This window comes from Mustela nigripes, chromosome 4, assembly GCF_022355385.1.
Source record: "Mustela nigripes isolate SB6536 chromosome 4, MUSNIG.SB6536, whole genome shotgun sequence".
NCBI classification, from domain to species: domain Eukaryota; kingdom Metazoa; phylum Chordata; class Mammalia; order Carnivora; family Mustelidae; genus Mustela; species Mustela nigripes.
The window spans coordinates 5,271,432-5,409,252 of NC_081560.1; the positions used below are offsets into that span (position 1 = coordinate 5,271,432).

At 47.6% G+C, this 137,821-nt stretch overlaps 3 protein-coding genes across 10 annotated transcripts in view; all 3 read left to right on the top strand.

Annotated features, from left to right (window-relative positions):
• Positions 1 to 27,530, top strand: part of PRKAG2 (protein kinase AMP-activated non-catalytic subunit gamma 2) — a 245,234-nt gene extending 217,704 nt beyond the window's left edge. For all 8 annotated transcript variants that reach the window (XM_059396064.1, XM_059396065.1, XM_059396066.1 and 5 more), the window contains 10 exons: positions 2,429 to 2,510; positions 3,597 to 3,655; positions 10,582 to 10,627; positions 12,425 to 12,479; positions 13,457 to 13,583; positions 16,697 to 16,862; positions 17,213 to 17,250; positions 18,177 to 18,323; positions 21,313 to 21,406; positions 26,406 to 27,530. In XM_059396064.1, the coding sequence (XP_059252047.1) occupies positions 2,429 to 2,510; positions 3,597 to 3,655; positions 10,582 to 10,627; positions 12,425 to 12,479; positions 13,457 to 13,583; positions 16,697 to 16,862; positions 17,213 to 17,250; positions 18,177 to 18,323; positions 21,313 to 21,406; positions 26,406 to 26,437 (846 nt within the window). In that variant the 3' untranslated portion in view covers positions 26,438 to 27,530. The remainder of the gene's footprint in view (positions 1 to 2,428; positions 2,511 to 3,596; positions 3,656 to 10,581; positions 10,628 to 12,424; positions 12,480 to 13,456; positions 13,584 to 16,696; positions 16,863 to 17,212; positions 17,251 to 18,176; positions 18,324 to 21,312; positions 21,407 to 26,405) is intronic.
• Positions 27,531 to 68,920: 41,390 nt separating this feature from the next.
• Positions 68,921 to 110,828, top strand: RHEB (Ras homolog, mTORC1 binding). The gene is made up of 8 exons (XM_059396074.1): positions 68,921 to 69,107; positions 90,816 to 90,887; positions 96,689 to 96,756; positions 103,495 to 103,577; positions 104,257 to 104,313; positions 104,429 to 104,476; positions 105,220 to 105,301; positions 110,309 to 110,828. Exons 1-8 carry the CDS (start codon positions 69,056 to 69,058, stop codon positions 110,399 to 110,401), a joined length of 555 nt encoding a protein of 184 aa, XP_059252057.1. The 5' UTR covers positions 68,921 to 69,055; the 3' UTR covers positions 110,402 to 110,828.
• Positions 110,829 to 128,277: 17,449 nt separating this feature from the next.
• Positions 128,278 to 133,720, top strand: CRYGN (crystallin gamma N). The gene is made up of 4 exons (XM_059395553.1): positions 128,278 to 128,494; positions 129,108 to 129,356; positions 131,053 to 131,198; positions 133,504 to 133,720. The coding sequence occupies exons 1-4, from the start codon at positions 128,399 to 128,401 to the stop codon at positions 133,637 to 133,639; spliced, it is 627 nt and encodes a 208-aa protein (XP_059251536.1). The 5' UTR covers positions 128,278 to 128,398; the 3' UTR covers positions 133,640 to 133,720.
• Positions 133,721 to 137,821: the final 4,101 nt, after the last annotated feature.

The following is a 137,821-nucleotide window of genomic DNA, read 5'->3' on the forward strand; positions in this document are numbered from 1 at the left end:
TGACTGTGGCAATCGAGTCACGTGCTGCTCTTCTCTGGGGAACAGCAGCTTCTCGAACCTTCTCACGTGGCGTCCGCCGGGCTCTCGGTGACCTGCAGGTTTTGTCGGGCGTCTGCAGTCACGTCATCGGGGTCAGACCCGCAGCCCTCTGGGATGGGTTTTCAACAGCTGCGGTCACTTAGGGTGTCATGGATGATCTTGATAAACTATTTTAAAATTGGTTTTCTCCACTAAATCCATTTTTTGGGAGAAGACCGTAGGTAATCTGCAGTTACAAGGTCCCCCCCCACCGTCCCTAGCTGCTCCAGCCAGTTTAGAAAAACAAGCTCAGCTCATATTTAATGTGTCCTAAAATATGTTTTTCTGTGACTTCTCCACATATTCTTTTATAATATTTTCTGGGACCACAGTCAGGGGTTCCCAGAGCACCACCCAGGGAAAGCTAGCAAACCTGACAAATCGGCCCGCCATCCCTGGGTGCCAGTTAGTTACACGAGCACGACTGTTTTCAGGATTCTCGATACACTCTGTGGCTCAAAGAGTATTTGACCCGTTTCTGGATGCCGTGGAGTTTCTATTTCTCTCTCACGTCACCCGTGATTGGGCCCAGAGGGGTGAGTGGCCCTACACCTCTTCCCGGTCCTGGGCCGTTCATTCAGCAGACAGGCGGGGTCCCCATGGGCTTGTACTTCGCAGGACACAGTGCTGGGCAGGGCTGGGCCACGTGTAACAATTAATGAGATTTCCTCGCCCACCTGGACTCACGTAGGGGAACCGAGCTCCTATGTAACTCCTGCCAAGCAGAGGCAAAGTGTGTCATAACAGAGGTATAAACCGATGCTGAATTGGTTGGGAGCCTGAGCCTGATGGGAAGCTCTGGGCTCCTGTCATTCTCTAACTTCTTTTCATTATTAAGTTAGCTGGGGTCTGGCATACAGTGGGAGAGAGAAGAACCTGCTTCCGTAGAAAAGGCCACATTGACATTTTTTCAAAGAAACACACTGTCACTGTCCCAGCTCCTTAATATCACTTAATTTTTTGCTTATTTCTCTTTGATGTTTTTCATTTAAACACATATTTTACATAATTATAATGTACAATTTTCGAGTCTATGTTTTCACTGCCATAAACCTTCTTTATAATGTTTTACTTCAGCATGGTCTTTCTAATTCTACCATTTGATATTTTTTCCCCACTGGCAATCCAGTATTTAATACATTTTCTTTTGTTGGGGGAAGATACTTTTCCAGTTTGAATATTAGAAGTAATGCCACACTGACCATCTTTGATTCCTGCTCCTAATCCTCAGGATGACTACATAATCCAACAGAGAGAACGAGTGTGCAAACAGCACGAATGTTTAGGATTCCCAATATACGTACACTGTGGCTCAGGCATTTTTCTACTGGTTTATGGTACCACCTGGTTTCATGGCAGCACTTGAGGTAGCTGCTGTGACCGAATGACGTTGGCCTCTAGCAGCTCTGGGTAATACTTCCAACTTGCTTTGATCTTCATCTCTGTGGTTTTGTTTTGTTTTGTTTTGTTTTGTTTTGTTTTGTTTTAAATAAAGATTTTTTTTGTAAGTTTTTTTTTTTTTTTTTGACAGAGATCACAAGTAGGCAGAGAGGTGGGCAGAGAGAGGAGGAAGCAGGCTCCCCGCTGAGCAGAGAGCCTGATGCGGGGCTTGATCCCAGGATCCTGGGATGTCTCTGCGGTTCTTAATAAAGGGGAACCACTTCCCTGCGTGTATTTGTTCTGGGCGTGTGGGGGGTCATCTTCAGCACTGAGTTGGGGCTGCTCACACATACACACGCCCCCAACCCCGGTGCCTGCTGTGCCTGGTGCAGTCCCCAGACGGGCTGTGCCGCGGGGTCCCGGGGACACCATCTGTGTGCACCTGAAACAGGGCCAGGCGCATGCTGGATGTTTGTCTCTAGACGATGTGAGAGTGCAAGGCTCTACTCTCCCTCACGCGTCTTCTCAGCCTCCGGGAAGTGAGAAAGAATGCTTGTGTGCTCTGTTACTGAATGTATGAGAAACAGATTTTCATTTCAGGTCATTTGGTATAACTTCAGCATTTCGAAATGAACTAATAGCCACATATAGGAGAAATTAAACTGAAGCTGAATTCTTTTATACAGTTTTAATTGTATAAAGTCTCTGTGTATACAAAGTTCTTAGATACAATGAAAAAAATTTTTGAAGTGAATTACATTGTTTCCATTGCAGAAAATCTCCAGGCTTTAAGTAGAATACAAAAGCATTTTTGCCAGTGTGGATAAATTCAACTCTTTTTAGCCTCTCAAACTTACAGAACTAACGTTGAAGATAACCAGTAAAATCTGGCTGGATATTAGGGTTGAGGTATTTCCCCCCTGGTGTTTGGACTTTAAAGTGTGTTTTTGTTTCTCTTGTTTGTCTTTAGGTAAAAAAGGCCTTCTTTGCGTTAGTAGCCAATGGTGTTCGAGCAGCGCCGCTGTGGGAGAGTAAGAAACAAAGTTTCGTAGGTAAGCAGTGTGGGCCTGGAGCCTAAGAGCAGAGAGCCCAAGGTATCCTAACAGATGCTGCTCTGAAATTCAGTCTCGAAAACTCTGCCAAGCTGAAGGACTCTGGGCTTTTATGTCCAGGGAAGGTGGGGCCACTAGCAAATTCAAAACACCTGCGTGCTCCCACTGAGTCTCGTTGCCATCTTTATTTATTTATTGAGTTTCTTTTGACTCATTACCTCCCTGGCTCCCCAAAGGAGCTTCTGTGCCTTTGCCGATTGCTCTGAAGCCAGGGAACAGGGGACGCTGTGCTCAGATTCCTGACCTGGGCCGCCTTTGCACATGTGTACGTGACAGTGGGCAGTCCCCGCTCCTGTAGCTGACCCCTTGTGGACCGTGCGAATGAAGTGACAGAGACAGGATCGATGCCTGTGCTAAATCATTGCTATCCTATTGGAAATGTCCTATAACTTGGTGTCTGAGCTGGAGAATTTCCCACCGTGCAGGTCATGGTAGACAGCAGATGTCATCTCTGCTAGCGTGCGTCTGGTTTAATATCATCAGTGTGTCTGCCTCCCACTCTAGGGGACAATCCCCTCAAAGAACAGTTTCTTGTCTTCTTCATCTTTGTAGTCTTGGCATCTGGCACACAGTAGGCACTTAATAACTGGGCACTAAATCAGTACTTAAAGAACCATCATTTGGAGAATGCTTCTCAGGAAACAATCCACATGCCCTGGAAGTGTCCTGTGTCTAAAGCTTTTGGAATACCTTACCTTATCTTACCTTACCTTAAAGTATTTTAAAATATTTACATGTCACTGCAAGTCTCCTGTGAGGTTTTGTATTGATCAGTTCCCCACCACTGAATTGCCGAATACCGTGGCTGAGTCTGTTGTACTTACTGTCAGGTTTGATTTCAGCTAAATTTATCTCCATTTGTTGTAGATAATTAACAGACTAAGAGTCCTAAAGAATAGAATATATTAAACTGTGCTTGATATGTTTAAAGTGTGTTTTAGGAGCTTTTCTAGAAAAGATTCCAGGCTTGCTTATCCTATGAAATTTTTCATTGTTTTATATTTAACATATCATTCTTTGTTCCAGGAATGCTAACAATTACAGATTTCATAAATATACTACATAGATACTATAAGTCACCCATGGTAAGTGCCAGAAATCCTACATGGGTCATTGGAGCGGTATATTTCTGTGTATTGGGGGGTGGGGGGTGCTGGGAGTTGATTTGTACAAATACGTAATATATGCCACGCAGGGCACATCAGCGTACATCAGTCACTGAATTTATGATCTTTGATGCCCTGTGGGCGTGTCGCGGTGTTGTGACTGCTGGACCCGCAGACCAAGGCGACCCCGCCCCACACCACTCTGGGGCCCCAGAGCTTATCTTCCCAGGCCTGTCCGTGGGGCCGCGGCCTCCTGCAGTCACCCCCGAACTGTTTCACAAGAGCTGTATGTACTCTGTGGTTTTAAAGAAGTAAAACTTAAAATTAGAGAAATTCAGTTTTGATATTTTTCTGCCAATTATGAAAAGACTGCCGCTGGCTAATTTTAGTGGGAGAACTCCCTGATCCCCGGTTCCTCGTCCAGCTGTTTGCTAAGAGCATAGTTTGAGAACCACATAAGGCCTTTTATCGAACACTGTGATTTTTGTGATTCTACCAGCTTGTTTGGGTTTTGGTTTTGGTTTTTGTGGGGGGAGGGGGGAGTGTTTTTGACAAGGGTAGGTAAGGACAGAACTGCATACTTTTTTTCTTTTATGCTCTTTTGGGTATCTGAAAGGTAAAAGATAATCTAATACTCGTTTTATATGTAATAGCTAATATTGCCCAATAACTAATTTCCTATGTAAAATGAGGAAAGTACAAACATAAGAGATACTCTCAGAATTAACTTGAACCAACGATTTTGTAAGTATCCCATATTTATTTCACATGAGGAATCTGATTTCTTAAATACCACCCATGCAGGTAAATACTGGTTTTCTTTATAAGGGTCATATGTCTGCTTTTGAACTAGCAAAATCACACATGACTATTAACTGAATATATTTTGATAAAATACAGCTAAACCTGTGTTAAAGATCTCAGCAAGGGGTGCCTGGGTGGCTCAGTCAGTTAAGTGCCATGATCTCAGGGTTGTGGGGTTCCACCCACGTGGGGCTCTGCGTTCCCTGGGGAGCCTGCTTGGGACCCTCACCCTGGCAAACACGCTCGCTCTCTCTAAAACAAGTCTTTAAAAAAATAAAACTCTTAGCAGTAGCTAATTAAATCAAAATTTCTATAAAAGCAGTTGTCTAAATATGCAGCCCAAAGTTTTTTTATTTATAATTGACATACAGTATTATAGTAGTTTCAGGTGTGCAACACAGTGAATCCATGTTTACGTACATTACGAACTGATGAGCACAGTCGGTCTAGTTCCCTTCTGTCCCCTTACAAAGCTAGTTGGTTTCATTGACTATATCCCCGTGACTTGTTTATTCTGTAACTAGGAGTCTGGACCTCTCGGTCCTCTTACTGATTCTCTTCTCTCCTCCCTCCCTTACCCTCTGGTGAGCACCAGTTTGTTCTCTATACCTATGAGTATATTTGTTACTCGTCTGCTTTTTAGATTCTGTATGAAGTGAAACCATATGGTATTTGTCTTTGTCTGATTCCTTCTAGGTCCCTCCGCGTTGCCACATTTAAATGGCAGGATTCCATTCCATTTTATGACTGATACTCACGCGCGCGTGTGTGTACAGTCGTTCATCTATCAGTGGACACTTGGGCTGCTTCCTTATCTTGGCTATTGTGAGCCCTGCTGCAGCGAGCATAGGGGTACATATATCTTTTCAAATTAGTATTTGCAGGGCTTTTTTCCCAGGAAAATACCCAGAGTGGGTGCCTGGGTGACTCAGTTGGTTAAGCAACTGCCTTCGACTCAGGTCATGATCCTGGAGTTCCAGGATCGAGTCCTACATTGGGCTCCCTGCTCGGTGGGGAGTCTTCTCCCTCTGGCCCTCCCACCTCTCGTGTTCATGCTATCTCTCTCTCTCAGATAAATAAAATCTTAAGAAAACACACACACACACACAGTGAAATTACTGGCTCCTATGGTAGCTCTAGTTTTCATGTTTTGAGGAAAGTCCATGCTGTTTTCCATGGTGCAGACACCAGCTTGCCTTCTCACGACGGTCCACAAGGGTCCCCTTTGCTGCACATCCTCGCCAGCACTTACTGTCTCTTGTCTTTTCGACGTCAGCTCTTCTGACAGGTGTGCGGTGCATCCCACTGTGGTTCCGATTCGCATTTCCCCCATGATGATGATGCTCCTCTTTCCAAACGCTTCTATGGGGGGCGGGTTTAAGCTTCGTCAGAGTGTTCGTCTTTGACTGGTTTTGTCCCGTTACTTCTGGGAGCTCCCTGGGATTCCCTGGTGGTTTAGCGAGGACCTTCCATTCCACAGGACACAGTAGCTTCCGTGGTGGGTCTTGGCCTGGCCTGGTGTGCTTTCACCGTGGGTACACCCCGCTTCGTTTCCAGTCAGAAACTCTAGGAGGGGGCACCTCGGTGGCTCAGTCGGTTTAGCATCTGCCTTCGGCTCAGGTCATGATCCTGGAGTCCTGGGATCGAGCCCCACATCAGGCTCTCTGCTCAGCAGGGAGTCTGCTTCACCTTCTCCCTCTGCCTGCCACTCCCTTTGCTTATGCTCTCTTAATTTCTGTCAAATAAATAAATAAGATCTTAAAAAACAAAACAAAACAAAAACAACTCTAGGAGATCCCAGCTCCGCCTTCTCTTCTTGTCCTGGACAGCTCCTCCCGTTTGGGTTTCTGGCTGCAGATTCCCCTGGTCCCGTCTGCCCCAGACTTTGGTTTCTGTCTCCCTAACTCAGCGGGAGTGTGGCGCCCTGGCCGGGTCACATCTAGAGAGAGCTGTGAGCATGGGGCTCGCTGTGTTTGCAGGCCTTCTCCCAGGGGTGCCAATAGCCCAGTGTCGGAGAACCGTTCCTGCACACGTTTTTCCCATTGTCTAGTTGTCTGCAGCCGGGAACTAGTGCGGCCCTGTCCCCCTGCCGGGCTCACGGGACCCTGCCATTGCACGTGTGCTGTGAATTCCAGCGCTTGCGGTCCCTGAACGCAATCTATTATCTACATAATATAGTGCCATTTAATCTGCCCTTATTTTTGGTTTCAACAAAATACAGAGGAAAAGGATGCAGCATCTATAGTTTCTGTGCCAAGGCGCCGTCAGCCTGTGTGCACCCCCGTCCCCATTACGCCGTCGGTTCTGTTGTGACACTGTGGTTCGTGTCACAGTGTCCTGAGGTCATCCTTGTGCTCAGAGAACACTTGCCCTATTTTACGGAAGTGGAATTGACAGTTGTTGTTTTTAACGCATTGAAGATGTCATTTCATGGTCTTTTGGCCTCCCGGGGCTTGGGGTCAGAAGTCAGCAGAAACGTTTACCTTCTGTCCTCTGGGGAGTCCGCGTTTCCTTCTGGTTCCAAGCTGTCTCGTCCCCCTGGTGTCAGCACTGGCGGCCCCGCGCCTGTGTCCGCTTTTCCTTGTGTGGCTCCTGCCCCAGCTAGGCTACGTTCCCATGATCCTCTAGGTTGGTTTTTCACCTAATTTGGGAAGTTTTTGATTGCTGTTTCTTTAGGTATTTTTTCTGGCTCATCCTTCCTCCCGGGACTTCAGTCGCGTGTGTATAGGCCACTGGACACGGTCCCACAGGTCTCTGCCCCTGCGTTCGTCTTTCTGGCTTCAGTGCCGTGATCTTATGTGTGCTTGTTCTTCCCTGGGTGATCGCCAGTCCTACTTTCAAACCTTATTCCCATGGAATTTTCACTGAGATGGGGAGCTTACCCTTGAAAGATTTTGTAGGGTCTTTATAAAATTTTCTGTGGTTGATTTTCCACAAAATGGAAATGGAACTTCTTTTTTTTTTTATTCCCTAAGCTCAATTTCATTTACATATATTGTGTTACTGTTCAGGGGTAGAAGTCAGTGACTCGTCAGGTGCAGATCACACCCCGTGCTGGTTCCCTCATGTGCCCTCAAGGCTTCGTGCCCGTCACCCCGTCCTGCCCCACCACCTCCCCTCCAGCAGCCCTCGGTTTGTTCTAGAGTTAAGGGTGGTTTGCCTCCCTGTCTTTATCTTCTTTTATCCTTCCTTCCCGTCCCCTGTGTTCATCTATTTTGTTTCTGAAATTCTGCGTGAGTGAAATCATATGGTATTTGTCTTTCTCGGACTTACTTTGCTTAGCAGAATACCCTCTAATTCCATCCACATCATTGCAAACAGCAAGATTTAACTCTTTTTAATTGCTGAGTAATACTCCACTGTGTTTATGTATTCCGTGTCTGTGTGAGTGTACACACATACTACATCTTCTTTATCCATTCGTCTGTCAATGGACATCTCAGCTCCTTCCACAGTTTGGCTATTGTGGACATCTTTGCTATAACACTGGGGGGCATGTGCCCCTTTGGAGCACTACGTTCATATCCTTTGGGTAAATACCCAGTAGTGCAATTGCTGGGTCGTAGGGTAGCTCTATTTTTAACTTTTTGGGGAACCTCCATGCTGTTTTCCAGACTGGCTGCACCAGCTTGCATTCCCACCAACAGCGTAAGAAGGTTCCCCTTTCTCTGCATCCTCACCAACCTCTCTTGTTTCCTGACTTGTTAATTTTAGCCATTCTGACTGGTGTGAGGTGGTTTTTATTTTTGTTTTTGTATTTCCCTGATGCCAAGTGATATTGAGCACTTTTTCATGTGTCTGTTGGCCATTTGTATGTCTTCTGACCATTTCTTGGCTAAATTTTTTTGTTTTCTGAGTGTTGAGTTTGATAAGTTCTTTATAGATTTTGGATACTAGCCCTTTATCTGATAAGGCATTTGCAAATATCTGCTTCTGCTTCTGCTTCTTCTGCTTCTTTTAGTTTTGTTGACTGTTTTCCTTTGCTTTGCAAGAGCTTTTGGTCTTGAAGTCCCAATAGTTTATTCTCGCTTTTGTTTCCCTTGTCTTTGGAGATGTGTCTAGCAAGAAGTTGCTGCAGCCGAGGTCACAGAAGTTGCTGCCTGTGTTCTCCTCTTTGACTTTGATGGATTCCTCTCTTACATTAAGGTCTTTCATCCATTTTATTTTTGTGTGTAGTGTAAGGAAATGGTCCAGTTTCATTCTTCTGCATGTGACTGTCCAGTTTTCCGACCATCATTTGTTGAAGAGACTTTTTTCCGTTGGGTATTCTTTCCTCCTTTGTCAAAGATTAGTTGACTGTAGAGTTGAGGGTCCATTTCTGGGCTCTCCGTTCTGTTCCACTGATCTATGTGTCTGTTTTTGTGCCAGAACCATGCTGTCTTGATGATGACAGCTTTGTAATAGAGCTTAAAGCCTGGAATTGTGATGCCTCCAGTTCTAGGTGAGTTTTTGGTGTGTGAGTTTTTGTTTTTTTTCCTGGTTTTTTTTTCCCCCAGTGTTCCTTTAGCTATTTGGGGTCTTTTGTGGTTCCATACAAATTTTAGGGCTGTTTGTTCCAGCTCTGTGAAAAATGCTGATGGTACTCTGACAGGGATTGCACTGGATGTGCAGACTGCTTCGGGTAGCACAGACACTTTAACAGTCGTTGTTCTTCCAGTCCATGAGCATGGAACATTTTTCCATTTCTATATGTCTTCCTCAATTTCTTTCGTAAGTATTCTGTTTTTCACACAGAGCCTTTACCTCTCTGGTTAGGTTTTCCCAGGCATCTTCTGGTTTTTGGAGCAGTTGTAAATGGGATCAGTTCCTTGATTTCTCTTGCTGCTGCTTCGTTGTTAGTGTAGACATGCAGCTGACTTCGGTGCATTGATTTTATATCCTGCAACTCTGCTGAATTCCTTTATCAGTTCTAGCAGTTTTTTGTCCGAGTCTTTTGGGTTTTCTACATAGAGCATCATATCATCTGAGAAGAGTAAAAGTTTGATTTCTTCTTTGCCAATTTAGATGCCTTTTATTTCTTTCTGTTGTCTGATTGCTGAGGCGAGGACTTCTAGTGGAGACTTCTAGTGAGAGGATCAATGGTTCTCATCCTTCCTTTATTAATGTGGTGTGTCACATTGATCGATTTGCAGATGTTGAACCAACCTTGCAGCTCAGGAATAAATCCTACCTGGTCGTGGTGAATAATCCTTTTAATGTACTGTTGGATCCTGTTGGCTAGCATCTTGGTAAGAATTTTTGCATCCGTGTTCATTAGGGATATTGGACTGTGACTCTCCTTTTTAGTGGGGTCTTTGGTTTTGGGATCAAGGTAATGCTGGCCTCATAGAATGAGTTTGGAAGGTTCCCTTCCATTTCTGTTTTTTGAAACAGTTTCAGAAGAACAGGTATTAATTCTTCTTTAAATGAATTCCCCTGGGAAGCCATCTGACCCTGGACTCTTACTTGTTGGAAGGTTTTCGATTACGGATTCAATTTCATTGCTGGTTATGGGTCTCTTCAGGTTTTCTCTTTCTTCCTGTTTCAGTTTTGGTAGTTTATGTTTCTAGGAATATATCCATTTCTTCCAGATTGTCTAATTTGTTGGCATATAATTGTTCATCGTATTCTCTTATAATTGTTTGTATTTCTGGTGTTGGTTGTGATCTCTCCTTAGCACAATTTACCATTTGTCCTTTTTAAACTAGAGTTGCTAAAAATTTCCTGTATCCTTAAAAAAAAAGGAATGGGTATATATGTCCATATATGTTTAAAAATTTACGTGTGTCAGAAATTTTCATGTTAAATTAATGAAAATATTATAACTAGTTTATTTTTTAAGTAATCTCTACACCCATTGTGGGGCTCAGGCTCACAACCCTGAGCTTGAGTCACACGCTCCTTTGACTGAGCCAGCCAGACACCCCTATTATGTTTTAAATTTTGAAGGCACTTACCTTCAAAGAAATGCAGAGCATTTTATGTTTGTTGTATATCTAATATTTTGAATTATCTTGATTGTTTCCACCTGTTGAATTATGGGACTCTGCATTGGTTATGAAGTAACTTTTCTTGTCTTATATATGTTAATATTTGTAAATAAGAAGTTTTCTTATTTGCAGGTACAGATTTATGAATTAGAAGAACATAAGATTGAAACATGGAGGGGTAAGCACAATTGGGTGATAATCTTTTAATATCAGGAAAAAATGTTCTGCTTAGTGTGTAAAATATGTTTTAACTTAATGGATCTTTCTTCTCTGTTTAATGAACTACATCATTAAAACATGTCTGTTTTAATCTCAGTGGTGAACCATACCATTATAAATACGATCCACTCTGTTGAGTGGACATTTGTGGAGAACCTACAGCGAGTCTGTATACTAAGGCTGGGACACAAGGACGAATGAGCTTACTCAGGCCCCAGCCACTGCCCCCAGCAGAGCCACCACTCACTTCTGAGTGTGGCCATCCTTGCCCGCAGACTTCTCTCTATCTAGAAAATGCACCAGGGGAGTGCCTCCTACCACTAACAAAAGCAAAGATCTGTTCTTACATTTAATAATTATTTTTCTACAAATTATGAAGAAACATAGAACAAATGAACCTTGAACTGGAAGATTTTGGTAAATCATATGAAAAAATAACCCTTTAAAATCACAATATCTTGTTTGAAATGGAGCTTTTTAAATTCTCATTCTATGACTGTGTGATTGTTCTTAGACCCATCCTGCTGGACTGGATGAGTGGGAATGACTGAGGAAGGCTGTCTGACCAATACTGAGGGGGGGCTTTATAGGGGGTCCCAGAGAAAAAGCCTGGATAGAAACGGAGGGACCTATAGACAGAAAAATGTTAATTAAAAATGAAAAATCTGCTTGGAATGATAAGTAACCTTTGTGAGTAGCAGCTACAGAATCTGAGGGTCCATTGGAATCTCTTGAGGGCTAGGGGCTCTTCTAACTCTCTCTGACCTGTAAGTTTTATTGAACAAGATATTTGATTTGTAATGGCTTTATCAAGTCAAACCAAACAAACTCAGTCAACATGAAATCTGAACGCACTGCCTATTATGAATATGTACCTTAACGCCAAGAGAGATACTTCCTCTTAAATTCTACTATACAAGTAATGTTAGACCAAGATTTAAGTATATTTGCAATTTGATATTACATGGTATTTGGTGGTAATAATGGTAATGTCAGGTTACTCTTGAATGCTTTCTGTAGAGAAATCTCAGCAAGACAAATTAGTTACAGTGGATCTTTAGAAAGAATTTCTACAGACTACAAAGATCCCCCAAGATACAGATTCTGAGCGTTAGCTTGGTAAAATAAAACTTAATGGTTAAAGAACAAAGTTTGTTAAAACCTACAAAAATTAGTTAAAGGATTTCTTGAGCGCTGGTCTCTGGAGGGTGATAATTTGGTAGCATTCTAGTGACCTCTGCTGGTTCTGCTTTCTACATCCAATTGCTTGACTTTTCTTCTTATAACATTTATTGTAATACTGTTTTTAAATATTTAATTTTTCCACAATGGCAACATCCTAAAACGGTTTATAAGTTGTTTAAAGTAGTCCTAACTGGGATGCCTGGGTGGCTCAGTTGGTTGGACGACTGCCTTCGGCTCAGGTCATGATCCCGGAGTCCCGGGATCGAGTCCCGCATCGGTCTCCCAGCTCCACGGGGAGTCTGCTTCTCTCTCTGACCTTCTCCTCGCTCATGTTCTCTCTCACTGTCTCTCTCTCAAATAAATAAATAAAATCTTTAATAAATAAATAAATAAATAAATAAAATAAAGTAGTCCTAACTATAATTTATACAGTAGTGTTCTGTACATTAGATTTATTTGATTTTGGTTTTTAATCCTTCTAATTGTTATCTATAAACTGAAGAGTAATTTACATAATAATTGCAAATACCAAATGTGTTACTAATTGCATATTTTCTTTCTATAAAAACAGAGCTTTATTTACAAGAAACATTTAAGCCTTTAGTGAATATATCTCCAGACGCAAGGTAAACCTGTAAAGTTTTTTCTCCTTTGAAAACATTTATTCAGATTCTTGTTTCCGTGATTGATAGATTTTCTTTTTTAATCTAGATAGGGGACAGCCTCCTTTATTTCAGATACTCAATTTAATAAATCTAGAGACAGTAGGAATCAGCCATTGTTTGTTCAAAGGATTGATAAGGGGCCGGGAAAATGGTCAAACTAATGGTAAAATCCTGGTCACCTGCCACATGAACCGTCTGGGGAGCTTGTTAAAACTGCTCGTCTCTGGGCTCTGCCTCGGACCTGCTCCATGGCCTCTGGAGGGTCGTGCCCAGGAACATGCACTACAGCAGCTGCCCCCGGGGGCTCTCATGCGCCCTGACGCTGCAGGGCCACCTCCGTTAGACACTGGTCCGGGGGTGCTTGGAAGAACACGCGGTCCCTCTGAGGCGCTCTGGCACAGACGTCGTGACCCGGGCCTTCCGGGACAGCTCGGACACATTTCCACATCGCATGAAAATACTCTTCTACCTCTAGGCACTCGAGAGAAAAAGTAGATACTGATTTTTATTAGTTTATTTCCAAGTCCTAAACATACAGCTAAATGTCTAGTCTCCTGATTGGCAGCCACAGGAGGGGCCAGGGCAGCCCAGAAGCAGGGTGCACCGAGTCAGCTCTGGTGCAGGGCGCGGGGCCACAGCTGGTGGCCATGCGCAGTCCCCGGGTTCTCCGCCATCTGTCGCACAGCAGCAGCAAACGCACTAGAAAGGGCTCTCCTCGAGCCCCGCAGCCCGCACTTGTACCCACGATCAACACAGACCGCAAAGACAGAACATGTGCTGAGATACCCAGTTTAGAACTTTCCCAAAACTGCTTCAGGTCAGGTCAGCCTTTTGTGGCTGTGATGTAGAAACACTGAAAATGCTTCTAAAGCAGGGCAGGTCCAGAGCATTTTACCTCCTTTAAAGCCTCCTAACAACTTTGATGGCTTTTCCCGCAGCCTCTTCGACGCTGTGTACTCGTTGATCAAAAATAAAATCCACAGACTGCCGGTTATCGACCCCGTCAGTGGGAACGCACTTTATATTCTCACCCACAAGAGAATCCTCAAGTTCCTCCAGCTCTTTGTAAGTAGTCCTGGTGTTTCTCAAGACGCGGCTGCACCCGCTTTACCTGGTTTACTTCACGTAAATTGGCTCCTGTCACCTCAGGAGATGACGTTAATTCTGGAGTTGGGATTGTTAGGAGGTCTCCATTCCTCAGCAGCGGTTTCTCAACTTACTCGTGTTTAAATTGTACGTTCTTCAGGCTGATTCCAATTAAAAAGCAATCGCCTTTCGGGGCAAGTATCAAAATAATAAAAACACTTGGAATTTTCTATTTAAATTAGAATATTTTATCACCTAAAATATGAGGCAGTAAAGTAATTTGCAAGCCCATCTAATTAAGAAAGTGCTATTATGTAAGATAAATTGAGCCGGTATTTATAGCAAATTGCCTTGTGATGCTTTATTGGTATCATGGTTTTGGAAACATTCAAAAAACACTGTCCCCAGGATTATCTTATTATAAATTGCTGCAATAGAAAAACACAAGTAAATAAAAATTTCGTCACGAGAGTACCATGTTGGTCCAAATTCAGGCTTTGTTTTCTGTAGGTTTTCTCAACTGCATTTGGAGTGAGAGGTCTTCATAATCATCCATGATATTGACCTCTTTGGTCAATATCATGACCAAAGTTTTAAAAGAGTCTCATAAGGACCAGAGTTCTTATAAGAGGGCTTGAATTTGTTTCCTTTGTATTATATGCACTGAGTTTGAGGTTAAAAGTAGTTGGTCAGGGGCGCCTGGGTGGCTCTGTCAGTTAAGTGTCTGCCTTTGGCTCAGACCATGATCTCAGGGTCCTGGGATCGAGCCCCACATCGGGCTCCCTGCTCAGTGGGGAGTCTGCTTCTCCCTCTGCCTCTGTCTCTCTCTCTTCCACTCTCACTCTCTCAAACAAATCTTTAAAAAAAAAAAAATGTTAAAAAAGTAGTAGTTCGCCCACTGTGACCAGTAAGCCTCATTCATATTTCAGAAGAGATCCCATGAATTCCTTTTTTGTTTAAGAGTTTATTTGTTGTAGAGACAGAGGGAGAAAGGAGAAAGTCCTGAGCAGGCTCCATGCTGCGCACAGAGCCCGACGCCGGGCCCCATCTCACACCCTTGAGATCGGGACCTGAGCCAGAATCCCAGGGTAGATACTTAACCAACTGAGCCGCCCAGGGGCCCCGTGAAATCATTTTTCAAAAGAATTTAATAGACTTTGAAAATCTACATCACATTAGCTTTCCCATCCCCATCCACACAGCTGCAATTAAGGAAACTCGAATTCTGGGTGACGCCAAGCAGCCACTGCCCTTCCTCCCAGAGTTCGGCCTCAGTTTTGCAGACAGAAGCACGTGTCGGGGGTCGGGGGAGGTTAGTAATTGGGAGAAATACCCCGTCCATCAAGCCAGTCCTGCATTTTAGCAGTTTACCTATAAAACCAACACTCTCCGTGGTTACATAAATGCTAAGAAGGTAGGAGGTTTACTGAAAGGCACACAGTTGAGTGGAGAGACCATGGGGGGGACAGTTAGGGATGTCCGGAGATGGCTGGACAGACGTCACCTGTGTCGTCCGCTGCTCAGGCGGCCGCCTCAGCGTCTAGGCCGAAGGGGACCGAGGCTGGCGCCGTGTATTCAGGGCCTGCAGGCTTTTAGCCCCTCGGAGAGTCAGCCTCGTACAGTAGCGGTAGTCGCCCGAGCTGTGTACTCTGACGTATGTGTGACGCGTCCGCTACTGTCCTAAGCACACCACGAGACACAGCCAGTCCTCGTCTCCGCTCCCAGGTAGGTATTTTGATTAACCCCATTTTAGAGGTGGTGCAGCTGTGGAGTGACTTGGCAGGTTCCCGCGGGGCCGGCGGCCTCCCTCTAGCCCTGTGGGCAGGCCCTGGGGTAGCTCCTCCGCTCAGAGGCGCCCGGCTCGGAGGGTTAAAGCCGCCCCAGGTCTCCCAGAGGTTACGAGGTCGAGTCCAGCCCATTTTGACAGCCGCGCTCCTGCGGACATGAGGAAGGAACAGCTGGAGGTGGGCCTTGGTGTTCTGTCTTCCACGAAGAGTAGAGGAGGTTGCCTCCGCCAGTACTGCCTTGCATTTGGGCCAATATGGTAATTAAGTCATGCTCTTAGAATATTCAACTAGAGGTTTTCAGATTAAAATACAGAATTTCAAATAAATTTCAGACCCTGATTTTTACTGAATTGAGATCATTTTCTGAGAAAAGGTGGCCTTACCCTTGGAGACATGTGACCGTTAGCCTAAGTGTACAATATGGAACAGGGGTTTTCCTGCATCGAGATGGGCTAGATGACCTAATAGGTCTTTCTTTTTTTTCTCCAAATTTCTAGGATTCTCATGATTTGAATATTGATGAACTCTTTGACTTGAACATTTTGTTTCTTCTAATTGTTCATCTTTTCCTGATAATTATAAGGTACACCAGGAGGACGGAATCAACTGTGCCCTTTACACAAGGTGGATTTTTGAAACCGTAGACCTTATTTTGTTTTAGTCCAACATGACCCTAGACTTCTCTCTTCTGCCTTCTCCCTCCTCCTCTCAAACAGCCCATGAAAAGAAAAAGTGAACTTTTAAAGGTTCTTTTATTCTGCTCAGTTGGCTTGTTCTTTGCTCCCAGTAATCACGAGTCGGAGTCCTCCGCGGGCGAGTTCAGGATGAGGGGTGGGACGGGGTGAGGGCGAGCCGAGCCGCAGCTCAGATGCTCCCATCAGACGCTCTAGGTTTGCAAATGTGTGGGTTCTTCATACGTAATACTTAATGCTGATGGCGGGACCAGGAATTGAACCTAACTCAGAATAAAGGATTCTCGGGTGGCTGTGGGTCTTGATTTCCAAAGAGACTTCTTGTTCCCGCTTCCATCCACGTTTTCAGTGAGTGAGGGGAAAGGGAACATTACAATCTATGTTTTCTGCAGTATTTTACTAAGTAGTTAAATGTAAGCTTAGAATAGAAACCGACTGAACAGAAACTACAATTCTTATACGTAATACTTCATGGTAATTCAGAGAGCCAGGTAGATTGGTAGAGAACACTAACTTTAATTTGTTATACATAGTTTTCGTCCAAGTGTGGACATGTGAACATTAAAAAGGTCTGTTTGGGCTCTAGACCGTCTGTATCTATCTTCCTGTTTAGATGTCTGATATGCCAAAGCCTGCCTTCATGAAGCAGAACCTGGATGCCCTTGGAATTGGGACCTACCACAACATCGCCTTCATCCACCCCGACACTCCCATCATCAAAGCCTTGAACGTCTTTGTAGAAAGACGAGTGTCGGCCTTGCCTGTGGTAGATGAGTCAGGTGTGTGGGTTTGGTCATACCAGGGCCTGAAAGACCACGCTCTGTCCCCTGGGGGCAAACTGACAGTTAAATGGTCAGTGGATCAGATTCGGTGGGTGGCGGCCAGGGCTTGGAGCTAAAAATTTAGATACGGCGGATCAAGTCAGCACCAAGGAGCACTCAGCTTAATGAGAGTTCCAACTGGCTTATTTTCACATTTTCCATTAAGATGTGATTTCATGCTCATTTAAAAGTAGACAAGTTTGTTATTTAGCAATATTTAATTGCTAGTAAGTACCTGGTTAAGATGGATTTTAAATGTCATCTTTTTGTTTCTAAGACATTTTTCTAACATCTGTTTTCATTTTTAGGAAAAGTTGTGGATATTTATTCCAAATTTGATGTAATTGTAAGTATTTTTAGTTTTGTCACACCTGTCATCTAGAATGCATTTAAAACCTATTCACTAATCTGTTTGCATTTTTCCCTAATTTAATAGCTTTTGTGGCTGTGCGGATCGGAGGATTCCGTAGACCAACAGTCATTGTACCTGACACTCCGTGGCTTAGCAGTGAATAACATATTAGCATTTTAGAGATTATTTTTTCGGTCCGTGGATAGCTTCTTTGGCACTACAGCATTTGTGAATATTTTAAATGGTCCTATTTCCATGCACGAGCCATCATTCATTCTGCCAGGAGGCCAGTGCTTCGTGTACACAGGAACGTGTGGGTCCCTTGCTAGATACATCCCGTTGTTCGCTGGTGGGAACAAAAAGACAGCAAAAGCATTCAGGAGATTATTTAAAGTCCTGTTTTTTAATCCCTGGTATAAATCTATTAGAGGTAGTGCCACATCTTCCCACAGGCTGCTTTCTTTTCTGTATTCATTTTAAATGCACGTCCTTAGGGTTTTAGGATATTTTTTTAAGAAAGGGAGCTGAAACTTCCAAAAACAGGCCGGTTGGAATTTGGTTGCGTAGGACTGTCTAAGGCTAAAGCCACGTGGGTCTGTCGGGCCTGTCTGGCCTGCTCTTCCCCCGTGACTGCTTGATCCCCCTGACGCCCTCAGCGCCCTCCTAGTGGGTGCCCTGGGGCACTTCTCACCCTTTACAAAGGGCAGTCCATGTCTCCAAAGACTTTGTTCACTCAGGCTCTAGAGCCTTACACAGTAGGAGCGGGGGGAATCCTCTCTGGGAAACGCCGTCACTATTTCGCAAGGTTGCCGCAGGTAACAGAACAGGAATGTTTCTGAAAATCACGTCACTTGACACGGACTTTGGTCACAAATGTGAATCGAAATGAAAGGATAGAATTCATCGTTACTTCCTTACAGAACCTTGCTGCTGAAAAAACCTACAATAACCTAGATATCACGGTGACCCAGGCCCTTCAGCACCGCTCTCAGTATTTCGAGGGAGTCGTGAAGTGCAGTAAGCTGGAAATCCTGGAGACCATCGTGGACAGAATAGTGCGGGCTGAGGTGAGTCAGCGGGGCCGCGCTCCTCCCACTCTCTCGCCCTCCCCACCCCTGCCCCAGCTTTGCTGCCCCAAGTACTCACTGGCCAGGGGGCCAGGGGGCTCGGGGATCGTGAACCACAGGAACACCCGGAGAAGCAGACAGGGTTAAGCGGATATCATGCTTTCCCTCTCCAGAACCTCGCGTGTTGCCTGCCACGTAGGTCATCTGGAAATGTTCATTGAATTGTTAAGTCCTGATATCATAGTTGAATCAAACCAGTAAGAGACTTTCATGGTTTAAAAAAATACATAATTAGGAAAACAAATGTCCCAAGAGCTTTGAGTTCCATTAGAGTATTTATGAAGTTGAAGTTAAAAATGTGTGATTATATAGTTTCAACAAAGTAAAGTAGAAATCAGAATTATCTTTCGAATTTTTAAATTTTCTCTTTCCAATTTGGATGGTAGTAGACGGTCCGGTAACGTCACTTCCTGCCTCTCCACACTCATACGCCCTCCTGCTTGATGGCGCGTAGGGTTTTGGACGTACTCAGTTCAAGATGAGCAACGAATGACACATCTCATTCCATATACCCGCTCCCCAAATCCTTTCTTTCCTTTCTTATTAGACAAGGATAGGAATGTTCTCCTGTATATCACTCTCTAGGACTGAAGGAAGCAGCAGTGTTCTTTCTGGAACAATCTCTGAGTTGGCAGAATTCATTTATAATGATATGTCTGCTCTGGTACTTTTTATTATAACTATGAGAATGCAGTCCAAGAGGGAAAGTCCCCAATAATTTTTCAGGCTAACAGGCAATCTTAACATTACATTTGAAGTAAGGGTCGCACGAGAACACAACCCACCTTGCCGGAGCCATCAGAAACACAGACCTGTTTTTATCATTGTGTGCTGCAGACTTCCACCTTGCCCTGTGCTCACCTGTGGGGAGACCCCTACCCCCCGGTTACCACAGCTGTGGCTTCTGAAATGTATTTCACTAGCATCTCAATATGAACTTTATTTCTATTTGAATCTTAATATCCATCACTCTTGTTTTCCAGAGTTTTCATTGACTTAGGAATACATCTTAACTTTTAATAAGGTCCTTAGAATTATGCGCCTTTCGAAGATCATAGGTAGTGATCCTAAGTATTTATAAGGACAATGGACATCCACATGAGAGAATCCCTCATAACAGTGAAAAATGTCCTTGAAGAGTATTTGGTTGATATGAAAAAGACATAGTAATGTATTGCTAAGAGAAAAAGCCAGTTACTGGCTTTTGATTCTATTCATTTATATGCACATATATGTGGAGAAGAGAGGCTAGAAGGCCCCACAGCACAGCACTGACTGGCTGTTTCTGGGTGGTGGAGATCCGGTAAACACGGAGAGCACGGAGAGCGCAGTGCTCCTCCGCTCTGAGCTCTCTTGTTTGAGCATGTATTACTCTCAGGTAAAAGAAGAAAGGTAATGGGCTTTTCCTCTCAGGTCATCTGGCGAGCAACAGATATTTCTTCGTAATAGGAAATGGGTCACTGAGGAAAATAAAGATGTAATTCAATACTTTTCTCATTATGCATCTTGACTTTTTACCCCACTGAAATCATTCTTTCACCCAAGGACTCCTAACCGGGGAACTGAGGCCAATCTTAGCTTAAATACAGTTGTTGGAGAAAGGGCATACAGTATCAGCAGTGGTTTGGTGTATTTATAGGACATAAATACCGCACTAGCTTTCTGACACCTAGGAGTATTCACTGGTTTAGACTCAGCAACAAATGACAAGATCATGTTTTTGATGGTCATTTCTGCCTGGTAGAATTAATTCTCTGGGTGAGATGGCCACCTTCAGCAGTTGACCTTCAGCAGTTCAAAAGAGAGTTATTTAATTAACATTATTGAATGTTAACAATAAAATGTGTCTCGCAAAGACTGTAAAGCATTCTTTGATCCTAGGCACAAGCCATTATTTTAATTTATAAGTAACCACATTGTATCACAGGATTATTGAAGGCCCTAAGCTTTTTTTAGAGAAATTTTTGAAGTTTAAGTAATCTCTACACTCAAATGGGGCTCTAACTCAGGACCCTGAGATTAAGAGTCGCACACACTTCTGAGCCAGCCAGACTCCCTTAGAGAAACTTTTAAAAGTCATGAGAACAAAGTGATTATTTTTTAAATCCAAAGCAAGTGAAGATGTTGAAAGCATCCCCAACACAGTATCAGAGACAAATCTAAAAAAAGAATTTCCTCCCCTTTCCATCTCCTTCCTGTGCCCCCCACGGTGTGCGGTGGGGTGGGGGACGCTCTGTAGGGGGAAGAGCATCGTCTCCAAGGAAACCAGCAGGCTCGCGGCTGCCTCAGGCCTAGGAAGTCAGAGCCGCTCCGGAAGCGCGATGCCTGCTCACTCCTTTCCTGTGTTCAGGAGAATTTGTTAGAACGACCCCTCACAACCGGGGCCACTTGCTTAGAAAAGACCCGAGTAGAACATGGGGTGTGAATACAGTCTGTTTCACGTTATTAGAGTTCCTCTATCCTCTGAGCTATGTGAACATACTCACACATAAACTTCCTGGAGAAAAGACCATAGACCATGAGCCACTCATGACCTCGTCCGTCCGGCGCGCGCTTGGACATCTGTCCCGTGTAAGTCAGTAGCAGCTAGTTCTTAGAGACTGAAATACTACTTTAAAAATGTAAAAACTTACTTTAGGAGAGTATTATGGCTACACTGAACTTCACGTTTTGGGTTGTATCATACATATATTAATGCTCCAGAATTTGAGCACAGTGGGATGCAGCTAGCGAATTTTTCCTACAAGTCGTTGAAGTCAGCATTGATCTTAACTTGAGAGCCTACGACCTTTTGTGGTTCTTGACATGGTTTCTGTCTCTTACTTCTGCGATGTCCCCCTTGTTTAGTACATGAAAGACGTTATTTGCTAATAGCCGTCGTAGAACCTTCTGTGAACTCTGACACGGGAGCTGCTTGTCCCGTTGGCAGGTGCATCGGCTGGTGGTGGTGAACGAAGCAGACAGCATCGTGGGCATCATCTCGCTGTCAGACATTCTGCAGGCCTTGATCCTCACGCCTGCAGGTACGTGCGCCGGCCGCGGGCCCTTCCCTCTGCGCGGGCCGACCTGGGAGCGGCTGCTTCTCTGGCACCCGGGCCTCTGTAACCCGTGGTCACTTGTTGTGTGGTTTTCCTTTGTAGTTTTACTGCTCCAGTTGGGTGAAAGAGAATAGCTTCTAGAAAGTATTCTTAGGAGCATCCTGTCCACGACCATAGCACCTGAATAACTGAGCATTCATTGCCAGATTCATCTCCTTTTTCATTAAAAAGCTAAGATCTCTTCAGTTTTGCTTTATTTTTAGGACTATTTCCTAGAAAACACAGGAAGGGAAATGCATTGGGTTCTAACTATTGAGACTTATATCTACCCTTAAAAAAAAACTTACTAGTGTTTTGAGTATATAAAACAGAAGACCTGAACACAAATTCTTCCATTAGTAGTGTATTGGAAATTACATTAACTATCAAACAGCACTGGTGGCTAACCTCATTTTCTGCCAGGTCAACTCTGAGCAAGCCCGCAGGCCAGTGTCAGCAAGCAGGCAGGGAGAGGAGAGGAAGGTTGTCTCCTGTGTGCCATGTTGAATAGTGACAGGTGCCTGAAAGGTCCTAAAACCGCCGGCCCGCTCTTTCTCCTCTCTGCCCCTCCCCTCCCCGCCCTGGAAGTTCAAGCGGCCCGCCGTGGGCCGACTCAGCTGTACCAGGACAGGCTGAGACCGCAGAGGGAGTCACCTCTGAGAGTTTGAAGTGTACATCAAACCTCAAAGTGTGCACATACCAGAGTACTGATTTCTCCTGAGTTCAGAAATCCAACTAGCTGAGACAAGGTTTCAGTCGGCCTGTAACCTAAAGATGCCCGTCTTAAAGGGATCCCTGGCACCAGTGAGACAGCATGAGAGCAAGGACGCAATGCCGACAGAGCAGCAGTGCCTGGAGGCTGTCGCCAAATCTGAAACTCTAGCATTGGGGCCAAGGACACTCATTTCCAGTGTCAGCTGTTAGGGAATCTAAAATTCACGAGAGTCTTCACAATCATGAAATAGTGATAAGACGACTCCGTGAATATGAGACTGTGGACAGCATCATTTAGAATAACCCCAGACCGGAAATAACGCTGACACGCGGCCCAGCACCAGGCTGCATGGCATGCGTTCTGCAGAGTGCCCCACAGCACTGACCGTGACTGCACATTGCTGTGTTTAATCTCACACATGTGACCTCAAGCAGAGGAGCCAGGCTGTCCCTGGAGCGCGATGCCGCTCGCCTGCAGCTTCCTCGGCTCCCTCATGCGCAGCAGGAGAAGGCCTCCTCAAGAGCAGATTCCTCCTTGTAGGCACGTAACTCGGCACCTTCAGAAAAAGGCAGCCCTCTTCCAGGCAGCAGCCCTGGGCCGAGGCACACGTGCCCGGCAGCGTCAGGGTGAATCTCTCTGTCCTGTGGCCAAGATTCCCCAGGCCTTGCAAAATCAAGAGCAGACAAGCCAAGATCTCCGTCTCTTCACGCCTAGTGTCTCAGGCCGTAGGAGTGAGAATGTGGGCTGGGGTGCCTGGCTGGCTCAGTCATTGGAGCATCTGACTCCTGATCTCAGGGTTGTGAGTTCAAGCCCCACATCGGTATAGAGATTACTTTAAAATAAATTTTTTTAAGGTTTTTAAATTAAATTGAGATTGTTGGGCTGGATGAGTTTACATTTCCACCCATGTTTGATATTTTAAATTTTTTAAGTCCCTAATACGGTTCTGTGGGGAGGATCCCTGTTCCACAGCCAGAATTTGAAATGTATGTTACCATAGAAATAATGTTCTAAAGATAGTAGTCGAATTAGCATTCTCTACAATGTAGTATGTAGAACACTATTTAGGAAAATGCTTCGTGTTCCTAATAACTGGATTACGGTGAACATTTGGAGAACTCTCCTGGAGCATGGGACTGGCCCAGTTCAGATCAGCAGCCCTTGAGATGCTCAGACACGTGAGGGCCGGCGGCGTCGTGTAAGCTTCAGAGGAGTCCAGCCCCATTGGCCTGGTGCCCCTCAGGCCCTCGGAGCTGCCTGAGTGGGCGCAGCAGCTCAGCTCAGTTAGCTTCTGTCCAGCCAGTTATAGAGCAAGGAGGTGAACAACAGGCCCTCCATCCTCCAAGGACACTCTGAGTTGAAACCAAAACATGCACGGAGCCACTTGTGCACAACAAGGTGCATCGTACCCAGGAGCCACGCTGCTGTGTGGGTGTCCACGGACTAGAAAGTAAGAGGCACTTTCAGAAAGTGTCCACTGTAAACATGAATAAAAGGTACCAGAGGTTATATATTTCAACAGCTGATATCCCCCATGAAGGATACCGATTCATTGTCCTAAGTTTCTTCAGCAGCAGCTCCTTGTGAAACTCAAGACTGTCCGAAGAGTGAGTGCCAGATCTGAGAGCAGGAGCGACAGCTTGTTAGCTCCTTGTTCTCATGGACGGTGAATCTCTTTCAAAAGTCGTCTCGTGCCTGAAGCGGAAACAGGAGCTGCTGAGACAAGAGGGGTAGCGCTCCTGCCACCCACTTGGAAATATGCCAGCCAGACCGTAGGTGTTACGGCAAATATCCGTAAGCACAGCACTGTTTTAAAACATTTCCATGAGTATGTACAGGCACACTTCAGAGACTGTGGGTTCGGTTCCAGACCACTGCAGTAAAGCAAAGCAGGTCCAGAATTTTAAAACAACAACGTACATGCCGTCACTGAAAAAGACTTTATTGCTAAAACGTGTGACCCGCCATCTGAGCTCTCAGAGGGTTGGACTTTCTGCGGGTGGCGGGTCTTGGTGGCGCTGCCGGCTGCTGACCGGTCGGGGTGCTGGGTGCTGGAGGCCTGCGGGGCCCTGCGGTTTGTCGCACTGATGGCTCTTCTGTCCCAAACGGTTGCTCGGCGGCAGGCGGTGCCGCCCAATGGCGTTTAACCCACAGAACTGCCTTCAGAGCTGGAGTCCGCCCCCTCGAGCCCTGCCGCTGCTTCATCCGCGCGGCTCCATCATGTTCTGATCCGTCCGTCGTGGCTCCCAGCGGCAGCTCAGGAAGCCCCTCGCTCTGCTCCTCCCGAGGAAGCGCCCCCACGTGCGGTCCCGTCTGACCCTGAGCTTGCCCCAGCTGCGTCCCCTCCTCGGGCTCCGCTCCTGCTTCTGGTCTCCTGCTGTTTCCCTGCTGTGGCATCTCCAGAGCCCAGGCAGAGCCGACTTGGCCTGGTTCTTCAGCGCCGCGGGGTCTCAGAGGGTCACGGAGCACTGGCTTCGGCTCCAGGTCACCGGCCGCGTTAGCCCCTCGCGAGAGGGTCGCCTGCTGTGAAGCTCTGAAGCCGGGCGCTGCCTTCTCCTCTCGGGCTGTGAGAGTCCCAGCTGGCATCTTCTTCCAAGAGAAGGCTGTTCCAGCTGCGCTGAAATCCAGTGGTTTAGGGTGGCCCCCTCACCGGTGATCACAGCTAGATCATCTGGAAACCTGGCCGCTTCCCCTTGCACTTGGGTGCTGCGGAGATGCCTTCCGTCCTGGGGCCTCCTGAACCCGCCCCGGCCCGCTGCAGACGGTCCTTCTGCAGGTCCTCACCTCCCCGCGGTCCCAGCCCGGGAGAGAGTTCGGGCCTTGCTCTGGATCAGGCTTTGGCTTAAAGGAATGGGTGGCTGGTGTGGTCTCCTGTGCAGACCACTGCCACTGTCTCCAGGCCAACAGCAAGGCTGTTTCGCTTTCCTATCATTCATGTGTTCACTGGAGTAGCACTTTTTTTTTTAAGTTTATTTGAGTAATCTACACCCAACTTGGGGGTCCAGCTAACGGCCCCAAGACCAAGGTCACATGCCCTTCTGACTGAGCCAGCCAGGTACCCCTGGAGTAACACTTTCAATTTTCTTCAAGAATTTTTCCTTTGCCTTGACAGTTTGGCTCACTGTTTGGTTAAAGAAGCCTGGCTTTCGACATGCCTTTCTCACACTAAGCTTAATCGTTTCTAGCTTTTGATATAAAGTGAAAGATACATGATTGACTGACTGTTCCGTTCACTTGAACACTAAGGACAATTGTAGGGTTGTTAATTGGCCTGATGTCAGTATTGTTGTGTGTCAGGGACAAGGGAGGCTCTAGGAGAGGGAGGGAGAGATCGGGGAATGGCTGGTCAGTGGAGCAGTCAGAACACACGCATTTATTAAGCTACTTTCTTATGCGTGTGTGGTTCCTGAGGCCAGCAGTTACAGTAGTGACGTCAGATATCACAGAGGGGCACCTGGGTGGCTCAGTTGGCTAGGCTCGGGTCATGATCTCGTGGGTCATGGGATCAGGTCCCACACTGGGCTCCATGGTCAGCGGGGAGTTTGCTTCATAGATTTTCTTCCTCTGCCCCTCCCCTCTTTCAACCACCTCTTTCTCTCAAAATAAATAAATCTTAAAAAAAAAAAATCACTGATCACAGATCACCGTAACAGGTAAAATAATAAGAAACTTTGAAACACAGAATTACAAGAATATGCCAGGGACGCAGAACAAATTCTGTTCAGCCAGCAGCACCAGTAGACTGGCCTGATGGAGGGTTGCCGCAGACCTTCAACGGCAAGAACAAATTCATGGGCAGAGAGCAGGGAAGCGAAGCACGAGGAGGGGGTACGCCTGCGGGGCAGCAGTACTGTGCGGCACCCTCACTAAAACACGTGTTCCTTCTTTTAAAAATTCTAGCAGTTCTACTGCTAGCACCCGCTTCTCTTTTTTTCAAACTAAATCTTGCATACTTAGGCTTCTGACATGTAACACAGATTCGAAGTGGGCTGCTGTGGCGGCAGGTGGTCTGGGAGGCGCTTGGAGCCACCTGCTCATCTGCCACCTGCTCATCTCCTGTCCCCGGCTCCCAACTTCTGGAACATTCTTCTAAGGCACTGCAGAATATGGGTGAAGACCACCAAGCCGGAGGTCAGGGGGGCGGGACCACTGCTCTTGTGTGTAAGACAGGCCCAGCTGTGACATACCTTTCCTTTCCTTTGAGACTGTCATTTCTCCATCTACCAACAGGTGCCAAACAGAAGGAGGCGGAAGCAGAATGACCACTGTGAGTGGAGAAGCCCTTAGAGGAGAACCTGAACAGAGATTTTGGGTCACGCTTTGCCTCATGAACACTGACCGTGACAGAAGACAGTCAAATGGCTGAGAATGTATATCAGGGTTTAGTGATGGGTATTTTTTCCAGTGATATTGAAACTGAGCTTAAGAAACAGAGTTTATGTGTTTGAAGATTCAGGCTTGCATTAAAAGACTGTTTTCAGACCTCTGTCTGAACAATTTCAAGTGCTGTATGTTATTAAAGTGCACTGTGTCCTGAAATTTTTCTTACTTTTCATTTCAAAGAATTCACTGGTCTGTAACAGGTAATATGACATAAGGCGAGTGCATGGCCTTTTCAGACCTAGTGCCTTATGTCAGAACACGCGTATGTCATCACTGCGGCCCATGGCGGCTGGAGCCACACGGTGCTGGGGCGTGAAAGTCTTTGGACCTTTACCAAATCAGTTTGTTTTCATTAGATTTGTCGAACAGTTGTAATTTGGATAGAAATACTTTATAAAACTTTAATGACAGTTTTACGTTGAAGTGTCTGTTCTGAACTATAATGTAAACAAAACTGCTTTACAACAGCTTTATTTATTTCTACTTTCATGCGATTTTTTACACCTCGTGGTGGGGAAGCTTCACTGTACCCATTAAGAAACCATTGGTTGTTATTTTCAAATAGCAGATTTCTCATTTCGGTTTGGATCTGGAGAAGATAGGACTTCAGAAAGAGCCACGGCTAGGTTTTAAAAGCTGAAGTGTCTGAAAGCACGTGTGGAGACCTGCTCTGCTAGACTGGAAACAGGCAGCGGTTGGAGGAAACAAAAGTGCCGGGAAGATGTCTATTTTTTTCTTGTGTATTGAAATGTAAAATCATGATGTTTGTATGACTGCTGATGCGATTGTTTTTGTAAATTTTATTGTGGCATATACAGTATTGTCATATGGTCGAAAAGAAACACAGCGTTTCGTAATGTAAGTGCTCTGAAAATGTCGACACTGTATATATATATATGAGTATAGTTTGATTTTTTTGTTTTGGGTTTTTTTTTTGGCAGATTGAAAAATTAAAATAAATCTTATTATCGACTGCTTTGTTAAAGAAGTTCTTTAAAATGCCATGTCTTTCAGCACATAAGAATAATCTGCTCACAGTTTTCCCCTTAGCTCTCTCTCCCCAAATGAAGAACATGAATTCTCAAAGATCATCAGAAAGAAAAAACCCTCATGACTTGATTCACAAACACTACGTCTCCATTTTTAAGCACAATATATTTAAGGAGAAACTGATGGGGAGATTCCATGTGCCGAGCCGTCACTTTGTTCATCTCCTCAGAGGCCAAATACGAGAGCATACGTCTCTGTTTCCCTGTGGAAACAACTGTGGTCGTGACTTAGGTCAATGGTAATATTTGGGAGAAAGGGGAAAAAGGCACAAAGCTCCTACGACATAGTTTTGGAAGCCAAAACCTCTGTTTTCAGTCCACCCCCGGTCTGCGGGTGCACACGAGTGGATGTGTGACGCATATGTGTGACGGAACATAGTTCAGGACCCTTCACAGAGACGTGTTAATGCTGTCTCCTCCCACAGGTGCACCCCATCCAGCAGCCTCTGGCCGAAGGGGAGGGCACGGGGCTGTGCCAACGTCCCTGGCCCCGCACGAGAGCTCGGGATACACCTGCAAGGGTCAGCTCCGCGCCTCAGCCGGAGAGGCACAGCCACCTACCCACGGAGGGCTGTTGTCTTGGAGTTGTTTCCAGTAAGTGATAAAAGATCAGGTTCTGCTAAGTGGCCTCTCTGCGCCCTTCTAGAAAGAAGGAAGAGCGGCACTTGCGCCAGGTGAAAGAAGGGTCCTAAGGGAAGAGCCTAGCTGACCTGAGAGAAAGCACCTGGCACCAGTTGCTGGATAAGCTGCCTCTTCCTGGGGAGGCTCACTGGCACCTGCTGGGTCCGCCCCCAACCCCCACATAGCCGTGCGCCAGCGCACCCCACGGGGGAGCCCACAGCCCCCAAAGGCTTGTGAACAAATGAGATGAATATGAAAGAGCGGATCAACACTAACCACATCTGTTCCAGAAAAGGAGGACATCCGTCCTGTTTCATGTTCTAATCTCTGTGAAAAACTTAACAGATTTATTGAACCAATGACACTCCTTAGATCCTCCTACAGAAACACTTGCATGAGCAGACAATCCTCTTAAACCACGAGTTCTCATCCAGGAGAGATGCTGGATCCTAGGGGACATGTGGCAAAACACAGACATTTTTGGTTGTCACCACAGCAGGGGGGTGGGGGTGGCGGTGCTGGCATCTGGGGGGCAGAGACCACAGATGCTACATAGGACGCCCCCCCCCCGACACAGGTATCCAGCCCAAGATGCCAGGAAGGAAAGAGCCTAGACACAGCCCAAAACTCGTATAATGTGCCGCATATTCTACTTCCTTACCGAGTCTGTCCGTATTTGGGGAGGGAAAACTCGGCAGGCAGGCTTTCTGGGAAGGTAGACATCAAAATACTCCACAGGTGGATTCCAGAGGATTTATTTCCAAAGCTCTTTCACCAAAAAGAGGATTTTGCTTCGCATCCTAGCACCCTTGGGAGAAGATCCCAACCCGTAGGGAGATACTGGCAAAGTGAGTTTCACTTACAGACACGTGGCCTGATTTTATTTCTCAGACTTAACATGCTGTACACAATTTCCCTTAGACATTGACCGAAGTGAGGGCACAGGAGGTATGAGCACCACCCTGGCTCTCAGAGGTATTGAAGATCCTGCCTACAGGGAAGTCGGAGAAAAGCCAGGTACCTAGCTCCTTCTAGAACTTTCCATGCTTGAATACTGCTGACCTCCACCTCCAAAGAACCTCACAGACGGGAATCTGAAGACTCAATGGAACGCTGCTCTGACTTCAGGTATGGGATTCCCCCTGGAAAGCCCGCATCGCAATCACCTGCCGATGGTAGGTTGGAGATGCAGGACAGGCCTCACAGCTGCCCCCACCTGCCGAAGTCAGGAGCTTCTGGCCCTCTCCCTCCTGCTCTGGCAACCAGTCACCCCCCACAACAGTCCCAGAATGCAGGTAAACGCCGCCACGTGTCCCTAGTGCTCCTTTGCCAGCCATCCCTCCTCCCGGGCCCGGGGAGAAGTGCGTCCACCCTCCTCCAGGTGCAGAGTCACTCCCTCCCAGCCCAGCGCGTGCCTGGGAACAGGTCCCTGCCCTTCCTTCCTGCCTCTTCCAAACTGTGCTGCGGAGGCCTGGGAGAAACAAGAAATGGCCCGACGCTACGCCCCAGGCTGCTTATGGCCACAGCCTCAGGTGTAAAGACCAAGGGCCCCTCAAACTGCTCCCCACCAGGCCTGACAACTTCCTGGCCAGCACAGACCCGAGGGGGGGGAGCTGTGGTCCCTCCCCCACCCCAGACCACCTGCAGCAGGTGCCCAGCCGGTGCCCTCCTTTCTTTGGCTACCTGAGCTGGGGTGTCACCTCCCTTCAGGCCGGAAGACCTCCCCACGGCCGGCCAGGGGAACAGGGAGAGGGTCACCCTCAGGAAACCTCCATCTTTATCGACAGCCCCCGGCCCCGAACTCCTGCCCAGCCAACGCCTCCACTAAAAGTCCCCCACAGGCGCCTCACGTGGGACTCGTCTTCGCACAGGAAGGGGCGATGCTGGCAACCTCTGCGAGCTTTTTCACCCTCCTCCTCTCCTTCCTGCCCCTTGAACAAACACCATGTAGTGGCAGCGTTTCTGATGGCCCCCGTGCACTCAGGCTGCTCAGCCCAACAAGCTGACCCTCCTAATTTACGTTCATCATGGCCGTTAAGTTGCATTTTTAAAACCAAAACCCTCATCGTCTCAGGCGTCTAGGTGGCTCAGTGGTTAAGCGTCTGCCTTCGGCTCAGGTCAGAATCCCAGGGTTCTGGGATCGAGCCCCACATCGGGCTCTCTGCTCAGCTGGGAGTCTGCTTCTCCCTTTCACTCTCCCTCTGCCCTGACCCCCAGCTCCTGCTTTCTCTCTCTCTCTCAATTAAATGAATAAAATCTTTAAAAAAAAAAAAAAAACCCCACAACCTCTCATACTCATTTCACTGCTCAGAAGCCACCACGGGCCCCACAGCAATGAAGACCAGGCCCCCCGCCGCCCTCTCCCGCTGAGCCTCACACCCACATGCTCCCTGCTCTTCTCAAAGCACCAGGCCTTCCGCACCTGCCCACCAGCCTGAGCTGGTCCCATGTCCCTTGCCACCTGCAGACATTAAACTGCTCTCTCAAGGGCCAAATCAAAAGCTAGCTGCACCGTGAAAGCTCCCAGGACTCTCCCCAGCTCACAGACAGATGCCTCCCTCCTCCGACTACCACGAGCCACACTTCTGTTGGCCTGGTCCACCTGCCTCCTTCCTGGACAGCGGAGCGTGCGATGGAGGCCCCCTGGCACCTGGGGACAAAGACGAGCTGTTCAGCCCTGCCCTGGACACCAGGAAACTGTTGTAAAATCCCTCCCCTGTCCTGGCCTGGCTTTTCCCTCTGTACAGCTATCGAGATGGACAAGGATGTGTGTGCGTGCATACTGTCACGGACAGTAAGGGCACTCCCTGAACGCGGGAGGACCCGCCAATGTTAGTAGCGGCCGTTGTCCTTGCTGGTGGTCACCCAAGTTCCTCAAGGAAGGGAAGGGTCGCCCACTCATCCCCATGCTCTAACAATGGCTCATCTCTGGGCCTGACAGGTGCTTCATGAATGTCCGTCCAACGTTTGAGGCGTGGTGGTAAAGGCCAGTACATCCACTAGCACGGGGGGCGGTAGAGCTGATGACGTGCTCTAGGCACGTGAAATTGTTCCCCTAAATTGCCCAGTTACTCGATAAAGGTAGAGAGGCGCCGCAGAATACGGAGCTCCTCTCTACATTCCCAGGCAGCCCACTTCTCTGCCTTACACCTTAACATTTGAGTTCGGACACAGGGACTGCAGAAGAGGATGCTGGAGGCAGGCTCCTGAGGGCATGCGCCCTGCTCCCTTTCTAACACAAAGGGCACTTCCTTCTTGGAGAAGGGGCGGTGGAGGTCGGCAGACCCCCACAGACCCCCACAGCGCCTGCTGTCACAGGGGAGGGCTGCCTGGAGTGGCCGGGATGGCACAGCACGGAACAGCACAAGGACCAAGCTCCCTTCCCCTGGGAGAAGAATGGAGAAAGGGACAGCCACACCTGCTCAGAGACAAAGATGAAGCTGGCTTCAGGAGCTGGGAGTGGAAAAGCCCAGAGAGACGGGTGCACGGAGACAGCCCCTCATACCTCCAGCGATGCAGAGGACTGAATAAGCTCGCTCCTGACCCTCTTAAAATCCAGAAGCAGCCATTCATGATATCTGGAGAATTCCCATGCTCTTTCTTTGCACCTTCTCTTCTTTTTAACAGCTGAAACAATTTCCAGAAACTTCAAAAAAAAAAAAAAAAATGCTGTGAGTGACCAGTGGGGAAGGAGTTGGCAGGTGGGAGGCGGCGGGGGGGGTGGGGGGGCAGGTGGTCTCTGGTTGGGGGGTTTCCAGTAAATCAGCCTAGAATGACATCATCCCTGTTACTTTCCAGAACCACATCAAAGACAACAGTGGTTTAGTACTGATCAACTGGAATTCAAGGGCCACACCTGTGAACACGATAGATCTCAGCCCTTGGGAGCTTCATTCTGGCTCACAGGGTGAAAATTTTAAAGGCAGAGCCATGCTAAGGTTTTCGCTCCAGCTGTTTTCTCTCCCTGGAACAGCCACCCCGGCCCCTGGCCCAGATTTCTGCCCAGCCACCTCCCTCACCGCTTTCAAGCCTTGCTGCGATCTCGCCTTCTGGATGAGGCCTGTTTTGACCACATTCTATTAATAACTGCCAGCGCCACAAATAACAACAATGCAAAGGAAAGGAAGGGGGAGGAGAAGCTACAAGCTACTGAGCCAGCTTCCTGCCAGGCGCTCTCCGGGCCGGCGCCCAGGCTCTGGGATCTGAGGCGGCCTACGAGCACCGACGCGGTAACCTGGCCAGGCTGGGACCGCTGGGAATTCGCGGACTTTGGGACTTGATACAGGCCTCATTCCAAAGCCCACGCTCTTCATCCCAGTTCTAAACAGCTACTGCAGGTTGAATGTGTCCCCCCAAAAGATTTACTGATATCTTCACCCCCAAAACCTGGGAACGTGGCCTTGCTTGGAAAGAGGGTCGTTGCGGATGTGATCAAGCTCAGCGAGGTCACATTAGACTAGGGCAGACCCTAACGCAGTGACTGAATGTCAGGTGACGACAGGGACAGACCGATGGGTGGGACAGAGCTGGGCACGAAGGAGGTGACTGAAATGTTCCACAATAAAAAGTGGTTTTCAAAACTTGACAAAAAACGTTTACAAAAGTAAGCCATTTGCTTTTTTTTTAAAGTAAGTTTCTCTTCGCCTAGACATATTAAAATGAAAACACACAAAAGAAAAGCTGTAACTGAGAATAAAAAAGCAGACCCATGGTTTCTCAGATGGCAACGGAGGTTCATTTTCTGATACCGTGAAACCATTTGTTAGAAATAGGGCACACTCCTATTCTTAGCACACTGAGAGGAAAGTTGTCTTCAAAAGTTACCATATTATAGGTTTCAGACATCTTAACACAACACTTGGGGATGAATAATTAAGATTTGTTCATTATACTTGTGCACCTGATGGTTCTATTTATTATACTATAAATTAGTTGACCTAAATGTTATTTTTTGAAATAAGCTTTTTTAAGAACTGTAAACAGTTTTTAAAAGAGAGCAGCATGTACTTCTATTCTTTGCCAATTGCCTAGAGGAAGAATGCTCCCCACCTCTGTTGGTGAAACTAAGATGACAGTGAGAGCCGGCAGGTAGCAGAGCCTGCAGGGCAGAGAAGTGAGAGAAGTGAGAGACCGGCCTCCCCACCGCCCCCCAAGCCTCCCCCTAGAAGCTTCTTCTGGGACTTTGAACCTTCTTGCAGACCCACTGCCATTTTCAGGTGGCCGTCACTGAGTCAAGGAACACTGACCTGGGGGCAGCCCTGTTCCTCCAGCCACCGTCAGCTCCCCATGGTCTCTTGCTCAAGTCCCCAGCAGTCCCTCACTGTCTGCCACCCTGGGCCACCCTGCCTCCTCATCCAGCCTGAGTTCACTATCCATACCAGACACTGCCAATCCCCGCCCCTGTCCTCCTAAGAAAGCCCCGGCCCAGCTGACTGCACAGGGCCCTGACCAACCCCTACTCTGCCCCCCCCCCACACACCCTGCATGGCCCTGGTCCAACCCCGCCCGCCCCGCCGCCCCTCCCACTAGGGCCCCGCTGGCCCTCAGCTGTCAAGTCTTCATGTGCCTCGTTTTCCATCATCCACCATTAATCCACCTCCAAACGCTCTGCAAAAAAACACTAGTCTCCTCACCCTGAGTTCAAAAACGTGAGGTAACCCATCTGTTCCCTTTTCCGTAGACATCACTCATGGGCCTTGCCATCCTTCTGTGTCCATCTGGACCAATGACTTTTCTAGATCGGCTGCCCAGCCAGATGCTCATCAATTTCATTCTTTCCTAACACCAGCATTTTACTTTGTTAATAATATTTAATTCTGGAGACGCCTGGGTGGCTCAGTTGGTTAAGTGTCTGCCTTCGGCTGGGGTCATGATCTGGCTGGGCTCGAGCCCCTTGGCCAGAGCATGCAGCCTGCTTCTCCCTTTTCCTATGCCACTCCCCCTGCTTTTGCTCTGTCAAATAGATAAATAAAATCTTTAAAAAAAAAAATACTTCTGTTTTCTTTATCTTTCACTTCAGCTCTTTATTTTTCCATCCTTCTGCTTTCCTTAAGTTTATTATATTCATCTAACTTCTTAAATGGGTCACTAAGCTAAGTAATGTTCAGCCTTTTTTTGTTGTTTTAATGTAAGCATTTAAGCTTAACTTTTTCCCTTTTATGGCATCCCATATGCTTTTATTTGTAGCATTTTTATTATCAGTTTAAATGGTTTCGAATGTCCTTTATGATTTCTTTTGACTCATGAATTATGCAGAAGTATATCTCCTACTTTCCAAATGGATGAGGTTCTCTATATGTTGTTATTGATTTCTAGCTTGATTGCATTGTGATCAGAGAATGTGGTCGACAGAAGTTCTTGGAAATATGTTGAGGCCTGCTTTATGACCCTCTCTGCATGGTCAGTTTTCATAAGTGGGTTATACATGTCTGCACAGAAGGCATATTTCTTTTCATTTGTTGAGAGCCATGTTGTACAGGTGGTCACAGAAGAACTTTGTTAATTCTGCCGTTCAAATCTTTTTGTCCTTACTGATTGTTAAGAACAACTTCACCTATCAACTACTAAAAGGTATTAAAATGTCCTACAGGATTTCATTTTCTCCTTGCAATTCTGCCAAGTTTTGTTTCATATATTTTGCATAAACAGAATGTTATTGCTTATATAAAAGTTTAGAACTGTAACATGGTCCCAGTGAACAAAACCTTTCATCATTATTTAAAGACTTTCTGACCACAGTAACGGTTCTTTTTTTTTTTTAAAGATTTTACTTATTTATTTATTTATTTATTTATTTATTTATTTGACACAGAGAGAGGGATCACAAGTAGGCAGAGAGGCAAGGCAGAGGGAGAGGGAGAAACAGGCTCCCTGCCAAGCAGGGAGCCCTACGTGGGGCTTGACCCAGGACCCTGAGGCGATGACCTGAGCTGAAGGCAGAGGCTTAACCCTCTGAGCCACCCAGGTGCCACCGGTTCTGCTTTAAACCCTATTTTACTTTATATCAGTGCAGCTTCACGGGGTTTCTTCTGGCTGATACTTGGTTTCTCCTTTTCCCAATTTTACTTTCAATTTTTCCATATAATTTCATGAGTTCTTACATAAACCAGGGGGACTTAAAACCTTGCATATTAAAAATCAGCAGGCTCGGCTCTAAGCCAGGAGGGCAAGAGGAAAGGGAGTGCCCACCCTTAAAGAGAGAGCACCACTAACAACTCAGGAGATACCCCAGGAGGCAGCAATTGGGAAAAATGCCTGTGGCATACCAGAGGGAGCATTGCTCGGGATCACTGGGGGATCTCCTCCAGGAACAGAGGAGCTGGCTGGCACCACTTCCCTCCCCCGCACCCCCAACACAAACACAGGACCACCTACGGGAACAAGCATGGCACTAACACTTGCTACCTTACTTGCTGATAGCACAGCCCAGACCACCCCCAACCCCCATCTTCCACCCCCCCACCTCCATGCTGTGGCAGATCTGCCCCCTTCAGCCAGGACTGCCTCAGTCCTGGTGCTCTGGGTCCCCTCCCCCAGAAGACCAGCGGCTGGCAAACCTTGATAACAGTGCACCTCCCCCACCTCCACCTGCTTTGCTGGGCCATCCCCTCCAAGCCAGCTGGCCTCCGTTCTGCTGGTGACAGGTCCCCTCTTGCAGAGAGCCTACATGCAAACCTCGCAGACACTGTGCATCTCACCCTGTGAACGTGGCAGATCCACCCCCTCGAATATGCTCTGGGCCAGAGCCCCTCCAAAGCAGTACCACAAGACTGGCAGTAAGCAGCTCTGACAGAGGACAGCACCACTCCAAAGGACCCCTGCCCTAGGGAGAGAGAAAGATAACCACACACACACCATTCAGACTGCAGGGCCCCAGCAGTGGCCTGGGGGCAGATAGCTGGTCTGACTACAGGGCCCAAACACCAAGGAAAGCTTCTGAGGGGACAACACAGGAAAAGCATCCTTCATTTCGGTGCTACTGTATCTTGCAAACAACTGGTATGACTCAACTCAAACCTCAGGCGGGCCCCAGAGTGGCCCATTTACACCGCATGGATGAAATACTGCCCACAACAGGCAAAGTGAGCCATTGCAGATGACTAGACTAAGGGAAAAAGCAGCTCAGTCACAAAAGCAGGGTACACACAACACCTACTGGAGACACCCCTGAAGAACCAGGTTCTGGTGAACAGGAGACACTACACTACAGGACACAACAGAACTTCTTCAGAAAACTACGGCTTTCAAGTGCAAAAGACATAGCTGATATAAACATTCACAGAGTTAGATAAAATGAGGAGACAGAGGAATATGTCCCAAATGAAAGAACAGGACAAAATCACAGCAAGAAATCTAAGTGAAATGGAAATAAGAAATATGTCTGATAGAGAATTTAAAATAATGATCTTAAAGACTTGACTTGAAAAAAAAGAGTGGAGGACCTCAGTAAGGCCCTCACAAAAAGAACCAATCAGAGATGAAGAACACAAGAAATAAATTAAAAATACACTAGATGGAATAAATAGGAGACTAGAGGAAGCAAAAGAAAAAATCAGTGACCTGAAGGACAGAGTAATGGAAAGCAATCTGAGCAGGTGAGAGAGAAAAAAGTTATGCAAAATGAGAATAAACTTAGGGAACTCAGCAGCACCATCAGGCATAACAACATTCACATTATGGATATCCCAGAGGAGAAAAGAGAGGTAAGAGGGAAGAAATTTTATTTGAGGAAATAATAGCTGAAAACTCAAATCTGAGGAAGGAAACAGTAATCTATATCCAAGAGGCAAAGAGATCCCCCAGAGAAATCAACCCAAGCTGGTCCACACCAAGACACACAGAAATTAAAATGGCAAAAAGTACTGATAAAGAGAAATTTTTAAAAGCACCAAGAGAAAAGAAAGCAGTTATACACAAGGGAAACCCCATAAGGCTATCAGCTGATTTTTCAGCAGAAACTTTTCAGGCCAGAAAAAAGTGAGATGCTATATTCAACATAATGAAAGAAAAAATCTCCAGCCAAGAATATTTTATTCCAGCAAAGTTGGAAGACATATAAAAAAGGAATAGAAGGAGAGATAAGGAGTTTCCCTGACAAAAGTTAAAAAAATTCAGGACTACTGTATCAGCCCTATAAGAACTGTTAGAGGGGATTCTCTGAGTGGAAAGACCATAACTAAAAGTAAAGAAAGCAGGAAGTACAAAAGCAGTAAAAATAAGTATATCTGTAAAAATCAGTCAAGGGACTCACCAAATAAAAGGATGTAAACTATGACACCATAAACCTAAAATGTGGGAGGACAGGAGTAAGAATGCATTCATGCCTGAAAAACTATCAGCTTAATACACACGGCTATATGCAGAAATATTATATACATACCTAATGATAACACAAACCAAAAAGTAGCAATAAATATGCAAAAAATAACAAAAACAAAAAGAAAGAATCCAAGTATATTATTCAAGAAAGCCAACTAATCATGAGAGAAAAGAGCAAGGAAAAAAAGGAACAGAGAACTACTGAAATAACCATAAGACAAACAAAAAACAAAACAAAAACCCCAAACAGAAAACCTACAACCATAAGACAAGTACCAAAATGGCAATAAATGCATACCTATCAGTAATTACTTTGAATGTAACTGTACTAACGCTCTAACCAAAAGACATAAGGTGACAAAAAAGATTTAGAGAAAAAAACAAAAAACAAAACACAAGACCCATCTACATGTTGCCTCCAAAAGACTCATTTCAAACCTAAAGATACATGCAAACTGAAAATGAAGGGATGGAGAAGCATTTATCATGCACAGAGATGTGAAAAAGAAAGCCAGGATAGCAATACTTATATTAAAATAAACTTTTAAACGAAGACTGAAACAAAAGACAAAGGATACTATATAATCATAAAGAAAACAATCAACAAAATGCTAGAACAGTCATAAATATTTATATACCTAACATGGGAGAACCAAATATATAAATCAGTTACTAACAAACATAAGAAAGTAATCAATAGTAATACAATAATAACAGAGGATTTTAACTCCTCACTTACATCAACAAATTACCAAAATGGAAGATCAACAAGGAAAGAGTCGCTTTAAATGACACATTGAACCAGATGGATTTAGCAGACATATTCAGAGCATTGCATCCTAAAACAACAGAACACACATTCTTTTCAAGTGCACCATGGAACATTCTCCAGAACACACCACATACTGGGTCACAAAACAAGTCCCAAGAAATTCAGAAAGACTGAAGTCACCATGCATCTTCTCTGACCACAATGCTATTGAACTAGAAATCAACCACAAGAAAAAAATCTAGAAAGAGCACAAATACACGGAGATTAATTAACATGCTACTAAACAATAAATGGATCAACCAAGAAATCAGAGGAAATAAAAAAATATATATGAAGGCATGAAGACATAACAGCCCAAAATCTTTGGGATGCAGTAAAATTTTATAGCAACAGGCCCTACCTCAAGAAGAAAAATCTCAAATGAACAACCTAACCTTATACCTAAATAAGCTAGAAAAAGAAGAAAAATAAACCCAAAACCAATAAGAGGAAGGAAACAATAAAGATGGGATCAGAAATAAACAAAATAGAAACTAAAAAACAATAAAACAGATCAATGAAACCAGGAACTGGCTTCTGAAAAAATCAACAACACTGATAAATCTTTAGCCAGGAGAGGAGGAGGAGGAATAGGAGGAGGAGAAGAAGATGATGACGATGATGACAATGATGACAAAGACAAGAAAACTCAAACAAAATCAGAAATGAAAGAGGAGAAATAACAACCAACACCTGAGAAATATAAAAGATTATAAGAGAATATTATGAAAAGTTATATGCTAACAAATTGGACAACCTAGAACAAACGAAAAAATTCCTAGAAACATATGACCTCCCAAAATTGAATCAAGAAGAAACAGAAAATTTCAACAGGTCAGCAATGAACTTGAATCAGTAATCTAAAAACTCCCAAAAAAAAAAAAAAAAAAGAAAAGAAAATCCAGCACCAAACTGCTTAACAGGTGAATTCTACCAAATACTTTTTTAAAATATTTTATTTATTTATTTGACAAAGAGCAAGAGATCACAAGTAGGCAGAGATAGAGAGGGAAGCAGGCTCCCCGTTGAGCAGAGAGCCTGATGCAGGGCTTGATCCCAGGACCCTGAAATCATGACCTGAGCTGAAGGCAGAGGCTTAACCCACTGAGCCACCCAGGGGCCCTGAATTCTACCGGAATATTTAAAGAAGAATTAATACCTATTCTTCTCAAACTATTCCAAAAAATAGAAGATGAAGAAAAACTTCCAAATTCCTTCTGTAGGCCAGTATCACTCTGATATCAAAATCAGATAAAGACACTATCAAAAAAAGAGAACTACAAGCCAGTATCTCTGATGAACATACATGCAAAAATCTTCAACAAAATAATAGCAAATCAAATCCAATAATACATTTAAAAAAATCATTCACCACAATCAAGTGGACTTTATTCCCAAGATAGAAGGGTGGCTCAATATTTGCAAATTAATCAATGTGATACATCACGTCAATGAGAGAAAGGATAAAAACCACATGGTTGTTTCAATAGGTGCAGGAAAAGAGCTTGACAAAGTACAACATCCAGTCATGATAAAAACCCTCAACAAAGTAGGTTTAGAGGGAAAATACCTCAACATAATAAAAGCTACCTATGAAAAACACATAGCTAACATCATATTAATGGTGAAAAACTGAAAGCTTTCCCCCTAAGGTCAAGAAGCATGTCCCCTCCCACCACTTTTATCCAACACAGTACCCGAAGTCCTAGCCACCCCTATCAGACAAGAAAAAGGACTAAAAGGCACCCAAACTGGTAAGGAAGAAGTAAAAATTTCACTATTTGCAGATGACATGATACTATATATAGAAAACCCTAAAGACCTCAGAAAACCTACCAGAACTGATTAATGAATTCAGTAAGATCACAGAATACAGAAATCTGTTGCATTTCTATATGTTAATAATGAAGTAGAAGAAAGAGAAATTAAGAAAATGATCCCATTTACAATTGTACCCAAAAAATTAATACTAAAATATTTAGGAATCAACTTAAAGGATGTGAAGCTCTGAACTACAATCTACTCTGAAAACTATAAAATACTGATGAAAGATACTAAGGACAACACAAATGGAAAGATATTCCACAGTCATGAATCAGAAGAACAAACATTGTTAAAATTCCATACTACCCAAAGCAATCTACAAATTTGATGCAATCCTTATCAAAATACCAACAGCATTTTTCACAAGCAATCCTAAAATGTGTATGGAAACACAAGACTCCAAATAGCCAAAGCAATCTTGAAAAAGAAAAACAAATCTGGAGGTACCCCAATTCCAGCTTTCAAGTTATAATGCAAAGCTGTAGTGATCAAAACAACATGGTTCTGGCAAAAAAAAAAAAAAAAAAAAAAAAAAAGACATAGATCAATGGACGAACAGAAAACTCAGAAATTAACCCACAAGAGAAAAGTGACCACCTTATGGAAGATAGAACGTGTGGAGAAGTGAATCCAAGGCATCACACAGGAAGGGAGACCGCAGGGGGAGGGGCTGGCTCCCAGCCAGCAGCGGAGCAGCAGAGCACAGAATGGGAACTTACAGAAGTCCACTCCACTGACAGATGTCGCTCCAGAGGCTAAGCAGGGACAGTGTGGTCTCAGGTCCTGTGGGGTCACGGAAAGACCAGGAATATCTGAGTGTGGCAGAGCCCCCAGGTATTGGAGCAGGGAAGCCGACTACAGAGACAGAGCCAAGGAGTGAGCTCTCAGCTCGGGCTACCGTAAACCGTGATCCAAGGCACGGTGGGGCCACTGCTCTTCCGCAGGGACCCACAAGTGGCAGATCCGCGGAGACTCACCTTCCTGCTCTGGGAGGAGCGGTGCGGGAGTGGGCAGAAGGAATCTTCTGGGTGTGGAGACTCCAAACGGGGCCGTGCGCCAGAGATAGAAACGCTCGCCACAGGCCAGGAGAGCTTGGAGTGTGGCTGGAGATCAGAGACAAGAGGGACTGAATGCTTCTCTCTGAGGGTGCATTAAGGAGAGGAGCCCTGAGATCTCGTTTCCTACGATGCCAGAGCCTGGGAGGCCGCCATCTTCATTCCCGTCATCCAAAGCGGTACGGAAAGCGCTCAGGGAACAAAAGCTCCGGAGAGCAAACCGGAGCAGATTGCTTAGCTGGGACCCTGGCAAGGCGGTGCAGTTCCGCCTCAGGCAAAGACATTTGAGAATCAGTGCAACAGTCCCCTCCTCAAGGAAATGAACAAAGGGGCACCTGGGTGGCTCAATGGGTTAAGCCTCTGTCTTTGGCTCAGGTCATGATCTCAGGGTCTTGGGATCGAGCCCCACATCAGGCTCTCTGCTAAGCAGGGAGCCTGCTTCCCCCTCTCTCTCTGCCTGCCTCTCTTCCCACTTGTGACCTCTCTCTCTGTCAAATAAATAAAAAAACCATAAAACCTTTAAAAAAAAAAAAAGGAGATGAACAAGAACATCCAGCCAAGACCAAGTTCACCTATCAATGAGAACTGAAAACGTCAGAACTATGGGAATAGAGGGCATGGAATTCATGGGCTTTTTCCTGTGATTCTTTAGCCTTCAAAGTTAAATTTTTTTAATTTTATTTTTTTCTCATTCTATTTTTTTTCAATTTTCCTCTTTCTTATTTTAATGTTTTTTAACTATTTTATCTTATCAATATCTTCTTAAAAATCTTTTTAAATTTTCATTGTTATAGCCCCTTCATTGTACTGAGCCTTATTTTTTGTATACATATAGGTTTTTCTTTCCTTAAAATGTTGGGATACTTCTAACAGATCAATATATACCCTAAATCTAGCACACGACTTTGTTCTAGTGTCCAGCCTGATCACATGCTTCCCTTTTTTTTCTTCTCCAATCAACTTCTCATCAATTACCTTTTTATTTTTTTAAGCTTTTATTTATTTATTTGTCAGAGAGAGAGAGAGAGAGCACACAAGCAGGCAGAGAGGCAGGCAGAGGCAGAGAGAGAAGCAGGATCTCCTCCAAGCAAGGAGCGTGATGTGGGACTCAATCCCAGGCCCCTGGGATCATGACCTGAGCTGAAGGCAGCAGCCTAACCCACTAAGCCACCCAGGCATCCTATTCCTTTTTTTTTTTTTTTTAAGATCAATTCCTTTTTTAGAATCTTCTTTAATTTTCATCTTTACAGTCATATTCCATCCCTGCATCACATTTAACCTTATTTTGTATACATATATAAGTTTTTCTTTCTTTAGAAATTTTGGGAGGCAGTTTCTTCTAACAGACCAAAATACACCCAAAATCAAGTGTATGGCACTATTCTATTCACCACTCTAATATATATACGTGTGTGTATACACACACACATATATATATTCATATACATACACATGTGTGTAAACACATACACATATACATACATTCACATATACATACACATATTTTTTTTTCCTCTTCTCCCCTCCTCCCCATCCCAATTTCAGGTCTCTTCTGATTTGGTTAGTCTATATTTTCCTAGGGTTGTTGCTACTCTTTTAGTATTTTGTTCTCTCATTCATCTATTCTTATCTGGGTAAAACGACAAGGTGGAAAAACTCACCTCAAAAAAAAGAACAAGAGTCAGTACCAATAGCTAGGAACCTAATCAATGAGGACGTCAGTAAGATGTCAGACATAGAATTCAGAATGATGATTATCAAGGTTCTAGATGGGCTCAAAAAAAAGCATGGAAGATACTAGAGAATCCCTTTCCATAGAAATAAAATCCTTTTCTGGAGAAATAAAAGAACTAAAATCTAACCAAATTGAAATTTAAAAAGCTACTAATGAGGTGTAATAAAAAATGGAGGCTCCTTCTGCTAGGATAAATGAGGCAGAAGAGAGAATTAGTGACATAGAAGACCAAATGATGGAGAATAAAGAACCTGACAAAAAGAGAGTTAAACAACTACTGGCCCACGAGGGGAGAATTCAAGAGATAAGTGATACCATAAGATGAAATAATATTAAAATAATTGGGAACCCAGAAGAAGAAAGAGAGGGGCAGAAAGCATATTAGAGCAAATTATAGCAGAGAATTTCTCTAATTTGGTGAAGAGAACAAGCACCAAAATCCAGGAGGCACAGAGAACCCCCTCAAAATCAATAAAAATAGGTCAACACCTGGTCATCTAATAGTAAAACTTACAAGTCTCAGTGATAAAGAGAAAATCCTGAAAACAGCTCAGGACAAGAGGTCTGTAACACACAATAGAAATAATAGACTGGCAGCAGACCCATCCACAGAGACCTGGCAGGCAAGAAAGGAAAGCATGATATATTCAGGGCACTGAATGAGAAAAATATGCAGACAAGAATACTATATCCAGGTGGCTGTCATTGAAAATAGAAGGAGAGAGGGGCACCTGGGTGGCTCAGTGGGTTAAAGTCTCTGCCTTCGGCTCAGGTCGTGATCTCAGGGTCCTGGGATGGAGACCCACATCAGATTCTCTGCTCAGCGGGGAGTCTTCTTCTCCCTCTCTCTGCCTACTTGTGATCTCTGTCTGTCAAATAAATAAATAAAATCTTAAAAAAAAAAAAGGTAAAAAGAAATGGGTTAAATATATTGAAAAAAAAAAAAGAAAAAGAAAAAAGAAAAGAAAAGAAAATAGAAGGAGAGATAAAAAGCTTCCAGGACAAAAACTAAAGGAATTTGCAAGCACCAAACCAGCCCTACAGGAAATATTGAAAGGGGTCCTCTAAGCAAAAAGAGAGCCTAAAAGTAACAAACCAGAAAGAACAGAGACAATATACAGTAACAGTCGCCTTCAGGCAATACAATGACACTAAATTCATATATTTCAATAGTTACCCTGAATATAAATGGACTAAATGCCCCAATCAAAAGACACAGGGTATCAGAATGGATTTAAGGAAAAAAAAAAAAAAAGACCACCAATATGCTGTCTATAAGAAACTCATTTTAGACCCAAAGACACCTCCAGATTTAAAGTGAGGGAGTAGAAAACAATTTACCATACTAATGGGCATGAAAAGAAAGCTGGGGTGGCAATCCTTATATCAGATAAATTAGATTTTAAGCCAAAAACTATAATGAGAGATGAGGAAGGAGACTATATCATACTTAAACGGTCTGTCCAGCAAAAGGTTCTAACAATTTTAAATATCTATGCCCCTGGTCTCAGGGTCCTGGGATTGAGGCCCGTATAGGGCTCTCTGCTCTGCAGGAAGGCTGCTTCCACATCTTTCCCTGCCTGCCTCTCTCCCTACTTGTGATTTCTCTCTCTGTGTCAAATAAATAAATAAATCTTTTTTAAAAAATAAAATAAAATTTTTAAATTAAAATATTTTAAATAAAAATATTTTTTAAATAAATATTTAAAATAAATAAATAAATGGGTGGCTCAGTGGGATAAAGCCTCTGCCTTCAGCTCAGGTCATGATCCCAGGCTCCTGGAATTAAGCCCCACATCGGGCTTTCTGCTCCGTAGGGAGTCTGCTTTCTCCTCTCTCTCTCTGCCTGCCTCTCTGCCTACTTGTGATCTCTGTCTGTCAAATAAATAAATAAAATCTTTTTCAAAATTTTTAAAAAATAAATAAATATGCCCCTAACATGGGAGCAGCCAATTATATAAACCAATTAACAAAATCAAAGAAACACATCAACAATAATACAATAATAGTAGGGGACTTTAACACTCCCCCTCACTGAAATGGACAGATCATCTAAGCAAAAGATCAACAAGAAAATAAGGTTCTAATGACATATTGGTCCAGATGGGCATCACCAATATATTCAGAACATTTCATCCCAAAGCAACAGAATAAACATTCTTCTCTAGTGCACATGAAAAATTCTCCAGAGTAGATCACATCCTGGGTCACAAATCAGGTCTCAACCGGTACCAAAAGATTGGGATCATTCCCTGCATATTTTCAGACCACAATGCTTTGAAGCTAGAACTTAGCCACAAGAAGAAAGTTGGAAAGAACTCAAATACAGGGAGGTCAAAGAGCATCGACTAAAGAATGAATGGGTCAACCAGGAAATTAAAGAAGAATTTTTAAAAATTCATGGAGACAAATGAAAATGAAATCACAACTGTTAAAAATCTTTGGAACACAGAAAAGGTGGTCCTGAGAGGAAACTATATAGCAATACAAGCCTTTCTCAAGAAACAAGAAAGGTCTCAAGCACACAACTGAACCCTACACCTAAAGGAGCTGGAGAAAGAACAGCAATGAAAGCCTAAACCCAGCAGGAGAAGAAAACAATAAATATCAGAGCAGAAATCAATGAAACAGAAACCAAAAGAACAGTAGAATAAATCAAGGAAACTAGGAGCTGGTTCTTTGAAAGAATTCATAAGATTGATAAACCCCTAGCCAGACTTATCAAAGAGAAAAGAGAAAGGACCCAAATTAATAAAATCATGACTAAAAGAGGAGAGATCACAACCAACACCAAAGAAATACAATTATAAGAACATACTATGAGCAACTATACACCAGCAAACTTGACAATCTGGAAGAAATGGATGCATTCCTAGAGATGTATAAACTACCAAAACTGAACCAGGAAGAAATAGAAAACCTGAAGAGACCCATAATCAGTAAGGAGATTGAAGCAGTCATCAAAAATCTCCCAACAAACAAGACCCCAGGGCCAGATGGCTTTCCAGGGAGTTCCACAAAATATTTAAAGAATTAATACCTATTCTCCTGAAACTGTTCCAAAAAATAGAAATGGAAGGAAAACCTCCAAACACATTTTATGAGGCAAGCCTTACCTTGATCCCAAAACCAGACAAAGACCCTATCAAAAAGGAGAATTACAGTCCAATATCCTTGATGAACATGGATGTGAAAATTCTCTCCAAGATACTAGCCAATAGGATCCAACAGTATATTAAAAGGATTACTCACCACGACCAAGTAGGATTTATGCCTGGGCTGCAAGGTTGGTTCAAAATCTGCAAATCAATCAATCAATGTGATACAATACATTAATAAAAGAAAGAACAAGAACCATATGATACTCTCAATAGATGCTGAAAAAGCATTTGACAAAGTACAGCATCCTTTCCTGATCAAAACTCTTCAGTGCTGGGATAGAGGGCACATAACTCCATATCATAAAAGCCATCTATGAAAAATCCACAGCGAAAATCATTCTCAATGGGGAAAAACTGAGAGCTTTCCCCCTAAGGTCAGGAAAATGGCAGGGCTGTCCACTATCACCACTGCCATTCAACATAGTCCTAGAAGTCCTAGCCTCAGCAATCAGAAAACAAAAAGAAATAAAAGGCATCTGAATTGGCAAAGAAGAAATCAAACTCTCAGTCTTTGTAGATGATATGATACTTTATGTGGAAAACCCAGAACACTCTACTCCAAAACTGCTAGAACTCATAAAGGAATTTAGTAAAGTGTCAGGATATAAAATCAATGCACAGATATCAGTTGCATTTCTATACACCAACAGCAAGACAGAAGAAAGAGAAATTAAGGAGTTGATCCCATTTACAATTGCACCCGAAACCATAAGATACCTAGGAATAAACCTAGCCAAAGAGGCAAAGAATCTGTGTTCAGAAAACTATAAAGTACTTATGAAAGAAATTGGGGAAGGCGTAAAGAAATGGAAAAATGTCCCATGCTCATGGATCAGAAGAATATTGTGAAAATATGCTACCTAAAGCAATCTATATATTTAATGCAATCAAAATACCATCATTTTTTTTTCAAAGAAAGAGAACAAATAATTCTAAAATTTATATGGAACCAGAAAAGACCCCATGTAGACAGAGGAATGTTGAAAAAGAAAACCAAAGATGGTGGCATCACAATTCCAGACTTCAAACTCTATTACAAAGTTGTAATCATCAAGGCAGTATGGTACTGGCACAAAAACACACAGATCAATGGAACAGAATAGAGAGCCCAGAAATGGACCCTCAACTCTATGGTCAGCTACTATTCAACAAAGAAGGAAGAATGTCCAGTGGAAAAAAGATAGTCTCTTCAACAAATGGTGTTGGGAAAATTGGACAGCCACATGCAGAAGAATGAAACTGGACCACTTCCTTACACCACACACAAAAATAGACTTTAAGTGGATGAAAGACCTCAATATGAGACAGGAATCCATCAAAATCCTTGAGGAGAACGCAGGCAGCAACTTCTCTGACCACAGCTGCAGCAACTTCTTCCTAGGGACATCACCAAAGGCAAGGGAAACAAGGACAAAAATGAACTATTGGAACTTCATCAAGATCAAAAGATTTTGCACAGCAAAGGAAACAGTCAACAAAACCAAAAGACAACTGACAGAATGGGAGAAGATATTCACAAATGACATATCAGATAAAGGGTTAGTATCCAAAATCTATAAAGAACTTCTCAAACTCGGGGCGCCTGGGTGGCTCAGTGGGTTAAGCCGCTGCCTTCGGCTCAGGTCATGATCTCAGGGTCCTGGGATCGAGTCCCGCATCGGGCTCTCTGCTCAGCGGGGAGCCTGCTTCCCTCTCTTTCTCTCTGCCTGCCTCTCTCCATCTACTTGTGATTTCTCTCTGTCAAATAAATAAATAAAATCTTTAAAAAAAAAAAAAAAAAGAACTTCTCAAACTCAACAGCCCCCCCCCAAAAAAACAAATAATCCTATCAAGAAATGGGCAAAAGACATGAACAGACATTTTTGCAAAGAAGACATCCAAATGGCCAAGAGACACATGAAAAAGTGCTCAACATCACTCAGCATCATGGAAATACAAATCAAAACCACAGTGAGATACCACCTCATACCAGTCAGAATAACTAAAATTAGCAAGTCAGGAAATGACAGATGTTGGCAAGGGTGAGGAGAAAGGGGAACCCTCCTACACTGTTGGTGAAAATGCAAGCTTGTGCAGCCACTCTGGAAAAACAATATGGTGGTTCCTCAGAAAGTTGAAAATAGAGCTACCCTAAGACCCAGCAATTGCACTACTGGGTATTTACCCCAAGGATACAAATGTAGTGATCCGAAGGGACACATGCACCCAAATGCTTACAGCACCAATGTCCACAATAGATAAACTACGGAAAGAACCTAGATGTCCATCAATAGATGAATGGATAAAGAAGATGTGATATATATATTCACAACCACATACAAACACACACATATATATGTATTTCATATATATATAGAGATATATATATAGATATATATATCTACACATACTTATATATAGGTACATATATATTATATGTAGTTATATATGTATGTATGTGTATGTATATACATACACACACATATATACAATGGAATACTATGCAGCCATCAAAAACATGAAATCTTCCCATTTGCATCGATGTGGATGGAACTAGAGGGTATTACACTAAGCAAAATAAGTCAATCAGAGAAAGACAATAATCATAAGATCTCTCCAATAGGAGGAATTTGAGAAGCAGGGCAGGGGGTCATGAGGGGTAGGGGAAAATGAAACAAAATGAGATTGGGAGAGAGACAAAGCATAAGAGACTCTTAATCTCAGGAAACAAACTGAGGGTTGCTGGGGGGTGGGAGAGAGGGATAGGGTGGCTGAGTTATGGACATTGGGGAGGGTATGTGCTATGGTGAGTGCTGTGAAATGTGTAAGCCTGATGATTCACAGACCTGTACCCCTGAAGCAAACAACACACTATATGTTAATAAAAAAAAAGAAACCCACAATTATATTTTCAAATAATCTTCAACCAAGGGGGAAAGAATATGCAACAGAAAAAAGACAGTTTCTTCAATAAATAATGTTAGGAGAATTGGACAGCTATATACAAAAGAATGAAACTAGACCATTTTCTTACACCATACACAAAAATAAACTCAAAAGGTGTTAAAGACCTAAATGTGAGACCTGAAACCATAAAAATCCTAGAAGACAGTGCAGGGAGTAATTTCTCTGATATCAGCCATAGCAGCATCTTTCTAGATATGTCCCTGAAGCAAGGGAAGCAAAAGCAAAAACAAACTATTGGACTATATCAAAATAAAAAGCTTCTGCACAGCAAAGGAAAGAATCAACAAAACTAAAAGACAACATACTGAAGGGGAGAAGATATTTGTAAATGATGATCTAATATAGGGTTAGTATCTGAAATATATGAAGAACATATACAACTAAATAGGAAAACAATGAATAACCCTTTTTTTTAAAAGGCAAAGAGGAAGGTGGAGAGAGAGGAAGGGAAGCAGGCTCCGTCCCGGGCAGAGAGCCCGATGCGGGGCTCGATCTCAGGAGCTTGGGATCATGACCTGAGCCGAAGGCAGAGGCTTCAACCCACTGAGTCACCCAGGCACCCCTAAATAACACCTTTTAAAAACCAGCAGAAGACATGAACAGGAATTTCTCCAAAGAAGACACCCAGATGACCAACAGACACATGAACAGATACTCAACATCACTCATCATCAGGGAAATGCAAATCAAAACTACGATGAGCTATCACCTCACAGCTGTTGGAATGACTAAAATCAAAAACACAAAAAACAAGTGTTGGCGAGGATGTGGAGAAAAAGAAACACCCATGCCCTATTGGTGGGAATGCAAACTGGCATAGCCACTGTGGAAAACAGTATGGAGATTTCTCAAAAAGTTAAAAATAGAACTACTATATGATCCAGTAATCAGACTACTGGGTATTTGCCCAAAGAGTACAAAAACACTAAATCAAAAAGATATATATCCCCTATGTTTATTGCAACATTACTTACAATAGCCAAATTATGGAAGCAGCATGTGTCCAGATGTAGTATTATTTATATATATATATATTTTTTTTTTAATGGAATATTAGTTAGCTAGAAAAAGAATGAAGTCTTAGGGTGCCTGGGTGGCTCAGAGGGTTAAGCCTCTGCTTTCAGCGCAGGTCATGATCTCAGGGTTCTGGGATCAAGCCCTGCATCGGGCTCTCTGCTCAGTGAGAGTCTGCTTCTTCCTCTCTCTCTCTCTCTCTGCCTGCCTCTCTGCCTACTTGTGATCTCTATCAAATAAATAAATAAAATCTTTTAAAAAAAAAAAGGAATGAAGTCTTGACATTTACAGCAACATAGCTGAAGCTAGAGCACATGATGTTAAGTGAAATAAATCAGAGAAAGACGAATACTCAATGAGTTCACTCATGTGTGGCATGCAAGAAACAAATGAACAAAGAGACAAAGGAGACAAAATGAAAAAAAGAGACTAACCAAAAAACAGACCCTTACCTATAGAGAAGAAACTGCTGTTTACCAAATGGGAGGGAGGAGGGGATTAAGAGTACACTAATCATGGGCACCTGAGTGGCTCAGTTCATTGAACTCTGGACTCTTAATTTTGACTCAGGTCATGATCTCAGGGTTGTGAAATTGAGCCCCATGTCGCGCTCCATGCTGGCCATGGAGCCTGCTTAAGATTCTCTCTCTCCCTCTCCCTCTGCCTCTCCCCACCGTCTGTATGTATGTTCTTTTTTTAAAAAAAAAAAAAAGTACACTTACATTGATGAGCATTGAGTACTCTATAGAATTGTTGGATTATTATATTTTACACCTGAAACTAATTTAACACTGCCTATTAACTATACTGGGATTAAAAGTGTTCAAATTAAATAAAAGAATATGACTACATAACACTAGCACTAATTGGTCCAGCAGCTAGCATGTAATTCTATTTTTTGCTCTTTGGAAGTAGGAAATTTTAAACAATTTAAAAGACGAAATTAAAATGGCTAAGTACATATAAATATTTCATGATGATTTGATAAAAGGGGTTTTTAACATTTTTGAACAATGCATACCAACCCTGAAAGAAATATAAAAGTTTTATCCTTGGTTTCTATCCAATGTATATTGAGAATTTTGGTGGTTTAAGAAATTCTTCAGTGACCTTTAATGGAATCAGCTTAATTATCATACTGCTCTGGCTGTTTCAGATTCTTTTCTTCCTAGTTAATGAAACAACTGAGAGATGAATATTGAGAGAAATGAAAAGAATTATGTTCTGAAAAGTTTGGGTTTTTTCCCAAAACTTGGTTTTGGGGGGATTTATTATTGATGTTCTCATTGCTTTGCTCTCATAAAAATCTCCCTCAGAACTGATATATGTTAGCCACAATCCAGGGACTGGAAGACGAAATAAATGAAAATTGTTGTTCTTACTGCCCTTCCCCATATTATTTCTGAACACTGCAACTCAGGCCCAAATGCCTCACTTACAACACCAGGCTTCAATCTTAACATGAACATGTATGAATATATAAAGAATATATATATATAGAGAGAGAGAATATATATATATATATATATACATATATACATATATGTATATATATATATATATATATATATATATAAAGAATATATAAAGTTCTAAGGGTCTGTGATGCTTCCATTAATCACTAAAGGAGTTTTTCCCTTGATCTGGTGCTCCAATATTTTGTATGCATGGGACAGTGCAACCTGGTAAGATTTAGGACTGGTGAAGGGGCTACCTGACTTCTGTAGAGTGGCAAAAGAATGACAATGAACTCGGGCATATTCCGAAGCAGACCCATCTAGGAAACAGGATACATTTAAGTTGAAAATCTGAAATTTGACCCTCTTTAAGTCTCTTGGAAACCTTTTGCACCCTTCTGGGGTTACCTATGCTCTTGTTTGAACACTTGGAATTGGTAAGTATGTACTGATCCCTCCCGGGGAGAAGAATCAATTTGCTCCCCTTCTAAATACATTTCCTAGATTTCTACCAGCTGATGTAACACATTCAGAAGCCTCAATGAGAGTGCCCTTAGAGCATCATCTTAGGAAATCTGGATTAAACTGGCCATTTCTCAGAGATAATCTGAATCAAATTGGAACATATCTGCCATCTCATTTAGCATTGCAATCGAACAATGTGGGGGGGTCCATTTTGCCAGTCCAGGAATTCACCCTGCTTCCAGGAAGCATTGTATTGGGTTCAGGTTACACCTAGCTAGCAGTTGCTAGAAATAACTTTTGCAAGGGGAGGTGCTGTGCTCTTCTGCAAGGGGGAGTGACCATTTTCCGACTAGGGAAAGGGGCAGACTGGGTCTTACGCAGCACCCATAGTATGACTTTGGGGCATGGGGGAAGGTGTAGGGGATGAGGTGTCATAGAGGCCCTAGAAGATGGTCTGGGGAGGAAAGGCACTGTGTCCTCATCTCGCAGGTGGCACTGCCCCTTGAGGCTAAGCCTGGAGAGGAAGAGACACTGCCAGGAGCTGAGAACTCAGCCAGGGGCCTCTGTGAAGCAGAGCAGCCTTAGAACCATGTGGTGTCCCAGATCCGGGAAGGTTTGACTACAGGAGGGGAGTGGAGAGAATGGACACAGCAATCTCACCAAGAAGAGGATCAGCGTAAACTCTAACTTGAGTTTATTAAGTGTGAAAGCATGAAATATGATTGGTTTTACTTTAAAAATGTGTTCTGTGAAATTTACTGTTTATCAGATTTAATAAACTGTATTTGTACCAAAATAGTCATTGGCATATGTCTTCCTGAAAACCACCAAAGTGCCCAAAGGGAGAAAACACAAAAGCACAGAAGCTAGAAGTATGGGTGCTAGAGTCAGACTCCTGGCATTCCAGCCTGCCCTTGACGGACATGCAGCCTACTAGGCTGACGGCCCTAAGCCTCGGGTTTCTGTTGTCAAGTGAGGAAACCAAATACCTATCCTCACAAAGCTGGCATGTGGACGAATGAGTTGAAAAAATGCATATAACGCAGTTGGAACCCAGTAAATCTCCATAAATTGCTAATGTTGTAGATCATGATATAGTCAGTCATACCACAGACTACTACATAGAGGTATGCTGGAGATGGGTGCGTATTTGCCAAAGAAAGATGCATACATAGTATGGAAAGTATTTCGTGTTTTAGGCTGTAAATAGATCGACATGTGATTAGAAGTAAGCCTAGAAATGCATTATGCCAAAGCACTAATAGTGGTTGCCTATAGATAATGCATTTTCAAGAGTATTATTTACTTGTTTAGAGAGAGAGAGAATGCACGCACAGTGGGAAGGGGCAGAGGGAGAGAAGAGAATCCTAAGCAGGCTCCCTGCCCAGCACAGAACCTGACATGAGACTCGATCTCACAACCCTGAGATCATGACCTGAGCCAAAAATCAAGAGCCAGAGGCTTGACCAACGGAGCCACCCAGATACCCCAAAGAGTTTTGTTCTTTCTTCTTCCATGTGAGCACACAGTAAGAATTGTGCAACCCAGAAGAGGGTCCTCACCCAACCATGCTGATACCCTCATCTGAGACTTCCAGTCTCCCATACTAAGAGATATAAATCAATTTTTGCAAGCCCTCCCATCTACAGCACTTTGTTATAACATCCCAAGCAGACTAAGAAACAGTGCCTTAAGAAACCTGAATCAAAGGTTAAGCCTTCAGTTGTGTGGACCTACTTAGGAATGGTGGGGAATCCTTTCTTTATTTTTTAATAGTTGCCACACAAAGTTGCATTTGCTTCTGGTTTCTGGTGTACTAGTGATTTGACAAGTTTACACATCCTGTTATGTTCACCAAAAGGATAGCTACCGTCTGTCCTATTACATTGCTATTACAGTATCATTGACCATCTTTTCCTTATGCTGTGTCTTTTATTTCGATGACTTACCCATTCCATAACTGGAGCCTATGTCTCCCTCTCCCCTGCATCCATTTTGCCTGACCTATTCCCCCCGCTCCCCATCCCTGCTCCAGCAACCATCAATTTGTTCTCTGTTTCTGTCTTTAGATTCCACTTATGAGTGGAATTATATGGTATTTGTCTTTCTCAGTCTGACTTATTCCGCTTTGTGTAATACCTTCTACCCATAGTCATTGGCATATTCCTTCCATTGGCATGGTCTACCCATGTTGTCTTAAATGGCACTATCTCATCCTTTGCTATTGTAAATAACGGGGCAATAAACATAGGGATACATATCTCTTTGGCAAATACCCAATAATGGAATGATTAGATCCTATGATATTTCTATATTTACGTTTTTGAGGAAATTCCATTATTGTTTTCCACAGTGGCTGTACCAATTTACATTCCAATGGTGAGTAAGCTTCACGGCCTCTGCTCTTAACCCCATTTGCAGCAAAATTACTTAAATGGGGAAAGAGGCTCATGAGTGAAAAAACTAAAATTGTGTCATCATCGACAACTCTTCTTCAGTGGAAACCTACTTACACAATCCAAAGTTTGAAAAGTAATGAACGGTCATAAATTCTAAGACGTATCCTCCAATTTTACAGATTATTAGTTACCCCACCCCCTAATATTTTTCTTGCCTGTAGTACTCACTCCCATCTCTCCCTCTGTACATATTCTGACTAAATACAGACAACACTGACGGCCAACACTGAACCAAGCTCACCCAGTGATATCAGGAGCCACCACAGGTGATATAATTATTTTCTTTCATTGTGCTTCCCTTTGTGGTGTTCACAATATTGATTTTTGGTTTTGTTTTTTTACAAATTAAAGGTTTGTGGCAACCCCGCATGAAACAAGTCTAGTAGCACGATTTTTTCAAAAGCATTTGCTTCCTTTGTGTCTCTAGGTCACCTTCTAATAATTCTCACAGTATTTCAAATATTTCATTACTATATTCGCTATGGTGATCCGTGATCTTCGATGTTACTACTGTAATCGTATGTGGGTGCCACAAATAACACCCACATAAGATGGCAAATTTAATAAATGTTGTGTGTGTTCTGACTGCTTCACAGACTGACCATTTCCCCCATCCTTCCCTCTCGTTAGGTCTCCCTAGTCCCTGAGACACAACAATATTGAAAATAGGCCAACTAATAACCTTATGATGGCCTCTATGTGTTCAAATAAAAGGAAGAAACACATGTCTCTCACTTTAAATCAAAAGTTAGGAATGGGGCGCCTGGGTGGCTCAGTGGGTTAAGCCTCTGCCTTCAGCTCAGGTCATGGTCTCAGGGTCCTGGGATCAAGTCCCACATCGGGCTCTCTGCTTAGATCGATCTCTTGTGATCTCTGTCTCTGTCAAATAAATAAATAAAATTTTAAAAAATTAATAAATAAAAATAAAAAGCTAGGAATGATGAAGCTCGGTGAGGAAGGCATATCAAAAGCCAAGGTAAGCCAAAAGTTAGACCTTCTCTGCCAAAGAGTAAGCCAGGTTGTGAATGCAAAGGAAAAGTTCTTAAAGGAAATTAAAAGTGCTACTTCGGTGAGCACACAAAAGGAGAAGGCAAGAGAGCCTTGCTGTTGGCCTGGAGACAGTGGCAGTGGTCTGCACAGGAGACCACACCAGCCAACCATTCCCTTAAGCCTAAACCTAATCCAGAGCAAGGCCCGGACTCTCTTCTGTGCTGGGACCGCGGGGAGGTGAGGACCTGCAGAAGGACCGTCTGCAGCGGGCCGGGGCGGGTTCAGGAGGCCCCAGGACGGAAGGCATCTCCGCAGCACCCAAGTGCAAGGGGAAGCGGCCAGGTTTCCAGATGATCTAGCTGTGATCACCGGTGAGGGGGCCACCCTAAACCACTGGATTTCAGCGCAGCTGGAACAGCCTTCTCTTGGAAGAAGATGCCAGCTGGGACTCTCACAGCCCGAGAGGAGAAGGCAGCGCCCGGCTTCAGAGCTTCACAGCAGGCGACCCTCTCGCGAGGGGCTAACGCGGCCGGTGACCTGGAGCCGAAGCCAGTGCTCCGTGACCCTCTGAGACCCCGCGGCGCTGAAGAACCAGGCCAAGTCGGCTCTGCCTGGGCTCTGGAGATGCCACAGCAGGGAAACCGCAGGAGACCAGAAGCAGGAGCGGAGCCCGAGGAGGGGACGCAGCTGGGGCAAGCTCAGGGTCAGGCGGGACCGCACGTGGGGGGCTTCCTCGGGAGGAGCAGAGCGAGGGGCTTCCTGAGCTGCCGCTGGGAGCCACGACGGACGGATCAGAACACGACGGAGCCGCGCGGATGAAGCAGCGGCAGGGCTCGAGGGGGCGGACTCCAGCTCTGAAGGCAGTTCTGTGGGAAAAACGCCATTGGGCGGCACCGCCTGTCGCCGAGCAACCGTTCGGGACAGAAGAGCCATCGGTGCGACAAAACGCAGGGCCGCGCGGGCCTCCAGCGCCCAGCACCCCGACGGGTCAGCAGCCGGCAGCGCCGCCGAGACCCGCCACCCGCAGAAAGACCAACCCTCTGAGAGCTCAGATGGTGGGTCGCATGTTTTAGCAATAAAGTCTTTTTCAGTGACGGCATGTACGTTGTCGTTTTAGACACAGTGCTGTTGCACAGTTCACAGACTGCAGCAGGGTGTGCACAGAATATCTGTGCCCTGGGAAACCAAGCATTCCTTGGACCCGCTTTATGGCAATATCAGCTTTACTGCAGTGGTCTGGATCCCAGCCTGCAGTACCTCCCAGGTGCGCCTGTACCAACAACAGATCAGTTAAATAAGCTAAGCCTTTGTTTGGTGTCCTGGATCTTGTGAAAAAGCCATAGGTCCGTGCCCTGGGAACATTATTTTGAAGGGTGAAGCAGAGAGAAACCTCAGCCTGGCACGGTTGGCATCTCAAAGCATGGCTCTCCCACTCTGGTCCAGCTGTCATCCCAGGAACAGCGGCAGCACCCACTGTTTCTATCTTGTGCCTTTCTCTGCTTTATGCCTTCTGCTGCTCATGGCTTCCATCTCCCTGTGGGTCTTTCGGCTTCTACTGCTTCTAACGGCCCACTTTTCATGGTTTACATTCAAACTCCAAAAGGATCAGACTGACTAAGCCAATCACCATGCAATACAGATGATCCTTTCAAGAGGAACTTAGAGCCGGCCACAGATGGACGTATAAATCGGCTCTCCTTGAGTCAGGTGCCCATCCTGACCCAGCCAGCAGTGGGCCAGAATTACAAAGTCACATTGCACAGACCATGCCAACCCATGCAGGAAGAAACCCCCAGAAGAGTGCTATGGGCATGAATAACCTTCCAAGATCTCCCCAGAAAACAACTGTATAATTAGCCAGGGAACTCCTGCCCTAATCTGCTCAGTTGAGTGGGAAATAAAACTGTCCATACAGACACAATGTATTAATACAGTGAACTTTATCTAATATTAGCTGGCAAGTTACTGATAAGCTTCTATGTCTCAGCAAACACTGAGATAAAGTTATACTCTGAATCAGAATTGGATATTTCTGTTTATTTCAGTTTAGAATTGGGATGGGATATTTAGAATTAGAATGGGATATTTCAGTTTAGAATTCATGTATTGCTAAGCTAAGTTCTATAAGGTAATCCACTGTCGAACCAGGGCACACAGCTTATTCCCTAAATTATCTGGTTTAAATATTTTTACCATTCAGTGTATGATATACTGAATGACAAATTTTCTTGAACCACTGACAGTTGACTAATTTTATGCTTGCATTAATCTTAAAAAATTTTAATCCCCATGGAAGGAAATTAACAGCCAAATTTTCTTATGCACAATAAATTCAAGCTGGCTTCTTTCTTGTAGTTTATCGGGGCACATAGCCAGTTTTTTTTTTTTTTTTTTAAACATCTAACCCCTATTGTAAGTTTCCTGTTTGACCCTGACCTTGGTCATGCTCACATCCGACTAACAAAGGAGACTTATGAACCAAGCCTGGCTTTGCCCAGTTCAGGGAAGACCTGTGCTCTACACACTGAGATCAGACTGCTTTCTTCCCCCAGCCAAGAGCTGCCTCCAAGGCTGGTTGGTTCCTCTCCAGCTGGCTGTTCCTCTCTTCTCTTAACTAAGGCAGTTGATTTTCTTTTTTTCTGGGCTACCTCCTTCAAGGTCAAGCAGTGAGAGCCCTCCCAGCTTTATTGGTTCTGGGACGGGTACCCTTCTAGTTCAGGGAAGCATTTGATACTCCTTTCATTTTTGTGTTTTGGTTGAGTTGCTTTAATTTCAAAAGATTTATCCAGTTAATCTTCCCTCCATTAAAACCAAAGGAAAATTGGCTTCTCCTTAGAAATGAAATCTTTAACCAAAACCACATATTAAGAACAAGTAACAAGAAATAAACTACTATTATGAAATAATTCAGGGAGAAGTCAATGTCACAGAATAACTGGAAAACAAGATTAAGAGGAAACTTCGTATTCAATGTCCTATCATACACTGTATGTCACACTGAGGACAGAATCAAGCATTTAATCCAATCCCAGCAAAGAGGGAAGGTGAGGGGAAGGGACAAGATAACACACCAAGCCGTCCCCCACAGTTAGATCACTGCAGGTCTGGGAGGCACGAGAAGGTAAGGTAGTTTACCCAAGGCTATGCACACTTCAGGAGGCAGAGCAGGAATTCAAACCCAGGGCACTCATTCGAAACTGAAGTCCTTCCCTTGGTGCTCAGCATTTCTCGAGAAATGGCATACCAGACAACATTTCTCTTTTTTTGTAATGATTTTAAGATGTAGCAATCTCTTGCTGAAGTCTGAGAATCTAATCCAATTGTATCTTATCAAATAAACACCACACTTATTGGTGAAATTTGGGCTGCGTACCCCCTAAATCAAAGACAAGATAAGGATATCCATTCTCACCCCTTCTATTCAACATTATAGTGTAACAAGGCAAGAAAATTATATTGAAAGCACACAAAATGACATGTTACAAGTAACTACCTTATCACCCCTGCAGAAAAACCAATAAACTCTATGAAAAATCTACTGAAACTAATAAGTTTAGCAGTTTTAGGATAAGAGATCAATAATCAGAAATCATTGTATTTCTGTGTACTAGCAAGAAGCAATCAAAAATTGAAAACGTTCTGGGGCACCTGGGTGGCTCAGTGGGTAAAGCCTCTCCCTTCGGCTCAGGTCATGGTCTCAGGGTCTTGGCATCGAGCCCCGCATCGGGCTCTCTGCTCAGCAGGGAGCCTGCTTTCTCCCCCTCTCTGCCTGCCTCTCTGCCTACTTGTGATCTCTCTCTCTGTCAAATAAATAAATAAAATCATTTTTTAAAAAATTGAAAATGTTTTAATCCCATTTATAACAGTATCAAAATACAAAATACTTACACTTTATAACAGATATTTATAGCCTGTACAGTGAAAAATACTAAATATTGCTGGGAAATTAATGGAGACCTAAGTAGAGTGAGGTCCCTTACTGTAATGGAAAAACTCAGATCTTCCTTTCTGAGTAGAGGAAAATCCAGTTCTCTACTGTGTTTCTCTCTTGTGAGTTTCCTTTACTGTTCATACAGGACACTTCTGATACTTCTGGTCACCAAAATGTGTGATGTTTCTCCCCCAAAACCAGCAAACCATTCTTGGTGGTGAGTCCAAGAAGCCAATTCAATTCTGATGCTATCTGCCTGGAGAGAGCACCAGGCTAAGGGCTCGATCCCACAGGACTGCCCCACCCTCACCCAGATGCCAACTGTAGGTCCATGTTGTGACCTGTGCTTCTGACTCAGCGGCTATAAATCAGATATTCCCACAACCATCTCTTTGGGTTCAATTAGTTTGCTAGAACAGCTCACAGAACTCAAGGAAATGCATTTACCAGTTTATTAAAGGACACTTAAAGGACGCAGATTAACAACCCAATAGAAAAGGTGCATAGGACAAGGTATGAGGGAAGGGGTGTCACTCTCCCAGCACCTCCACAGGTTCACCAATCCAGAAGCTCTCTGACCCAGTACTTCTGGATTTTACAGAGGCCTCCCTACATAGGCATGATCAATTATTAACTCCATTTCCAGTGCCTCTCCCCTTCTGAAGAAGATGGGTGGGGAGGGCTGAAAATTCCAAGCTTCTGATCATGGATTGGTCTTTCTAGGGCCCACGCAGAGTCTCCTCATTAGAACAAAAGGTACTCTTCTCACCTTAGAAATTTATGAGGTTTTAGGAACCCTGTGTCAGGGATGGAGTCAAAGACAAATATTAGGACAAGAAATGCTCCTCCTAATTCTTTAAGATTTTGTTTATTTATTTGACAGAGAAAGACACAGTGACAGAGAAAGACACAAGCAGGGGGAGTGGAAGAGAGTAAAGCAGGCTTCCCGCAGAGCAGGGAGCCCGATACGGGGCTTGATCCCAGTACTCTGGGATCATAACCTGAACCAAAGGCAGACACTTATTGACTGAGCAGGTGCCCCTGCTCCTAATGTTTTTACTTAGTAAGTTAAAAGTATTTTATGAGTTCTGTGCCAGGAACCAAAGCATGCATGCATATATATATATATTTTTTTTTTCTATTATCTCATGCTTATGCATGGGTCAGAAGACTCAATGTTGCTAAAATGTGATTCCTCCCCAAACTGATTTATAGATTCAAAACCACGCCAATCAAAATCCCAGCAGGACTTTTTGTAGAAAGTGACAAGTGGATTCTAAAATTCATATGAAAATGCAAAGGACTAGATTAAACCACTTTGAAAAGGAAGAACAAGTTTGGAGGGATAAAATGACCAGATTTCAAGATTATAAAGCTACAATAATCAAGACAGTATAGTGTTGATGTAAAGACAGAAAAATACATCAATGGAACAAAAGAGTGTCCAGAAATAGCCTCACACATATATGCGCAACTGAATTTTGACAAAGATACAAAGACAATTCAGTGGAGAAAGGGAAGTCTTTTCAACAGTTGGTGCTGGAACAATTGGATATTCATGTGAGAAAAAAAAAAGAACTTTGCTCCATACATTTTGCCATATACAAGTATTAAAATAAAGCTCATTCTCAGAATCCAGAATTTTTACATCATCCATAATGTCCACTACAAAAAGTATTAGATGTGAGAACTAAACAACCTATAATCAAGAGAAAAGTCACTCAATAAAAGCAGACCTGTGAATGCTCCAGATGCTACAGTTAGCAGATTTAAAAATAATAATAAGTTTGTTAACCTAGAGAAAATAAGGGTATATGGGGTAGAGAGAAGAGAATTTCAGGAGAAAAGAGAAACTACAAAAGAGAATAAAAGGCAAATCGTAAAAAAGAAAAATGTTACCCAATTTTTTAAAAATCACTAAATTAGGAAGGGGGGTGAAATACAGAAAAAAACAGAGGCTCAATGACTGGCAGAAAGCTATCAAAGCATCTAACATGTGTGAAACTGGAGTCTCAAAGTAAAAGGACAGAGTATGGGACAGAAAAACTATTTAAAGAAATATTGACTGGGAAGTTTTCTAAATCAGATCAAAAATAGTTCAGTAAATTTTACACAGCACAAAGGCAAAGAAAACTACACACAAACACATAATAAACTCTGAACACCAAAAATAAAGAGAAAATATAAAATTTTGTACTCTTAGGGTGCCTGGATGGCTCATTTGGTTAAGCATCTTCCTTCAGGTCAGGTCATGATCCCAGGGTCCTGCGACTGAGCCCCGTGTTGGGCTCTCTGCTGAGCTGGGAGGCCCCTTCTGCCTCTCCCTCTGCCCCTCTCCCCTGCCCATGCTCACTCTCAAATTTAAAAAATCTTTAAAAAGAAATAAACAAAATTTTAGCCTTAAAAGCAGGTATTACATTGAGGAAATAACAAAATAATCACTGATTTCTCACTAGAGAAAATTGGAAGGCAGAAGAAAATGGAACAACTTTAAAGTACTAAAACACACACATACACAAAACACATACTGTCCACCTAAAATTTTAAATTCAGCAAAAAAGTGTTCAAAAAATGAAAGGAAGTAAAAGGATAAATGAGAAGACCTCTACAGTGATGGGACAGCTCTGTATTTTGACTGTGGTTTTGGTTACACAAATCTACACATGTAATAAAGTTGAATAGAACTACACACACACAAGTGCTTGTTAAACTGGTAAAAATCGGAATAAGGTCTATGGAGTCTATCAATTTCAATTTCTTGGTTTTGATATTGTAGTAGGTTTATGTAAGATATTACTACTGTAAGACATTACTATTGATACACTGCCCTGTACTATTTTTAAAACTACAAGTTAATCTATATTTCATTTTTTTTAAGATTTTATTTTATTTGTCAGAGAGAGAGAAAGCTCAAGCAGGGGGAGCAGCAGGAAGAGGGAGACGCAGACTCCCCACTAAGCAGGGAGCCTGACATGGGGCTAGATCCCAGGACCATGACCTGAGCTGAAGGCTGACAGTTAACCAACTGAGCCACCCAGCATCCCATCTATCATTATCTCAAAGAAAAAGTTAAAGAAATGAAATAAAGAGGAGCGCCTGGGTGCCTCAGTGGGTCAAAGCCTCTGCCTTTGGCTCAGGTCATGATCCCAGGGTCCTGGGATCAAGCCCCACATAGGGCTCTCTGCTCAGCAGGGAGCCTGATTCCTCCTCTCTCTGCCTGCCTCTCTGCCTACTTGTGATCTCTGTCTGTCAAATAAATAAAATCTTTTTTTTTTAAATGAAATAAAGACAATTTTCTGATAAATAAATGTTGAGTTTGTTGCCAGGAAACTCCAGGAAATGCCAAAGGAAATTCTCCAAGTAGAAGAAAACTAGGGTAAAGCCTAACTTCCCAGTTTGTGAGGGCTGTACACAGTAATTTCCTTTCAAAGAAGGCAGTGTGTAGGAAGGAAAAAAAGGTATAAAAATCTGACAAGAGCTACCTCAGCCAGGAGATCAAGGTCAATATCAACAGTGATAAGCCCTATTGATAGCATATACCCTTGACGGGATGTGATGGAAATGGCGTTTCACCTCTGTGGTCTTCCTCCCAAACCCAAATTTCCAGTCTAAACCTGAGAAAAATAGACAAATATCAATCTACAAAACATCTGGGCAGCACTCCTCAAAACTGTCAAGGTCATCAAAAAACAAGAAAAGTCTGAGGAAACGATCACATCCAGAAGGAGCCTAAGGAGACGTGATGAGTAAACGTTAGTGAGAAGGTGAAACAGAAGGACATTCGGAGAAAACTGAAGAAATCTGAATAAAGTACGGACTTTAGTTACTAATAAAGTAGCAATACTGGTTAATTCTAACATACCACACTGACGTATGATGTTAAGAATGAGGAAACTGGGCCCGACGCATAGGAGAGCTCTCTATACTGTCTTTGCAGAGTTCTCCTATATGTCTAAAACAGTTCTCAAAAATAAAGTTTATTTTTTAAAAACTTGAGACATATAGCAACAAACTGCGTGACATAGGCTTTTTTTAATTTGAATTTCAATAAACGGTTAAAATTATGAATCCTTCATAGACATTGAATAGTCTGGGTATCTAATGGTATTAACAAGGCCTTAACTGGTTTGGATTTAGGTGTAAAAATGGCATGTTTTGTTTTCTAAAGAGTCATCTTTCAAGGAAATTACTGGCCTATTTGTGAATAAAATGGTATGGTGTCTAGGATTTGCTTCCAATGATCCACAGGTGGCTGGGAGAAGCAGGTGTTGTATAGATGAAACAGGATTGTCCGTGATTCAGTAAATACTGACTAGGAAATAGGCTGGGGCTCATTATACCAATCTCTCTAGTTTTACATACCTGCTTGTAATTTTACAAAAAAAAAAAAAAGGCAGAAACACTTTATAAAGTCAGCCATAGTGTTTTGGATGCTTGGTTTTCAGACATCTTGCTGTTTGTTAAGGAATACTCACCATATATCATTAGCTAACATCAAGGAGTAATCATACTTAGTCATCCTTAATGATGTCGATGGGAATCTGTATTTTAATATGCTTCTCTTGTCAATTTTGACTTCGATTATCAGGTTTACCTGCAGTGGAGCTGGCAGAGAGCTCCCACCAGGAGCAGGTGTCAGCTCTGCCATTCTGCTGAGTGTTTACTTATGTTGCACTTTTATTCTCATCACTAATTCATGGTTTCTTTGAAGGAAATCTCTTTGGATCCATGACCAATTTTGTGAGATTTAGTTTAGCAGAATTTAGCAAATGTATTCCGTAATTCCTCAAACCAGACCCCTGAAGAGCACCACATGATCATGTGCGGTACACTCCCCGCACCGCCCCCCCACCAGGGCGCAACCCCTACCTGCTGTGGGCGTCCCACTAGGTTACCTCTCATACCTGTCACAACATGGCGCCAACCGTCATACAGGCCACGAGGGAGCCCTGGTCCACCCATGTATTACATAGCAGCAAATCGCAATTATTTTTATTTTTTAAAATGTTAAAAAAAAAAAAAAAAAAGGGCACCTGATTGGCTCAGCTGGCTAAGCAAGAGCCTTCGGCTTGGGTCATGATCCCAGAGTCCTGGAATTGAGCCCTCCATCGGGCTCCCTGCTCGGTGGGGAGTCTGCTTCTCCCTCTGACCTTCCAACTCTCATGTTCTCTCGTTCCCTCTCATTCTCTCTCTCTCAAATAAATAAATAAAATCTTAAGTAAAATAAAATAAAATGTTAACAAAAAGAGAAATCTTCTTTTTTTCCCTGCACACCAGTGAAACTCCCCGGATCCCAACATGCTAGGAAAAACCCCACGCTGCGACGTCTTCCCATAGGAGGCAGAAGCAACAGCAAACACGTTCCTCAAACAGTAATTACAACTTTGCGTAGCTTGTGAACACCGTGAGTAAATTCCACATCTAAAACACAGTTGAAGAGCTTATGTAATCCAAGCCTTACTGGCACAAGCCATCACCTGTTTTATTGTCTGGAATTAGCCTCCTGGCTTGCCTCCAGCATCCCCCAGGTGCTGTCACACAGGCTCTGAGGAACAGGTGTTCTGCTCCAGTCATCTTGCCTGGCCACCACCAGGGACCCTTGGGAAACCGGCTCTGCTGGGCACAGCAGCCCATGGCTGGCAAAAGCTCCTACTAGGTGCACTCTGGTGGCTTCGGAGGCTAAGGAGAAGGCCAAGTTCATTCACAGCCCAGCAGAAACCAGATTCAAACTTTTAATGAAACTTTACTGATCTAAGGATAATCAACAGATTTGTTTTCTTTTTTGGATTTTTTCCTTTTAATTTGTTTTCCAAGGCTGCCATGACCAAATGCCAAAGGCTGGGCTTAAAATAGCATAAATGTGCTCTCTTCCGGCTTCTGGGAGCCCCGGGTGCTCCTTGGCTTGTAGTAGCATCACATCAGTCTCTGCCTCTGTCCTCACGTGGCCGTGGGCCCGCATCTGTGCAAGGGTCACCAGTCATAAGGGACACCAGTCATAAGGGAATGCCGCCCACACTACTCCAGTCCAACCTCAGCTTAAACCACACCTCCGACAGCCCTGTTTCCAAGTAAGATCCCATTCTGAGAGTGTTGGGACTGTGGCACACCTTTTTGAAGGACACGTTCCACCTCTCACAGCTGCGAACCATTTACAACTACTGCATAGACCTAAACCTGTCCCCAGAGCTCCTTGCTGAGCCAACTTCCTCCCAGACTCCTGGCCTACCTCCATGGACCTGAGAAGTCTACTCCACTTTCCGCTTCTGGGGGCAAGCCATGCAACTCCATACCTCAGGGTTTGAGCCAGGCTGATCCCAGGCATCAGAGAGAAAATAATCTTTTCCATCCCAGGGCAGGTCAGGGACTTGCTTTCCCTAGGACTACCTCCCGCTAGGACGCTGAGGACAGGCCTATCAAGATCCTGGTGAGAAAAACCACTCTCTCATCCACAAGACCACACAATGCAATGACCTTGGCGTGTTTCCCCAGATCTGCCCTGTTTGATTTGAATAATACCCTATATGAGACATAACAGATCAGCCTGACAATGGCTTATGCCGTGATTAAGAGTAGCTCTTTTCCAGTCTTCCTTCATCAAATGTATAAAAGCAAAACACCACCACCACCAAAACGCGGTCCTGTCCACTTACACTTAGAGTCACCCTTTCATATGTAAAAAAGTAAAATCATTTCACAAATGTCCTTTTTGCAAAAGCAAGCCCAGCCCCTTTACTCTTTGTCTAAACTAATGGTAGGTAAAAATAAGTTTTATATATTACTACAGGGAATTTTTTTTTAATGTTGAAGCTAGAAATAAAAAAGTCATTGAACTCAAAAATGCTCACCGAATGTTGTAATTTTCCCACAATAAAGACAAGTTCACGCTTCAAATAATGGCAATTGCCATACCCAGCAATGCTGGCAGTTTAGGCCAGCGGAGGCTTTCCTGGAAAATCTACAGGCTTGGCCTGAGCTCCTCGCTCAAGGGATAGTGGTAATTAGCGGAACCGATCATGCCTGCGCTCTGGAATTTAAATGGAAGAGACAGAACTCTTAGATCCCGGGGAAATGGAATATAGTGGAAGGACACACAGAGGGAAGGCAGCATGCGGAGACCACAAGCCAGAGCGGGTCCGAGACCACAATGGAGGTATTGACTGGTGGCAGAAGTTCCAACTACTTAAACAGGTAACAAGTGATCTCAATCAGTAGAACCAAAATTCAGAAGCAAGGACATTTCTGCTCACCATGCTCCTCCTCTAAGGTCTGGCTGCAGTCCGTCACGTCTACGCGAATTCAGACCGTCGATCCCAAGTAATTTTAGGGAACCGGAGTCATTTCTTAAACCAAACCAATTCTCCCCATTCTGGAATAACGAACTCTGCAGAATTCCTGGATCTGACCTCCACGACTTGAAGACAGTTGGAACGTTTCTTTAAGGACTCTGTACTTTACGACAGAGCTTCTCAGTCTGGACTCCTGATAGTCCCAGGCTAGGGCAACGCTTTCAAACTCTGAGACAACTCACAGTTAGAAATGTGTTTTACAATGGAACTCAGTAGCCAAAACACCTATCACACACTTAAAAATACATACACACACACACACACACACACACACACACCAGAAGTATCATGAAACACTGCAAAACAATACTTACCAATCTGAGCAATCTATTTTCTACTGCGTTCTTCTACTGAAGGGAATAAAAGGTAACATCTACAAGTCTGATTTCACAACCAACCGAGTCTAGTAGCAGTTCAAAATACTGGGGAAAGAGGCATCCCAGTTCACGGGATAAAAACGATACATTTTCCTGGAGACTCCCATTTTAAGACATGAAGTTTTTAAATATTTCAACTAAACACAGAGTCGAATGCAAAGACGATGAAGACAAAACGGAATTTCACCGATGTTTCTTAGTTCCAGCTAGCTATCTGGGACTTCGGCGGGTACAGCCCCTAGGATGTGAACACACAGTCTCCCTCTCTTAGGAGCACTTCAGCAAGACGGTGGGAGGATTCTGCCCGAACGCCAGTTTCTAACTCAACAAGGCATATTGGTGGGACAGTCACACCTCTAAGTCTTCACACCCGGGAAACCAATCCTGCCACTCCTCTGTGCTTCCTGGGAAAGGCAAAAGGCTGTGACCAGCAGGTGATTGTCCCAACACCATCAAACAGCCCGAGGACAGTAGGGAACCGTCGTAGCAAGAGTGTCAGCTTCTTTAGCCACCAGCAGGGCAAGAAGGTCGAGCGTAATGCAAGTGGCCCTGGCTGGAAAGGTCCCAACCGCATCCTCCATTCCTCAGGCCTGGCTTCCGCCTTCATTTTCCCTGACCGAGGACTCGAGCGCCGGCATCCCTTCCTCGACTCCAACACCGGTGCCCTTCGCCGGCACCAGCGGAAATAAAGGGGTTGCCCGTGTGCTTTGTGTGACTGTGACCTTCCCGAGAGGTCAGCCCACACCGGCGGGCAAGCCCGGCTGCCTTGACCGCCCCCTGCGAGGACGGCTCTGGAGCCTTCTGCGCCAGCAGCGTCTGGGGTTCGAGGTGGCCTACTCCACTAGCCACGCAGGTGTCGACAGGTAAAGCGGGGTCGACCCGCGCTCGCCATTTCCCGGGAGCTGTGCCGGGTTCGCCTGCGGCAGGGCCGGGACCAGAACCGGGGAGGCGCACACATTTGTAGAGAAAAGTGCAACATTTGGAATTCACGCATATTCCATGCTTCCCAGGGCCTTTCATCCAAGGACGATGCCCAGCAGCCACCTACAACCTCAGTCCTAGACTTACTGACCCTAAAAGAGTGAAGGGGTTAAAAATTTAAAAAAAAAAAAAAAACCACCAACGAGTAAGCAACCACCCCATAATCTAGCCTGCAATTGCGACGTGCCTCGCGCCTTTTAAGGGCTCTGTGGGCGCCAGTCCACCAAGCGCTCAACGTTCCGCCAATCACCGCACTCCCCACAGTTTTCCCCGCCCCTCGCCCTGTTCTAACCAATCACTGCGGAGTCGGCTTCTCTCCGCCCCTCCCGCCCGCCCCCAACGCTTTGGAGGTTAGAATCCTTCAAATTTCACTCGCGCTCAACCGCCGGGTCTCAGCCGGAATTTATTTTTAGCTCCGGGCGAGCAGCCCCGCCCTCGGCTCCGCCTCCTAGCCGCCCCCAATCGAAGATGGAGTTTCCGCTGCGTCATCGCGCGGGCGGGCGGGGGCTACCCAATCAGCGCCCGGGAAGAACTGGCGTAACTAAACAGCGGCGGAAGAGGGTGGGAGGGTCATGACGCAGCGAGTTTCAGTCGTGACTTTTCCGGGGGCATCTTGGCGTCCCCTCTATTTCCCCTTAAAGTAAAACGTCGCCCGACGCACCCCCGTGCGTTTCCAGGGCGGGGGTGGCCGCCGCGGCGGGGAGGGCGGTGCTGACGCGAGCCGCGGCGGGGCCGGCGGCGGGGGTCACGTGGGCGTGTTTGGGGGCGGGGCCGCGCGGCGGTTCCGGGCGGTTGGGCGCGCGAGCGAGGAGCCCAGGCAGCCGCGCCCGCCCGCGCCCGCCCGCCCCGCCCCTGGATGCCGCTCTGCCCCGGCGCGGCCGCCGCCGATCGCAGCACAGGAGCCGCCGCCGCCGCCGCGGTTGATGTGGTTGGCCCGGGGCTGAGGAGGCCGCCAAGATGCCGCAGTCCAAGTCCCGGAAGATCGCGATCCTGGGCTACCGGTCTGTGGGTGAGTGGCGGGCGCCGCGCGGCCTCCGCGCCCGGGCCCGGGCCCGGCCTCGCCTGGGCGCCGGGACGCGGCGGCCCGGCCAAGTTTGGGGTCGGCGCGGCCATGTGGCGGCCGCGCGTTTCGTAACCAGCCGCCCGCGGCCGCCACCTCCATTTTGAGCCGAGGCGGCGAGGCCGGGCCCCGCGGGGCGGCGGCGGCGGAAGGCGGCCGGGGCTCGGGAGGACGTGCCTGGGGAGGCCGCGGGCGGACGGCGCGGGGCGGGGTGGCGGGGGCCGCCGAGCCGGCGGACGGGTGCGCTCGCGCCGCACCGCCGCGGGGATCCACCGCACCTGTCTCCTCTCCGCCTTTTCGCGGCGGCCCTTCCGCCCCAGATTAAATCAAGTCCGGGCGATTTTAACAAAGGAAGCAGCACCCTGGGCTTTTTCGGTCCGTGGCGAAGTTCGGCGTTTTAAGGAAAACCAGGGACCTAAAGGACGTTTGGGTCCCGAGGGCAAGTTTCCTGCCGGAAGACCCGAAAGAGCCGTCTTCGGAAGCCCCAAGTGGGACGGCGGAGAAGACGAGGTTTCCGATCTCTCGGTGTCCTATTTTCCTTCGGGAAAAATGAAGGTCAGGTACTTGGAACCGGGCTGTTGAAGTCACTCAGAAGTTTGCTGGGCTTTCCCACCCACCCCCGAGGGCGGACACCGACCCGAAACTTGGTGGCGGTGGCCTTTTCGCCGAGCGGGGCGGGGGGAGGGCGGCGGGGTCGCGGGCGGACGGGCTGCCGGAGGACGAGTGAGCAAACGGAACCGTTGAACTTACCCGTGCTTCGGGGCGAGGCTTTATTGTCTGTGACGAGCGGCAGCCGGCAGGAATCGCGCTGACGCCTTCGCGTTGTGCTGAAGAAGTAACTGTCCGAGGAAAATGTGCACTTGGTCCTGGGCGGGGGGTGGGGGTGAAAGCCAAGGTTTGACGGCGAGGGCAGGAGGAGGCGACAATAACCGCCATAGGCAAGCTGCTGACTGCCTGCCACCCATCGGATGAGCTCCCCGACGCCGCTTGCTGGTCTGCTTCCGCACCCCCATTTTCCACGGCCGGCGCCAGGGTCTGTGCTCTTTGACCAAGATCAGCTACAGCGTGCTTACTCATCCTCTTGTCGTCTCCCTCGTCCAAGGGCGGGGGGCGAGGGGTGGAGGGATCATTAGAATGGGGGGCAGTCAGAGGCTGAGAGATGCTCGTGCAGATGGGGGGTGCCAGGAGTCAGAGGGACAACTCTGGGATGATGCAGTGCCAAAGGATGGGTCTGTATGTGGGGGAAGAATGGGAGAGGGCCTTAGCAGCCGCAGCTCCGAAGGAACCATGCATCACACCGAGGCTTATAAAAATCACTAGCAGTCCACTCCCCAAATGCCCATGTGGAATGGAACCTTTATTGGCAGCCTGAGTCACCCAGCCCTTGCTTCTCCGTTCTCGGTATTTCCCCGGCTTTTTGAAGAGTGGGATGGGGACATACCCTGCCTCTTGAATAAGTTCTGATCAGATACATAGATCCACAGTGCCCATTCGTTGAGGACAGCAGTCTGAAAAATTTACAGGTGACCTCAACCTGTGCTGCCTATTTTCAACCTGAGAGAATGTCCTAAAGATACTGACTTACTCCTTGAAATTCTCCAGATGGTGATTCTGGTCTTCAGTAATAAGCAAGTGTAGTGTTTATTGTGGTTTTGCTAAAGCAGTTCCTCATGTCCAGTTGAAATCCATTCTGTTTGGTCTCCCCATCTAATTCTCATCTCCCTGAAGACCTGGGTGTGACAGGTCAACCCAAAGCCTTCTGATCACAAACATGTGTTTTAAAGTGCTTTTGAAATACTGTGCTTAACTGGCCTGCAGTGAGATACAGACTAAGTTCTGGTCCCTGTCTCTGTGCCTTCCATATGTCATATTACCATATCCTACTTCAGGTAGTGATGATTAAAGTAAAAGGTATTTTGGAGATTCCCAGCCTTTGCCTTTAATTTTAAAGTTGTTTACCTTTGTTAGGAACCAAGACACTTTGTGGTTTGTGGGTCTTTTGTTTCGCCGGCATCAAAAAAGGAAGTATTTCCCTGATGCTATGTATTAGCCACTCTTGAGAGAATTATTCTGTATTCAGACTTAAAAGAGTTTACAGACATGTTTGCTTCCATGTGATGCTGTACTAGGGAAGTTTAAGTATACGTGTTTCTAGGTGGTGTTATTTTGTGATGTGGAGCTGTTGGGTCATACTAACTGTTGGTAAAGAGTGGTAGAAAAGGGGAGCCTGGCTGACTCTAGAGTGTGCGACTCTTGATCTCAAGAGTTGTGAGTTCCAGGCCCTTGTTGGGTGGAGAGATTACTTAAAAGTAGAATCTTTTTGAAGAAGGTTCAGCTAGGGGCGCCTGGGTGGCTCAGTGGGTTAAAGCCTCTGCCTTTGGCTCTGGTCATGATCCTTGGGTTCTGGGATCAAGCCCCGCATCGGGCTCTCTGCTCAGCAGGGCGCCTACTTCCCCCTCTCTCTCTGCCTCTCTGCCTACTTGTGATCTGTGTCTGTCAAATAAATAAATAAAATCTTTAAAAAAAGAAAAGAAAAGAAAAGAAAAAGGTTCAGCTAGAAACCACACTTTTCTTAGAATGTTCTCTTGATTAAGTATCTTAATGCCAGTTTGACTAGTAGGGTACTTGTCATTGTGACTTTGTCATCTCACAAACTTTATTGTTAAAAGTTTGCTTTCAGCTAAAACTATTTAATGCTATGATTGTTTTACTTCGCTTTCAAATTTTGCATTTTTTAAAAAAATATTGATAAAATTACCACTGAGGAATGTATGATTCTCAGGCAATTTAATACAATCCTTTTTCCTGAAGTACATTTCCTGTTATTTACAATGTTAAGCTTCTAAGGACACGTCACCTACAACGCAGACTGGCTTTCTGGGAGTGCTTTGTATTGTTTTGGTGGTGGCAAATGTTCCGCACTCCCTTACGTCCATTGTTTCTAGTACAAACAAGTAGTCCTATGATAGGAGGTAACTAAACTTAAGTTTGAAATGTAGTATCCGGTAACAATCCTTAAGTAAAATCTGGTACCCCCTTCGCTGGAATCTTCTGCAGAGAGCTTTGATAATCTACTTTCCCATCAGACTCTAATCAGAAAATTTTTTGTCCCGTAAAAGTCTCTGAGGTTAACAAAAGGGACAGGATCACAGGAAGGTGAAAGATCATAAAAGAGAAAATGAAACAGTGCTGTGGTTTGGTAAAAGACAATTCAGAAGTAACTCAAATTATGACCTTGTCAAAATGTTTTAGGTAGTAAAGAAGGTGCACCTTTCAGTTGGATACTTCATAGGGAGAAATATCATTAAATTTGTTCCCGATAAAATACAATCCGGTTTTATTCTGATTTACTGTCTTTTTAAATTACCCTATCCTTTCCTGACACATTTCATTGAGAATGCTGAAAGTAGAACATTCTTTGCCATATATGAAATCCTCTAGCACATGAAGTTGTGTGTTCAAGCCCTCTTTAATACTTTGGCTGTGCACCTGTGGGCAGGGTAGTCCCATAGTGGCCACCTCGTACTGAAGCTTGAAATGAACTCTCTTTGGGGGGCGTTCATTTGTTCTGTACGAGAGGACAGTCAGAGCTTGCATTTGTGATTATGATATTTCAGTGTGGAATGTTATTTTGGTGTCGATATGGGTTATATCTATCCGTAATAACCTTCATCTACGTGGGTTATATCTATCTGTAATAACCTTCATCACCCCGAAAAGAAACTCTGTACCTGTTGACTGCCCCGCTCACCCCTAACCCTGGCATCCATTAGCCTGCGTTCTCTTTCTTTGAATATTTCATATAAATGACGTAAATGGTCTTTTGTGACGAGCCTTTTTGATTTAACATGAGTATTTTCAAGGTTCATCCATATTCTGCATATACCAGTAATTCTCTTTTGTTGCCAAGCAATTCTCTGTTATTTGAATATGTCGCATTTGTCAGGTGATGGACATGTGGTTGTTTCTACATCTTGGCTATTATGAATAATGGTGTATGATCATTCCTGTATAAATTTTTGTGTAGACATATGTTTCCATTTCTCTTGGGTATATTCCTCGGAGTAGAATTGCTGGGTCATATTTTTTTTTAATATTTTATTCATTTGAGAGAGAGAGAGAGCATGTGCACAAGTTGGGGGGGGGTCAGTGGAAGGGGGAGAAGGAGAAGCAGACTGCCCACTAAGTAGGGAGCCCAGCGTGGAACTCTATCCCAGGACCCCAAGATCATGACCCAAGGTGAAGTCAGACACTTAACTAAGTGAGCCACCGGGTGCCCTTGTGTGTAACGTTTTGAGGAACTGCTAAAACTGTTCACAGCAGCCACACCGTTTTACATTCCCGCCAATTGAACGTTGGTTTCAGTTTCTTTACATCCTCATCAACACTTGTAGTTGTCTTTTTTTTTTATTTTAGTCGTGCTTCTGGGTGTGAAGTGGTAGCACATGAGATTTGCATATGATTTCTCCCATTCTGTGGGGCTGTCTTTTCACTTCCCTGTTGATGTGCTTTGAAGCCAAAGTTTTCAATTTTGACAAAGTCTGGTTATTTTTTCTTTGGTGACTTGTGCTTTTGGTGTCATGTCTAAAAAACCATTGCCTCACCAAGGCCATGGAGATTTACTACTATGTTTTTTTCTAAGTGTTTTTATCATTTTAACTTGGACATATTTGATCTATGATCCCCTCAGAGTTAATTTTTGTATAAGGTAGGAGATGGGGGTATGACTTTATTCTTTTACGTGGGGATGTCATGTTGTCCCGGCACCTTTTATTTATTTATTTTTTAAAGATTTTATTTATTTATTTGAACAGACAGAGATCACAAGTAGGCAAAGAGGCAGGCAGAGAGAGAGGAGGAAGCAGGCTCCCCGCTAAGCACAGAGCCCGATGCGGGACTCGATCCCAGGACCCTGAGATCATGACCTGAGCCGAAGGCAGAGTCCTTAACCCACTGAGCCACCCAGGCACCCCCGGCACCTTTTATTAAAGACTTATTGAATTATCTTGACATCTGTGTCAAAAACTAAGGGACCATAAATGTTAGAGTTTATTTTTGGATTCTGTTCCTTTGACCTGTATGTCTGTCCTTATGCAAGTATCACACTGTCTTGATTCCTGTGGTTTGGTAGGAGACTTCAAGATAGGGACATGCCAGTCTCTATACTTTAGTCTTTTTCAAGATTGTTTTGGCTGTTATGAATCCCTTGCATTTCCGTATGAGTACTTAGGTCTAGATTGTCAACTTCTGCCAAACACACACACATACACACACACACACACACGGACAAACCCACTAGGATTTTGACAGGATGTTTTATAGTTTTGTAATTATCTTTAAATGTTTGATTTTGAAACCAGCTGAATCCTCATATCTGCTTCTAAATTCATTCCACTGCAACATGTTATTGTAATGCAGTATGTGAGAGAACACCAACCTCGCATAGATATCTAATAGGGAAAGAGAGGAGTATTTTTTCTTTTTTTTAAGATTTTATTTATTAGAGGGGCGCCTGGGTGGCTCAGTGGGTTAAGCCTTCAGCTCAGGTCATGATCCCAGGGTCCTGGGATGGAGCCCCTCAGCACGGAGCCTGCTTCCCCCTCTTTCTCTCTCTGCCTCTCTGCCTACTTGTGATCTCTCTATCTCTGTGTCAAATAAATAAATAAAATCCTTTTTTCTTTTTTCTTTTTTTTAAGATTTTATTTATTAGAGCTCGCAAGCAAGGGGAAGGTCAAAGGGAGAGGGAGAAGCAGACTCCCCACTGAGTGCGGACCCTGATGTGGGGCTCAATCCCGTGACCCCAAGATCACCACCCAAGGGAAGTCAGGTGCTTACCTAACTGAGCTATGCAGGTGCCCCAGGAGTATTTTAACACCTTTTTCAGATAATTGTTTATATTCTTTGCTGCTCACCAGAACTCCGTAGGTGTTGGTAGTAGTGTCCCCACCATAGGTGGTCAGTTGCAGTAGCCCCTGAAATCATGTGGAAGAATTCTCTATTGTTACATTGAATTCCATCGCTTATTTTGCACTTTGCATGGATCATCTACCCATGACTTTGATTTTGTAAGGTCATATCTTGGTTATTTCGAAAAGAATGGTTTACTATTACACAGATCCTTCCACATTTTGATACATTTCAACATACAAACTTTTTTTTTTTTTTTAAGATTTTATTTATTTGAAAGAAAGAGCGTGTGCGAGTGAACCAAGGGAGGGGCAGTGGGAGAGAGAGACTCTCAAGCAGACACCCCATGAGCAGAGCCTGACCCTACTGGGGACTCAATCCCACCACCCCAAGATCGTGACCTGAGCCGAAACCAGGAGTCGGGTGCTTCACTAACTGAGCCACCCAGGCGCCCCAACATACAAACTTTTTAATCACATTTTTTTAAAAAGATTTTATTCATTTGACAGACGGAGATCACAAGTAGGCAGAAAGGCAGGCAGAGAGAGAGGAGGAAGCAGGCTCCTCGCAGAGCGGAGAGCCCGATGTGGGGCTCGATCCCAGGACCCTGAGATCATGACCTGAGCTGAAGGCAGAGGCTTTAACCCACTGAGCCACCCAGGTGCCCCTTAATCACATTTTTTAATACCACCATCAATCTCCTTAGGGAAAAAATGTAAATATTGGGAAGCTTTAAGCTCACCATGAGTGATGCAGATTCTCCAAAGTTCGAATTTCCTCCTGAGGGTTTGAATGGGATCATCGGCAAAGTGCTACACTTGTACTTGAAGTGAGTCTCCTTTCTTTCATTTCAAGAAGATGCCTGCCGAATGCAAACTATTTGAAATAATGATCGTTTATTGGCCATTTTTGCAAATAAAAGTGATGGTCTGTGATAAAAGTGGCTGTTTTCAGATCACTTCACAAACATGGCACACGTGCTTTGCTTCGAGACGACTGTCGCGCTCCGGTATGCGGCAGCGCCCTATATGTGCATCCTGTTTGGTCACACGGTATTGAAAAAGCGTGCTTAAGGGTCAAGACAAAATTAATTGTTTTTACTGCCTCCTCAAGGACACTGTTAAATGAAGACAGTTTGGTGTTTTCACGGCAGGTGCATGGTCGTGGAGAGAACAGTGCTTTCCCACAACCGTGCACAGCCACGGTCTGGATTCGTGCGGAGGGCCCTTGTACCACGTGGACGTGGTGGCAAAGGCTAATAATATCTTGGTAAGGCAGTGGAAATAGTTTTGACCTCATGAGCCCCCTGGAAAGGGCTCAAGGGACCCCCAGAGTGTCTCTGGCTCCACTTGGAGACTCACTGAACCACGGGACGCAGAACCTGGCCAGACCGCTCGCTGTGCCTGTGCAGAATTGAGTCAAGAGTGGCTGCATCGCAGATGCTGCCCAAGGAGTGTGGTCACCACAGGCTTAGACGACCCTTCTAGAAGAAGCCCTGTCACCTGGTAGGAGAGAGAGATGGTGAGGCAGAAAAGAACGTGCATGCTTGGGAACTGAAGGAGGCAGGGGAGCTAGCGGAGAATGTTGGGGAACCAGGAAATGAAGTTGGAGGTGGTCAGGGGCCGTGGGTGAGGCAGGGCCTTGCAGGAAGTTCAAGAGGTGGTTCCTTCGGAGCATAAGCAGTGGGTTACTAGAGTATGGGGAGACTTGGGGTACCTGAAGCCAGTGGACGTGGCCTCCGATTGTGGTGCAGTTTGGGGTGAGTGTTGTTTTTTGATCTGGTAATGATGAGGCTCCCAGAGATTAATAAAAACTTGCCATGGATGGCAGCATATCAGGACCTATCTGTGAGTAATGCAGTTTTCCCATACAAGCACGAGAATTGGGGTGTGGGGTGGGGATCTGAGTACCAACAAGATTATCACAAAATCAGAAACGGCCGTTTCTACCTGTGATTATGAAGTTGGTAATACCCAACACTTTTCTTACTTGAGGGTCTAAAATAAGGCATTGACAACTTCAGTATTGCCCATGGGTAAATTGTACTTGGTTATTGGAGTAAGTCAGAACTGAACTTGGACATGATTGTGCAGGTTAAACCATTTTCAGGTCTTGAGTGATCACCCTTGGGAGAACCTTTATTCTTAGTTCTAGAACTATTTATCATGAAGTACCAAAGTAATAAGCCTGGAGTGATATAGTGCAAACTCGTGAGGGCCTTCGTCATTAATTACTTGCTGGATTTAGAAATATAATTTAATATCAAACACAGAGGTCCTGGAATACTGTTTTAGTATTTCAATATTCTTTTTTTTTTTTTAAGATTTTATTTATTTATTGACAGAGAGCAATCACAAGTAGGCAGAGAGGCAGGCAGAGAGGGGGAAGCAGGCTCCCTGCTGAGCAGAGAGCCCGATGCAAGGCTCAGTCCCAGGATCCTGAGATCGTGTCCTGAGCTGAATGAAGGCAGAGGCTTAATCCACTGAGCCACCCAGGCACCCCCAGTATTTCAATATTCTTAAGTGTATATTGGGCCTCTGATTAAAAAAGAGTTCCATATAGGACATTGGAATTTGAAGACTAAATTGAGATTAATTTAGAACAGAAGCACTAGAAGCAGAAATCTGGCACTTTGAGGGCAAGGGAAGGCAGGGCAGTTTGAAGACCCTAATAAAAGCATGTCCTTTTTTTGGTAGGTGTCCCTCTTACCTCCCTGTCCCCTCTCCCTCATTTCTCTTTTTGTTGTGCTTATTCGTTTGCAGAAAGACTCCTCAGGGACTTTTGAAACGGAAATTGGTGTTTTAACAAGATATGTGATCCTACTTCTGGCAAGATCAAAAGTTGATTGTTAACTCTGCGGTGTCAGGGTAAATAATTTGTGCACGTGGAGATGAAATACCAGCTCTTACAGTTAATATAGTTTGATGAAATGAAAATGCTTTTCTAGGACTTCTATTTGATATAAATGCATCCAGCTGACATTTTGCTGGTTTTCAAATCTAAATCACATTCAGAATTTATTTTAAAGAGAATATTTTTAAATATAGGTTCTTCTTCTTCTTCTTCTTCTTTTTTTTTTTTTTTAAAGATTTTACTGATCTAGGGAGTCTGGGTGGCTCAGTTGGTCAAGCAACTGCTTTGGCTCAGATCATGATCCTGGAGTCCCAGGATCGAGTCCCATATGGGGCTCCCTGCTCAGCGGGAAGTGTGCTTCTCCCTCTGACCTCTCCCCTGTTGCGCTTTCTCTCTCTCTAATAAATAAAATCTTTAAAAAAAAAAAATTATTGGTATATGGGGGGGCAGTTTGAGCAAGAGTTTAAGAACAGAAGGAGGGAGAAGCAGACTCCCTGCTGAGCGGGGCGGCTGGATGTGGGACGTCATCCCAGGATTCTGGGATCATGACCTGAGCAGACGGCAGCTGCTTAACCACCTGAGCCACCCAGGTGCCCTGGTTCTTTTTATTCTTGTTCATGACTTGTATAGGTGCCTGAGTAAAAAACTAAGTGGCAAAATTCAACCACGGTGGCTAACCTCAAGGGGAGGAAGGCTTAAGATGACCTTGGCACACTGGACTCACCAAGGTCAAATGTGACTCTTTGTGACTGGAGGGTAAGTGGGAAAACACTGGAATCTCTGGTCCCCATGCTAGACAGGAGTTATACGTTGTAGGGTGACTCTCTGGCCAGGCTTATGTGGCCTTGAGTATCCCGGCAGGGGTGGGCCGGGCGGACGCCGGACTCTGGAGACCTGAGTGCTCTGCGAACGAAGTTTGGACTGGAATGTTACTGAGACGGCTATGGAGGAAAGGACAACCTGAAATGTCAAGTCATGAGGCGCCTGAGCTCTGTGGTCGGTTGAGCGGCCAACTCTTGGTTGCAGCTCAGGTCATGATGCCTTGTCCTGGGTTTGAGCCCCACATCCGGCTCTGCACTCATTATGGAGTCTGCTTCAGGATTCTCTCTCTCTCTCTCTCTCTCCCTCATCTCAGCCCCCATCCCAGCTCATGTACACATACTCTCTCAAATAAATCTTTAAAAGAAAGAAGTCTAAAGTCTTATGTTTGTGTTTCAGAAAAGGTCCCCTGAGTGCCTGCAGGTTGAGGACCCGGGTCCATTTTCCCAGCATGTTAGTTACCCAGCACTCCTTCGGACCGGCCAGTAGAGCAGTCTCTTCAGTCCTGGGTGTCACGTGTTGGGGAGCAGTGCCAGCTTAGAGGAGTGCTTCTTGGAGGTCGTGAGCTTTCCCTGAAATCACAGGCATATTTTCTGGGGAAGGAGTTGGCATCTGTCAGCTACCCAAAGGGCTTCATTCCCCCGAAAGATTGAGTTGCTAGAATGACGGGTTTGAGGGGACACTGTGGATTCAGTGTAATGTTACTTAGGTGATCATTAGATGTTCAAATCAGTCCCTACCATGTGCCAGACACAGTGTACTTAGCCACAGAGGCAGAGACAGTCCTGCTTCCTGCCCTCAGGGAGCTTCGTCTGGGGAGGGAGGCCCGGGAGACAGTACTGCTACTACTACTAATAGTTTTTAAAGCATTAGTGGTATGGGGCGCCCTTAAACACCGTGAGGTGCGTACTATTAGGATGGTGAAGATGATGCCTGTTTTGCAGATGAGGAGATGAACGACAAAAAGTTTAAATGGATTTGCCCAAGGTCAACAGTGAAGTAGCTGAGCCAGGATCTGAATTTCAGCCCTAGTCCAGAGCCAGCACTCTCTTTGGGCTGCTACCCAGATGATTGGGCTAAATGCTTCGAGAGAAATCCTCCAGGGGAGAAATCCTGCACAGGGGTGGAGAAAGGTCCCTAAAGAACTGTCATGAGAGCTGGAGTTAGCCAGGCAGAGGTGCGGGATCAGTGGGGTAGGAAGGACAGAGCCTTACCGTCCAAAGGAGCAGCATATGCCAAGGATGAGTGGATTTCGGCTCAGTGTGGCTGGACCTAGGAATGGTGACCGAGGCTCGAGGAATAGGATGTGACTGGGCAGGGTGGGGTTATCCGTGTGCCCGCTGCCTACCAAGAACAGCCTAGAGGGCCTTATTGTGCAAGTTTTAGACTTTGCCCTAGAAATGGAGGAAAGTCACTGATGGGTTTTAAGCAACAGATAAGATGATCGTCTACACCAGGATGGACAAACTTCTGTACAGAAATTGTAAATTATGTATTATATACTGTACTGTTGGCAGTAAAGTGATCTAGAGAAAAGAAAACGTCACTGGGAAGAGCACAAGGAAGAGGAAATACATGTATAGTGCTGCAGTGTCATTTATCGGAAAACCTGCATATCCGTGGACCTGCACAGTTCGCACCCATGTTGTTCTGGAGTCCATCTGCTGCCGCCTCCCCTCGGAGCAAGCAAGCGCTGTAGACAGTACATCAGTGAGTGTGGCCGTGTGCCGTGCAACCGTATTTACAGACACTGACATTTGAGTTTCATCCAATTTGTACATCATGAAATATTACTGATTTTTTTTTCAGCCAGTTGAAAATGTAAAAACCACTTGTAGATCCTGGGTTGTAGTTTGCTGATCTTCCTGGTGTGTATCCTCAAGAAGACCCTCTGGCAGCTCTGGGAGGGGGGTGGAGCAGTCAGGGAACGGAAGTGCCAAGACCAGCCGCGTACTGAAGTTCATGGGCCAAGGTGTCAGACACAGGTGCAGTATGGGCAGGACGCTGAGGCGGAGCTGAGAAGTGACAAGGGGGGAGTCGCCAAGACGAGATGTTAAGGAAAACTTACAGGTGGTTTGCATGAGGCCCTGAGTGAACAACTGTGCCCTGGGCTAAAGGGAGAAGGGGTACACCGGGATTTGGGGGGGACCACATTCGTTTGTGTACCTGCTAGATCTACCCACTCACCTTGCTTTCTGGCTGTAGAGGGCCTAGCAGCGACCCACACAGTTCCCATGGTCCTAGAGTAGGTGGCTGTGCCTGCATTTTGGCTGCCGGAGGGTGTGCTGCCCCTGGGTGGTCGTGTCACCTGTGGCTGTGCCCAGACACACCTTCCTGCTGCGGCGTTGTCTCCCTGCTGCCTTGGAAACAGGAGGTCGCAAGACCCGTGGGACCCTGCGCACTGACCCTGCTCGCTCCACCAGGCAGGGGTGCTAAGGACTCGTGTCTGTCTCCAAGGACGTTCCTTGCTTTGGGGAGACAGGGAATCGGGCTTCATCTCTAGACTACTTCTTTCCTATTTTTCTGGGTTTTTTCTTAAGTAGGCTTCACACCCATTGTGGAGCCCAAGGCAGGGCTTGAACTCATGATCCTGAGGTCAAGACCTGAGCCTAGATCAAGAGTCAGACCCTTGGGGTACCTGGGTGGCTCAGTCAGTTACGCCTCTGCCTTCGGCTCAGGTCGTGATCTCAGGGTTCTGGGATTGAGCCCCGCATCGGGCTCTCTGCTCGGCGGAGAGCCTGCTTCCTCCTCTCTCTGCTTGCCTCTGCCTATTTGTGATCTCTGTCTGTCAAATAAATAAATAAAATCTTTGAAAAAAGAGAGAGAGAGACTCTTAACTGACTAAGCCACCCAGGTACCTCTAGACTTTTTGTTTTTTTCTTTCTTTTTTTTTAAATATTTTATTTATTTATTTGACAGAGATCACAAGTAGGCAGAGAGGCAGGCAGAAAGAGGAAGGGAAGCAGGTTCTCTGCTGAGCAGAGAGCCCGATGCAGGGCTCGATCCCAGGACCCTGGGATCATGACCTGAGCCGAAGGCAGAGGCTTAACCCACTGAGCCACCCAGGCGTCCCTAGACTTTTTCATTGTACATAATTGCTACCAAAATATGTGAAGTGTGTTTTTATAAAAGATATTGTTTTCTTAATCCAGCCATGTTTCTGGATGACTATTATCCTAAAATATTGGACTACACACAAAATGGACATAGCTTCCATTTCTTAAACTGTGGAAGTCTTTTTGGTAGGCAGCGAAGTCTATACAAGTAGGATGTTCCCTGTACCCTTAAATGGCGTAGAGTGGCACTGTCCATCAGGAATACAATGCAAGGCATCTAGGGAATTTAAAATTTTCCAGTAACCACATAAAGCAATAAGAAGGAATAGTTGAAATAATTTAAGTATATGTTTAATTTAGCCCAGTAAGTCCAAAATATTATTTCAGTGTATGTTGAATATTTTTTATATTGTCACTTTTTTTAATGCAAAGCTTTGATATCTTACATGTTCTACATTATGTATGATGCGTCTCAGGACCAGCCACGTTTCAAGTGTCCACTGCCCACTGGCTCCCCACCGTGGGACAGCACGGAAGTAGGGAGAAGGGAATTGGTGGTCATAAGTGGGTCATTGTAGAGTCTTAAAGAACTTTTGAAGAAATAATTTTTATAAGTAACCATTTGTGCTGATAACTATCTCTTTTCATTTTCCTGATTTCTTATTACTCATTTTGATGAGTCTTAAACTATGTGCTTTTTAATAAATTAAAGATTGTGTTGTAATTTGAGAATTTATCTCATTAGCTTTTTCCCTAACCCTTTTCCTCCCTGGACCTGGGGCTTCTCTCCACTTTTGGCCACATGTGTAGCAAAATTCTTTCTTCATTGTTGCTGAACACTGAATTTCCTGCAGTTTATCATGTCTGTCCCTGCCTTCCGGCTCTGCTGTGTCTTTGAATCATCCCAGGGAAGTGGATCTCCTGTTTTAAAACTCTTCAGGGAGATAGTTTCATAGCCTTTCTTGGCAGAATTTTGTTTTTCTTTTAGTTTAATAACTCTGACAGTTAATAAAATTCTTCCATTTATGTAACTCAAATCTTTATGTTTTATTATAAACTTACCTCTTGTATTCTCCGTGGCGTACGTTTGGTAGATCATGCTTGGCAGTAGTGGGCACCCGGGAAGTATTTGAATGAGGAATAACTATGAACCAGCTTTGCTCGGTCATTCTGTCTTATGTTTGTTGTAATAATAATTACACCTTCATTTTTTTCTCACCTAGCATCTATTTTTAAAAGTCAGGAAGGGGGTGTGAGAAAGAATGAGATGATGTCAGCTCTGGTTAACTCATAGGAACAAATGAGATAATTCATAGGAAAATGTACAAACTCTTAAAACGGTATCTGGCTCGTAGGTCCTGGTGAGCAATTGAATTTTGGATTCTCTGCATCACATGCCTTCATCTGACTCTGATGGAGATGTTGTAGGGATGGGTTCACGTATCAAGATCATGGCTAACACGGAACATACAAGGATTCTTCATGTGCCGCCTTATTAAATTAGAATGGTGAGGTCAATGTATTTTTTACAGGAGGCTTCCTTGGTGACCCTGATGTATATGCCTGTCACCTCACCCCCTCAATAAAGCAACAGCCTGCCGTTAACAGAACCACTCATCTTTCCCTGAAGTGGGTGCCGTTCTTGAGTAAGCATCTAATTGGCATTGCGTTTCGTGTAGAGAACACATTGGTGAACCTTCATACAGTTCATTGTTATTCTAGCCTTTTCTATGACGATCTGTTCAGGTTGCTTTCCCTTTATAACTGCACCTTCTGCTGTTTGCAGACTGGGTTGCTCTGTCAATGTCCTTCCTCTTGGTGGTTCCCAGAGAAAGACCTTCCTGGAATTCACACCATGTCCCTATGACACTCTTGAATCCACAGAATGCCACAGAGATGACAGTGGGCCGGTGCCAGGCCTTACTCCTTCAGAGATCAGCAGCTTCTGCTTTTGTGTTCTGTGGAGCGACAAGGAACACGTGGGCGTGCTAGGCGAGGAGGACGTGTGGGCGATGGAAGGCCCAGCCAGCCCAGCTGAGGCTCGCTACCCCCCAGTGCCACCAGGGAGGGAGTGACTGCCAGACCAGCAGAGGGCCCAGCTGAGCCCCGCCTCGGTTGTAGAATTCGAGAACAGAGGACGTGGCTGTCCGTATTAGCCACTGAGTTTTGGGGTGGTTTGTTACATAGCAGTGGATGACGGAGCAGTTGGTAGTTCACTGCTGGCGAGTGGGATATTTTTATACTTCCTGCCTTTTTTTTTTTTTTTTTTTTAAGTAATCTCTACACCCAGCTTGGGGTTCGAACTCAAAATCCTGAGATCAAGAGTCATACATACTCTCCACCAACCGAGCCAGCCACGTGCCCCTGTCACGTTATTTTGAGGTTTGAGCTGAAGTACTTGTTAGTATCTTTCATTTTCTTAGATTACAGATTAATTTATTAGCTGTAATTATTGAATGCCTTTGTCTCCCAAGCTGATTATTTTAGTCTTAAGAGCAGTTAATAGTATTACTACAAATAGGGACATTCAGCAAGAACTTACGATGTACCAGCTTTTCCACGCGTATTTTTTCATTGAAACCTCACAGCAATCTGGAAGGTAGGGACTGGTATTATCTCCAGTTTACAAACAAGGAAACAGACTCAGGAAAACTGCCTGCGGTGACATAGCTAATCACCATACTGTTCCACTTAGTGAAAAATAGTAAATGTCTTCCTCTTTTTTATACTTTCCTAAATCAACTTTTATTGATGTATAATCTACATATAATAAAGTATGCATTTCAAGTGTAAAGTTACATGAGTTTTGATAGATTTACTCACCAGTGCAACCATTACGCCAGAATACCAAATATTTCTATCACGCCAGAACATTCCCTCGTAGCCCACCCCCACACCCAGGCAAGCATCAATCTGCTTCCTGTCACTGTGGATTGACTTTCCTTGTTGTACAGTTTCATATAGATGGAATCATACAGTGAATACTCTGTTTGGCTGCTTTCAAAAAACGTGATAGTTTTTAGGTTGATCCGGTTGTCATATGCCTAAGTGGTTTCTTTTTAATCGCTGAGTAGTAGTCCCTCGTATGGCTACACCATGGTCTGTTTCTCCTGTCGCCTGTGAATCTTTGTTTCCAGTATTTAACTACTAAGAGCAAAGCTGTGAGAACCTTTTTTTTTTTTTTAATTTTTTTTTTTTTTTTTTTTTTTTTTTTTATTGGACAGAGAGACACACAGCAAGAGAGGGAACACAAGCAGGGGCAGAGGGAGAGGGAGAAGCAGACACCCCGCTGAGCAAGGAGCCCGACACAGGGCTCGATCCCAGACCCCGGGATCATGACCTGAGCCAAAGGCAGATTCTTAACAACTGAGCCACCCAGGTGCCCCGTGGAAACCATTTCTTACCCTTTGTGGACACGCAGTCATTTGTCTTTGGTAAATACCTCGGACTAGTGTCGCACAGGCCACATGTATGTAAGTGTATAATTTTGTTGGAAACTGCCAAACTGTTTCCCAATAGATCTGTACCATTTTACACTCCCACCAGCAACAGACGAGAGTTCCAGCCTCCCTGATGCTCCGTATCCTCGAACGCTTTAACCTCAGCCATGCTAATGCTATGGTGGTGGTTTTGTTTGAATTGTCCAGTGAGTGACTAGGGAGGGGAGCAACTTTTCCTTTACTTGTTGGTAATTTTTAGAGTTTTGTGAGGTGTCTGTTCGAGTCTTCTTGCCTCTTTTATTGGGTTCCTTTTGAGTTATTTTGAATAGCAGACTCAGAAAGGTGCTCAGTGGTTGCGGTGGGCTGGGGAGTGCCCAGGGGAATGGAGGGGAAGGCCGACAGGTATGGGGTTCCTTTCTGGAGTGATGAAAATGTTTCAAAATTGGTTGTGGTGAGGACGGCACAGCCCTGTCGATATACTAAAAAGTTAATTGTGCTCTTTAAGTGGTTACATTATATAGTATCTGAATTCCATCATCATGAAGTTGTTTAAAATAGAAAGGCAAAACAAGTGTCTTCATCTCCTGGGGTGGCAGCGAAGGGCTCCGCAGATGGCAGGCTGTGACAGGCCTTCATCATCTCACAGCTCTGGGCTCAGAAGCATGAAGTCGAGGTGTGGGCCGGGCCCTGCCCCCTTGCAAGGTGCACGGGAGGGTCTGTTCCAGGCCTCTCTCCTTGGCTTGGATATATTTAAATGTTTCAGAGGCGCCATTCATCAACCGCATGGAATGGAGTAAAGCAATAGAAACCATGAATGTGTTCTCGGCTATTTCAGGGGGAGGATTTAGAGGAGAGCTGGGGAGAAATGGGCTTCAAAACATGAGGAGCCAGAAGAGCATTTGCAGGAATAAGAGGCGGGCACAGCAGGTGATCTCTGAGGTTAGGCAGGGCCTCGGAAGCACAGCTGCGCCCCAGTGCCTGGCTCTTCTTAAAAATTCTTTAAATACTTAGGACGTGAGCTGCTGGCAGGAACTAGAGGCTGTGGGGACATCCTGGAGGCTGGAAGAGAAAAGTGACCTAGAGTGATCTGTTAAATTTGAATTTTGTTTCCTGAGGACAGCGCTTCTTAAGTTTTAGGGTGCAGTGGAAAGGGGCGGTGCGGGGGTAGAGCTTGTTAATACTCCCAGAGGGTTTGGTTGGGACCCGAGGATTTGCATTTGTAGTAGGTCACCCTGGGATGCTGCTGGTGGAACCACATTTTCACTGCTCCTCTCTGGAGAGGCTTCCTAAAGCCTTGGGACGGCGGGGGTGAGGGGTGGGGGGGCCTGGAAAGACCAGAGATTGAGAATAGCTGTTAACCGACAGGACTGCAGGGTTTGTCTGCGGCAGAGCTCAACAGGCTCACCAAAGGCAAATGATTAGATTGAGATCAGAGGATGTTTTCAAGGAGCCCAGAGAAAGGAAATTGGAGGATAGACCAGATAGTAGTGAACAGTGATTTATCTCGGGGCAAGGAAGTGAAAGGTGGTGGAGATTGGAGAGTCAGGATATGATCGTTGAGAGTCGTGTATTTCTGACCTTTGTGACTGCCGCCTTATAACTTGATTATTCGAAGTCTGGTCTGGTGTTCTTTCTTTAAGAACAGTGTTGCTGTCTGGGCGGCTCAGTGAAGCGGCTGCCTTCAACTCAGGTCATGGTCTCCGGGCCCTGGGATCGAGCCCCACATCGGGCTCTCTGCTCAGCAGGGAGTCTACTTCTCCCTCTGTATGCGCGCTTCCCCCCGCCCCCAAATAAATAAAATCTTTATTTAAAAAAATAAAAACCGTGCTGATCATGGCTCAGTATATTAATTTCATGACCTGGTGGATTACAGCCCCTGGTTTGACAGTGTTGCTTCCAGAGATGTCCTGGACAGGAGTCAGAAAGTAAGGGTGCTGGGAGAATGTGCCGTCCTGCTTGGGATTGGTGCGAGGGAGGTTGCGAACGACGGGGAGTCTTCTGGGAGGGGCAACCGGCCGGTGTTTCATGGTATGCGCACGAGCTGGCATGGAGGGAATTATCGGTGGCAATTCCGGTAACGCTTTGAAGCTAAACCATCTTATATATGTGGACGGCAGGGTCCCGTAAGGTGATGTGGAGAATTTGAGGTGAAAAGGAACGCAGTCCTCGGAATGGATTGTGTCCCAGATACATCACACTGTTCCCAGTGGACCCTTGCGCCAAATGATTTGACAGACTAGTTGGTAGATTGAAACCTACTCCTCCCCATTATGTCCCAGTGAACAAGGAACGTGTCAGCTGTTCCATAGAGTGCTGGTTGGGGGAGGGGAGGGAGAGGTAATACATGAAAATAGTGTGGGTTTTTAGAAGAATAATCATGGGGCACCTGGGTGGCTCAGTGGGTTAAGCCTCTGCCTTCTGCTCGGGTCATGATCTCAGGGTCCTGGGATCAAGCCCCACATTAGGCTCTCTGCTCAGCAGGGAGCCTGCTTCCTCCTCTCTCTCTCTCTCTCTCTCTCTCTCTGTATGCTCCTCTGCCTACTTGTGATCTCTGTCAAATAAGTAAAATCTTCAAAGAAAATAATCATGACAACTAGTTTAGAATTAATCTGAAAGCTCTTAAAATGTTGTCTGTACAGTGCCTGTTTTGCAGCAGTCACGAGTGTGAGCGGTTCGGTCAACAGCCTTGCAAGTGTGTCTTGCGAAGTGAAAATACCAGGTGTGGGCGCCTGGGTGGCTCAGTGGGTTAAGCCGCTGCCTTCGGCTCAGGTCATGATCTCAGGGTCCTGGGATCGAGTCCCGCATCGGGCTCTCTGCTCAGCAGGGAGTCTGCTTCCCTCTCTCTCTCTCTGCCTGCCTCTCTGCCTACTTGTGATCTCTGTCTGTCAAATAAATAAATAAAATCTTTTAAAAAAAAATAAATAAAAAAAAAAAAATACCAGGTGAACAAACTTACTGGCCATATTATCCTTGGCAAGAAATAAGTAAATGCTGTGTTTACCTGGTAGATGTTTAGAAGAAACTTACTAAAAATGATCTGTAGGATTTTTTTAAAGTTAAGGTGGTTTTTAGTCTGGCGGAAGAATATTTGTGGGCTGCTGGGATATATTGTTTCCATGCCTTTTTGGTAATGTTAGCCTAAAAGGAGTGATCCGTGCCTCTCTCTGCAGTGATAACAGGCATCGGGTAAGAGCTGCCTTTCGGTTTGTTTCCGATCACTCCTGTATTGTCTTCAGCATTTCTTCAGAGAGTTGATCTGGAATTTGAAATCCCCTCAGGTTATACTAATTTATGAGCCTACTGAGAGAGAGGATGAAACACCTTCAGGAAATAACTAGTCTTCCAGAATCTGAATCTGATGAATGCAAAGGCCACAGTAAACGTGTGAGATTATCATGGGGAAGGGGCTTGTTAACTGTGATCAAATACAGAACATCCTTGGCACCTCGTCATCGGTACATCGGTGCACTCGTCACTAACGCGAGCAGGGCACTAACAGTGGCCCTCGCAGCTGCAGGTGAACGGCACAAAAGCCTGACCTAAGAGCCAAGCTGCTGCTTTAGAGGACGATGGTATCCCCAAAAGCCAGAAATGGTTGGAACCAGGACTGGGAACATGAGGAACAGTGGGATTTGTGGACTAAGAGTAATAGGAAGACTTCAGCGCTGGTTGTTTAATAGTTCTGCTTTTTAATGGAAACAGCCAAATGCCCGGCTGTGTCCTGTCAGCAAATGTACTCTTCCTGTCCCTTCTTAATTTAAATAATTAATGATCTCCCCTTAGGGGAGAGACCCAGGGGAGGCCCAGGCTTCTCCGCAGTCCTGCCTCCCCTAATGGATGGTCCCTTTCTCCTAGGACCAAGCTGATTGAGAAAGCCAGTTTTCTCCCTAAAGACGGGGCTTTTTTTTTTTTTTTAAAGATTTTATTTATTTATTTGACAGACAGAGGTCACGAGTAGGCAGAGAGGCAGGCAAAGAGCAAGAGGAGAAAGCAGGCTCCCTGCTTAAACCGGCTTATTAATTCATTAATTTCTACGTGTGCGGGGCCTGCCTTCGTCGTGAAAACGTGCCACCTGCCAGCTGCCCTCTCGCGGGCCAGAGGAAGGCAGCCGCAGCCTAAACCCCGGGGCAGAAGGTTCCTGGTACAAACCTCACTCCCTGAGGATCTTTTGGGGTGGTGGTGTTGTCGTTGTTGTTTTTAAAGATTTTATTTATTTGACACAGTGAGAGAGGGAACACAAGCAGGAGGAGAGGGAGAAGGAGAAACAGGCTTCCCGCTGAGTAAGCCCGACGGAGGGCTCGATCCCAGGACCCTGGGACCATGACCTGAGCCGAAGGCAGATGCTTAATGACTGAGCCACGCAGGTGCCCCCTATCCTGAAGATCTTGGGAGCTGGCAGTTCAGTGAGACGCAGCAAGCGTGTGGAGCTTGTGTTTAAAATTCACTGTGCTCTGAGGGGCCGCCCGACCGGCTCAGTCAGAAGAGCGAGCGACTCTTGATCTTGGGGAGTAGATTCAAGCCCCACTCTGGTGTAGAAATTACTTAGAGATAAAATGGTGAGGCACCTTGGGTGGTGCAGTTAAGCGTCAGCTCAGGTCACGATCTCAAAGCCATGAGATCGAGCCCCGTGTCGGGGTCCACGCTCAGCTGGGAGTCTGCTTGAGACTCTCTCTCCCTGTCTCTGCCCTTACCCTCCACCCCCCGCCCCGTGCTCGCTCACGCATGCACACACGCTCTCACTCTCTCAGATAAATAAATCTTTTAAAAACATAACACCTTTGAAAATTGTGCTCTGAGAATGCATAAGAAAAGAAAGGGACCGGGGTGAGATATGGGAGGACCACTTCCGTCATTTCTCAGACTGTTCTTGTGCTGTCTGTATGGAGTGCCCTAGTCCCTACCGTCCTTGAGTAGGAAAATCAGGTAACAAAGAGGTGAGAACTTAGGGCTCCAGCTCTTGGTTTCTTAGCACATGGGCTCAATGATGAGCAGTGATTTTGTGAAGTCCACAACATTTCTTAATTGTCTTCTTTGTGCCAGACATCACGAGGCCTTTGATACTGAATTTTGAGACAGGATCTCTGCCTTCAAGGAGTTTTTTAAGTGAAGACTGCTGTTCCATATTCTCAGGTTCCCCCTTAAAAAGCTGTACCTGGTTACATTTCTAACAGCCATATATGAAAGAGCCCAAAGAAAACCCGTTTTACTATTTTCTGTATTAGAATTGATATCCACATTTCAGGGATGCCAGAGCAAATTAGCTTCACTTAGCCCTAATTTGGATTGTGTTTCCTTTTAACAGAATATACGATGCGCTTATTGGTCAGTAATATTTGTCAGTGGGACAAAAGCATTTAATTCGTAGTAGCTTAATTTCTTAAATTCCTCTCATATAAAGCAAATTCATGAAATTTATTTCCTTTTTGAAATTGCCCAGAAGTTAATTAAAGGAGTGTGTTCCGATCGAGTACTCTCCGTCTCCTCATCTTGTTAGAGGTGGGGGGGGTTGGTAAAATAGTAGCATTAAATTTTTTGTTCCGTTTTTATGCCGATACATACTGAGCTTTTGCTCTCTCTTACAGGGAAATCCTCATTGACGATTCAGTTTGTTGAAGGCCAATTTGTTGACTCCTACGACCCAACCATAGAAAACAGTAAGTATTGTTTTGAAGGGTTTATAAACTGAGAAGCCCGCATTCTTCACACAAACAGCCATTGTGTTCCTGGAGGCTTCGATGGCAGGGCTTACTGGGGTAAACCTTACAGATCTCCAACTGGGGTCCAAAAAAGCTTCCAAAAGTTTGATCCACTTCACACTAAATGGGTTTTTATTCACTGTCCGGATCCCGCCATCTAGAAATTGTTATTCCGCTCCGTAGGAATCCAGTCCTACAGTGAACTTCGTATCCCAGACTCCTGCTTCAGGAAAACAAGAATAGAGAGCACAATCTTTTTTTCTCCCCTCCTTCTCAACAGTAGCTCTTTTTAAGGATTCCAAGCTTGAAAAGAAAGGATGAAAAAACTCCAGATCCTTTGTACCTTACCCTTAGGGAATCGTGAGCCGTTCCCCCATCCCGCACCCCTAACCCCTTCTAGCCCTGACGACTTGAAAGAAGGCTGTGGAGAAGTGAGCTCTTCTGGGATGGAGAGAGCAGTTGGGGCATGAAACAGAGATGGCTCCAAAGTCTGTTGACATTTCAGGCCCTACGCAGAAGAAAAGCACCAGAGAACAGGACCAGCCACAGCCTTTACCTTGTCCACTTCCAATCCGTGGTTCTGAAATCTTGCCAAAGGATCCTAGGACTGTGAGAGTCTTGATTCTAGGATCATTAAGCATTTCATCCAAGAACCTGGTTTGTTGGAAGCTGGTCTTATTTCAGGTGATCATAAAACCCTAAATAGACCCAAGAACCAGTCGTCTCAGATTCTTGATGCCTGGACTTAACCCAGGATTTGTCACCAGGAAGATGACACATTTGAACACAGGATTCTTCCAAACCTGATGCACGAATTAGACACGAAGCAGCTTAACAGTAGGTTTCATAAACTTCAACAGCTAGATTTGTGGACCTCACCTGCCCAGAGCTTGCAAGAGAGACTTCAAAAGAGGCTCACAACAGGGTGTGGAGCAACTACGGCCTGTAGGCCAGAAAAACACACTGCCTTTCTGCGCAGCGCACGCGCAAAGAATGGTTTTTATTTTTTTTTTTGAATAATTGAAAAAGTCAAAAGAAGGATATCTGTAACCTGTGAAAGTTACATGAAGTTCACATTTCTGCGCCCGTAAGTAAAGCCTTATTGGAACACAGCCGCGAGTTCATTCACCGTGTCTGTGGCTCCTTCCGCTCTGCAACAGCAGAGTTGTTGAGTACTTGCGACACAGGCTTTTTGACCTTTACGGGAAGCCTTTGCCCTCCTCTGACTTGAGAATTGCAGCTCTCCGGCCATGTCCCGGTACGCTGGTGGCAAGGAAGGACGCACAGCGGTTGCTGACCCGACTCTGGGGAGACCAGGGTTTGAAAGTGAGCTCTGCTGGAATCTGGAGAGGAGGAGTCCCGGCGCCATACAATCCTGTGTTGATTCGCTGAGGACCGTCCCCTGGAGAAGAATACGTGTGCCGGCGGAGGCGCGGGCTGATTTGAGCACTGCGTGAACCAGTTTGGTTACCTCCGTTGCAATAGAACACAAGAAAATTGCAGTCATGGCCTTAAGCTCTGCAGTCATGGCCTTAAGTAACTATTTGGAATTGCGTCCCCTAAAAGGGGTAAGGCTCGTTTGGTTCTTGGGTTCAGACAATAATAGAATGCAGCTTTCTTGGTAAGCCCTGCTCACACACGTGGTTATTGTAATTGTGTGTCCTTGTGCTACTTTGGGTCGAGGTGTTGAGGTGGAGGGAGAGTCGTGGTGCTGTGTAGAGATTTCCTTTGTATGTAACTAATCGGTCCAGTGAGCATCCGGCTTGCTCAACTTTGATATTATCTTAGAAATTGAATGAGGTGACCCTACTTGGAAGGCTGTCAACACCATCTTTTTTTTTTTTTTTTTTTAATTTTATTTATTTAACAGAGATCACAAGTAGGCAGAGAGGCAGACAGAGGGTGGGGGAAGCAGGCTCCCTGCTGAGCAGAGAGCCCGATGTGGGGCTCCATCCCAGGACCCTGGGATCATGACCTGAGCCAAAGGCAGAGGCTTAACCCACTGAGCCACGCAGTTGCCCCTGTCAACGTCATCTTTAATTGTGTGTTTAATGCTTTCTACACAATACTTGGTGTTCAGTAACAAAGACATTTTCAGCTCAAAAATGGATTAAGAATATTTATTAAATTCTTCAGGCAGGAGCAAAAATGAATATCAGAATGTATGAATCCCTTAAAAGCTCATGAGGCATATGCAGGCCCGTTTCTGTTTACCGTGCTTCTGACCATTTAACCCAGGCAGAAACCCTCCGCTCTCTCCTCCGCGGTTGGGTCAAAAACACTGTTCAGCGATTACAGGGAATGAGAAATGGAACGGTTCTCGTAAGCCTGTTGCTAACAAATGACTGGACGGTTTTAAGGTTTTAAAAAGCTCCATGCACTGTAAATCTGGAAATAATCCGGTCATTATTTTACACTTAACGTTTTAACTTAGAATAAATGGTTCATAGCGGACATGGAGTGGGGACACAGCTCTGAACGCATCACCACGAAAACAAAACTTCTGGAACTGTGTCATCTTTGAGAATGGGATACAAGAGAATAACATCCGTAAAACCACGAATTTTCTAATTTGGGGAAATTTTTATACCAAAAATACAGTGTATGCCAGTGCGACATTCTGTGTCATTAATCTGACAACTCAATACAAACCAAATTGCTGTGGTGAAATTTAGTAGCAGTAGTTTATAAATTAAGGACAAATAGCAATTTACAGCTTCTGCCATCTCAAAGGTGGTACTGTTGATGCACTAATAAGCCTTCTCAGAAAATTGGAAAATTCTAATTAGGAGCTTTGCGGCATTATCAAGCATTGCATGGTGGGTGGGCTTCTCGGTAGGATATGAATTAGGAGTCCGGATACACTTCAGTGACACAAATCTCACTTTATGAATTCCAGATTCTAGAAATCTATTACCTTGCTTATTTTTAGCAGGCTTTACCAGTAAGTAGCTATTAGGCTGCTTAGGGCAATTTCAGGATTTTCGGTTGGAAATTGGATTAATTTCTCTAGTGATTGAGAAAGGGAGGAGGAGGGTGAGCGGGTCCAGGAAAATGAAGCGAGGAGAGAGCCGGCTTCCCGCTGCGGCGAGAGCCTGGACTTGGAGCGCACAGAAGAATTGGTTCCTGGTTTATGGAACTGACAGATCTCTTATTACACGTCCCTTTCTTTCTATAGTAATAAGAAGAGGCAGTTTTCCATGACAGATGGAAGGACCTCGATTTCATTTTACTGCTGTGCGTTGGAGGATTTACATCCTTTTTATGGGCAAGAATATACTAAAACATTGATTAACAATTTTATTTCTTATATCCTTTGTACAATTACATGCCCTCCCTGTTTTACGCTGCGCTCATGGCCAGTATTTCTCACATCTCCTTGGCTGAATCTTCATCTTCCGGACCTGGCAGCGCAGGGCGCCCGTGGGCTCTGGCGTCAGGCTCGGGCTTTCTCTGCGCTTGGCCATCAGCGATCTGCCCGGCTCTCCAGCACCCCCTGCCCAAACTCTTCTTTATTTCGCTGCCCTCGCTTCCTCTTCGGTTCAGGCTTCTTCGTGCCTGTCCTCCCTCATCCCCAGTGCTCCTCCCACAGGCTTTCCTGACTTGGTAAATACCAATTCAGGCATCTCCTTGCTCAGGCCGAAAACCTTGGAGTTGTCCCACCTCTCCCGTTTTCACACCCTGCTTCCAGCCAGTCACAGATCCTTCTGGGCTCTACCTTTGAACTACACCCAGAATTCCACCCTGGCTTTCCTCTCCTCTCCTCTCTGCCCCGCCGATCCAGACCGATCCAGACCACCATGGTCATCTCCAGATCCCGAGTCTATACGGGCGCTGTATTACGGGTTCCCGCCAGTGGCCTTGCGCACTCTTGCCTGTTTCCATCATCCGTAGCAGGGCTGGAGCGATCGCTTTAAAATAGAAATCAGACCAGTTTACTCGCCGCCTCAGAGCCCTCGCTTTCCCATACAGTGACAGTAAAACTCTTGCAGTCCTTACCATCTCCTGTAAGGTCTTCTGCCTCCTCCCAACCTGGTCACCAACACTCTCTCAGCCTCCGCTGCGCCGACCTCCCTGCTCTTCCTCGCTGCACGTGGTCACTTGCTGGTCGACCTCCGCCTGGGTGCTCCTCTCCCACAGAGGATGCCTGACGGCATCTGGGTCCACCGTCTGTCCCCAGGGCTGGAAGCTCACTGAGGTCAGTCGCAGCATTTCGAGAACACCCAGAGCTGTGCTCCCTGGGGCGGGGTGGGGCTGGGGGTGGGGCTGGGGGTGGGGGAGGTAGGTACTCAAGAAATAGCTCTTGCGCGAATGAATGATGTTTTCACAGCAGTTACGTCCTACTTCGTAACCACGGTTCCTTAGTTCTGTTGCTCACTGTGGTTACTTCCCTAATTTTCGCCAAGACTAAACTGCACATTTTGGGCTTACCTCACTGAGGTAAGTTTGAGCACGGGAGTGTCGTGACTGCCTCTTGGCGGACAGTGATGGAAAGCGCGGCCAATCCATCGGGGGGCGGGGGGGGGGGGAGTACAACACAATTTTTTCTTGGAATTGACGAAAACAGAATATATTGGGTACTCCCTGTCTTGAAATACTTGGGTTCGGTTTTCATCTGATTTAATTATTCCTAAAGTTGGCGTCCCCATCAGGGGCACAAGAATGTGAAAAAGTGTGGCAGCCCCCTTGGGTGGCCTGGTCCGGGTTTTTGCTCACCTGCTTCCCGCACCCCTGCTTGCAGCAGGAGGTGACGGTGCCAGCATGAGCTTCCCGTTCTCTCCCTGTGCAACTCAGCATTCAGCTTAGCTCTCCCCTCCGTCCCCCTCATCACTTCAGGTTTTCTCTCGTAATATTTCTGTGTCTGTTTCTGCTTTCCCTTTTGGCTGTGGGAGTCTGTGGGCAGCAGTGGGTCCACTCCCAGCTGTGCGAGGGGTAGATTCTGCTGCCCAGTTCTGGTCGAGTCGAGTGGGCAGCCAGAATTGGAGGACTCACGTGTCTGAGACAAATGGCGATGCAGAAGACATCCGTTCCCGTTCATTGTCAGGGTTCCAGATGGTTACACTTTGTAATATTCTGTTACTATTAATAGTTCTTTCCTCTTTTGTCTACATTTGTTTGAAGTCTGTCTCCTCAGAATTCTGAATTGACTTTTCCGGAAGTTATTTAAGTCTGGTGGGTTTTTTTCCCCGCTTGGTAAGGAAAAGAAGTCATCACAAAATTGCTTCGATCCTTAAGCTCAGTGGAATGATGGCTTCACACAGAACTGTTCCGTTGCTGTTTTATCTGTCAATAGAATTGTTAATTGTTTTAATGTACTGAAAGTTCTTAACACTGCAGTTAATATTATCTCTTTGTGCTCTGACACCAGACTTGTAAATTAATGAAAAGTTTTGTGCTTGGGGTCCATTCTGGACCTTAGACTTCATGTCCTGTGTTTTACTTTTTCACAAGAGGAAGGCATAGCCACAGATCGTGCACTCGGGTGACTTTTAAAGGAGACGAGTTGTCGCCTAATTACAATTCCTTCAAAAAAGTTGAAAGCGTACTGAACCTTGATTTTCATCAGTCAGCCAGTATTCTTAGTTAAATAATGGAAGTGGGGAGGAATCTGTAAACTCGGGCCGATCTGTTCCATTGTGTTTTACGGGATCTCTTTGTGAACTTACTAGGGACTCTGCATAGTTGGTTGTCAGTGTTCAAGCTTTAGGTGATCTAAAATCAACTTAAACTAATATTTCATTCCTTTTCTCCTCCTGTAGCTTTCACAAAATTGATCACAGTCAATGGACAAGAATATCATCTTCAACTCGTTGACACAGCTGGGCAGGTAAGTGTCTCCGGTGTCTCCGAATCTGCTTGTGGTCCTTCTCTCGGGCAGTCCTTGCCCTGCCGTCAGCGCTTCAACACAGCAGCAATGTCAAGGAAACCCCTCGTGGCATATGTTTGACTGAACCTTTACAGGCTCTCTCCTCTAACACGTTATGGTGGTTTTTCCAAATTATTCACTTGCTCTTCTACTTTAGACTTGTGTGAAATACACTCATAGCATTGGGAAGGTCTGCATTTACCGTAGGATGGTGTATTTCCATTTTCTAAACTTGCATTCTGTATCAGAATCCTATTAGAGCTTTTTCTTCCTTTCTAATATGTATTCTACATCAAGACAAAAATACATTTAGGGACTCATGGGTGGCTGGGTGGCTCATGGGTTAACCATCTGGTCATGATTCCGGTGGGATCCAGTGGGATCAAGCCCCGTTTCGGGCTCCCTGCTCAGCAGGGATCCTGCTTCTCCCTCTCCCTCTGCTGCTCCCCCTGGTTGGGCTTCCATACTTGTGTGCTCTCTTTCTTTCTCTCTCTCTCTCTCTCTCTCTCTCTCTCTCACTATCTCACTCTGTCAAATAAATAATAAGACAAAAGTACGTCTTTTCGGGGAAAGACAAGAGAAAAGTATAGGGCAGAAAGAAGGCGGTTGGTAGATGGGTCACGTGATTACTAGATTAGGGAGTGTTGATTTGATTTGTAGACAGTAGGTGATTGCCAAAGATTAAGTAACCCCCTCCCCCAAAAAAAAAACCCCAACACCGTATTCACAGGTTAAGGTAGTAGGGATTTGAAGAATGGAAGACTAGGGGAATTCACTAGAAGCAGCGGGTGAAAGTTCAGAGAACTTGAAGAGTACAGAGAAACCCTTAACCCTGATGGCTGAACTTCCCCCTGCCAAGTCCAGCCTTTACTAGAAACCTCTGTTGGACAGAACATGTTGCACAGTTGCTAGAGTGTGGGGATGTTGGTCTCTGAGTCCTTCCTTGCATCTTCAAGTTGACAAAGGATCAGACTAGCAGGAGGGGCTGTGTAGTGTAATCTGCTCTGCCGTGTCAAATGGAGGCTTTTCTTCTGGAGCCTGGGGAGATTGAGGTAGACATGGAGTGGTGTGGCCTGTCTTGGTTTAGAATGGACGCCCTCTGCTTGATGTTTCCAAGTGAACATAGAAGCCAAGCGTAGCCCCCTGGTGAAGCAAGAACATAGCCATAAGAAGTGGTATGAGCCCAGAAGAAACCCTGGAGTTTCAATTCTGGAGGCTTCAAAGAAAATAGATGGGATGTGGGTATCACAGAGATCTACCCCGGATCCCCTTCGTTCCCCGTACAAAGGCCCCCTGGTGGCGGGTGTAATGGATGTTGGAGGTCAGGCCTCATGATGTTTGTCTTCGACCTGAGCCGTCCCAGGCTATTACTCCGCAGGGTACCTGTCCAGTGACAGAAAGGGGGTCTGGGGCTGAAAGGAACAAGGGGAGCAGTAGAAGTCTCCATCGGGGAGTGAGGATGTGGAGGACACAGCTTATTTTAGAAGTTACTGTAGAAGAGCTTCTGGGATAAGACATTGTATTGGAGTCTCTGAATTTGTATCTTTTATGGTTAAGATGACTGTGTAATTGATTGCCTAAAACAAGACACTTCTAAGAGTGAAGGGAGCCTGGTAATAGGACAGTGGGTGTTAACTGATGGTGTCCTGGGCGAAGAAACACGGCCATGTCGTTCATAGTGGGCCTCTGACATTATCAAGATTTGTATTTGCTTTTTATATCTTCATTTTGAATTTTCATTAAGCTTCTGGAAAGTGGGGATGAGGATGTAAATTGGCAAATCACCTTCATGTGATGTTACTGTAGAAATACATTTTGTCGGGGCGCCTGGGTGGCTCAGTGGGTTAAAACCTCTGCCTTCGGCTCAGGTCATGGTCCCGGGGTTCTGGGATCAAGCCCCCTGTCGGGCTCTCTGCTCGGTGGGGAGCCTGCTTCCTCCTCTCTCTCTGCCTGCCTCTCTGCCTACTTGTAATCCCTGCCTGTGAAATAAATAAATAAATAAAATCTTTAAAAAGAAAAGAAAAGAAAGAAAGAAATGCATTTTGTCGGAGGCCAGAAGCAGGACGGGCATTTCAGAGTTGTGGGAACATGGGCTCTGCAGTCACGCTGCCGGGGCTTATATCCTGACTTTTTTACTAACCGGGTGACCTTCAGAAAGTTACGAAGCTCTCTGTGCCTCAGATTCATCTGTAAACTGGTGACGCAGCGCCTGCCTTTGTAGGACTGGCGCTCGGTTTAGAGTGGATGCAGAGCTTCACAGGGTTTGGTCCTTATCTGTAGATCTTTGATGCTCCTAAGACCAGAGCAGGGCCTAGCATGGCAAGTTGATGTTGCTGTTAACAAGACACTGACTGGAACAGTGCAGGTGTCGCTTATACTTGGGAGTAGAGCCATCCTTGAAAAACGTTTTTCCGGGGACGCCTGGGGGGCTTAATCAGTTAAGCGTCTGTTTCAACTCAGGTCATGATCCCAGGGTCTTGGGATCGAGTCCCGCATCAGGCTCCTTACTTCAGTGGGGACTCTGCCTCTCGCTCTGCCCTCTGCCTGCTGCTCTCTCTACTTAGGCTTGCTCTCTCTCTGTCGAATAAATAAAAATCTTTAAAAAACAAAAAAACATTTTTCTGGAGAGAAAATTCCTTTCTGTTGCCTCCTATCAAAACAGAAGATATGTTCCTCTAGGGTTCTAAAGCCTAAGTGTACACTGGAGCATCACGTGCCTTTAACTGCTCTGATGACAGAGTCACAAAGGATGCCCCCCGCGCACACAAAGAAGCAGGGGTCTCGGAGTGAGTGCGTAGTGTGAGGGACGGCAGGGTCAGTGACGAGCTCTGCCTGTCTTGCTCCTGTGGCTTCTCTTACTGCCAGATAAGAATAGTTAGAGAATTTTTGCACAGAATATTTCCAAATTTAGCCGCCGTGAATAATTGGTTCTCCTTGCAGCTAGTAGTGTTCTTCGAGGCCGCATCCGTCTGGGAGACTGTGGAGTGGAAGGTTGTGTTCGTGTTTGTGATCTGTCCTTACGCGACATGCGCATCACCTTGTGCCGTGTGGTTCCGTAGAACCACGTAGAAGGAGCAGCTGGATGAGATGTCGCATTTCCAGCTGCTCCGAGAGCTGTTTTTAAAATTGGATTCCTGTGGGCTGGGGCTGAGGCCACCAGTGGCAGGGGAGAGGATGAAGTAAGGACAGATCCTGTCGCTGCCATCTAGAGCGCATTCGGTCACTGGTGTACTCGTTTTAGGGGTAACTGTAGCAGCATGTAACAGCAAGTCCTGTTTACCTACTAGTTTATATCGTAGCTGGTTTCATTGCCCGGCAAGGGATGGTGATGAACATAGTTAAATACAAGTCGATTATTTTTAGTTTGCATGAGAGATTTTGTTTGGACCTAATTTAAGTAGACTCAGTGACAAGTGACTCAGTGGGAGTCGTGTTTATAATGTCAGATCCCCCTTTTAAAAAAAAGGGTATTAAGTACAGTTTTTTTAAAATAGTACTAAATGCGCGTGCTACAGAAATAAAATAGCACAAAATGGTAAATAGTAAAGCTTCAGTCTTTCCTACTCTGGTGGCATTAGCTCCACCCCTCTAAGACTAGCCCCATCACCATTTCTAGGATGTGCTTCCCAGATGTTCTCTATGTGAACATACAAATAGAATTGGTGTTTTTGTTTTCACCTGAGAAGTAATGGATCACCGTATCTCCACCTCAGAGGTGATTCTGCAGTCTTAGGTACACCCCCGGTTTGCCTCCCCATGACTACGTAATATGCCGTCATTCGGCTAGAGCGTACTTTGATGATGGATCGACACGCAGGTGGTTTCCAGTCCTGCTGCCACCACCAGTGACAGCAGCGATCAGTGTCTCATGTCGATTTCGACGGTGCGTGCCTGCGTCCAGGAGCACGATCTGGTGGCGGGACGGCTGCGTCCTCCGCCGGCCGCTCTGTTCTCACTCGCTCATCTGCGCGCCCGTGGGCACAGCGTATTAGCAGATCTCTTGTTATGTGCCAGTCCCCTGGGTGAAAGAGAGTATCCTGGTTCCTAAGTGTCTCTCTTCTTATGAAGGCATTTGAGCATGTGTTCTGTTTGAGGGCATTTGTGTTTCCTTCTCTGGGAGTTACCCTGTCCCTGTGCTCTGCCCCTTTTCCCTGGGGAGGACTGTCTTTGCTTACTGGTTTGAAAGACCCCTTGATACCGTGCAGAAAATAGCATTTTATGTGATGTAAGCTGTAAGGTTTTGGTTTGTTTTCGGTCTATGGTTTTGTTTGAAAGGTTTTTAGTCAAGAAGAACTTTCTCGTTTTCGTATAGTCGAATTTATTAATCTCTTTTCAACTGATGCTGTTCATTTTTTTCTGAGAGAGAAAGAGAACTAAAGAGTGGGGAGAGGGAGAGGGAGAGGCAGACTGACTCCCTGCTGAGCAGGGAGCCGGATGCGGGGCTCGATCCCAGGACCTGAGCCGGCAGACACTTAACGAACTGAGCCACCCGGGTTCCCCATCAACTGATACTGTTCTTAAAAATCCTCCCATTGACTAGGCGTATGGTTTCCATTTTTAATCTTTAAATGCTCTAGAATATATTTTTGCTCAAGTGTGAGTTAGAGATCAGCTTAGCTGCTCATTTACCCCCCAGATGCTTTTGTTTCCACACAGTTTCGGTGAGTGTTACCTCTTACCCTCACTGAGCTTAACTGCTGGTACTAGCATTTACCTAATTCCTGTCTGTCTAGGTCTTCATAGGTTATTCAGTCTGCTTTACTTACAAACTAGTAAGTGCTCATTTTAGTTAAATAAGTAGCTTTGTGGTTTCATCCAGCTCCTTCTACAATTGCTGTTTCTCCGAAAAATACACTTTTTATCAGGGTTCAGTTACACTTATATGTTAATTTAGGATCGAGCAATGGATACCTCGATGACCTACATATTCTTGCTGAGGACCATGGCACACTCTTCCATTTACGCACATTTTTTATGTGTTGGGTTATTTTATGATTTTCTTCAGATGGATTGTACACTTAATTCTTAAGTTTATTCCTAGGAATTTTGTCCTTTTTGGTTGCTGTTACAGCTGGAGGTGCTTTTCCCTGTGATACTTTCTAACTGACGATTGTTTGTACCACGCCTCTGAAGTATGACTAATTTCTTTATTTCCACATCTTCTCTTCAGGGAAAAGGTGATTTGAACTCTGGGTGTACTGCTGTAGCTCAGCTGGTGACTAAAATGATTTGGAATTTTGTTTTTAATCCGGGTTAGAAAGACCTGTCATTCCATTCACAAAAATGCATTCTCAAAATTTAACACTAAAATGAACTCCATTTAATGAAACTAATATGAAACTGACCATGAAAACAAAGGTTTTGTTTTGCATATGTGCTAAGCCCTGAGATGTAGAAGTGCTGTCTTCTGACGAAAGATCGATGACACTATTGATGATATCAAAGAACTGAGAATAAAACTCAGTTATCCTTTGGTTTTTATTTTATAAAGATACTTTATTACAATGGTAAATAGTAAGGATTTGGGGCAGTAATTCAGAGCCATCATGAACATTCGTTGTAACCGTACTGTAGAATTGCAAAGTTAACAGAGACTTGATACGATACTTGATATGATGGTTTGACCTGATTTTCTATAATAGTGCTTGGGGAATACGTGGCATGTTGATAATTGTATTTCAACAGAGAATAAAATGTTTTATACCAGCCAGTGGCGTGTACTAAGGCAAACTGCAGTGACATTACTAGATTCTCAGTATGCTTTACTATTTTAAAGCCGAGTTTTAAGTTTCCTAAACTGCTTTATGGAAACTGGGTACTGACACATGGTTACATAATGTATACCTTTGTTTTTAATTCCTAAACTTGCTCAATAAATAACTCATTTGATCCTCAAAAGTCTGGGTACAGTGGGTCTGGCATTTTGATTTTCTCCTCTTTCCTTTCCCTCTCAGGTGTTGGGGACAGCCCACTAATGACCAGCAAATTGGCACTCAGGCCATTGTGACTCACACGCAGAGAATAGGTTTAGTGAGGACATAACAGTTTTAGATAGGAAAGTACAGATTGATGGAATAAACCAGAAGCACTCATGAATTTCCCATGAGATCTAAGGTTCTGGCCTTTTTCTCCATAAAAGAAGTGTTAGTGCTTTCGCCTCCTGTAAGATCACAGGACCTGTTGTCTTGTCATTCCTTCCATCTTCTTTCCCTGGGAACTGCAAAAGTTACTAGCCTTCTCCCCAAAAGTCCTAGAAGAGCCAGAGTCGCTTTTCGAATGTTGGCATAAAGCAGTTATCTGCCCCAAACTGATCTTAAATAAGTCCTGAGTGCATAGGCTGTTTTTCTAGAAGAATATTTTATTTTTACTTTTTTAAAGATTTTATTTATTTATTCAGCAGAGAGAGAGAGATCACAAGTAGGCAGAGAAGCAGGTAGAGAGAGAAAGGGAAGCAGGCTTCCTGCTGAGCAGAGAGCCCGATGCGGGACTCGATCCCAGGACCCTGAGATCATGACCTGAGCCAAAGGCAGTGGCTTAACCCACTGAGCCACCCAGGCGCCCCTCTAGAAGAACATTTTAATCCACTTTTTGTTTCCTTCGATTTCTTTGGCCAGGTCATGTGCAAGAAACTCTGGGTACAGATTGCTTGTTATGCTGCATGAAGCCTCTACTCACATGGAATTCTTTTTTCTCCCACAGGATGAATACTCCATCTTTCCTCAGACGTACTCCATAGATATTAATGGCTATATTCTTGTGTATTCTGTGACATCAATCAAAAGGTAGAATTCCCTCCTGCTGCTTCCGTTTGTTTGCTCTGGCTCGATGGCATTCATCGTTTTAAAGGATCGTGATGGAATCAGTTATAGTAACAATCAGACTTACCAGGCTAAATGTTTTTCAGTGATTGTCTTGTGAAGCAAACAGGTTGTTAGGGGGGGAAAAAAATCCCAGTAGATGTTCTCTTAACACTGATAGAATAAAAACTCCGTATGTCTTCCCTCCAGCTGCCTAGATAAATAGTGATTGCACATGATCTGAGGGCTTCTGCTAATGGAAATTGGAACTACTACATAAATTGATTTAGTTTTTGTGTGTTTTCACCATATTAATGTGGAAGCCGGGCTGACGGCTAGGGCCTCTAGCTGAAGAACATCCCACAGATGTCATTCAGAGATTAAAATTTGTGTTTATGTGATTTGTCAGCTACGTGTTAGACTTTGCCATTTAAATAGCTCACCTATTTCATGTTGCATATTCTCAGTAAGGGTTACTCAGTGTCAAATACATGCACACGTGAAAAAAGGTTTGTAGGAAAGAAGGAATTCCTTGTGTTCGGGTTATTTTATATTAAAATGGTGAGTCGATGACAGTATGTATTTTTCCACAATAAACCTTATATAATATTTTTAAACACCAACACTAAAATGGATGTCTGATTTCATGCTTCTGTTTTTACAGTTTTGAAGTGATTAAAGTTATTCATGGCAAATTGTTGGATATGGTGGGGAAAGTGCAGTAAGTAGCAATAGTTTCTCTCTTTTGTGAGCTGCACTCATTCGAGTTCTGCCTTCTGAACAGTAAGATCTGGCACTGACTAGTTTCCTGTGGCTTTTTTGTCTCCCATTACCAGAATACCTATTATGTTGGTTGGGAATAAGAAAGACCTCCATATGGAAAGGTATGTAACTTCTGAATAATTACTTATTTATAAAATCAAGTCTGAGATGAGGTATGCACTGAAGCACCTTTCATAATTACTGTTCTCATGGTGAGAATAGTGTTCGGTGTAGCCTGTCGGGGTTCAGAAATAAGGCAGTGAGTGCACCCAAGCAAGAGCAAAACCAGTATCAAACCTCACCCATCCTGACCAGTGTTTTCTCTAGAAAAGAGGAAGCAGATGTGGTAGGAAATTAGCTTGGGGTACTAAGTTTGTGCCAGTGGACTCCAAGGAGACCACAGAAGCTTTCATTCATTCAAGAGATGGTTTCCGAGTCCCGCAGTCAGGATCAGGTCAGCGAACAGGGCCACAGAGTCTGCTGGGGTCGGGGAGGCCAGACGCCCGCGGCCTGCGCAGCGGGGTTGAGCCGCGGGACCCCCGACGGCTGCCCCATCCTCGGGTGCTCACAGCGCAGCTCACCGTGAAAACTGCCCACGTCCCAGGTTACTGGAAAACACAAGTCACGTTCTCTGAACCGCCAGGACTTGCTGGCGCATGGGGGACCCCGTAAGGCCACGTCTGTCCCGTTCCCTGGCTCGGGCCTCCTCCGCGGCCCACACGGCGGATGGTCAGGCCGAGCGGAGCGCGTTCTTCCGCGATACGGGGGATCCGGCCAATCGGCGGGGAGCCCGGTTCGCTGGTGATGCAGGTGTTTTCTGAATAAAGAGCACAGCGCGTTCATTCGAATTTTCCTGTTCCTCTAGGGTGATCAGTTATGAAGAAGGGAAGGCCTTAGCAGAGTCTTGGAACGCAGCTTTTTTGGAATCTTCTGCTAAAGAAAACCAGGTACCGATTTTGTAGAGCTTCCGTAACGCAGCCGGCCTTCCCGGGCCTGTGTCCCCTCGGGCGGCCGGACACCGCCACCACCAGCCCGCTGCCACTCCTGCTTCTCCTGCCCGGGGCGGCCTCTGGTCGCTGTCGGGATTCTGCTTGCGGGGGGCGCAGTAAAACAGCGGGCCAGAGGGAAGGGAAGCCCGCTTTGTGGAGGTCGGTTACTGTTTTTGTTTTATATTAACGGCTGGTACAGAAATAACAGAGAAACGCGAATGACCTTTAGTCACCTTGGCAGTAACGCGGGGCCCCGAGCCCCCGTCTCTGTAGGCCGGAGCGGGGAGTGCGGGGACGGATTGTTTGTTGCGCGGAAACGGTTCAGAACCGTCTTCCCCTAACCCTGTCCGCGGAGAGGCCGCAAGACGGTCCCCGAAAAGCCCTCGGGCGGCCGCCGGTGTATCTGCGGAGGCTCCCCGCAGCCTCCGGCTCCGTCTCCTCCCAAGGCCTCGCCGGAGCCCCGGCCCGCCTCCTGCCCCCATTTTCCCTCGAGTGTTTCCACACAGTCATGGACTTCCTCAGGCCGCACGTCAGACCGTGTCACCCTCTGCCCGAAGACCTGTCACTGGGTTGCCCGTTGTCTACAAAACAGACTCTGAGCCCTCAGACGGAGGGGCGGGGCGGGACCGGGCTGTCCCCGTTCCTCTTGCTGGTCCCCATCCTTCCCTGTCCTCGGGCACGATGGCGCGCCCGCCACCTTCCCCACGCAGGCACACGCCCCGTGCTGTCCCCTTCCCCTGTGCTGTCTGTCCTCGGACCGCAGCTGTCCTTTCTCGAATTCACCACTTACATCCAGATAGTGCTTTGCACTGTTCAAAGTCTTTTTAACTTGTTCTCTGGTTTGACCCTCAAGTAAGAGTCAGTGGCTGCTGACTGTGTCTGTGCGAGGCTGTCCGGGAAGCGTGACTGGTGCGCTGGGGCCCTGGTGCCTGATTTCCCCACCTCTGCCACTTGTCCCCTGACCCTCAGGGTTCTTTCCCCTTATGCCCCTTAATTCATTCCGAAATCCGAGACGTGTCATTTATCTTTGTATTCTCCCTAACATCCAACACAGTGGACGCCATCGGCACACCTGTCTGGTAGGTGCACGGTCGCTTGGAACCCCCTTGACAGTCAGATCCCTTTGTCCCAGGGTTCAGATACTGAGGGAGATTAAATCTGTGTGATTGGTTCCCAAGTGCAGGTCACAAGGGATTCGTGTGACTCTGCTCTGCTTCTGAGTGCAGACAGTAAGAATTCAGATACCAGGAGATACTTTCACTTCCTAAAGGAATCAGATCAAACATCTATTGGGTGTCTGATCTGTCCTTAAGACCATTTAGTTGCACTGTCTCATTTTGGAAGTGAGCGTAAGATCCAGAGAAGTCAGGGAGTCTTCTCCGATCACTCTGTATGGCGTAAGAACTAGGACTGAAGTTCAATCTAACCTCAGTTTGGTCGGCTCCTCTATACCAGGCTTTCCGGTGGATGGGAAGAGAGGGCTTCGTGCGTGACCAGAGCATAATTCAGATTAAAGTATTCTTGGGGAGGGATACAGGCTATCTGCATTACAGAGTTTGTGCATCAACCGTGATTGGAATCTGGTTCTAAAAACGTGTAAAAGAGATTTTTGGTCTACTTGGAGAGATTGTATTATGTTCTGTATGTATTAGGGGAATACTGTTAATTTCCATAGCTGTAGTGATGGTATTGGAATTCTGAAGAGAATATCCACATTCTTAGGAAATGCAAACCAAAACATTTAGGGGCCAAGTTTCATAATATCTGCGACTTACTTTCAAATCGGGTGGATGGGTGAATGGACCGTGGGAGGGCAAGCAGATACAGCGAAGACATTAACATTTGCTGAATCTAGAATAGTGGGGCTAGGTGATGATCATACAGTCCTTTCATTTTCCTGTGTGCTTGGAATTTTGCATAATAAAGATTTGAAGGTGGTCAGAGGATAAGAACTTTCGCTTGGCTGAGGGACATACTCCTACAGTGTAGTGACTACAGTTAACAGTACTGTGTTTCTCTTCATTTTTGAAAGTTGCTGAGAGAGTAGATCATAAAATTTCTCACCACAAGGAAAAAGAATCGTGACTTGTGGCAGTGGACGTGAACTGGACTTGCCATGGGGCTCGCTTCTCAGTACATAGAAACACTGAGTCATCATGTCACACACGGCCAAGCAGCAGTGTTCTGTGTCAGTTACACGTCATCTAAAAAGTGTTCTTCCAGGGGGAGGGGTGCAGTTGAATGGCCCCAGCTGTCTTGGTTCTCTTTGCTAACGTCCCTCTTTCTGGTGAAGGTCCAGGGGTCCTTGCACGGTCATTCCATCAACACGGTCCTTAAATAGACAGCAGCCGCAGGGTTGTGTCACTGTTCGTGTGGCCACTGATGTGTGTGCGACAGCCATGTGCATTTCTGCCACCAGCTCCGGATGTGTGGGTAGCTGGGGGGCCCTCCTCCGGCGTGATTGAGGGCATTGCCTAGAAGGGCCCACCGTCTCGTTAATGTCTTCCTGACAATGACCTGTGAAGGTTTGCCGGGGCTACATTGTGACGCTACTGTGGGCTTTTGGGGTGCCGGCCTCCGCCATCCGTCGGATGCCGTGCTTCACTGAGGCTTCCGGTTCTGAACACCCACACGAAACGTGAACCAGCTGAAGGCTCAGAGCTAAAGAGAAAGGGTTCCAGCTACGGCAGTTCTTTTCAATTTTGGTACGTTTAGCCGACTGATCTGATATTAGCCAAACGTGTCGAGGAAGGCAAGCTCCTGTGTGGCTGCCTCACAGCCCCAGCCAGGGCAGCTCAAAGATGGGGCGGTGCACCCTCCGCCGTCTGTTCTGCTCTCGCACGGCCCTCAGGTCAGCAAGTTCCTCATTAGAAAATGAATCCTTTAAGGTGAAAAGATCCTTATACTCAAATCAGGTAAATACAGCGGTGACACGCAGTTCTTGGGACACTGATGGCCTGGGCAGTCCTCTCAAAGGCGTGTCTAGAGATGTCTCTGCTCTCTGTCACACGTCTCGTGACCTGGTCTTGGAGTTGTGCAGAAGGGAGTCAGGAGACCCCAAGCCTGGCGAGTCTCTTCCCACCCAAAGAGGGGGAAACCAAGTCATTCTAACCCCTTATGTCAGAGGCATGTAAGGGAGTCTAACCCACACACGCGCCCGAGCACTTGCTGCTGTTCGTACAGAGCAGGGAATTTGTGTAGTAAAGACACGTGCACGCGCGCACAGGACACCAGTGGTCACGTGATCAGAGACCAGTCTGTGTGAACTCAGATATTTTATTGATCGTTTTGCAAGTATAGCTTGTCACACGGATTCAGTGGGCTTTGTTAACAGTGCTCGGCGGTGAGGGTCCTGCACTCTGAGCTGTGGGATGTGCCTGCGGGTCCGGCTTGCTCTGCGGAGGCCTGCAGCTGTGTCTTAGCGGGAGACCAAGGAGAGCAGACTTGGGCGGAGCCAAACCACACAGATCATCAAGGAGAATTCTGAGAGTTACCCAAAAAGCCAGATTCCAGGCACACGGTTTTCTTGGTGAGGGCTTGGCACGTGTTTTCCCAAACATTTCTCTGTGTACAGTGAAATGAACAACTTGTTTTTCTGATCATGTGAGAGGAGGAAACCTTGCTGAAGCCAGGGACCTTGATTAGACAAGACAGGTAGGATGTGGGGCTGGCTTTGGCTAAATTAGGGGTGCCTTGTCCCTGGCAGTAGGGAAGGAGCCGATGAACCCAGATTCAATGGGTGGTCATTTTGGTGGACGGAGGATACAGAGTTCTCTTACAAATGCTGCGTGTTTTCCCAGAGAACTGGAAAACCCAGTTACCAGCGGAGTGTGAGAATGGGGGAGAGGCGTTAGAAATTCCGGGAGAAAGGCAAGGCTGATGCCCAGGCCATCAGCTGGGTGGTGCCGAGAGTCCCCTTTGGAGTCCCAGTCCCGGAGGTAGAGCGAGCGGGGCCGCTGTGGCTGTAGGGGCCGAGCAGGCGGAGAAGGGAGCTGAGAGTGACTGCCGGTGGGCTGTGGGGTCACTGCTGGCCCGGGAGGACAGTGAGGATGAGAAGTTGTTAAAGGACAGAGAAGTGTCCTCGGACAAAGGAAGCTGTTGCCTGCGGGGCTGAGAAGTGTGGAGCTTGGGTTATTGCGATGGGGAGGGACGAGAGAGAAGGAAGATGGGTGTGGCGGGTCCTTGACATTGGGTGATGGAGGGCTCGCCGTTGGTATTGACGAGATCTAGGTGCTGCCCCTCGAGGGACATTTTTTGATTATCACCAGGAACAGGTGTTCAGCCTAAGAGGGGATTCCCTGCCCAAAATACCAGTGACTCCTCACGAAGGGCTCATGGGGCTGCCCACGGGGCTGAGAGGCTGCAGTCGAGAAAGACCGGTCACGGGGCTGAGAGCGGTGTTGGAGACGGTGCCACTGCTCCAGAGGGAAGAGGGGAAGTGACTCGGGGTTTGTATGTGGCTCGAAGGTAGATGCTAAGAGTTGAAGCCGAGAGTTTGGAGGAAGTGGGAGGCACAGGTCTGGGGGGGTGGCGACGAGCAGGGAGAGCGCCTGTCCTGCTGTCGGTCCCGTGGCTCAGGGCTGTGACGGGGGGACCCCCCCCAACCCGGGGAAAGGGGTGCAGCGAAAGCAGCGTTCTGATGGGAATGAGGCCTGACAGGTGAGGGGGGGTGCTCATGGCAGACCCCGAAACTACAGAGGCACTGTCTTGGGCTGGGAGGGGGCTCCTTGGGCTGCCTACAGTGACGTGAAAATGGGTCAGAAGCGTGTGACGTGAGGTTAGTTCTCAAGTCAGGTGGTGTCGGGGGTGAGGTGGGGGGCAGAGAGGGAGTCCTGGGCCCCCCACACCAGCCCCTCCACCTGCCGGGGGTGCGGCGGGCCGCCTTCAGTAGCAGTGTGGCAGTAGTGTTCGCCAGGGTTCCTCTTTTAAAGACTAATGCGGTCTAGTTTTCTCTTTGATTTGCAGACGGCCGTTGACGTTTTTAGAAGGATAATTTTGGAGGCAGAGAAAATTGATGGGGCCGCTTCACAAGGAAAGTCGTCCTGCTCGGTGATGTAATCGCGCCGCGGAAGCAGAGGACACTGGGAGTCGATCCTGCGGGGAGAAGCCGACTGCCCGTTCTCCTTTAAGATAAACTCAGCTTCTTTTTCCTTCTGTTAACCTGAAAGATTTCATTTGGGTCAGAGCTTTTTCCTGCCCCACACCCCTTTCAGATTATGTTAAACTCTGACTCTGTCCAAATGAGTTCACTTCCATTTTCAAATTTTAAGCAATCATATTTTCAATTTATATATTGTATTTCTTAATAATATTATGACCAAGAATTTTATCGGCATTAATTTTTCAGTGTAGTTTGTTGTTTAAAATAATGTAATCATCAAAATGATACATATTGTTACACTACTATTAACTAGGCTTCCATATATCAGTGTTTATTTCATTGTGTTAAATGTATACTTGTAAATAAAATAGCTGCAAACCTTAACCCCTGGAGCTACTCAGTGTGGCCTTTAAAGAAGAAAACAGGGTCCCTTGGAGGGACTCTTGCCCCGCCTCAGGGAGGGTGTGGCCGCAGGCAGCAGGGCTGGGGACAGCTGGCAAGAGTGCCAGAACCAGGCCAGCTGTCCGTGGACCCCGGCTGAGCAGCAGTGGAGGGTCTATGAGGGGCATTAGTCCCCAGTAGTGACTGTTCCCTGCACCCTCAAAGCCCCACCTTGAGTGGGGGGCTTCGTGCTATGGGGACACGGAGCAGAGCGCTCTCCTTACCACGCGGCTCGCCCATCGGCCACTTGAAAACAAGGGGAAGTTACGAGTCACTTCCTGTTTCTCCTCGGGCCTGGCCTGATGTCCCCGTAGACAGGATCTGATTCAGATCCCACAACACCGATGGGGACAGGGAATGTTGCCGGTAAGCGTTGTGGCAGGGGTGGGGGGAGGTTCGAGAACCTCCTTCAGACCCCGACCGCACCCGTCCCGCTCCCCAGGGACCAGCGAGCGGGAAGGGGGAGGGTTTCCTTTGCCCAATGACGGTGCCCAGAGCCAGTTCCAACTGCAAAGCCAACGTTATCATTGACTTAATTAATCAGTTTTTGAAATACTCAGAACAGTTTATCTTCGGCAGCACAGTATTATTACTCATTAACGGGGTTCAGTGTTAGGCCTCGTGTTCTGCATGGGTCCCTTGTGTGGGACCGTGTCAAATCCAGTCAGGCGGCCTTTTTCACCTGAAGGGAATCTGTGTCCGTGGGAACTTGGAGCAGCGTGTTTGTGCTGGAAGCAAGCGCAGCTCTCACCAAGCGATCCTGGAAGGACCGGCCCTGTCTGGAGGTGGCCTGGGGTTCCTTTACGTGGTGCAGCTCACCCAGCGCTTCGATGGTTACTGGGGTTTTCCCCCCAGTTTTTATTTAAATGTCAGTTAACGTACAGTGAGACTGTTGTGTGTCATGAACCCAGTAGGGAAACCTGCCCCCAGCCTCGAGCCTTGGAGATGCACGGGGTGGGGCCGGGGCTGCTCCCCGGTGCGTTGATCACCTCCGCGTACAAGTTGATTGACTTACTGAGCGTGTTGTGTGTTCCAGACCTGATGCTGCGGCTCCAGACTTCAGCAATGAGATCACGACAGGAGGTGGGTGGTGGTACCTGGGGGCAGAGCTCATGTTAGGATTTGCTTCCCAGCCACCCTCTGTACAGGTGAGAGGACCATCTTAAAGGCAGCAGCAGTTGGCTCATGTCAGTGACCAAATCCATTTTGTGTCCTCGCTGCTAATGGGATATGTGAGCTTTTGGGGAAATTCTGACTTAACATTGTTTGTTACTTAATACTGTGTTCAATCACTCACTTCTTGGCCTTCTTTCTTGTGTTCTAACATTTCTGAAATCCAAAGTGAGTCTCATGATCAATGGAAAAGCATCATGTTCAGAGAGACCGTGTTTTTTCTTCTTAGTGGTACATAATGTCTTAGACTCATTGAAGTACAGTATGTACAAATGTAGAACTAGGTATGTAGTCCGAACTGTTCTGCAGGGGCCCCCGGGTGGCTCAGTCAGTTAAGTGTCCTATTCTTGGCTTGGGTTCAGGTCAGGATCTCGGGGTCAGGAGGTCGAGCCCCGAGTCAGGCTCCACAGTCAGTGCAGAGTGTCCTTGAGATTCTTTCCGACTCTGTCCCCCCCCCCCGACCCGTACTCTCTCTCAAATAAATAAATTAAATCTTTATTGAAATAAACTCTTTTGCAGCTCACATAAATAAAAATTACAAAATCACATTACAAATTTAAATTACTCTGATGGAATTTTGCTCAAGCTAGATTGGCCAGCCCCTTACCCCTCTCTGGACCACCATGTCCCCACCATGTCCCCACCATGTCCCCACCATGCCGCTGACAGCCCGGTGCCTTTGCCCCAACTGCTCATCACCTTGCCACACACCCAGTGGGTTCTCCTGGTTGGTTGCTTGGCGTTTCAGCAGCATCGCACACGGCTGGCGATGGCAAGCCTTCTCCCTGCTTCCACGAAACCATGTTCGCGGGGTCTCCCCCAGCGCGCTGCGCTGTGAGTCTCCTTCGCTGTTTCTTTCTCTGCCAGACCTCAGCGGGCCCTCGTCCGGCCTGCACCCCGGTCCCTGGTTTCCTGAGTCACAGCTTTTACTACCACCTTTCCCGAAGGCTTCAAAGCTCACACCTTCCCCCCCCCCCCGCAACCCTGACTTCTGTGGGCTTTTCTTCGATGTTTCTAAGACCTCTCAGATGTGTTACGTCAAAATTGCATACTTGATTTTCCTCAGCAACCTGGGCCTCCCCTAGACCCCAATTCAGGAAATGACACCCTTGTCCACTAGGTACTGGAGCTAGGAAGGGGGGCCATCCTCTCTCTCCCCGCCCCGCAGCCCACCTCCGGTGCATCCCGGTGCGCTCCAAACCCATCAGGCCACGGACCGAGTCAACTTGCTTAAAACAAATTGTTTTATGTCCCTCCCCAAAATTATCTAATAATAATCGTGCGAAAATCCAAACTTCTAGCGCTTGCAACCTTGCATGATCGTACTGGTGCTTAATCTCATCTGCCTCCATGCTCTGGTCCCTCTGGCCTCAGTGGTTCCCAGACAGCTCCCCTCCTTTGAGACCTCTGTGCTCGTCTTCCCTCGGCCCAGAACGCCCTTCCCCAGCCCCCACCTCCACGTGGGGCTCTCCTCCACGAGTCTGTCCCAAGCCCTCTGGCTTTATCACACAGTACAGCACCTGTCGCCATCCATCCCTGTGGTGTCCTGTGTGCACCGCACGTTGGCTGGCAGACTAGATCCACTCACAGGGGACACAGTGATCAATCTGTCCCCGGCACCTTGACTCCCCAGTGCCCCCGAGCACGGGGTCCGCTGAAAACGATTGCCTGGTGCACTGGTTTACTTTGCCATGTCTGTCACAACATGTATTCTCTTTGTGGTTTTCTTAGTGGTTGTCCTAGGAATTATAATGAACATCCTTAATTCATAACTATCTAGTTTGGATCAGTGCCAGTTTCAGTAGTGGACAAAAACTTGGCTCCTACATACAGCTCATGCCCACCTCCCCATTTGGGGTATTGTCCTATGGATTCCACTTTTATATGTTGTATAACACGAACAGATTGGTTACTGCTTTATGATGTCATCTTTTAAATCAAATAGAAAGAAATTACAAGAAATACATTTATCCTGTCTTGTGTACTTGCCTGTGTGGAGAACTTTCCCGCTGCTCTGTAGTTATCCGCTGACCTTGGAACTCTGTATCCCTGACCTTGTTTCCAGCCGAGACTCCCTCCCATTTCTCACAAGGAGGTGTGCCAGCCCTGAGTTCTCTGGGGGGTTTGTTGCTCTTCATCTTTGCAGGAAGGCTTTGTTGGAAGGAGGGTTCTGGGTGGCGCGAGTTTCTCCTTTGGTCCTTTGCCGCCCGGTTGAGATTTTTCGTGAGCAGGTGCAGCCGGGTGTGTGCCCTGTTTTAGGCTCCCAGGAACATGCTGCCTGCCAACATTTTTTTTTCTTTCTTTTTTCTTTTTTTTTTTTTTTTTTTTTCTTAATTAGCTTGCTCTTTGCCCCAGTGTCCAGTAATGGCTGCAGCCTGTTTTTGATAGACATCCTGGGAAACAGCGGTCAGGTCAAACAAGGCTGAGACTTGCAGAGGGGGTTTTCCAGGGAACCTCTTTGGATGTGACAAATGAGCGGAGTTTTCTGAATGGCGCCTTTGAAAGAGCTCCAACCCTCCAACCCCCTCTTGACTCATCTGGGGCTGCCCTAGTGCTGGTTTTTCCCAATTGCGGCTGCTGCTTTGCAAGGCACCTCGGAGCTGGGGTTCGGGGGCTGGCAAGAGGGCAAGTGAGGATGCCCCAAGCCTCACGTGTGCTGAGAAGCGGTTGCTTTTCTTAAATAAACACCCCCTGGTTGCTGCAAGCCCTTAGGTCATGTTCCGAGTTCTGAAGGAGTCTATTTTGGGGGCAGGGGACAGTTTTTACCTGTGTTCTCCCTGGGTTCTCAGAGGTCCTTAGGGCAGTGTTCCCAAGGATGTCCCTGCAGGGCCTGTGCAGCGGAACGGTTTATTGGGAGAGCCCTTCTGGGGGGCTGCCTTCTAGACCGGTTCCTTTGAATTTGGCCCACGTCCATTGCGGTGTGATTGAAACTCCCCACCATTCACACAGGACACTGGGATAGCCTCCAATACCTCTTGAGCCTCTGCCTTATGGGCTCCTAACAAGGAGGGCTGGCGCCATCCGCCAGGGTCAGTGCAAATGGCCTGGGGCTCTGATGGCGGCAATACCTGGTCCTCAGGAAGTCATTTGGGTGACCCAGAATATGCCAGTGGCCTTTTCACTTATCGAGGATGGGGAAGCACAGGGGCACGGTTCTTGGAGAGCCCTGGGCTCCAGGAAGGCCTCTCTGGCTCCGTGGGTCATGGTGGCCCAAGCAGAGCTCATCAGCCCTGCCTGTGGCATTTCCAGAGCTCGTGCCTGCCCGATGCCTCTGGCCCAAGAATCTGGCCACCCTGGTGACACCAGGGTCCCAAGACCTCGGTGCTTCTCAGTAGGGACTTCCGGGAGGGCTGGACAGTGAGAAACCAGGATGCCTTCCAAAACATTCCTTTGGAGATTCCAGAACCATTTCCTATCTCCTCCCCCTTTCCCAAGAGGACAAGCTTCTGCATTACCCATCCTGATCTGTCTGGGCCGTTGATGACGTCCAGCGTCCAGCGTGGCGGGCCGTCTGCTGCGAAATTAACTGGAAAGTCGAGTGGACTCACACCCTTATTTCCAGAGGCGGGACCCGAGGCCTGGAGATCGCTCCCAACCCTTAGTCCATTCGTTTGCGCTATACCCCAAAACCCACCGGGAACCCCACATAAATGGAGCCTCAGACTCAGAACAAAGCTGTTCTGGTCCCAGCTCTGCAGCTAATGCATGTCCAGGCAACTCCCCCACCTCTGGTCTTGATTCCTTTATCTAAAAAACTTCCCTTGGCCAGGGACTGTCGTCATGCCACAAATAGGAAAACCTTGGCTGTCCCCAAAGCCCTAATGGATGTGGTGTCACAGTCTTGAGGATCCCACGCCTCCCCCATGCCAGCTCGAGACCTATACCCACTGCCTGGGTCCCGCTGTTTCGAGAAGTTCTGCTAGCTTCCACCCCATGTGGCCAGCTGCACTGGGTATCGTGGGGGACTCCGGGATTCCCGTAGGCCTGTACACCCAGAAAGACACAGAGGATCACCAGCAACCTCACAGGCATGTTTACCAAATCTGAAAAAAAGATTTCAACCCAGTCCAGCCCAAGGTGTCTAGAACACCTGGGTCTCCTGCCGTGCGCGTGAGGGAAGGGCAGGCCCGCCACTGAAGGCCCCTGTCCGGACCCACGGAGCTCAGCCTCCGTCAGACCCTGTCGCGGCGCCGTGGAGAGGGCCCTGGACTGCAGGCAGGCCGCTCCCGCCGGGCCAGGACCTCCGTTCACCCTCCAAGCAGAAGGCTGCGCGTGCAGGACACGGGCTCCAAAGGCCCCTCCAGCTCCCACATTCTGTTACAGCCCAGGAGGCGGCCTTGGCTTAGATCTCTAAGGCATGAAGTGTCTCAGGAAATAGCAAAAGATTCTGGAATTATTATGGCCTCAGCAATCAAGGCCTTTCACCCAGTTCTTCCTGCCGCCCAAGATGGGCCCAGGCCTCTCCGCATAGAACAAGAACAAAACGGCCCGCTCGGCCCCTGCTCCCAGGCGAGTGTGTCCTGCCGGACTCGCTGGCTTCCTCGGGTTCAGGTCTACCCTGTATTCCCCCTTCCAGCCCCCATCCCTGTAGGGGAGCAGAGCAGCCGAGTAAATCAACACCGTAATCCCTGGCGCTTCCACGTGGCCCAGCTGTGGGTTGTGCTGTCCTGAACTTGGCCCTAAAAGGCCGACGAAGAGGACAAGCCGGGGTGGACAGCTGGAGCGGCTCGAAAGGTTCCATTCCTCAGCTCTGACCTGGGCAGCTTTAGGATCCCATAACCGAAATCATCCCGAGGCACAACCTTTTCTGTGCTTGGAATTGGGGCATTTACGTGAGGTTGTAAAGTGCTCAGAACAGTTTGAAGTTGGGGGGGGTGCAGAGGCAGTTCTCCAACGCGGGCCCACCCCGGAGTCATCTGAAGGGCCGGCTGAATCGGGGGCCTCACCCCAGAGCTGCTCATTCTGGGGGGGGTCCAAGCTGGAGCCCGAGACATCCTCATTTCTACCCAGTACCCAGGGCTCCTGCTGCTGCTGGTTCAGGAACTGACTTAGGCCATGATACCTACATAAAGGGTTGGGGGGGGCAGGAGTCCCGTGTCTGCAGGATCTCGGCGGGGGGGGGGGGGGGGTGACCAATGCCCAGTCTGCCAGGGACTATGGAACTGTGTCCTCTGAAAAGCTATATTGGAGTCTGGCGCCCGGGTACCTGTGAACATGGCCTTACTCAGAAATAATGTCTTTGCAGATGTCATCAAGTTAAATGAGGTCTTATCAGACGAAGGTGGGTCCCAGAGCAGGGGCTGCTCTCCTTCTAAGGAGAAACTTGGACCCAGAGAGCCAGGTCACGAGGGGAAGAAGGCCGTGCGGTGACGGAGGCGGGGGGGGGGGGGGGGGGGGGGGGGGCTGAGACACACCGGAAAGCAGAAGCATGGAACAGACTCGCCCTCAGAGCCCAAAAAGGAACCAAGGCTGTCCACACCTGGATTTTGGACTTCTGCCCTCCAGAACAGGAGAGGACAAATGTCTGTTATTTTAAGCACCGCCCGCCCTCCTCCCCCCAACGCCGCCGACCGTGGCATTGTGCAGGGGCTGCCCGAGGAAACGCATGCACGTCTGGCAGCGAGCCAGTTGGCCATCCCAAACGACACAGGGCCAGAGCTCTCCCACTGACAAGGGAGGAAACTCAAGGCCAGAGCTGTGGCCTGCTGTCTAGTCTGTTGGGGCCACACGACAGAACGCCACAGCCGAGCGGGATTGGAGCAAGATGTTATTCCTCATGCCCGCAGGCCGGACATCCAAGATCAAGGCACAGGCAGATTCAGTGTCCAGTGAGAGGGCTTCCTGGTCCGCAGACAGCCATCTTCTTGCTGCTGCATCCTCTCCCCGCGGGGAGAGCCTGGGAGCTCTTTCCTCAGGGCGCTCTGGTCCCATTCCTCAAAGCTCTGCCCTCATGAGCCCAGCACCTCCCAACACCGGCGCCTGGTAGATCAGCTCTCAGCACAGGATTGGAGGGGGACACGTCCGTTCAGTGCACCGCACCTGATGGGGTCACCTAGCAAATTCCTGAGACCCAAGCCTAGAACCCATTTTCTCAGCGCTGACCATGATCCCCAGGTGGTTTCCGTACACATGAATGCATGACACATAGCCCCATGTGGGGACATATGGACGGCCGTCCCGCCAGGCCATCCGCGCTGGGGGCAGGCCTGCCCGCCCTCGTGGGCGCTACCGTCAGGGTAGAGCTCTAACAAGTGCAAAGTCATGCTGCCACCCTTGAGCCGGAGGCCGCACTGGCTGGGTTAGACTCCCCCTCAGGAGGGTGCAGCCCCTGGGATAAAGATCTCGCACCGCTGGCCTGGGGACGAGGACCCACGTCCTCCCCTTGCTCTGCCACCAGGGGGACAGTCCACATTCCTGGATCTACCTCTCTTTTCCCATCTGCAAAATGAAGAAGCATTTGAACCGAATTGGTTGTTCCCAATTATGCGCGGTTCTTGAGCTGGGTTAAGATGTTCTGCGGCAAGAATCTAAATTTCCCAACTTGAAGGCAAGAAAAATTTTGTTTCCAATGTTAAGGCATTACCCCCCTACAATTTTTCTTTAACAGGTAGCAGGTGCAGCCACTTGCCAATATGACCGAACCTCGGATTACCCAGATTGTACGAGCTCGCTGGGCCTGGTAACAGCTGCAGGAACGTGAGCTGCAGGGGGAGCCACGGTCCGCCCGCCAGGTGTGCACTGTCGCCCCGTGGGTCAAATAAAGGTACAGATCTCTGTGCTGGTTTCTTCCTCCACAATTCCTGACCCTCGGGGGCTCCTGCAGTGGATGGGTCCTGAGGCCAGCCCCCCACCCACTGGGTGTGTCAGCAATGCAGGCCACTCGCGGGTGCTGGCTCTGACGGTGCTCGCAGGCCTGGTGCCAGTGACCGAAGAGGCTTTCGAGGTCTTCTCCCCTCAGTTTCCAAGGTCCCTTCTCGGGGTTTTCTGGGGTCAGTGTGGAGTGAGATCTGGAAGCAGGTCTGCCCAGGAAAGGGGGAGAGGCTGACACCACTGGTGTGCCTCTCTGCCCTGGGCTCTGCGTGTCGGCCCCGTGTCAAGGGAGGAGGGAGGGACCGAGATGGCATAGTGTGCCCTGGTCACCCAGGTGTCCTGGCCCCCAAGCCCAGCATGCACATCCCACGCTCTCAGAAGGAGGAGCTCCGTGGGATTTGAGTCCCCGATGTAGGGAGTCCCTTTCTCTGTTTCCACAGACGCCACCTTGAGTGGGGCTGGGGGCTGTGTCCTTCAGGCTTCCCAGACCCTCTGGCCACCCCCGAGAGAGAGTCCGCAGCCCTCCTGGATTTGAACAGGAAGACCTAGCGCCCCTCGTCAGCTTTCCCCCACCCTGGGGTAGGGCTCCTGTGGCAGATAGTTTTGACCCAAAAGCAAAACCCCTTTCCCAGTGTGAACTCCACAGACTCCCCATCCTAACCGTGACGCTGCTATGGCAATCGTGACCCCCACTGTGCCTTCATAGCCCACCCCCCTCCCTCCTGTCCTGCTTCTGCCCCCAAGTGACCAGCTCACCCTCCCCAGTTCTCAGCCGCCATCAAGAATCATGCCATGTGGGGGCGCCTGGATGGCTCAGTCAGTAAGTGTCTGCCTTCGGCTCAGGTCATGATCCTGGGGTAACCCCACGGCAGGCTCTCTGCTCAGCAGGGAGTCTGCTTCTCCCTCTCCCTGCAGCTCCCCCTGCTTGCACTCTCTCTCTGTCTGTCAAATAAATAAATAAAATCTGGGGGGGGGGGGGGGGAGAGAAAGAGAGACTCAGACCAGGTGAAAGGAACACAGGCCTGAAGCCAGGACGCAGGCCTCTGCCCCTCGCTGCTCTTCACACCACCCAGCACCCCTCCCCCAGCCCATAGCTGTGTTTGTGGTTTATGCCCTGGGACCTGCTGGAGGGGGCCGGGACCTCACTGGGCCCCACGCGAACCGGACTGGGTCCCTTTGTTCAGGAGTTGGGTTGGAAACACTGAAGCCGCTGGCCCTGGGAGGCCAGGGGGTGGACGGGCCCCACTACAGTTGCGGTGAAGGAGAGTGAGCGGGAATCCTCGGCCCGCGAGCGTGAGGAAGCTCCCGGGCTGGGGATTCAAACCATCACTGACCCGTGCCTGGGCCCCCCAAGCTTGGTGCCATGGCACTGATTTCAGGGGTCTCAGATTATATGTAGATGGGGGCCCTAAGACTGGGTCTGGGACTCCACTTGCTCAGCTGTGAAGTGGAGTAACTACAGAACTAGTGGGCATGTAGGTGCGTCAGGAGTGGCCCTGAATGAACAGTGAGAATGCACTGAATATCAAAGGAAAAAGGAAAGAAATCACAGTCGTGGTCTCCCCCCCCCCCCTCAATGCACTGCTCACTCTGACCTGCCTACTTCTCTGCAGGAGGGACTTGATTTGCCTCTTTCCCAGATTAGGCGACTGAGGCTCAGGCCCAGCGGCCAATCCAACGGCTACGTGGCTCGGTGGGGCCGTCCGTTATGGGTCCCTGCAGGCTGGAGCTTGTGGAATCTCAGGACACCTGAGGTCCTGTCCTGGGGGACGGGGAGGGTGACACCAGTCTTCTCTCTTCAAAGATCTCCCCTTTGCTGTGCTATCTCAGAGCTCTGCCACAAGGTGTCCAGATGTGCTGGTTGGTTATTTCTACGTATCTGGCTCAGAACTCAGTATTCCCGGCGCGCTCTCAGAGCCCAGGACCGCCTTCAAGGTTTGAGAGTGTAGAGACCCACCACCTCCTCAAGTAGGGCTTCGCTGCTGCCCTTTTGTTTTCTAAAGATGTGTTTGTATGAGAGAAAGGTGCAGGGGAAGGGTGGGCATGGGCAGAGGGAGGGAGAGAATCCCAAGCCGATTCCAAGCCGAGCAGGGAGCCGGACGCAGAGCTCAATCACATCACGCTGAGATCTTCACCTGAGCCGAAACCAGTTTCAAGATTTTATTTATTTACTTACTTATTTTATACAGAGAGAGCAGGGGGAGCAGGAGGGAGAGGGAGAACCGGACTCCCATCGAGCAGGGAGCAGGATGCAGGACTCGATCGCAGGGCACTGAGATCATTACCTGAGCCGAAGGCAGGCGCTGAACCAACTGCTGCTCTTGCTGGCTCTTTTCTGGAATGTGTTTTAGTATACGTTGGAATTCTCAGCTTTCCATTCATGTCACTTAAATGTGTTTTCATAATTCTTTATTTCCTCTCTATTGATTGCTTGGGTGGATTTCTCCAAGTGGGCATATTTTCAGCGTTTGAGTCAGGAGATGAGGAAATGCTGAAGACCTGGGTGAAGGAGGGGACCTGGAGGAGGACGCCTGACTCAAGCACGGGAACAGACACACTAGACTGTAAAACGGCAACATGCGAGGAGAATGTACGAACTGTAATGTCTTTAGGGGTAAAAGCACGGATTTTGCCTTAAAATCGCAGCGCACGAGGTCTATGACCTCGGGCCAGTTACTTACCCTGTGCCTCACTTCCCGCATCTACAAAGTGGGGGTGATCACAACACCTGCCTCTGAAGACTGCCGAGGGAATTAAAGGGCGGGATGCAGGTTGTGTCAGCGGGTCCCCGGCTGCGTAAACGCGGAGCTTACGGTCCCTGCGGTTGGCGGTCCAGAATCCCAAGCCCCGCCCCCACACCGCTGCCCCGCCCCCACGCACCGCTGCCCCGCCCCCAGCAACTGCGCTGTAGTTATTGTCAGCACCACTAGGGGTCAGGCTTCGGCGCCTCTCACTTAGGCGAGCGCGCTTGTGCTCGGGGAGGGAGATGGGGCCAAGGCGATGCCTCCCAGACCCCAAACGCTCAGCTTTGGCACTCCCACCCTCTCCTTCCCTACCCTAATCCGGTTCGCGCCTCCTGCACTGGAGACCTCCGGCCCCGTCTTCCAGGAAGGAGTCGTGTTCTCTCTCCTAGAAGTACACCTGAAACAGGGCAGAGCCGGGACCCCAGGGGGCGGGGCTTGGCACCCAGGAAACCCCAGAAAGTTTTCCCCCCTCCTCCCAAGGAGGTTCAGGGCCCCCCGCCCCCGCTGGTTCACAGACAGCAACGCTACCCCCCTTAGATGGGCGCAGATTCTGGCTAAGGGAGCTCCCTCCCGCCGTGTCCACCAGAGGCCAGTGCGTCCAGAGGACCGAGGCTGTCCCCAAGCTGCCCAGTGCACTTTCTGGGCACACACTGACCCAGGCCGAGCCAAACCTCCTGATGGCTTACACTGCGCCCTTCGTGTGCTTGCCCTCATTCGCTCATGGATTCGCGCAGCCTCGCCTCCAGCCAGGGGCGGTGAGCTCACGTTTCACTGCGCAATTTCACACACAGGTATGGCCCCCAAAGGTGGTGGGCTTGGCCCCTGAGGGCATTTGGACATCTGAGGGGGTTTCCATTTGTCAGAATGATAGAGGAGGGACAGGCCTTTGGGCTCCCAGTATCTTGCAGCAAGATATCTTGCAACAAGATACTGATACCTTGCAACAAGCCACGAGAAACGGGTCGCACAATTTCACCCAAATACATTGTACTCTTTGCTTGCTTTTAATAGACACTGAATTTTCCCGGCATGCAATGTACTAGATCAATAGATGGAAGATTTTACTGAGGAAATTACTGAGGAAATTACTAAGAGTTATCCATTCACTATTTCAGAAACTGGGATCCCAAACAAGAAGGTAACAGTTGCAGAAGGGGGCTCCTGGGTGGCTCAGATAGTTAAGCATCTGCCTTTGGCTCCAGTCTGGGATTGTGCCCCACATTGGGCTCCCAGCTCCTCGGGGAGCCTGCTTCTCCCTCTCCTGTCGCCCCCCACCCTCTGCTGTGCTCTCTTGCTCTGTTGAATAAATAAAATCTTTTTTTTTTAATTGCAGAAGGATACCTGTACAATGTTAGTCCACTGTAAAATGTATGTTATTTCCACGTACACAAATAGTAAAGGTGTGAAAACATTCAAAGAAATAATAAACACAAAAATCAGTATAGTGGTCATTTCTAGAGAAGGAAGGCTTTTGATGACTTCTTTTTTTTTCCCCCTTAAGATTTATTTATTTATTTTAGGGAGACAGAGAATGAGGAGGGGCAGAGAGAGAGGGAGAGAGAAACTTCGTCAGACTCCTCACTGAGCCCGGAGTCTGCCGTGATCCGCCCCACCCCACCCTCAAGATCAAGACCAAAGCTTAAACCAAGACTCAAAACTCTGGCTTACCCGACTGCACCACCCAGGGGCCCCTGATGACTTTCTTCTTTAAAGACAAAAAACTCAACCTGACATAAAAATGCCAAAATGTTAAGATCTAACAAAGCTGGGTAATGGGTGTGTTCTTAGTCCTTCCATTACCTTCTAGACTCCTCTATGCTTTAACTTACCCAAAAAGGGAAGAGTCTCGACAAAAACCCAAGCGGGCAGGTGGGTGCTGGACAGGCCGTGCTTTAGCCACTTTCCACGCTGAGCAGCTGCTCACAGCTTTTAAGATCACACGTTGTTGGGATTTTCTTAAAATCGAGACAGCACCCTGAGCCCTGCTCCCTCCACTGTCATCGTTTTACTCTGAGCCATTCCCCTAGCATTTTGTGACCAGCTAGCAGTCATAGTTCTTTTAACAGTGCGCTATCGAAGATCGCTCACGGACCAGGCTCTGCAGGGGCGAAGTTTTGCCAGCCTGGGGTTTGCGCCGGGAGATGGCTGCTCAGGGCGGGGATTCTTCTTGGACACAAATACATCACTCGAGGGTGCCTGGGTGGCTCAGTGGATTAAGCCACTGCCTTTGGCTTGGGTCATGATCTCAGAGTCCTGGAATCGAGCCCCGCATCGGGCTTTCTGCTCAGCAGGGAACCTGCTTCCTCCTCTTTCTTTCTCTGCCTGCCTCTGCCTGCTTGTGATCTCTCTCTGTCAAATAAATAAAATCTTTAAAAAAGGGGCGCCTGGGTGGCTCAGTGGGTTAAGCCGCTGCCTTCGGCTCAGGTCATGATCTCAGGGTCCTGGGATCGAGTCCCGCATCGGGCTCTCTGCTCAGCAGGGAGCCTGCCTCCCTCTCTCTCTCTCTGCCTGCCTCTCCATCTACTTGTGATTTCTCTCTGTCAAATAAATAAATAAAATCTTTAAAAAAAAAAAAAAAATCTTTAAAAAAAAAAAAAAAAAACCAAAAACCAAATACATCACTCGAACAGCAGACCTGACCTCCTTATAATTAAGATCCTGGGTGAGAACTGCGACATGGCCCTGGGACAGGGGAACAGAGGTGAAGGTTGAAGAAACCCCATCCACATGTTCATTTTTACCAGTTCTTTCCATGAGGCTGTAGCTTATTGTTGTTTTCATGTAGACTCTGCTGAAAACACCTGAAATCTCTGCTTGTGTTTTCAATCTCCCCACATCACCTGGGCGCTTTGTCTCTAGGCTCTGGCCCTGGTGCTAGAAGGGCAAATACAAGTTAAACTGTGGACTCCAGGTGATCATGATGTGCTAGTGTTTATTGGTAGTTGTAACAAATATGCCGGTGGGGGGGGGGGGTTTGCTGATGGTGGGGGGCTGCGGTGGGCAGGGGTTATATGGGAATTTTCTGTACTTGGAGCTCAATCTTGCTATGAACCTAAAATTGCTCTAGAAAATAAAGCTTATATTTAAAAAAAAAAAAAAAAGGCTGAATTTTCCTAGTTGAAAATAAGGGAAGACGGGGCACCTGGGGGGCTCAGTGGGTTAAGCCTCTGCCTTTGGCTCAGGTCATGATCCCAGGGTCCTGGGATCCAGCCCAGCATCAGGCTCTCTGCTCGGCAGGGAGCCTGCTTCCCCCTCTATCTCTGCCTGTTTCTCTGCCTACTTGTGATCTCTCTGTGTGTCAAATTAAAAAATAAATAAATAAAAATAAAAAATATCTTTAAAAAATAAATAAGGGAAGAGACATCCTGTCCCTCCATTTTCTTCTAGAATTTCTTTCTTGGTTTTCCTTTTTTTTTTTTTTTTTTAAGATTTTATTTATTTATTTTACATTGAGAGAGACCACAAGCAGGGGGAGCAGGAGAGGGGAAAAGCAGATTTTCCACTGAGCAGGAAGCCTGCTGTGGGGCTCAACCTGGAATTCCAGGATCATGACCTGAGCCAAAGGCAGATGCTTAACCCACTGGGCCACCCAGTCCCCACTTTCTTGGTTCTTCCTACATGAGTGCTCATCTTTTAACAGCTAAACAAGCTGCTTGTCAGTCTGAATACTCAGCAGCATTTCCTCCAGGAGCTGGGAGCCACCTTTTCGAAAGGGAATCATCAAGGAACACATCTCCCCAGCCCCTCATCCCTAACCCCCCCCCCCCCCCCCAGTTTCCTGGGAGGAATGGCCTGGCTTAGCTCCAGCTATCACTTACTTTGAATTGCAAAATCTATCTCCACCACAAAGAGACAAAAAAATCGGCAATTTCTCCCTCTCCCTCTCTCTCTCTTTCATATTTTTTCTCTCTACTACTACCTTTCATTGAAGACACTTTTTTTTTTTTTTTTCAGAGTTTCCCCCTGGGCCCCTTTTAAGCAAGTGCTGCAGGATTTTTGCATCGTGAATGCCCGGGGTTCTCGGTCACCTGCTCCAAAGACTGAAGAGGAAGACCTGATAAAGAGGTGGGCCGCTAAGTGGTTCAGTAAGCGATAGTAGGAAACTCCCGAAGAGGGAGGGAGTCACACCTGCCTATCTAGACAAAAAGGCTAGATTTCCTTGTCTTTGAAATCCCTTTGGAGGATGGTCTGCGATGCACATCACTTTCAGGCTTAATGCTTTTTTATTCGATAATACAACGGTTTTCTTCCTCTTCTACCTTTAGGGACAGGCTTTTGGGGAGATTTTGTCTTTAATTCTATTTCCCAGGCAAGGCCTGAGTCAGGAGGCAAATGTTGGAATGCGTGGCTTGGCCTGTGTGGATGCCTGTGGGGGCAACAGCTGGGCCAGGCCCACTGAGCGGGCTAACCTTGGACAGTCTCTGAGAACAGAGGCAAGGTCAGCCCTGTGCCCCCGGAACTGCGCGACCTCCCCTTCTGAGTCTGCAGCGTCTCATCTGTGGAATGGCACTCAAAATTCTTTCCTGAGAGTGGAGAAACAATTCAGACTGTTTCCCACAGCATCCCCCCTCTGCCCTCATGAAGCCCCCTGGGGTCACCCTGGGCAGATGAGCTCTCTCTCTCTTGTGAACTCAGAGCTGGCCCCCAGACCCAGTTAACCACCACAGTCATAGTTTTATGGATACACATCTTATCCCTCCAGCCTAATCTGGGGGTTGCACATCTTGTGCGCTTAGTGTTGACTCTGCTCACAATCTTGGAACCTTTGTTGAGTGCCAAGAACTTCTGTGCCTCGAGAAAGCCTCACTCTGCAATGGGTCTGCCTGTTTCCGTAAACCTATCCTTGTCCAGTGGAGGTGGTGGTCGGGGGGGTGTCTGGCTATGGGGGCAGGGCAGGTCCTACGGAAAGGAACAGAGAACGAGCACTGATTGGGGGTGGGGGACAGCACTCAGGGACCAAGAACGCAGGAGGGGAAAAGGAAGGGGAGGCCAACCTGGGATAAGAGATGCAGGGGCGGGTGGGCACCCACCGCTGTGTGCTTTGGCGAGCAGATTGTCAGGTGGGCCTGGGAGCTCAGAGCAGAGCAGCAGGCACCGTGGGTGGGAGGGGGCAGTCCAGGAGCTGGGGTCCACCCTTGGTCCAGAGAAAAACGTCAGTAACTTATCTTACTGGGCGGGAGGTCCGGGATGGCTTGGTGCCCAAGGAGGGTAGGGGGAGGCACTGCTGGAGAACCCCCGAGGCAGAGGGGAGGCAGCGGGGCCCAGCGTGTGCGTGTGCGCGCGCACGTGTGTGCGTGTGTGTGCCCCTGACCTCAGCAGGGACGGCGGGCGGGCGGGGGTCAGAGACAGATGGGGCGGTGGTGGGGCCGGCGAGGGGCTCGCGGGGCCGCCGTGACCCCGCAGGCACCCGGCTGACCCCGGGGAGGGCTCGCGGCGCCGGGGGTTCGGTGCTGCGGCCGGGGCGGGGCGGCCCCTTGCGGGCTTAGGGCGCCGGACCAGCAGTAACGCGCCCGCCAGCAAATCTTTTGTCCCGGGCGGCGCTGAGCCAGCAGGGCTGCCGCCGGCTATATAGGGGCTGGCCGCCGGCGGGGCGGGCACACCATGGCGCAGCGCTCGGGAAAGGTGAGTGGGGCCCTCCCGGCCGGCCGGACGGTAACGGACGCCACCCGCGCGCGGCCCGACACCCGCCGCCTGGCGCTGCCCGGGGGCCTCGGGAGGCAGGGGCCGGACTGTTACTGGAGGCCCCTGTGCCTCTGACAGACCCCAGCAGAACTGGCAAAACTGCCTGCCCACCCCGGGCGGCCTGGCCTCTGTGGCGTGGGGGTGGCACGGTCCCGTCTCCACCGCCTCCAGCACTGGCTCGGGGCGGTCTGAGGGATCTTGGAATCCCGGGGCGACCCGTTCCCCCTGAATTTCTCTGGGTCATCGCCCAAGAGTGCTGCTGGAAGGTGGCAAATTCAGACCTCCGCCCCCCATTCTCTGCTCCCTCTCCTAGCAGATTTGTTGCAACCTTTGGTGGCCAGGGGCCAAGTTCAGGGTCGGTGGGGAAAGCATTACTCAGTCTGCACTGGCTTGGTCCGGCTTCAGTAACCAACAACCCCAAGAGGCCATCATGCCCCTGTGCACCCTCCCTGTGGGACCCAGAGGGACCCTGGGAGCTGGGAAGTCATGTCCTGGCTCTCAGAGCTTCTGGGGGGCGGGAGGGTGAGGATGTAGAAGGGTAGTCATCCAAGACGGTGACCGTGACCTGGACTGTGAGGATGACCTGGCCAGCGATGGCAGCAGTTACCAGCCACCAGGCACCGTTATTTGTACTTTGCCAGAGCCCTTCTAGGAGGAATTCTAGAAACCCCAAGAGTTATTGTGTGGTTGAATTTCACACTCCGTGGCAGAAAGTGAACTTCGGGACCCGGGAGGTCCTGTTGTGTAGTTTAGGGACAAGGGGAACCTGTCAGCGCCGTACTGCCGTAGGACACTGGACCGAACACTGAGCTGGCGATGCTCCAGCTGTGACGCAAGCCTGACACGGGGGGAGGAGCCCAGCCAACAACAGGATGAGTTACGTTGAAAATGCCCCCGGGTAGCCATGAAGCCCTGCACCGCGCCCTCACTTGTCTCTGTTGCGCTCGCTCAGACTTTCCCACTAAGGGGCCCCGTCCCTGGAACCTTTCTGAAAATTCAGTGTTTGGTTATGATGGTGGAGTTGTGGGTGAAATGCTTTCTTCTAAAAACACTTCCTTGGATGTTATGATTTAACAACGAACGAACAAAGACTAAGTTGAAAAAATGCAGTGGGGGTGGTGCCTGGGGGCCTCAGTCGGTGAAGTGTCTGCCTCCGGCTCAGCCTGGGCTCAAGCCCTCCACATCAGACTCCCTGCTCAGGTGGGAACCTGCTTCTCCCTCTGCCCCTCCCCCTGCTCCTGCATTCTCTCTCTCTCTCTCTCTCTCTCTCTCTCTTTCAAATAAATAAATCTTTTTAAAAAAAATACAGTTGGGGGGGGGCGCCTGGGTGGCTCAGTGGATGGAGCCTCTGCCTTCAACTCAGGTCATGATCTCAGGGTCCTGGGATCGAGTCCCGCATCGGGCTCTCTGCTCAGCAGGGAGCCTGCTTCCTCCTCTCTCTCTGCCCTCTCTCTGCCTACTTGTGATCTCTGTCTCTCTGTCAAATAAATAAATAAAAATCTTTTTTAAAAAATGCAGTGGGCGTTTGAAAAGAGCCTGTTTTCACATGGGCCCAGGGATGAAGGGGAGTCCCTACCCCCAGATAGCCATTGAAATTTATCTGCTCAACCATGACCCCCCCCTCCCGGCGTGGGGAGGGCCAGGTCCTGGGTCTGACCTCAACCCGCCTTCCCTTCATTCCTTCACCCTGCTAACGGAGTTGGCGAGCCTGGGAATCAGGGTTTAGTTGAGGGTGTTGGACGCCAGGTGTTTGCTCCCAAGCCTGAAAGGACAGAACGCTCTGACCTCGAGCCCTCTAACCTGGCCTTTCTAGATCATCCTCTATGAGGGCAAGCACTTCACCGGGAGGAAGCTGGAGGTCTACGGGGACTGTGACAACTTCCAGGACCGAGGCTTTATGAACCGGGTGAACTCCATCCGGGTGGAGAGCGGTGCCTGGGTCTGCTTCGATCACCCCGACTTCCGGGGCCAGCAGTTCATCCTGGAGCACGGGGACTACCCCGACTTCCTCCGCTGGAACGGCCACAACGACCACATGGGCTCCTGCCGCCCCATCGGGATGGTGAGTCGGTCTCCGGCCAGGGGCTTCCTGCCGGAGCCCCCGAGGGTCTGTGCTGCTCAGACGTGGGACAAAAAAATCTGGGAGCGCGGCCTTCCCAACTTTAAGATCTGACGAGGCCATTGGATGTTGAAGATGGAGAGATGCCCCCATGCAGACCCGCCTCCCCCCCACACACACACCCGAGTGTGGGAAGGCATGGAACGGAACCATATTAGAAGTTTGGATTTACAACCAGATGGGGAGAATTTAGCTAAAGCCAGGCTGATCTGGGCCCGTTATCTACTCGTGCGGGTCATCCTGGAGCACTTTCCAAGAGACTTTGGACGTGAGGGGTGTCCCTACCCGTGGTGAAGGAATGTTCGTGTCTAGCTGCCCTTACGGGGTGGGGGGGTAAGGTTCGAGGACCCAGCATTCCCATTCTTTTGGATTCTCCCAAGTTACAAGTGCCTGCTGAGCCACTGGGAGGCCCACATGATCAGGGAGATGGCTGCTTCCCGAACCAGACTCTCAGCATCTCAGCCATGTGTCTGGGGAAAGATCTTTCCCTGGACGTAGGGGCCAGGCGGTGCCAGTGAACATCCAAGGAAGCCCCGGGAGGGTGCCTCATGGGCGTGGGGGGAGGGGTTGCTCTTCTACCGAGTTATAAAACCAGCTGGGCTTTGGCATCTCAAATTGTTAAGAATGCTTTCTTAGTATTTCCACCAGGCTGTAGACATTTGGAAACAGGAATTAACAGGGCTGGCTCTGGGTCTTGCAGAATGCGATTTCTGTGAAAACTATCCTGCGTATTTTTCCAATGCTCTTCTAAGAGCTATCCTTGGGGCCAGCTGTGATGTGGCTCCATCCCCGGCCGCACCCAGAGCTGGTCGGGAGCTGGCCCTCCTCTGACTTTTGGAAATGCAAAGAATCTTCTAGGGCCCTATATACCGTCATCACAGTGAGCCCGCAGGGATTTCAGCAAATGAGATTTCTGTTATTTGTTTTAGATTTTTGGCTTCATGTTTTAATAAAAGGTTCTATTACAGTTTGTAAAATATTATCATTTAAAGGCTTGCCCCTGGGGGCGCTTGGGTGGCTCACTGGGTTCAAGCATCTGCCTTCGGCTCAGGTCGTGATCCCAGGGTCCTGGGATTGAGCCCCGCATCGGGCTCTCTGCTCAGCGGGGAGACTGCTTCCTCCTCTCTCTCTGCCTGCCTCTCTGCCTACTTGTGATCTCTCTCTGTCAAATAAATAAATAAAATCTTAAAATAAAAAAATAAAAAAATAAAGGCTTGCCCCTGGCCTGCAGCCCCAGGGTGGAAATGAAGGGCAGAGGAATGCGTTGGGGCAGCTGGGGCAGGGGTTCCCCAGTGCCAGCACCAGAAGGAAACCCAGTGGTCTGGGTCCTGGTCAGAGCACGGCCACTATCTCCCAGGCATCCATCTGGCCCTCTCTAACCCTTGGATTCTTGAGTTGACTTAAGAAGAGCTTGGACTGGTTCAGGGGCTTGGAAAAGTTTGTAAAGTAATAGACCCTTTTCATCCACGCACCAGAAAAAGCGGAGTGCCTTGTTGACGCTGGTGCCGGGGTGGCGGGCTCTCACTGCCCGCCCCGGCCCAGGGCTTCTTGGGTCCCTGGCCGCGTGGGTGTCCGCGTAGGGAGGGAGACTCAGTGCCTTTTGCCTTCTTTCCTCCCTCCGCTCCCGCGGGGCCCACAGCATGGGGAGAACTTCCGCCTGGAAATCTTCGAAGGCTGCAACTTCACCGGCCAGTGCCTGGAGTTCCAGGAAGACTGCCCCTTCCTGCAGAGCCAGGGCTGGTCCAAGAACTGCGTCAACGCCATCAAGGTGTACGGGGACGGAGCGTGAGTACAGGCTGGCGGGGCCCTGCACAAGCCGAGTGTGGGCAGCGCCCCCCACCCCCCAGGCCCATTCCCTCCCTCAGCTGCCTCCTCTACCCCAGGCGAGCACAGAGGGCAGAGCCCCACCCCGCAGGCCTCCCAGGGAAATGGACATCATGGTGGCACTCACTCCTGGTGGACAGACTGTGGCCAGGAGGTGGGGGAGGCTTGGCCCAGGCATAGAGGAAGGTCATCTTGTCTGCCCTCCTGCAGGAAGGTCATCAAAACCCCGGGCTAGCCTGGCTTCTGTTGGCCCCTGCTCGCTTGCTTCCTTCCATCAGCTGGGTGTGGGCGGCCTGTGTACCCACCGTGCTCAGCCATGCCGGGCCCCGAGCTGAGGCTAGAGGGTGACCTTGCCCCGCTTGTGAGTGGTGCGGCTGGGACTGCAGCCAGGCATTTGGCTTCAGGTTGGTGCCCCTGGTCTAGAGCAGAGAGGCCCCGAGACCTCAGCCCCATCCCGTCTGCGGAAGAGCCCCGCTCGGCCCCCAGGATCACGGCCCCCGTCTTGGCAGCTTAGGGATCCTGTGTGTCTGAGGTTAGGGTCAGGGAAGGCCACAACAGGTTCAAGAGGGTGGTCACGGGAGGGGCTAAATGAAGAGAGTGGCTGAGCCCGAGGAAGAACCGGACCCCCTGTCCCTGGGGCAGCCTGACCCAGAGCCCCCGGCGGCCCTGCTCCTCTCCTACCGTCTCTGTCATTCTGGTTCCATCAGGATTCATTCCGTCACGTCTGCCTTTCTCCGCCTCTCGGAAACCCCGTTTGCCCTAAGTTGACAGTAGTTGGGGATCTGGGGGGTCGAATTCCAGAACCACCATTTGCCTGGAAAACTGCCGGCCAGCTTGTGTCTCAGGAGGCCAAAATCCACCTTTGCATCCTGAGACCGTCGCTGAAACCCTGCACCCACCGGGGAACCCTCGGGGCCTCTTGAGAAAAAACAGTGGGAAGGCAGGAGCTAAGAGTTACAACCGCAGGGGCACGGGGTCTCCTACAGGCCTCGATTTGCCCAAGAGGAGATGGAGCCTCACCGGCTGCATGTGCCCAGCCCTTCGTTCGGACCCAGGCTCTGCTCTTCTCCGCCTTTGCCTCCCGTGACTTTAATTAGTTAGAGAGAGAGAGAGAGAGAAAAGAGTAAGCCTTTGGCAAGGAGGAACTGCCAGGAGGTCTGGATGTGACCTCCTCCAGGGCCTTCCTAGGGTGTGATGGGGCCCTCCGGGAGGTGTCCCTACTGCCTCGCAGACTCAGGAGTTCCCTCTGCTCGGTTCCGGAGTCAGCCCAGGATTGACCTGTCCCCACACACAGAGGGTCCCAGAGGGTCCCAGAGGGTACTTCCTGCCGGCTAAGGGCACAGTCCCTGCGCCGTGGGTGGGCTTTGCCCCCTCCTCCCCCCACCCCCACCCCACGGCTCCCTTCCTCTCCCTGCTCATTCCTGCCCCAAAGTCACAGAAGGAAGGCCAGGAGGAGAAGCTTATTGAGGAGGCCCAGCCCGTGGGTGTGGGGAGATTGGGGGCACGGGAGGGGGGCAGTTGGGGTCCAGTGGAGGTCAGGGCGCAGGGAAGCCAGGGGGTGTGGAAGGCCAGGATAAACCAGGTCGGCCCTGAAGGACCCTGGAGCTCACACACCGGGGCCTCTCCTGCCCTCCCTGACTCCTGACCCTCGTGTAGACCCACCAGGCACCGGAGGTGGAGTCCGGATGGAGAAGACGGCCCCACGGTGACAGGAGAGGGGGTGACAGCAGAGGGGATTGCTGGGCAAGCTGTCCCAAGCAGACCACTCACTCACTCACTCACTCACTCACTCACTCACTCAGGGGGCTGTGTGGCCTCGGGCCGGATGCGCTGTAATTTCTGAGCGTGTCTCAGTGGAGAGAAAGTTCCATCAACCGCAGAGAGCTTTGGGGTGGGAGGGGAAGAACTCTCAGGGCCACGGTAGGGGTTAGCTGCTAAGTCAGAGCACCCCACGGCCTGGGCCCCGAGGGACCCCAGCAGCCAGATCCGAGGCCTGTAGCCCCGCTTCACTTCCCAGGGTGGAGAAACAGAAAGGGAGCCTCAGAAGTGAGGAGGAGAGGCCTGGCTGAGGAAAGGCGGGTGTGACAAGTGGGCTGGGAGTCCCTGTGGGGGGGGGGGGCAGCTGTGATCCGCTCCCTGCCCCCCTCTGCACCTCTCTGGCGCCAGACCCTGGGGGCGGGCAGGTCTCCTCTCCGGGCCAGGAAGGGAGGGATCCTGCGCTCAGCCGGCCCGCGGTCAGCGGTCAGCGGCCTCCCTCTGACACCAGGTGGGTCCTGTACGAGGAGCCCAACTACCGGGGCCGCATGTACCTAGTGGAGCGGGGGGACTTCCGCAGCTGCTCCGACTGGGAGGCCCACAACGCCCGCATCCAGTCCCTCCGCAGAGTGGTCAACTACTTCTAACTACTTCCAGCCCGCAGGCCCCGGGCGTGCCTGGGCGCAGCCCCTTCCAGCCCCCCTGGGGCTCAGACCCTAGGGAATAAAAATCAGAGAAACCAGAGCTGAGCTGGCCTGAGTGATTTCCCGCCCCCCCCTGCCGCCGAGCAGCCGATGCCCCCCCCCCCCAGGCCCTGGGCAGGAGGCGACCACAACACAGCGTGGGGGGCCTAGGGGGCCCAGAAGGACAGCAGCGGGGGGAGGGGGGCGCTGTGAGGCACCCCCTGGGGAACGTGAGAGCTGGAAGGCATCTAAACGTTATGGAGTCGAACACTTCCCTTTCACTGTGAAAAGCCCATGCTCTGAATGGGGAAGGGGGAGCCTGTGGTCCCCAAGCAAGCTTCAGGGGGTCCTCTGGCCCGGAGCCTGGACCAGCCAGGGTGAAGGGGAGAGAAATGGGGGGGTGGGGGAAGGGCCCGCCACTCCCTCCTGGCTCTGCCTCTCCCTGACTCAGCAACTCGGGGCTGCCAGGCCATGTGGTCTTCTCCGCAGCCAAGAGCCTGACCCAGGGTTCACGAGTCTGCCTCTCTGGCTGATCTTGGCTTAGGGGTTTCCTGGGAAGGCCCCTCTGGAAGGATGGGCCGGACCTGAGAGACACATTGCCCTTTGCGTCCTGTACCGGGGGCCTGGAAGAAGCTCGAACACGTGGACTCGGATCGGAATGGAGGAGGAGACGTGGAAGGAGCCGGAATGTGGAGCATCACTCCAGTCCCCAGCCTGCTCCCGGGGCTGGGCAGACCCAGGGGCTGGGCTCCTTTCTCCCCTCTGGGTGAATCCATGGAAACACTTTGTGGCCTGGGCCCTCTCCAGGACACCGGGTCCATCCTGTTGGGGGGTGAGTTCAATGGAAGGGAGCACTGCCCCGGAGGGGGGGTCAGGGAGGAGCCTGCCCTGGAAGGTAGGGGGGTTTCCAGGAACAAGAGGGTCCTTACTCAAGACACTTCCCCACCCACACTTCAGTGTCCGGTCTCCCCTCCCCCATGAGAGGATGGGAACCTGCTGGACCCTAGAAGTGGGACGGGTAACTCCCCCCTTCCTGCAGCCCCCACCCCCGCCGCCCCACCTGCACACCAGAATGGTGTGCAGCCTGGACTGACTCTGGCTGTTCAAATGGAGATGGAGATGCTCCTTCCACATGGGTCCTCTCCTGTGGCCTGGGCTTCTGGGGACTCAGGGCCACTGGGCTCGTGGACACTTTTATGGAGATGGGTCCCAAAGACGCCTGTCTATTCCCCATGGCACCTGGACCGAGGCCCCTGACTGGAGGAGGGATCGGGGACCGCAGCAGTATGAATTGTTCCCAAGAATTCTGACCATTGGCTCAAGCCCCCGGTCCTGCTTTCCAAACCCCCCACACTCTGTGATCCTGGGGTCCCCTGCCCACCCCCAGTTTGCCTCTTGACCGGCCACGCAGGCTCCCATCCCCTCCTTATCACACATCTTGCGTCCTTTTCCCAGTAGAGGAAAGGGGTCCCCACCAGGAAGGGCCCCTTCAGGCTGGCCACTTCCTCAGGATTCCTGTGGAAGAGAACTTGAACCCCACAGTCCAGGTGGACTGTGAGGGTGGAGTTGCTCCGTTTGCCATGCCCCGCCCCGAGCCCCAGGTCCAGTGGAGAAGGTGAGTCATCGAGAGCTCCCGCTGTTCACCCTGGGTAACACCTGCCAAGATCTGGTGGCAAAGGCGTAGGGACCCCACGAGTCTGCTGTGGGGTCTGAGCAGAGTTTATACTGTGGGCAACCGTGCACCTGCCCAGGATGGGGCGGAGGCCGTCATCCTGCCATTTGTACTGGGGTCTACGGAGAGTGCGCTCTGCACCCCGCATGCCCCAGTCCACCTCCTGCAGCCCGGAGTGGAGCCCGAGTCCCGGGCACTGTGGGACCGAGGTAGACCACGTGGAGACCCTCCATGCACACCCTCCCTCCTGAAAAGGCTCAGATCATGAACTTGAAGAAACCACCGCAAACCGACAGCAAACCAGTTCCCCTGTTCAAGCCCCGAACGAATGAACATTTAAACACACAGTCACCAGGTCTGAGCCGGGAGGAGCCTTTGTAGGAAATGATGCTCTAGTTGTTTTCATTTCTCCGCCAGTTTGTTCTGGGAGGTAGAACTTTTCTGTGTGAAGTCCGCCACACTGGTCTTTGCTCTTATGGGCCCTGCCCACGGCTAGGACCCCATCCCTGATCAGCCAGTCCCTCAAACCTGCCCCCAGGTCTGGGACAGGAGGGTCTAGGGTTCCAGCTGGCCCCAGGCTTCTAGGGTCCCACACCCCTCTACCTGCTGATGGTGATGATGGCCAGTGAGCGTTCGTCGTGCTCTGCAAGGTGCAAGGTTCCTCATTACGAACACTGATCCCAGGATGATAATAGTCCTGTCATCACCTCTGCGAGCAGGGGGACAGTCTAAGCAACCTTCCCGAGGTCACAGACAGGATTCAAATCCAGAGCTGGCTGACCTCCCTGTCCCCAGCCAGCCTGCTACCCTGCTCCACAGGTTTGCGGGTTGAGGCCGGGTTTACCATCCTTAAAGTAAGCGTCACCCCACCCAGTGGCAATCACATGCTCCAAGCACAGTCCCCTGCCCTCATCCACACTCCCTGTGACGGGGAGGAGGGGAAGCGGGCATCCTCACCCTGGAGCGGGGCATGTGGGGTGAAGCAGGACCGGCCTTCTGCCCCCGCGGCGTGAACTGGGAGAGAAGCGGCCCAGCGGCTCCGGCTGCCCTCGCGAACACCACCGCTGCGGGCTCCTCACCGTCCAGAGGCTGGAAGTCCACGGTCAAGGGGCCATGGGGAGGATTTCTCCGGAGGCCTGTCTCCTTGGCCATCTTCCCCGCGTGTCTTCACAGGGCCCTCCCTCTGCGTGCTGCTGTGCACGGGGACACTAGACATTTTGGATTCGGTGCACCTGAACTACCTCATTTTAACTTAATTACACCTTCTGAGGTTCTGACAGTCAGGACCTAGGAATCTGGGGGGCACGCATTTGAGCCCATAACGCAAACCAAGCAGCCTCGGGCCTTGGTGTCCTGCCCTGTGAAGTGAGTGCAAACCTATCGGTTGTTCCAACTGTATACAGTTGTCAAAACCAAGCAAGTAAGCCATGAGAAGGCGCTGTATGAATACGGGTCCTTGGAAGTAAGCCTCGTGTGCAAGGTCACCCAGTACACTGGGACGCAGGGAGAAGGAGCTCCATCGTGGGGGAACCCCAAGAGCCGGTACTCCCTATGATGTGACCCCAGACAGGTCACTGCCCCATGCCTCAGTTTCCCCTGCTGTGCGATGGGGATGGCCACAGCACCCCTTTCCCAGGGATTACGTGAGAACTGATTGAGGAAGCCCTCCCACGGGTCCAGTCCTCCAGAAGCCTGGGGTGGGGGAGGGGCAGGCCTAGCAGCCCTTCCAGGCCTTCCAGAGGTTTCCTGAGCTTGTCCCCTCTCCCCAACACTGAGGAATATCGGCGCCTCATTAACGGGTGATTTAACGCTTCACCCCAAGGGCTTGTGCTCCTGGGTGACCTCCCCTCACCCCAGCCCCTGCTCCCTAATCTGTCAGCAAATCTGCTTTCTGTAGGAAAGAGGAAAAACAAGATTCCCACCAAAGTGCTTGTGGGCAGGCCTGTAATTTGTCTGAAGTCGGTCCAGGGGGCTGGTAGATGGAGGCCCGCTGCCTTCTGAGGAGAGTCACACATGCCTCATATACCTCTGTCCCCACGCTGCGGTTTGGGGGTTTGGGGGCCAGGGACTTTCTCCGAGCCAGCCCTCCGCCCCGCAGCCCGGGCCCGCCCCCGCCCCCCACGGGACAGGCCCAGTCAGACCACAGGAGAAAAGCTTTCCCTTTGAAGATGCAGATGTTCCCAGCCTGCAGGGACCTGCCCAGGGGTGTTCTCTGGGCCCCATTCCCCCACCCCCTGCAGGTGGCCCGGCTGTCCCCTGCATCCTTGGGGACTCACCGGAGGGACACGGTCTCTGCTGAAGGCCTCCCGTCTCTGTCCTTGCTCCAACAACATACATACGTTGGATCCCCCCCCCAAGAAACCCTATGGGGTTTCCATGAAAACCTGCGGAATGAGAGACTTTTCCAAACTCGGTCCGGAGCTCCAGTTTGGGAAGATGGGAATGTTCGGGGAGGATGGCCCCGTGAACGCGCA

What these genes read in the sequence shown, in the direction of transcription:
- RHEB (XM_059396074.1), top strand. Translation starts at nt 69,056, where the DNA reads ATGCCGCAGTCCAAGTCCCGGAAGATCGCGATCCTGGGCTACCGGTCT. An exon ending in CGACCCAACCATAGAAAACA is followed by an intron (nt 90,888 to 96,688) that starts GTAAGTATTGTT and finishes CTCCTCCTGTAG; the next exon opens with CTTTCACAAAATTGATCACA. An exon ending in GATATGGTGGGGAAAGTGCA is followed by an intron (nt 104,314 to 104,428) that starts GTAAGTAGCAAT and finishes TCCCATTACCAG; the next exon opens with AATACCTATTATGTTGGTTG.
- CRYGN (XM_059395553.1), top strand. Translation starts at nt 128,399, where the DNA reads ATGCAGTGGGGGTGGTGCCTGGGGGCCTCAGTCGGTGAAGTGTCTGCC. An exon ending in ACATCAGACTCCCTGCTCAG is followed by an intron (nt 128,495 to 129,107) that starts GTGGGAACCTGC and finishes TGGCCTTTCTAG; the next exon opens with ATCATCCTCTATGAGGGCAA. An exon ending in AAGGTGTACGGGGACGGAGC is followed by an intron (nt 131,199 to 133,503) that starts GTGAGTACAGGC and finishes CTCTGACACCAG; the next exon opens with GTGGGTCCTGTACGAGGAGC.